General features: G+C 47.0%; 2 protein-coding genes, 1 long non-coding RNA gene and 1 other non-coding gene across 4 annotated transcripts; 3 read left to right on the plus strand and 1 right to left on the minus strand.

The window, feature by feature from the left end:
* Nucleotides 1-14,158: 14,158 nt before the first annotated feature.
* On the plus strand, nt 14,159-58,963 carry LOC138921728 (uncharacterized). Its single transcript, XR_011434572.1, has 4 exons — nt 14,159-14,338; nt 16,228-16,315; nt 21,058-23,578; nt 56,507-58,963. It is a non-coding gene; the product is annotated as an uncharacterized lncRNA (long non-coding RNA).
* On the minus strand, nt 41,750-52,500 carry PWWP4 (PWWP domain containing 4). The gene is made up of 3 exons (XM_023633915.2): nt 52,382-52,500; nt 46,225-46,407; nt 41,750-45,520 (listed from the first exon to the last, which is right to left on the minus strand). The coding sequence occupies exon 3, from the start codon at nt 45,300-45,302 to the stop codon at nt 43,305-43,307; it is 1,998 nt and encodes a 665-aa protein (XP_023489683.2). The 5' UTR covers nt 45,303-45,520; nt 46,225-46,407; nt 52,382-52,500; the 3' UTR covers nt 41,750-43,304.
* Nucleotides 58,964-75,470: 16,507 nt separating the features above from the next.
* On the plus strand, nt 75,471-86,035 carry LOC100064632 (uncharacterized). The gene is made up of 3 exons (XR_011434593.1): nt 75,471-75,604; nt 81,578-81,760; nt 82,465-86,035. It is a non-coding gene; the product is annotated as an uncharacterized protein (transcript).
* Nucleotides 86,036-97,844: 11,809 nt separating this feature from the next.
* Nucleotides 97,845-104,137, plus strand: LOC138922016 (paraneoplastic antigen Ma6E-like). The gene is made up of 3 exons (XM_070258704.1): nt 97,845-97,976; nt 99,347-99,625; nt 100,105-104,137. Exon 3 carries the CDS (start codon nt 100,176-100,178, stop codon nt 102,792-102,794), a length of 2,619 nt encoding a protein of 872 aa, XP_070114805.1. The 5' UTR covers nt 97,845-97,976; nt 99,347-99,625; nt 100,105-100,175; the 3' UTR covers nt 102,795-104,137.
* The last annotated feature ends 30,979 nt before the right edge of the window (nt 104,138-135,116 follow it).

Here is a 135,116-nt window from a genome sequence, read left to right on the forward strand (position 1 = left end):
TTGATCGGGTTGTTTTTTTTGTTGTTGTTGAGCCGTGTGAGTTCTTTGTATATTATGGAGATTAACCCTTTGTCGGATAAGTGGCTTGTAAATATTTTTTCCCAATTAGTGGGCTGTTTTCTTGTTTCAATCCTGTTTTCCCTTACCTTGAAGAAGCTCTTTAGTCTGATGAAGTCCCATTTGTTTATTCTTTCTATTGTTTCCCTCAACTGAGGAGTTATAGTGTCTGAAAAGATTCTTTTGAAACTGATGTCAAAGAGTGTACTGCCTATATTCTCTTCCAGAAGACTTATTGTTTCAGGCCTAATCTTTAGGTCTTTGATCCATTTTGAGTTTATTTTGGTGTGTGGTGAAAAAGAATGGTCAATTTTCAATCTTTTACATGTGGCTGTCCAGTTTTCCCAGCACCATTTGTTAAAGAGACTTTCTTTTCTCCATTGTAGGCCCTCTGCTTCTTTGTCGAAGATTAGCTGTCCATAGATGTGTGGTTTTATCTCTGGGCTTTCAATTCTGTTCCATTGATCTGTGGACCTGTTTTTATACCAATACCATGCTGTTTTGATCACTGTAGCTTTGTAGTATGTTTTGAAATCGGGGATTGTGATGCCGCCGGCTTTGTTTTTCTTGCCCAGGATTGCTTTAGCAATTCGCGGTCTTTTGTTGCCCCATATGAATTTTAGGATTCTTTGTTCAATTTCTGTGAAGAATGTTCTTGGGATTCTGATTGGGATAGCATTGAATCTGTAGATTGCTTTAGGTAGTATGGACATTTTAACTATGTTTATTCTTCCAATCCATGTGCATGGAATGTCTTTCCATCCCTTTATGTCGTCGTCAATTTCTTTCAAGAAAGTCTTGTAGTTTTCATTGTATAGATCCTTCACTTCCTTGGTTAAGTTTATCCCAAGGTATTTTATTCTTTTCGTTGCGATTGTGAATGGGATTGAGTTCTTGAGTTCTTTTTCTGTTAGTTCATTGTTAGTGTATAGAAATGCTACTGATTTATGTATGTTGATTTTATACCCTGCTACTTTGCTGTAGTTGTTGATTATTTCTAATAGTTTTTCTATGGATTCTTTGGGGTTTTCTATATATAAGATCATGTCGTCTGCAAACAGCGAGAGTTTTACTTCTTCATTACCTATTTGGATTCCTTTTATTTCTTTTTCCTGCCGAATTGCTCTGGCCAACGCCTCCAGTACTATGTTGAATAGGAGTGGTGAAAGTGGGCACCCTTGTCTTGTTCCTGTCCTCAGAGGGATGGCTTTCAATTTTTGTCCATTGAGTATGATGTTGGCTGTGGGTCTGTCATATATGGCCTTTATTATGTTGAGGTACTTTCCTTCTATACCCATTTTATTGAGGGTTTTTATCATAAATGGGTGTTGGATCTTGTCGAATGCTTTCTCTGCATCTATTGAGATGATCATGTGGTTTTTGTTTTTCATTTTGTTGATGTCGTGTATCACGTTGATTGACTTGCGGATGTTGAACCATCCCTGTGTCCCTGGTATAAATCCCACTTGATCATGGTGTATAATCTTTTTGATGTATTGCTGTATTTGGTTTGCCAAAATTTTGTTGAGGATTTTTGCATCTATGTTCATCAGTGATATCGGCCTGTAGTTCTCCTTATTTGTGTTGTCCTTGTCAGGTTTGGGGATCAGAGTGATGTTGGCTTCATAAAATGTGTTAGGGAGTACTCCATCTTTCTCAATTTTCTGGAACAGTTTGAGAAGAATAGGTATTAAGGCTTCTTTGAATGTTTGGTAGAATTCTCCAGAGAAGCCCTCTGGTCCTGGACTCTTATTTTTGGGGAGGTTTTTGATTACCATTTCTATTTCCTTACTTGTGATTGGCCTATTCAGATTCTCCATTTCTTCCTGATTCAGTTTGGGGAGATTGTAGGAGTCTAGGAATTTGTCCATTTCTTCCAGGTTGTTCAGTTTGTTGGCATATAGTTTTTCATAGTATTCTCTTATGATCCCTTGTATTTCATTGGTATCTGTTGTGATTTCTCCTCTCTCATTCCTAATTTTATTTATTTGCGATTTCTCTCTTCTTTTCTTGGTGAGTCTGGCTAAAGGTTTGTCGATTTTGTTAATTTTTTCGAAGAACCAACTCTTTGTTTCATTGATCCTTTCTATTGTCTTTTTTGTTTCAATATCGTTTATTTCTGCTCTTATTTTTATTATTTCCCTCCTTCTACTGACTCTGGGCTTTGTTTGTTCTTCTTTTTCTAGTTCTGTTAGGTGTCGTTTGAGGTTGCTTATGTGAGCTTTTTCTTGTTTAGTGAGGTGAGCCTGTATTGCGATGAATTTCCCTCTTAGGACTGCTTTTGCTGCATCCCAAATGATTTGGTATGTCGTGTTCTCATTTTCATTTGTCTCCAGATAATATTTGATTTCTTCTTTAATTTCTTCAATGATCCATTGTTTGTTCAGAAGCGTGTTGTTTAGTCTCCACATTTTTGCACCTTTCTCTGCTTTTTTCTTGTAGTTGATTTCTAGTTTCATAGCGTTATGATCAGAAAAGATGCTTGATATTATTTCAACTCTCTTGTATTTATTGATGTTTGCTTTGTTTCCCAAAATATGGTCAGTCCTTGAGAATGTTCCATGTGCACTTGAGAAGAATGTGTAACCTGCTGTTTTTGGATGAAGTGTTCTATATATATCTATTAAGTCCATCTGGTCTAATTTTTCATTTAATTCTACTATTTCCTTGTTGATTTTCTGTCTGGATGTTCTGTCCATTGGTGTTAATGGTGTGTTGAGGTCCCCTACTATTATTGTATTGTTGTTGATGTCTTCTTTTAGTTCTATTAAGAGTTGCTTTACAAATTTTGGTGCTCCTGTGTTGGGTGCGTATATATTTATAAGTGTTATGTCTTCTTGGTGGAGAGTCCCTTTTATCATTATATACTGTCCCTCTTTGTCTTTCTTTATCTGTTTTGCTTTGAAGTCTACCTTGTCTGATATTAGTATAGCGACACCTGCTTTCTTTTGTTCATTATTAGCTTGGAGTATTGTTCTCCATCCCTTCACTCTGAGTCTGTGTTTGTCTTTGGGGCTGAGGTGTGTTTCCTGGAGGCAGCGTATTGTTGGGTCTTGTTCTTTGATCCATCCTGCCACTCTGTGTCTTTTGATTGGCGAGTTCAATCTATTTACATTTAGAGTGATTATTGAGATGTGGGGGCCTACCACTGCCATTTTATGTCTTGTTTTCCGGTTTTCTTCAATTTCCTTTGTTTCTCATCCTATGGTTTAATCTGCTCTGATGAAGAGCTGCTACTCTCTGTTGTTGTCCTTCTACTTATCTCCTCTGCTCTTGGTTTTGTAGCCCCTTTCCTTTTTTTGATTTTTCAGGAGTGAGGGTTTTCCTGAGGATTTCCTGAAGAGGAGGTTTTGTGGCAATGAACTCCCTTAACTTTTGTTTATCTGGGAAAGTTTTTATTTCTCCATCGTATTTGAAGGATATTTTCACTGGGTAGAGAATTCTTGGCTGTAGGTTTTGGTCCTTCAGATTTTTGAATATATCATTCCACTCTCTTCTAGCCTGTAAAGTTTCTGCTGAGAAATCTGCTGATAGCCTGATGGGGGTTCCTTTGTAGGTTAGTTTCTTTTGCCTGGCTGTCCTTAGTATTTTCTCCTTGTCGTTGACTTTTGCTAGCATCACTACTATATGCCGTGGGGTTGGTCTTCTTGCATTGATAAAGTTTGGCGATCTATTGGCTTCTGTCACCTGAAGATCCATCTCTCTCACCAGATTTGGGAAGTTCTCAGCCATTATTTCTTTGAATAGGCTTTCTGCCCCTTTCTCCTTCTCTTCTCCCTCTGGTATACCTATAATCCTTACGTTGCATCTCCTAATTGTGTCTGATAATTCTCGGAGAGTTTCTTCATTTCTTTTTAGTCTTACTTCTCTCTCCTCCTCTGCCTGCAGCATTTCTATATTGCCATCTTCCAAATTGCTAATTCTTTCCTCCATATTATCGGCCTTACTGTTCAGTGCATCTAGATTTTTCTTAATCTCCTCTATTGTGTTCTTCATTTTCAGTATTTCTGTTTGGTTCTTCTTTATTGTATCAAACTCTTTTGTGACATAGCTCCTGAACTCGTTGAGTTGTCTGTCTGAATTCTCTCTTAATTCATTGAGTATTTTAATGATGGCTGTTTTGAAGTCATCATCATTTAGGTTATATATCTCATTTTCTTTGGGATTGTTTTCTGTGTATTTGTTATTTTCCTTCTGTTCTGGAGATTTAATGTATTTTTTCATATTGCTTGATGTTGTTGATTTGTGCCTCCGCACAGAGATAGAGTTTAGTTGCTCCTTCCACTTGTTTCTGCTGGTGTGGTGGGGGAGCAGCTCTTTATACTGCACCAACCAGGAACTCTATCCGCAGTTGCTAACCAGGCCTGGGCCCCTCCTTGTAGTCACAGTGGTCCTTTGGATTCCCTCTTCTGCCGTGGGGGCCGTCACAGGGGGGCTTCAGGCTGCTGGTGCCTACTGTTGCAGCCCACCTAGACGTGCTCCCTCCTTGGGGTCTGCAACGGTGTTATGGGCTTTTCCAGTGGCCAGGGGTAGGATCACTTATATTTGCCACTCCGTCACTGTCGGCACCCACAAAATCTCGCTTGTCCACTATGGGTCACAGCAGAGCTATTGGCATCTTCTACAGTCTGTGGTTAGCTCACCTAGCTATGCTACTTTTGTCCCAGGGTCTTCCAGCCTTGTGGCTGCCGGTTGGGTGCTCTCTACTAGTGCTGTGCAGAGGCTTTCCCTGAGGCTGCTGTGAGCCTGTAGGGTTTCCCCCTAGGCTACGGAGCTGGGTTGCTGGAACTCCCCCCAGCCCCAGTCCTGTTCCCCAGGAACTCGGGGAGCCCTTTGCCCTGTCTTGAGGATAGCCGGAGATCCCGATTTCAGTGGTAGCTGGTCAGCTGCTGCCTTGCCTGATATTCTCCTCTCCGGGACCCTCCCAGTGTTGTGAATGCTGGGTGTAGCCCCTCCGCTAATGGCAGACAGAGAGTTTTGTCTGCTGCCCGGGCAGAATTCTGGAGCTTCCCCTCTGGGCTGCAGGGCCGGCCTCTGGAGCTCCCACCAGCCCCAGTCCTCTCCGAGATCTCCGGCAATCCCTTACCCCACGGGGTGGGCAACGGCCTCCAGGGGTCACCTCGCCCTCTGGGATTCTCTCTGGGACTTTCCCGGAGTTGTGAACACTGGGCGTGGCCCCTCCGCTAATGGCAGACAGAGAGTTTTGTCTGCTGCCCGGGCGGAACTCTGCCCCTCCAGGGCGCAGAGCCAGCCTCTGCAGCTTCACCCAGCCCCAGTCTTCTCCGAGATCTCCAGCAATCCCTAGCCCCACGGGGCGGGCAACGGCAGCTGGGGGGTCGCCTCACCCTCCGGGATTCTCTCTGGGACCCTCTGGGTGCCACGAACACCAGGCGGGATCTCCCCGCCAATGGCAGGGAGAGACTCTCCCCGCGGGCTCAGGTGTGCAACTCCAGAGTTTCCCCCTGCGTTTAGGAGCAATTGCGGGGGGTTTAGGTAGGGTTCTGGTCACCTGTTTCCACTGTCGCTCCTCTGTTGTGTGCTCGCTCCTGCCCTAGGTGTGCGTTGATCCTCTGGGGGTGTCCGTTGGAAGAAAGCCGCTTGCAGGTACTAGGCTGTTCGGTCGGGGTCGGAGAGTTTTCACCTATCTCCACAACCTCCCGGAGGGAAGTCTGTCTGCCTTCCGATGTATAGTCGTGTGGGTCTCTCAGACGTCCAGAGATGCTGTCTGGATATCCTTTGTTAAGCGATGAGTGTCCAAATAATTGTAGACTCGAAGCGGGAGAGACAAAGAGGACTACTCACGGCGCCATCTTGGATCCTCCCTGCTTCACTCCTTTTAAATACCTGGGTCTTGTTTTTTCATCCATTCAGCCACTCTGTTTCTTTTGATTGCTGAATTCAAGCCATTTACATTTAGAGTGATTATTGATATATGAGGGCTTAATACTGCCGTTTTGCCTTTTGTTTTCTGGTTGTATTATATTTTCATTGTTTCTTGTTCCTGCTGTTTCTATCTGCCATTTCACTTTCGTGGTTTTGTGTGATGTGTTTCTCAGTTCCCCCTTTTATTATGTTCCATGACTCTGCTCTGAATTTTTGTTTTGTGGTTACCATGAGGTTTTGTATAAAAGATCTCATAGATGAGATATTCCTTTTTCTGCTGATAGCATCTTATCTCCATTAGTCTATGCAGGTTCCGTTCTTTTTCTCTTCCCCTTCTATGTTTTTGTTGTCACAAATTATCCCTTTTTGTATCGTGAGTTTGTTACCAAATTGAAGTAGTTATAGTTATCTTTCATGCTTTGTTTCCCTTTAGCCTTTACGTTAAAATAAGTATTTACTAACCTATTTTGTTTCAGGTAGGAGAGCTCCTTTCAACATTTCTTGTGAGACAAGTCTAGTGGTGATGTACTTCCTCAGCTTTTGTTTGTCTGGGAAAGACTTTATTTCTCCTTCATATCTTAAAGATAACTGCTGAGTAGAGTATTCTTGACCGACAGTTTTTATCTTTCAATATTTTGAATAATCATTCCACTTTCTCTCAGTTTCTGGTGAGAAATCTGCTGACAGTGTAATGAGGGTTTCTTTTTAGGTTATTATTTTCTTCTCTCTTGGTTTCCTTTAGTGTTCTTTCTTTGTCATTGACTTTTGACAGTTTTAATATAATGTGCCTTGGAGTAGGTCTTTTTGCGTTTAGATAATTAGGTGTTCTGTTAATTTCATGTACTTGTATATCCAGTTCTTTCCCCAGGTTTGGGAAATTCTCAGCTATTATTTCTTTGAATAAGCTCTTTGCTCCCTTCTCCCTCTCTTCTCCTTCTGGGATACCCATTATCCTTATGTTGCTTTCCTAATTGAGTCAGATATTTCTCATAGAATTTCTCCATTTTTAAAAAATCTTAGTTCTCTTTCCTGTTCTACATGCATCATTTCTAGATTTCTATTGTCAAGCTCACTAATTCTCTCTTCCATATGGTCTGCTCTGTTTCCAATGCTTTCTAATGCCTTCTTCATCCCATTTATTGAGTTCTTCAGCTCCAGAATTTTTGTTTGTTTCTGTTTTAGTGTTTCAGTCTCTTTGGTAAAGTATTCCTTCAATTCGTTGATTGTATTCTTGAGCTCATTGAACAGCCTTTCTGAGTTTTCTTGTAGCTCATTGTTTCTTCATGACAGCTATTTTGAATTCTTTATCAGTTAGATCACAATCTTCCATGACTTTATGCTTGGTTCTGGAGAATTATTATTTTCTTTTTGTGATGCCATATTACTGAGGCTTTTCATGGTGCTTGCTGAGTTAGTCCTCTGCTGGTGCATTTATTGTAGCAAACACCTTTCTTATTTAGGTATAGCTTTGTTTGTTTTGATTCAAACTTTCCTATTGGTTGGATATTAAAGGCCTTTCTTTTGATTTTCAGTAGGTGGTGCTATAGCACTAGTTTTGGTTTCTCTTACCTGAGCTGCCTCTGAATATATTTGAGAATCAGCACGTTCCACCCTCCATTTCCTCTATTAGGAGTGTCGTCAGTACTCGTTCTCGTCACTTGTGCCTGTGAGGGTCACAGATGCTTTGCTGTTGCTGATGTTGCTGTAGTCACTGGCTTTACCACCAGGAGTACGAGGATGGCTAATGCCTCTGCTGTGTCTGGGATGACCTGAGTCCGAAGCTCCACTGCCATAGCAGGGGGATGGGGAGGAGGAGAGGAAGTTGAGTTCATGGGGCACTACTTCTGCTGTTGTCCATTTCCTGTGGCCCCAGGTGCTGCTGTGGTTGGGAAGTTGGAGTTGTTTATGCACCTCTGCTGGTGCAGCCAGGGGCCCAGGATTGTGGAGCTCCACCTCCACTGCTGCTCCACTCCCAGTGGCAACAGGTGCTGCTGCGACAGGGATGCAGGAGTCACATACACACCTCTGCTCTTTCCCATCAGCTTCTTTGGGCCTGGACATGGCTGGCTCAGGCACCATGGCTGGGGCCCCGGGATTGTGGGCACTGCCTCTGCTGTTCTCTTGTTTGGCCTCCTCTATGTCCTCCAGTCCACTCACCTTCCTATGTATGTGGATCTCTTCAGTGTCCCGGTATGTTGGGCAGTGTAATCTTTGTTGGGTTATGAATGTTTCGCTCACTGTAGATTGAAGGGGAGAGACAAAGGGATCCTCTCATGCTGCCGTGATGATGATGTCTCCTCAAAAATAGTTTTAATTTTGAAAGTTTTTCAAGTGTTTATTGGCCATTTCTTGTTTTATTTCCCTCCCCCAGGGCCCTCTTTTAATGACAGGGGCCCTGGAGGACCATAGATCTTAACCTGGACATTTAGACTCTCCTATGCCTTTTAGTTTACTCTTTGAAGCATGCCCTTCTACTTGCACTCTGGAGCCCATCCTTAATTCCTCCTCAGACTCTTGCCCCTATAATTATTCTGTCTTCTCTCCCTTTGTCAACTCCATCTATTCCTCCTGAAGTGATGCCTGCTCTGCCTCTTATCAAAATCAGAACTTCATGCTCACTCCTATTTTTTCTTCTTCTAACTAATATGAAGTGTGTCTCTTGAATTTGAAAAATTTCCTCCAATGTGTACTCAGCGTGTGACCTCTGCCCCTGAAGGAGGTCCCCAGTGGCCAGCACTCACCCTTGTTCTATTGCTCCTCTCTGCCATGTTAGACAGTGCAGATTTTCTTCAAAATGCTCAATTTGTCACATCGTGCTATATTCCCTGTAACTTTCCCTCCTTCTGGGCCTCTTCCAAATGCTCCTTGGTTCCTTTCCCTTCACTGGCCAAATTAGAACTTAGGTAGTAAAGCAATGTAAACTTAGGTTATCTTCACAAAAAACTTGATATTTAAAAATTGTTTCTCATATGCTTTTGCCCATGGTTCACTTGATGTCAGAATTTCACATTCTGCCAGTGCTGTAAGGTAGAAATGTAGGGTGTAGAGTAACCAAGTCATCGTGGCATCAAAATAAACAAATGAGTGGATCTTAAAGACACTACATGTGGGATACACATGCACACATATGTACAATATAAATAAAGCAAACAACAATCATCACTATGGAAGGATGTTTAAAAGATGGTACCAGAACATTTAGCTATTTGAAGGAAAAATCTGTGTAGATCCTTAACACATGTAACACTCTGAAATATATATTAAAAGGATTAAAAGCTAAATATAAAGAAAAATATTAGAATAAAATCCTGATGAATAATTACATTCTTTCTACACAGAAAAGAATATTGTGAGCTTAAAAGTAATGAAAGAAATTACAGAGGAAAGCTCTTAATAAATACAACAATATAAAGAATGTTTAAATCTTTACATCAAGCATCATAAACACAACTAAAGTGTGAGTGACAGCAAATTTCACGGACAAAAGGTTAATATATGAATCAGTCTTACAACTTGAGAATAAAAATACTGAGTCTCCAGCTAAGTGGGTAATGGATAGGTGCAGTCAATTTACCAAAGAAAAAATACAAATAGCCTTTAAATATTAAGTCCTACTGTAATTAGCCACCAAATAAATGCTAATAAAGAGAGGATAAATTATGCCATTTGTAAAACAGCAATTAAACATGATAGTTGGAAAACAAATGGGCACTTTCATTTGCTGGCATTAAGAAAGCAATTTGGTATTTCTTGCCCAAAGTCCTGTTAAAGAAGACAGATCAACAGTCTTAAAATTCTCTGACCCTCCAGTGATATTTTTAAGAGATCATTGGAAAAGCAAACAAATATTCATGCAAAAAGATACTTAGTCAAAACGTTGCAAAAGCATTATATTGTGCTGGACATAATACCATATTATAGACTATACCAATAACGCAAAAAGAAAGAGTTACAGAACTGGGGTACATAGCTAATATTTTGCTAAAGAAAAAATAACTAAAACACGGAATTGTGCACATATATAGCATAACCTTAACTATGAAAAAACAGCCAAAAGTAACATGAATTCTTATTACGTGCCAGGCAGTGGGCTGAGCAACGGGGCCTGCACCCGCTCCACGAGTCCTCAGAGGAGCCCTGGGGGGAGGAGCGTCCTGTAATGACCCCTCTTCTCCAGATGAGGACGCCAGGCACAGGAAGGTTCAGGCACTTACCCAAAGTACCACAGCTCTGCAGTGGAGGCACTGGGATTCCAGGCCAGGCCAACTGACCACACGACCCAGGCCTGGAAAGGACGCTCGAGGTGTGTGGCTAGCAGTGACAGTCCCAGAAACACAGCTGAGAGAGACGCGGCAGATTATTAATGGTGACAGCCCCAGGAGACAGCCCAAGGAAAGACCCATGGTGCGTGGGTAATGGTGATGGACGCTCTCTCCGAGGGGCGAACATGTGTTGCTTCCGCATCTCACCAACATCAGTGCCTTTTTAAAGCCTCCAAGAGCGAGCCTGGCTGGACACGTGCCACACGTTCATGGCAACTGCCTGTGCACGGGGACACAACGGCTGTGAGTTCTCAGCTTTTCTCTCCTCTTGTGCAGTCTGGAGTCATCTGCGAGAGCCCTCGCTCCTAGAGGCGGCGGCAGAAGAGCCCCGGGGAGGAGGCCCTGGCCTTTGGCTCCCATCTGATCCCGGCACGGCCGTGTTGCCGGCCCTCTGCCGGGGCAGGTGTTGGGGTGTCTCTCTGGCGTCCTCTGGGCCCCGCTGGATGTCTCGATGTGCGCCATTTCTCTGTGCACACTGCCCGGGTCACTCTCAGCCAACCACGGACACACGGAGCCCCGGTCCAAGCTTGATGACAACCAAGGGTGGCCAGGTCCTGCCAAAAATGGAAAAGAGAGAGCGACAGAGGGGCTGAGGTGAGACTGGAACAGGTCATTGACCTCGCCTGGCCAAGCCCCTGTTCCAGAAAGTGCACCAGACGCCAGAGAGGGAGCCTGCAGACGTGGGCTCTAACCCTGCCACGTCTGACCTTGGGGCACTCCCGGGCCCCCCCCCCCCAGGCCTGCTGTCTCGTGCTGCGGCTGCCCTCAGGCCACGAGATGCGGGGACCAGCGCCAGGGCTCTGCGGAGGCCCAGGGCAAGATGGGACACGGTGGGGGGAGGGCAGATGGCTGATGTGGGCAGGGGGTGCATATCGGGGAAGACTCGGGCCCCCACCTCCACCCCCACCCCACCCGGGAGTCAGGCCTCCTCATAGAGGCCAAGGAGCAAGACTGATGGGGCCTGGCACAGCCTCGCAGTTGGTGGGGCCCTGGGACACGGGGGGAGGGAGCAAGACGAGGCTGTGCAGAAAGGTGAGGAGCTCCTGCGGGGCTGGTAGGGCTGAGCTTGGCTGAGGGGTCGCCTTTGACCTTCTCATCCCAGAGCCCGCAGGGTCCTTCCCAGGACAGAATGGTCCCTAGGGGAGGCCTGGGGAAGGCCCCAGATGGGCAGCAGGGCCTCGGGATGAGCAGGGCCGGGCCACAGCTCACACGTGTGCTCCAGACCGACCCTGTGACCCCTGCTGCGCTGTGGGCCACAGCCTCGGGCCTCCTGCCTGCCCCCTCAGCCTGCAGCATCACTGCAGTTTGCAACAAGGAGCTCCTGTCCCCTTAGGCTGCACTTGGTGTTCCCAGGACCGTGGTTCCTTGACCCAGAGCCAAGCACATTGCTTGTCGTTGGGAGCCCTGAGCCTTGTCCGGCACAGCCCCCAGGACAGGTGCCCTCTGCCCCCTGCCCTCTCCCCTGCATCCATGGCTCCAGGATGGCTCCTCCCCCTCCTGGGGCTCAGCTGGGGCTTGCCACCTCAGGCCATGTCCCTGTCTCTCCTCTCTCCAGGATTTCCCGAGGGACATTAGACTCTGAGTGCTATCCCCAGGCCCAACTTGGTGCACACCCCGCTGCCCACCACGTGCACGTGGGGAGAAAGGGTCTTCCGTTTCCCTGTTATTCACGTATGGAGGGCTGGGGGCAGCATTCACACCGCCCTCGCTGAGAGGGCAGCATCCCACTGAGTCTGTCTAGTCCCACCCTAACCTGGGCCGATGCTCCCCTCTCATGTCGCCGTCATCCCCACAGAGGCCCCAAGTGCCCCCCTTCTGTTGTGGGCACCTAGGGGTGCAGGGGCCATTGGGCAGTAGGGACAGGTGTCCCCCTAAGGCCACGGAGAAGTGATCTGGGCCTAGGGGCTTCCTCCAGGCAGCCCTTGCCACTTGCAGGAAGGGTCCCCCTTCCCTCCCAACACGGACCTAGCTTTCTCCTCCCTCCCTTCTTCCTCTCCAGCCTCTTTGGCTCGACGCTTCCTCCAGGACCCTCACTCTGCACGCAGGGTCCGGTCCTCTCCCTTCTCTCCAGTCTCTCTGCCTTTGCTGCAGCCCTCAGCTGGGTGACTCGGGGCTAGCAGTGGGACCAGGGGAGGGAAGCGCTCTGGCGGGAAGGCAGAGGACTTGGTAGTGGGACAGAGAAACACTCGTGTTTCATTTCTACATAAACCCACCCTCTCTCCCCCAAGCTACACACACAGAAGCTCAGTGGTTTACCCTCTAGTGAGCGCTTATGTAAGCCACTTTTCACCCCATCACTGATGCCACCTTCTCCTTTCATTCAGAGCTGTTTCTGGAAGGCCTCCTCTGGACTAGACCTTGCACCATATTCTGGGAATTCTGCAGTGAGTGCCATAGCAAGGCCTGCTCCACTGGTCATTACAGTCACAAGGGGAATGGACAATAACTCAAGGAAGGAAAAATACCTACACAATTACAAATCATGGTCAATATTACGACAAAAAGATGAAAAGTAAGTGTTGAGGTGGGATGCTTACTGTAGACAGGGTGGTTAAAAAAGCCACTTTTAGAAGATGATAGAAGGATTAGAAGGAGCCCCAGTTTTGGAAGGACTGGGAAAAAATGAGCCCAGGCAAGTGAAGGGAGCAATAAGGGTGCAATCTCTGAGACAGGTATTTTCAAGAAATGCAAAGGCCTGTGCACCTTGCCTGGAGTAGAACCAGTGAAAGGGAGACGAGTAGGAGCTGCACTAGGAGGACTAGGCAGATGCCTTGTAGGGCAGGGACAGCGGTCTGATAGCCGCAGCAGTGTTCTGAGCCAAGTAGTGACATGATCAGAGGACATTTTAGAATGATCCCCAGACTGCTGTGTGAAGAATGGGTGCTGAAGAAGCCCAGGCGAGGAGATCGTGATTGGGAGCATAGTGAATTGTCCAGGCTAAATATGGCAGTGGCACAGAGAGAGGCAGTGGCCATGAAGCAATGCAGAAGTGCTGCAGTGAGGGGCGTCTGCTTGGGCCCCAAGATGCACACTATCGCTCCCTTTCGCAAAGGTGGAAAAGCCGCTTTTGATGGACATGTACTTTTTTCCCATTTTGAAATGAGTATTTTGGTACATTTTTTTTATTAAAAAGAAGAGTGAGGCCCTTAAAAATGGGTTAGAACTAATTGGAAGTTCTGCGTGTGTGGAGGTCGGGTAGCCCTACTCAGTGGAGGGCAAGGTTACAGAGTAACAAGGAGGTGAACTGACTTTTTTATGGTGGATTTTCTCATGGCTAGTGTCTGCAAGTCTTTTCTCTTGACCAATTTTTTTTTCTTTTTCCCTCCATGGAGAAATCCCTTTTCATCTTTTGCATGGGAGATATTCACCTGGTTGCCAATGGTCTGGGAGCTGGGTGCGAAATGGAGCTGGATATCTCACTGTTTATCTATCTAGATTTTCACTTCATTCTCTAGTTTGGGGTAAGTGTTTCTCCCCTGAGGCATTCGTCAGTGTTTGCTGCGATACTGCTGTATAACAAGAAGTCCCCAGACCTCAGTAATTTACAACATGTATTTCTCATGCACAGGCCTTTGGGTTGGTTTTGGTGGTTGTACATCAGGTTGTGAGATGGCTTCAGGTCTACTCTGCGTGTCTTCTCATTTGGGACCCAGATGGAAGGAGCAGTGGCTACCTGAGTGAGGCAAGATCCCCTGATATTCTAGGGCAAGAGCAGAAGAGGGCAAGCCAAACCATGCAAGCACGTTAAAGCCCCTGGCTGTACATGGTGTACCTCATGCCCATTCACATTTCATTGGCCAATGCAAGTCACGGACCAAAGCCCAAAGGCAGTGGAGCATGGAAATGTATTCCACCTACAGTGAACCAGGGAGGGAAGGAAGACTTGTGACCAAATAAATCTTCCTACCACATCTGCTGAGGCAGTAGTATTGGATGGAGACCTGAGGGTTGGGGAGGTGTTGGCCATCTGAAGAGGAAGAACACTCCCAGAAGAAGGAATAGCACATCAGAACTTGGTATGTGCTCAGAACTAGGAGGTCTTAGTGCTGGAGAAGAGTGAGTGGGATCAGCATGAGGTGAGTTCAGATGGGCACCTGGGTGGTGAGGCAGGATCTTGAAGGCCATGGGAAGGAGTTGGGATTTATTTCCAAGGGCGATAGGAAGCCCTTGCCTGGTGTTTTTTCAGAGAGAGATGTGATAGGCTGGATTTACTTTTTAAAAGATCTCTCTGGCTGCTTTGGAAAAGAAGGATGGAAGAGGAAAGGGAGGCCACAGGAGGACCAGATAGGAGGCAAATGCAGCCAGTAGTTTAGGCTAGAGATAGTGGCAGCTTGGACTTGTGGTGTGGCTGTGGAGATAGAGAGAAGTGGGTGGATTTGGAAGACTACTGGCAGGTGAATGGACAGAATTTGGTGACAGAGTAAATGTGGGTGAATGAAGAAGAGAAAGAAGTATGAGGAATTAGTTCCAGGTGCATAGCTTGGACTACCACAGGGATATGGTACCATTTAGAGAGAGAGGGAAAGGGAGACGGAGAGGGCTGTCAAGATCATAGGGCCTGGAGGAAGGGTCATTTCCAAACTGAGGAGTCTTACTGGAACATAGTTCTCTCGGGACAAAACTACCCTAAAGGCCCTTCCATGAGCAATAAAAGGGAGCCAAGTGGTGAGTCTGGCAGAGCAAGCCCTCAGCTTGAGGGGAGCTGCCAGGCTGTCCACGAGGAAGACTCTGCACATGGAGTTGGTGCCGAGGGCATGTCAGAAAGCCACCCTGTCCGAAGGCTTCTGTGCCTGTGCCTCGGGCTCCATAAACAGGAGCTGAGTGAAATGCTCTTAGGTAAGGCAGGAGACCTGACTCCTGACTGCCACGGGCAACTCAATGACTCAGTCCTCGATGACATCCGTCATGCCGCAGAGGAGAGGCCTGAGGTGATACTGGTGCTCAGTTGGCAATGGCAAATAAAGAGAAGAAAGAATCCAAGATGACCATTAGCAATCCCCCGCATGGCTGGCTCTACCCTCACTCAGGTTCCTGTCTATTTGTTTGTGAGCTGCCTTTGGAGAATTTGCTGCACTTTCTCAGACTCTCATTTGCCCTGAAGGTGAACTTGCCTCGGGCCAGTCAGTATCGAACTCCAGAGAGCATAAGATTCACTTGGGGAATGTATTAAAAACCCCTGAAGTGTACACTTATTCTTCCTCTTCAGTGTGGATCTTACAGTATGAACACACACACACACACACACACACACACACACACACACGAAGGAGAAGGGCTATTTGTTTTTCATTTTTGTTTCTCCTTCGTTAGGTATACTAGAAACAGCCAGTACAGGTTTGGGACTGAATTGGATGGAGTGTGACACTGTAGTAGATGCTTGTTACATATTTGTTAGGTTAAATTAAATTTGAAGCAATGCCAGCAATGGAGATGCACAGTTGTGGAGCATGCATGGGGAGGCGGAGTTGGAGTGTTTACTTTTTTGGAAGAGATTCCAGTGTAGTGAAGGAAATAATGTTTAATGTTTAAATTTGGACACACTGAAAATGAGATGCCCCTGGAGTTTTCAGTAGTTCTAGAAATTTGGATTTAGAGCTTGGGAGAGTGGTAGAAGCTAGAGGTAGAGATTTGGAAGACATTGTTAAAGTTGAAGCCAGGATGAGATTATTCAGGGAGAATGTAGAGTGAAGTGAACACAGGGAAGAGAAGGGAAACTTTGGAACTGTAACACTTCAGGGTCAGGAGGGGAAGAGGACCTGAAGAGGAGAGATAAACAGCAGGTAGAGGGGAGGAGACAGCCATCCTCCTTCATGGCTTGAGGAGGAGAGTGAACATTCATCCAGGAGCTACAGTGTGCAAGGAAAGAGGGGTACTGACCTGGAATCAGTCAATAATGACTACAGCAAGGAAGGGTAGAGGCTAGCAGAGTCTGATGACTGGATATTAAAAGTTTTGGTTGTTTTAGGGAGGAAGGGAGGAGAATGATCTACACGTGACAATGAGTATCAGATCCAAGAGGACGTTTGTCTCGCATGCTTGTACAAGTGTACAAGGTACGTATTTTAACTCTTAATCCTCATGAACCTAGATCCTAGTATCATTCTCATTATTCAAGTGGGGTAAGGAGGCCAGAGAGTGAAAACTATAAATGGATGAGCTCGGACAGAAGCCCAGGCAGTCTGGTGCCAGAACCTAGACTCTTAACCACCATGCATATTGCCCCTTGAGAGAAGAAAGGGAAGCCATCCTGAACTAAAAAATTGTTTCCATTGTCTATTAACCATACAAATGATGTCACCTGTAGATATTCAAAGCTATAATGAACATAGAAATCAGTAGCCCCATGAGACCAGATGCCCAACATTACAGACTATGGGGATTGGTCAGGATATGACAGGCTATGCTGCAAAACTGACAGCCTCCAGTCCCAGTGGCTTATTATCACAAAACGTTACTTTTTTGCTCATTCTGCATACTCATCACAGGTCAGCAGGTGCCTTGGCTCCTTGGAGTATTCAAGGACCCACTCTAATGGAGACTCCACCACTTTGTAGCTTCATCCTCTGGAACACATGATCTCCTCATACTCAAAGAACAAAGTACACTAGCTCTTAAATACTTTGGTTTAGAAACGTACACATCATTCCAATATATAGCCCACAGGCCGGCACTAGTCACATGGCTCTTCCTGACTGCATGAGGTCAGAACAGAGTGGGGAGGGACTGGGAAACGTAGAGGAGTAAAGAGGATGTCTGATGAGCACTACTGTGTGAACCACAGGGACCTTTTACTAGAGGGGCTTGGATGACTTGTTTCACATATAGGTTAAAAAGTCCTTTGGGGCTTGTTTTGTTGGGAAGTTTTATGGCTATTTTTGTTCTTTTTGTCGGTCATAGCTTATTTGAGACTTAAGTATCCCCACTGTTTCTCTAGTTTACTCTTAGCATTTCATTCATTCATTCGCTCATTTACTCAAGTATTTATTGAACACCTACTATGGGGCAAAAACCTCTGCCCTCATAGTGATGCTATCACAATGGGAGCCAGCAATTGACACAATAAACATGTGAGGCCTGGAAAGTAGTGAAAGAAACATAAAGCAGGGAAGGGATATGGAGTGCCAGGCCTGGGGACTACAGTTTTCCATAGGCAGTCAGGGAAAGCCTCGGTATGAAAGTGCCAGTTAGCAATGACCTGAAGGAGTTAAGAGAACAAGCCATGAACCTTTCTGAGGGAAGAAAGTGTTTTATAAGATTTAAAGATTCTTTTGACGATGGGCCACTCAGATAAATGAAAGGCAGAACTCTTTGTTACTTACAGCTCCAAACGAGAGAAGGCTGTCAGGCAGACCACACAGGGGGCTGTAGCTAGGGGCAGGGTAACAGCAAGCTGGAGCTTTAGGGGGCAACTACATATGGCAAGCAGGAGTTAGCCAGGTTTTATGAGATCCCTGTGGATTGACTAATTTGAGTAATTTCCTGGGTTCCAGGGAATAGGAGCTTGTCTCTAGTTGTCTAGTACCTAGTTCCAGGGAATAGGGCCTGTCTCTAGTTGTCTAGTACCTGGCCCCAGGGTCATTAGGGCAGGTGCACAGTGGCCCGGACCGTGAGAGCTGATAAGGGAAGTAGTTGGAGTGCAGACTTAATCAGCTGCTTGAAGTAGCCAAGGCTTCAAAATGGAATCAAGACAGCATTTTGGGGGGAAAGAACTCCAACTGTATTACAGAAGGATCCAGACAAAGACCCTGAAGAAAGAGGACCTCTGATATCTTACAGAAAAAGCAACGAGGCCAGTGGGATTGAAGTAGAGGGAGTGCACGTGAGAGTGGGAGGAGGTGAGTTCAAGAGCTTCCCCGGGGCCATGATGTAGGGAGCCTTCTACAGTATTGTAAAGGCCTGGACTTTGACTCAGACCCAGAGGGGAAGCCCCTGGAGTGTTTTGAGCAGATGAGTGACACAATCTGCCATAATGCTTTAAGATAATCCCTTGGGCTGTTGTGAGGAGGGTGTGTTGAAGAGTAAAACAGAACCAGGGCAACCAGTTTGGATGCTCTTGCAATAATCCAGGAGAGAGGTGATGCTGACTTGGACTAGGGTGGTGGTCATGGAGGGGGTGAGAGGTGGTCAGATTCTGGAGATATGCTGAAGATAGTGCTGATGGGATTTGCTGATAGATCAGATGATGAGGTATGAGATAAAGAGTCAAGGATGACTTTCAGGTTTTTGGTCTGAGCAACTGGAAAGATAGAATTGGCATAACTGAGATGGGGAAGATGTGGGAGGAACAGGTTGGAGGGACAAAATAGATTTTGATCATGTTCAGTTTAAGGTGTCTATCAGGCATTCAAGTAGAAGTGCCAAGCCTGCAGTTGGATATGAGTCTGTTGCTCCGGTGGAATGGACATATAAAGTTGGGAGAAGTCAGTGTATGTATTTGTGTATGTAAATCCGTGACACAGGGCATAACCACCCCGAGAGTGAGATGAAGTATAGGTAGGTCTAAGGACTGTGCTTTGGGGATATTAGGAAAAACCAGCAAAGGGGACTGAAGGAGCTGTCAGGGAGTGGGAGGAAAACCAAGAGTGAGTGATATTCTGGTGGCCAAGGAAGAGAAAATGAGCTACAGACCACATTTGACATTATAGGTGTACCATTCCTTTCTTCCTTTGCTCATATCTTTGTCATAGCATGGCTCATAAGAATGTCCCCAGTGCAGCCAAACTGATTCCCTAGGTGCACACCCCTCTTTTTCGCTTGATGTTCATAGCTATAGAGTCAGAATTCTCCAGTGTAGAGTAGACTCTCCCATCCCTCATGTGGCTGATTTCCTTCTAGACTTGTTGTCTGTGGAATCACAACCATTTTCTCAGAACATTTTCTTTCAAAGATTTATTATATCCTGGGTATTGTGGGATAACTGGTGTGAATCTAATACAGCTTCTGCCCTCCTGGATAATATACTGTAAGGTAGGCAGTGATGAATCTCATAAGAGAGTTACAAAGGGGTTTGAGACTTTAATAGAGGCAAAGATCACTTTCAATTGGAGGGAGTAGGAGTGGGATCCAGGAAGGTTTATGGCAGAGGAAGATAGGATGGCTTGACTATAAAAAGTCACAAACTTTGCCCTCTTTTCCCACTATTACTAATTCAGAGTTAAATTGGCTACTTTTTTCTGATATTTCCATCACTTTCACATCCCCAAGTTCTCACTTCTATTGCCATAATCTTTTAATGAGTCTCCCTGAGCAAATCTCAGTTGATATTAAATCTTGTTCATGTAAACAATTTCAGTTTAATTGTCTTTGTCCCCTTTACTTTATGTATTATGCATCGGTGGCTGAAGACTTAAGATGGGTCTTGAACTGTTACTCCTGTGTTGAACTGGACAGTATTGCCAAGTCACGTATTTTGTCCGCCATAGTATTTGGTTTTACCAGTGTGTTTTTTTCTCCTTGAGTCCTATTGAAATTAAATTCTTTAACAGTTTGATGAATCTTCTGTAAAACATGTTTTCAATGTCATTCCTAGATAAACTTTTTGTCTTTTGCCAAGAGATATCCATTCCAGTATAATCAAGCATGTTCCAAAATTTTTATCAGCAAAGTCAAAGCATCTTTCTGCTTCCTGTGTACTCCCTTTTCAAAGATAATATCAACTAGACTAAGAGGTGAGGGGCCGGCCCCGTGGCCGAGTGGTTAAGTTCGCGCACTCCACTGCAGGTGGTCCAGTGTTTCGTTGGTTCGAATCCTGGGTGCGGACATGGCACTGCTCAGCAAACCACGCTGAGGCGGCGTCCCACATACCACAACTGTAGGGGCCCACAACGAAGAATATACCACTATGTACTGGGGGGCTTTGGGGAGAAAAAGGAAAAAATAAAATCTTTAAAAAAAAAAAGAATAAGAGGTGAAAATACTACCTGTACCCCTGAGCTTTTAGTTTCCTACCCGACAATATGTAAGATTGATTGGGATAGGGATAGACTGGAGGGAAGGAAACCTGTCAAAAGGCCATTAGATGATCCAAGTAAATAGAGATAACAATGCAGAAGGGACACTGCTGTGCCTGGTCATATCTCCCGGTCTCCCCAGGCTGAGCTCTGGGATCATCTCATGTTGTTCCCCACTATCTTCAGCCCTTCTTTACAGCCTTTCCCATGGCTTTCTTTCCTAGCCAGGTTCTCTCTTTTAGTCTGTTTGGGCTACTATAACAAAATACCAGGATCTCTCTGTTAGTCTGTTTGGGCTGCTATAACAAAATACCATAGACTTAGTGGCTTATAAATAACAGAAATTTATTTCTCACAGTTCTACAGGCTGGAAGTCCAAGATCAGGGTGCCAGCTTGGTTGAATTCTGGTAAAGGCCATCTTCTGAATTGCAGACTGCTAACTTCTGGCTATTTCCTTACGTGGCAGAAGGAGTGAGCTAGCTCTTTGGGGATTCTTTTATAAAGGCACTAATCCTACTCATGAGGGCTCCACCCTCATGACCTAATCACCTCCCAAAAGCCCTAGCTCCTAATACCATAACTTTGGGGATTAGGTTTCTACATATGAATTTGGGAGGGGGGGGGGGATACAAACGTTCAGACCATAGAATTCTCCTTGTCGTTCATTTCTCATGCACCACTTGTGTTACCTGCTTATCTGCCTGCCTGTCTACCCTCTCTATTCTAATTTCCTCTTGAAATTACAGAGCTGACTCTGAGAATTGTTCATACTACGTATGCATTAGAGGCACTGTTTTCCATCACATGGCCCTGGCCCAATCCCCACTTTTGTATTTTCTTTCAGATTGGGGAATGAGACCTGAGACTAAGGAATCGATTCCCCAGCAAGACATTTCTGAAGAAGACTCATTCCAGGGAGCAATGAGAGAAAGACTGTCAGGGAACAGTCCCTGGGACCCTATGTTGTGTGAGACTTGCGCATGTGAGGGCCACTTAGAGAGACATTCAGGACAAGTAGCAATATCGCACAAGAGAAACTTCAGGGAGGGTGCTGCCTATGAATGCAGTGCTTTTGAGGGAAGCTTCAGTCTGCAGTCAATCCTTGTTTCGCAACAGGGAATTCCTACAGGAGAGAGTCTCCGTACCTGTGACACACAAGTAGGGAACCTGATGCCAAATTTAGATCTGATTACTCAGCAGGGCTTCTGTGAGAAAAAGAAATCTTGGCAATGTAGTGAACGTGGGAAGTCCTTCCATGACCATTACACCTTCATTGGGCATCAGAGAATTCACACCAGAAAAAAAACTCTTTATATGTAAAGAATGTGGGAAAGCCTTCAGCCAGAGCTCACACCTTGCAAAACATCTGAGAACACACACTGGAGAGAAACCCTATAAATGTAAGGAATGTGAGAAAGCCTTCAGCCAGAGTACATCCCCTATGCATCATCAGAAAATTCATACTAGAGAAAAGTCCTATGAATATTATAATTCCTTCACTGAATCCTCAGCCTTTATTCAGCACCAGAGCATTCACACTGGAAAGAAAGCCTATGAATAAATGGAAATACTCAGTAGAGCCATTGGATGTGGGGATTGCTGCAGATTAACCTTTTTAACATCCCTTCCCACCCTGAGATGTGGTTGTAGGAAATGTTAGGGTCCTTCTCTTTGCCTATGATTATGTTGGGTACTGTGTGGGTAAGACACCTTTGGAAATCTCTCTCTCTCCTCTGTAAATTAGAGTGAGTTGAGGGTTGATTTCTTGTTGGGGCTTTGAAATCAAAGATGGGTTTGAATGTAAATGTCGAGTATTAAATTACTGTTTGAACCTTTATATAAAATACGGTTGGGATTTTTCAGAGCATGATGGTCTTGTATGTTATTATGTGTTTGTACTTCTGGGTCCCTAGAAAAGTCTCACAATGACTGCCACTTGAGGATTGACAATATAGGCTGGGACAAATGGAGTGATGCTCACAGTGGGTAGAGTTGTCCAACGTGAAAAAGGTCAGTAAGGAACACTGAGAACTCTGAGAACTCTGGAAAGAGAAAGAGGAAGAGAGAGCTATGGGTTTGGAAGGTTATTTTGGGTCGTCCAGTCTAGGACTTTTCAAATGTTTTGAAGCTAGATGCTGTTTACATATATATGTTTTAGTACATGGGAACTTGGTCACATAGTAAAGCTTCAAATCAGTCAATATTAGGGTGGCAAATTAGGGGTTGGGAGTTGTAATACAGCTTATTGCTCTTGCCTTTCTTCCTTATCTAAGTAATGGTCAAATAGCTGTACCAACTTTTTCTTGTATTCCAGATTTCTTCTTATCAAGTTGAATACATACAAGTCAACTTCCACATGTATTCTTTTTTGAAAATTACCTTTTAAATAAATTCTTCTGTGAATCTCACAAGTCAGGTCCCTGTTTTACTTGATGTCCAAGGCAGTCAGTCTTGTCTATATCCCAATGTTAACTGAACACTTCGTCAACCGTGGTTCTACTTTTCATTCTGAGTTTGTGCTTCACCTTGGCCTCCTGCTAGATTTCAGTTGTCAAAATCCAAGAGCTATACCTGAAGGACTTTACCAAAGAAGTATACATGTTGAGCTGCGAGTTGGAGCTGAGAGAAAATGGGACTGGTGCCAGTATTTAAGAACTTGCAAAGTTACTTTAATGTTGAGAGTGCCTAAAGAGTACTGAACAGCAGAAAGGAAAACAAGAGTTTCCTCCGTCTTCGGACTCGTCAGCCTTTGTAAGGGGTGACATAGTGCCCCTCAACAACCCTTGTGCTAGAAGGTTACCTGCAGAGCTTTAATAAAAATGCAGATTCCTGGACCCACTCCAGAGCTATCAAATCAGAATCTCCAGGGGCTGGGCTCAGTCATAGATGTGTAGTTTGAAAAAGCTCTCAGGGCAATTCTGCTGCACAGCCAGCACTGAGAAAGCCGTGTCATAGGATACTGTGGCAATTTCCCATGCAGCCTTAAAAATCCTTGATGTAGGAAATAATGTGTACAATGTTCTCTCTTCTGCTTCTGAAGGAATTTCCCCCATAAATTTTCCTTCTGTTCTTTTGTATTCTAGTTCTTATCTTATTTCCATGAAGATGGATAAGAAAGGGGGAAAACACAAATTAACATTTCTATGCCTCTTAGACTGTCAGCCCCATGTTTCCGTACTTTCATTTAGAGGAAAGTATTTTCTGTATTTTCTACTTTTCCCTACGTGCAGTAGATGTGGTAAATGTCCAAACAACATCTTTTCTCTTGCCTTCCTCAGAGAACTGCAATTTTGTCCAAGTATCCACCCTTTTCCACAAGGCCAGTGGGTTTCAGGGGAGTGTGGGATCATTTCCAGCTCTAGAAGGTAGGTCCCCATTCTTATGATGTGAGACATTGAGGGGTGGTTAGTGGGGGGAAAGTTCCTGTTCCTCCTTCATCAGTTGGACATTGTCATGTCTATGTGTTACAAAGGACCCCAACAATCATCTTGTCACCATGAAGGAAGCAGTTCAAGGACAAAGGTTGTTCATTGAGGGTTGCATAACAGTAGGATGGAAGGAAGCTGGCCACTGATGGCCTTGAGGGGACACTGTGTTAACAATCCCAGAGCTCCTGCCTCGGGACCTCTGGAGACTTGAGATAACAGAGCTTCCATATTGCTGAAACCACCTGAAAGTGGGCTTTCTGTTACTTGCAGCTGAAAGTCAAAGCATACAAATCTCTCTTACAATCCCTTTCCCCCATCTGATCTTCAACTGACACTATGACTTTTGAAGTTCAACCTGAGATTACCTGATCAGCTCAATAGAGTTTATGGAAGTGCCCCAGCAACCAAGATTTTGCTTCAAATTCCCATGGGAGGAGCTGACCATTGCAAGAAGGCCTCCTTGGACTCTGGGGTCAGATAAGGAGGGGAACACCTATCTCCTGGACTTGCTGTGACCACCCTGAAAACATCAGCCACCAGCTTCCAAATCCATTTTATGCCCTAACTTGGCAGAGGAGCCTCAGGACCCAATAGATATGTAGATTTTTGGGGGATTGAAATGGGTACTCTGTGCTCCTAATATGAATCCCAGAACCTGTGGCTCTCCTTCCTTCATGGGACTCCTGAGGAAAGGGCTGATGATTGACCTACCAAGTCTGCTGTCCCCAGAGCGTTCAACCACTTACTCCAAGCTTGTAGAACCTCCCACCTGCCCCTGCCAGCACATGAATTCTGGGATTAATCCCGTGTCTAGTCTGAGAAAGGACAGGGAGCCTGGTCAGCCTGGTGTTGCTCATTCCACTTCCAGGAATAACAATAATACCAGCTACTCTTTTATTAAGCATGTCTGTGTGTCGGGCACTGTACCAAACATAGGAATTTTTTCTCATTTATTTCTCCCCATACCTCCGTCTCAGGGGGTACCATTATTTCCATTTTATAGATGAGGAAACCAGGGTTCAGAGGGGCATCATAAGTTGCCAAGGTCACATGGCTAATAAGTGACAGAATTTGGATTCAAGCCCAAGTTGGACAGAACCCAGTCTCTGGATTCTTGCCTTGTTTCTGGAGACCTGGTCCCCACCCTATTCTGGCAAGCTCCAGTGACAGACCCTGGCTCAGTGCCCTGTGAGTCTGGCTCCTCTGTGCTGAGCCTAGCATCTCCTCCCAGTCCTTGCTGGCACTGGAAATCCATCATCAACACTGAAGCCTCCAGACCACAGTTTGTTCCTGTCAGCCAGATTATCTAGTTACCAGTTGTATGAGTATCTTATCACTGCTATAACAAATTACCACAAACTGAGTGGCTTAGACAATACAAATTTATTGTCTAACAGCTCTGGAGGTTGAGTCCAAAATGGGTCTCACTGGGCTAAAATCAAGGTGTTGACTGGGCTGTTTTCTTTCTGGGGGCTCTAGTGGAGAATCCATTCCCTTCCCTTTTCTTTTTTCTTTTCTTTTTTTTTTCTTTTTTTTTTTTTTTTTGAGGAAGATTAGCCCTGAGCTAACTACTGCCAATCCTCCTCTTTTCGCTGAGGAAGACTGGCCCTGAGCTAACATCCATGCCCATCTTCCTCTACTTTATATGTGGGACGCCTACCACAGCATGGCGTGCCAAGCAGTGCCCTGTCCGCATCCGGGATCTGGACCCACGAACCCCAGGCCGCCGAGAAGCTGAACCTGTGAACTTAACTGCTGCGCCGCTGGGCTGGCCCCTCCCTTGCCTTTTCTAGCTTCTAGAGTCCACCTATATATTTCTTGGTTTGTGGCCCCTTCCTCAATCTTCAAGTCATCAGCATAGCATATTCTAATCTCTCTCTGATTCTGCTTCCATTATAACAGCTCCTACTCTGACTCTGACCTCTGCCTCCCTCTTATAAGGACCCTTGTGATTACATCGGGCCCACCTGGATAATCCAGGCTCTCATCTCAAGATCCTTAACTTAATTATGTCTGCAAAATCCCTTTTACCATGTAAGGTAACATATTCACAGTTTCCAGGGATTAAGACGTGGACATCTTGGAGGGGAGAGCATTATTGTGTCTACCACATCACTGAGACTTGCCAGTACCTATCCACTATTTAGGCCACCACTCGCATATGGTGCTGACCCCCCCCCCTTTCTCCCTCCCTCTATGATGCAGCCTCTGACCTGGTAGATAGGTCTTTTTAAGTCAGTGCTCTGACACTGCAGGTTAGAATGGGCAGCCTGAGCAGCTCACCCTCTTGTCCCCCTGCCCCCCCTCCCAACACACACAAAGGGGAAGAAAAAACACGTTCTCAATAAACAGGTAACAGCATTTCTACGACTTATACCAAATGATCTCTCACCCCTCCCACTGCCATAGTGCAGAACTTGGCCGGTTCCTGAGGTGCAGCAAGGTGGTGGTGGGGTATCCTTGGCTTCCATGTTCTCAGGACTTCGTGGGGGTGGCAGATAGGTTTGTTTTTTCCTATCTGAAGATGGCAGAGGAAGTAAGCATCTAAAGCAGATACCAGGAAAATTGTCCTATGAAATACCGTGCCCTGGACTTGGCAGGGCCTGTGTGTGGCAGAAAAGATATCACATATTTGCTCCCTGCTCTCAGAGCTCTTGAAGAGTAGGGGTGGAGAGGGCAGGGAACCTCATTTCTATCTTGGCACTCTTCCATTTCCCCTCTGACGTGTTGTAACTTCATTTTGAAGTTGATTGTGCCTAATTAGAAACAAATGGTTTCCATAGCCTCTTTCCTTCAAAAACCACTTATTCCCTCAGTTGCTCAATGCCCATGCCCAGCCCTGTGAGAGGCGTGACCTCTCCTTAGGAAGTCCTGCACTCTTCTGGACTTCCGAAAAGTTCAACTCCAAAGCCTGGTTTAAAGGATTGTCTTTTGGTCCCAGACACTGAGGACCTTCTAGGTCAGAGAGACACACCTGGAGGCTTGTGGGGACTGGCAGCAAAATCCAGGTCCTTAACCTCCTTCTCTTCAAGTAGATTTGGGCAGTTATAAAAAGCTTCTGTTCACAGGGCCTGGACCCGGAGCACAAGCTTTGATGCTTTGCGATATCCCTTTCCAACATCAAGGTTCAGCAACTTGCCAGCGGTCATGTGGCTGGCCTTAGAAAAGCTAAGACTAGAACCTGGATGCAGGCCTCCCAAGATGTGGTTTCGTCCATCATACCTGGCTGAGACGCAATCCCTGGACAGGCTCCCAGGACCTCTAGAATAGTAGAGATAGCAGAGCCTGGGAAATGGAAACCTCATAGCCCAATGATTCTGTTCACATACCGGTCAGATTCTGTGTGGGGGGCAACTAAATGAAGCAGACCCAGACTCTGCTGAGAAAGCTAGTGTTCCCTGTGAACTCACCCCCAGAAATTAGGGGGGTGTTCCTAGAAACAGTAGGGGCAGTTTTGAGGAAAATATTGAGGAGAAGTACAAGCCTGAGAAATGCTACAGAATACGGTCAATGTGCCTCTGTTTCAGTCCCCTGGATAGAGCGAGTTGTAGGCAGATACAGGGAGCTTCGAGTCATGGAGAAAGAAGTAGAGGCACACAGTGGCTAAGTGACCTATTCATGGTCCAACCATTGGGCCCAGAAGAGAAATGAGGCTTCCAGAGTCCCAACTTGTGGACTCATAACTAGACCGCTTTATTTTTCTGATTGGAATTTTGCCTGTCTCCTATCCATGAAGATTTCTCCTCCAAAGGAAACTAGCAAATTGATCCCTTATAGTGCAGCAGTTATCAAGATTTTTGGTCTCATCAGCCCTTTAGACTCTTAAAGATTATTGAAGAAGGGCCCTTTGGTTTATATGTATTATATCCACCAATATTTACTGCATCCAGAATTGATGCTGAGACGATTTTTAAATATTTGTTTATTAATTTAATTAAAAATAACCCATTACACATTCGCACAAATAACCTTATGAAAAATAAATATTCAAAACCAAAACATTTAGTGAGAAGAGTGGTATTATTTTACATTTTTGCAAATTTCTTTAATATCTAGTTTCACAGAAGACACCTGGATTCTCCCATCTGCTTCCGTATTTAGTCTTGTGAGACGTGTTGTTTTGGTGGAAGGACATGAGAAAAATTAGGCATCACACAGCTATGTCATTGAAAAGGGAGAAGTATTTTAATAGTTTTAAAATGTTTTTAACTCAAAGACAATTAAAAGAAAGTGAAAATTTCAGGGAAAAATTTTTGAAGAAGAACTATAAAAACTGAAGCCCAGTATTTGGGTCACTTTTCTCTAAAGAGGTCCATTAATTCTAGGACTTTCTTTGGTACTATACAAAATTCCATGGCTGGTAATTTCTTTAAGGTTAGTTACAATGTGGAATCTGAAACCTTATCATTGAACTTCTCATACTTTATTACAATAAAATCCACTGGCTTATCTTTCACTTTGACTGGCTCTTTTAACCATGCATGATTTTGTAACATCATACATTGATCATTTGGAAAAAACTGGTTCATTGAGTGTGGCAGACATATCCTCAGATGATTCCCAATGAGTCACACTCTTGGATAGTTCTCCTCCCCTTGAGTGTTGGTGAAACCTGTGACTTACTTCTAAACAGAACGTGACAAAAGTGGTGGGATTTTGCAAATGTAACTAAAGTACCTAATCAATTAACTTTAAGTTAATCAGAAGGGAGATTATCCTGGCTAATCCTTCCAGGGCTCCTGCTCCCCTTCCTGTCAAGTGGCAAATCCTTATCACAGCCCCCAAGGCCCTGCCTCAGGCCCCCATTTTACCTTCTGTTAGCTTCCTATACTTTCTTTCATGGGACTCGGCCCAGTTTGTAACTAGACACCTGTGTGATTATTGGGTCAATGTGTGTTTTCCATCCCTGAGACTCATGGCCTTGCAGAGGGATTTGAGTTCAGCATTGCCTCACAGATCCTGGTAGTAGGTATTCAACAAATATTTGTTGAATGCACGATTTGGAAATCTTCATCTCCATCCCTGACATGTAAACTACACGCCTGTCCTTTACTTCCACCTCCAGAACAAGAGCCAAACCTTGCCATATCCTTGTTGCTTCGCCTCCTGGGGTTGAGAGAAATGTAAAAGCTCACAGGGAGTTTTGCCTTCCTTCTTCGACCACTGCCCTTAGGCAATGGGTGGCATCTGGCAATCTCTAAGCAAACATATACCTTATTCATAACCTAGGACTATAGACACATTAACAATGTTAAATCACCTTCATTACTTTGTATGTGTGTGTGTGAGGAAGATTTGCCCTGAGCTAACATCCATTGCCAATCTTCCTCTCTTTTTTTTGCTCTGGAAGATTGTCCCTGAGCTAACATCTACGCCAATCTTCCTCTATTTTGTATGTGGGACGCCTCCACAGCATGGCTGGCAAGTGGAGTAGGTCCTCATCCAGGATCCAAACCTGCGAACCCAGACTGCAGAAGTGGAGCATGTGGAACTTTCACCACTCAGCCATGGGGCCGGCCCCAAATCACCTTCATTACTGAAGTAATAAAGAATGGCTCCTGGCCAGCTCTTTTGGACACTGCCCCCAACCTTCTCCCTGTTCCCAGAAGGAACAGACTGGTTCCTTTCTCTTTAGTCCTTTTTCTGCCCCAAGAAAGCTCCTGCTGCAGCTTCTACTGATTGCTGTACGGCAGGGAAGTGTCAGAAACTGGGAACACTTTATTCTTTTTCAAGTCTCCCTTTCCTAGCCATTCTTCAAGTGTCTGGGGAAATCTAAGGATGTTAAAGACACATTCACTGTCCTACAGCATCTGGCTGCTTAAATGTGTAGATAAAACATGCTGTGTGCATCTTGCTCTTCCTTCTCACTTCCTGCTGGATGCCCTCTTTTCTCCAAACAGCCACACCATTTGTCTCTTTCCCTTCCCATCACCAGTAAAACAGAGGCCTTTGCCTTTCTGGTTTTGGCAGAAAAAGACCTCTGGCTGGATTTCTTTTAAATAAGCTTTCTGCCCCTTGCTCTCTCTGTTCTCTTTCTGGGAGTCTTGTAATGGTATCCCATAATTCCCATGGGCTATCTTCACTCTTTCTCATTCTTTTTAATGTTTTCTCCTCTGACTGGATAATTTCTAATGACCTCTCTTCAAACTTACAGATTCTTTGTTCTGCTTGATGAAGTCTGCTGTTTGTGGTCTCTGTTGAACTTTTTAATTTAATTTTTTTATTTTTTGTTTTTCTCTATTGCATTGTTTCATCTTGTTTCTTGTATTCTTGAGCTCCAGAATTTGTTTGGTTCTATTTTATTATTTTTATCTCTCTGTTGAACCTCTCATTTTATTCATATATTGTTTTCCTAATTTCGATGAGTTGTCCATCTGTGTTCTCTTCTAGATTTCTGAGCTTCTTTAAAACAATTGTTTTGAATTTTTTTATCAGAAATTCTTAGATCTTCATTTCTTGGGTCTCAGTAAAATTATTGTGTTCCTTCAGTGGTGTCATGTTTCCTTGATTTTCCATGTTCTTTGAAGTCTTGTGTTTCTGTCTTCACATTTGAAGAAGCAGTCACCTCCTCCAGTCTTTACTGACTGGCTTTGGGAGAGCAATATCCTTACGGGACAGTCTGGCTAGGGATTCTGAGACTTTCTCAGACCTTTTCTATAGATGTACCTGCTACACACTTCTTGTTCCCTTTTGAGAGGGAATTCTTAAGATCGTATCCCTACTCTCAATCCTGCAAAGCCAGGAAGGACGCTAAGAGCCTCCTGTTTGTTTTCCCTCGGAGGCTGCCCTGAAATATTCAAGTTTGTGAGGTTTCCTCCAATCCCACAGAGTGAGACAAGCTTTCCGCATGTGTTCACTATCCGTCTGCAAAAGTTCTCACTTGCTGTTCATGGGAGTGCACTCCAGGAGCTGGCCGCTGGGGGGTGGGAGTGGGTGAGGTACACGGGGCATTGGGGGTACCCGTGGACCACTTGGGGAGATCTGGAGATGAAGTGTCCGCAACGTCTCATGGTCAGGCTTCCTGATGGATTCCATGAAGTGATCAGTAGAATGAGCCATGAAGCAGTTCGTAGTGTCCCTTTGATGAGTTCCAAGCCCTGATTGCTGTTCTCCCAGCCTCTCTCCAACCTCTCAGCCATGCAGGTCCCCTCACTATTCTGTGTGGGATGTGAAAGAAGTGGGCATCTTGGCTGGCATTCCACACAGCTGTGGAAGCTGGGTGCTCACTGACACGCTCTCACTTACTCCTGTGGGAGAAATTGAGGGCTGAGGGAAACTCTTGGCACTGAGCTGTGCCACCTTGGGGGAGGAGTGACACAGGTAAAGTGAAACTGTGTTTCTTACCCTCTTCATTGTGGTTATTCTCATGTATTTTTTTGCTCCAACGGTGGCCAGGAACTTCTCTTGAAACTGGACTCTTGAACTCTAACAAAGATACTCTCATCTGTGGGTGATTGCCAAAATCAAAGTTCTGTGTAGGGGCAGGGATTATGGTAGAAAACTCCTATTCTGCCATTTCCTGGCATCAAATGGTCATTCTAGTTATTCATAGTTATCCTACAACAACAATTTACCTAGGCAACATTAATCATCTATAATATTAATCTCCTATTCAAACAAGAAATAAAAACTTAGAGTTGAGAAAAGCATGATTTTCAGCCTTAGTCTTTATTTTCTCTAATTATATCTAGTAATTTCTATTTAGCTAGTTATCTAGAAATACATAATTGTGTAAAACTAGCTCATTAATTAAAAAAGAAAAAAATACATTTGAGACAAATATTTTTCCAATTCCTGGCTTCTACTTGTTATTCAAGTTATCTCTAGGGAACTACTTGCCTAGGTATCACAACTTATCTATAGAACTAATCCATTATTCCAAAAATAAATAAAAATTTAGTGTTGAAAAGCGATTTCTGGAATCCTGCTTTCGACTAGTCACTCTAGTTATCTTTAGTCATTTCTAGTTAATTAAGTTTCTATGTTCCACTAAGTATATATGATACTAACACATAAAATAAGAAATAAGTATTTATGCTTTAGGAAAATCTAATATTTCAGCTTTTAGAATTCATCAGTTATTCTAATTTTCTGTAGTTTTGTCTAGATAATATTTAGCTAGATCTCAAAGATACTTAGAGAATTAACTCAAGATTCCAGTAGAAATAAAGATTGAGGTTTGGGAAGAATGTGTTTTCTATTTCCTGTCTTCTTATATATATATACATATTCTAGTTATTTCCAGTCATATCTAGTTAACTAGTTTCCTAGATACCACTACTTATCTCTAGTACTAAATCAATAACACAACAAGAAATAAGAATTCAGATTGAAGAACGTGATTTTCAGCTTCCTGGCTTCACAAAGTTATTTTGGTTGTATTAATTATCTCTATTTAAATCTTCCCTAATTAGTTTTCCATAATAGTAAATCAATATTCTAAAAAGAAATAGGTATTTAAGGTTGAAAATAATATTTTTTCACTGGCTAGATTTAGCCAGGTTTTTTTTTAACTTATGTTTAGTAAACTAGTTACCTAGGTACCACTAGTTATCTATAGGACTAATGCTTTATTTCACCAAGAAATTCTATGCTAGAATTGAGAAGAATGTGTTTTCTACTGCCTGGCTTCTACTAGTAATCTCTAATTATCTCTACTTAATTACTTACCTGGGTACCAGTATTTTTCTATAGTACTAATACATAATTCCAAAATAAATAAGAATTTAGATTTTAGTAAAATGTTTTTTCAATATCTAAGTTATTTTTCTAGATATTTTTAGTTATGTCTAGTAAACCAGGTACCACTATATTTCTATATAACTAACACAACATTGCAACAATAAAGGAGTTATTGGACATGACAGGAATGTATTCCAACTACTTGAGATTTTTTTATAGATACGTAGTTACATAGGTACAACGAGTTACCTATATAACTAACATCGCTTGCAACAATATATCAGAAGCTAGAGGCCAGAAATATGTATTTTCAATTCCTGCATGAAGTATTTACTTATATCTAATTAACTTAACTAAATTGCTATCTGGTGACCGATAGTTATCTATAGTACTAACATATTTTTCATACACACAGTCAGAACAGAAGTAACATATTTCAACAACAGATAAGCATTTAGAATTGAGAAAATGATCTCTCAACCTCCTAAACTCAACCCATTTCCTGGTTATCTCTAATTATCTCTGCTAAACTAGTTGTTTGGGTATTACTAGTTATCTATAATAAAAATACGTTATTTGAAAAGGAATCAGATTTTACAAGAATGGATTTTTTCAGATTCCTGGCTAAAACATCATTCTGATTATGTCTATATTTCTCTAGATAACTAATTACCTACGTACCACTAGTTATCTATATAACTAATGCCTTATGTCAACAAACAATTAAACAGTGCAGTTAAGAAGTCTATGTTTTCCACTTCCTGGAATCCATTATTTACTTCTCTCTAGCTAACTCTAGATACATTGATATACATGAAACAATAGCTCCCTATAATATTAACTCATTATTCCTAAGTGAAATAAAATTTTAGATTGAAAAGGATGTTATCGTCATTCTTACATCAAATATTTATTCTAGTGGTCAATTCTTATGTCTACGTAAGTATTTATCAAGGTACCACTATTCATCTATAGATATAATTCATTATTCTAAAATGAAATAAAAATTTAGAGTTGAGAAGAATGTAATTTTTAGCTTCCTGGCTTTCGCTAATAATTCTTGTTCTATATAGATGTCTCTGTTTAAATCTTCCCTAGGTAAATCTAGTTGTTTATGGTACCAACTCACTGTACTTAAAAGATATATGAATTTAGATTGGAAAAGAATATGTTTTTCAACTTCATGTGTTCAACCAGGTTTCCTAGTAATCACTTATGTCTACTTAACTAACTTCTTAGGTACCACTAAATATCTGTAGTACCTCACATTATTTGAGCACAAAAGAAGTTAGTGTTGAGAAGAATGGGTCTTCTAATTCATGAAGTCTTCTTGTTGTTTCTGGTTATCTCTGGTTAACTAGTCACTTGGAAAACAGTAGATATCTCCTGAACTAATATTTCCAGCCAGAGATATGAATTCTCAGTTGAAATAATGATTATTCAAATTCTTTGGATTCAACCAGCTTTCTTTAGTTTATGGTCCTCAACTAGTTGCTCTGGATACTTCTGGTTATCTCTAAGTTGCTAATTATTAGTTACCAGTAGATATTTTTGGTAATAATGCATTATTCCAATAAGAACAAGGAACTTAAAAGTGAGAAGGATTTTTTTTCCCGCTTCCTGGCATCAAATAGTTATTCTAATATTTGTAGTTATCTCTTGTTAACTATTTACCTAGGTAACACTAACCATCAATAGCACTAAGTTCTCATTCCAACAAGAAATGATAATTTTGAGCTGAGAAGAATGTGATCTTTAGCCTCCTGGCTTCAATCAGTCATTCTAGATGTCTCTTACTGTTGATCCTTAACTAATCTCCTTGGAACACCTTGTTATATAGAACTAATTAGTTAATTCAAGAAGAAAAAAGAATTTATATTTGTGAAAAATATGTTTTCCACTACTTGATTTCCCATTATTATTCTAGTTATCTCTAGTGTGCTACTTACTTAGATACCTCTATTTACATATGAGAATAATTCATTATTGACATCAAAAAATGAGTTAAATGTTGATTTTAAAAAGTGATTTTTGGATTCCTTTCTTCTATTAGTTATTATAGTCATCATTAATTATCTCTTCTTAACTAATTTTCTAGGTAATCTCAGGTATATATAGTACTGACCCACTATCCAACAAGAAATAAGATTTTACAGTTGAGAAGAATCTAATATTTCATCTTTCAGTAGTTTGTTATAATTATTTCTACTTATGTTTAATTAATGGTTAACCTAGGTCCCACAAAATTTCTATAGTGTTAATTCAACAAAAACTAACAATTTTGATTTGTGGAGATATGTTTTCCACTTACTGTCTTCACTTATTCATTCAAGTTATTTCTAGTCTTTTCTGGTTAACTAGTATCCTAGGTACAAACACTTGTCTGTAGTACTAATTCAATAATCCGATAAGAAATATTTAGAGTTGGAAAGAAAATTATTTTCAGTTTTCTGCTTTCTATCAGGTATTATAATTATATTCATTTATCTGTATTTAAATTATAACTAGGAAACTCTAGATATCTATTGTTCTAACACAGCACTCTAAAATCATATAGGAATTTAGATTTGATAAGAATGTTTTCTCAATGCGTGGATTCAACCAGTATTTAAAATTCTGTCTAATAAACTAGCTTTTTGAGTTATGTATGATAAACTAGTAACCTAGGTACCAATAATTATGCCTAGTATTAACACACTATTTCAGGAAGAAATAAGAAGCTAAATTTAATTTGTTTTCTAATACCTGGCTTCAATAGTTACCTGTAGTCATCTCTAAATAACTAGTTGCATGAGTACAAGTATTTATCTATAGTAAGAACACGTTATTCCACCAAGCGATGATAACTTGGAGTTGAGAAAAATGGTTTTTCAACTTCCTGGATTCAATTTTATTTCCTAGATATCAATAGTTATCTCTAACGAACTAGTAGTAGTTATCTCTAGTAAACCTAATTATCTAATAAGGTGCCACTAATTATCTGGAGTATTAATACATTAAGAAATAGGAATTTGTAACTGGAAAGCATGCAATAGTTCAGCTTTCCAACTTTACCTACTAACTTATTTTATATATAGTTATGTCTATTTAACTACTTAAAATATATTGAGTATTAACTCATTATTAAATTATGAATTCAGATTTAGAGTGTGTAATTTTGCCTTTTACCCTTCCTCTCTTTAACGATCTAATATAATTTTTTCTAATCAGAGGGGAGCCAACACTGAATTTATCAAAGATGACAGTGCTTCCCTCACCATTCCATTCCTTATTTCAGTAGTGTCTTCTCCACCCTCTCAGGGAACAGAGTTCAGAAGTAGGACTCCTGGTCTCACAAAGTAAATGATTTGTAATAACTGTCTTTTCTAGACTTTCTCACCAATTCCACATCACATTGCCAAGGAAATTTCCATATCTCCATCTCCTTTACTGTAGGCTGCTGTCCAGGCTTAAAGACGCCACCCTAGCAGCATATTAGGCCAATCCTAGGACACGGAACCCCAAGACGCAACATCTCTGCTCACATGTCAATAAGTTCTCCCCTGTATGGACTTATGTTTTGTCTCCTGTCTTGCTGATTCGACATCCTCAAAATCCATTGACACATATATTATCCTAGCTCATGCAAGTACTTATTAGCCAGATCCTGCATTTCCTTCTGAATGTAAAGTATTTCCCATCCAAACAGAAACTGTGTTTTCTTGCCTGTACTGTGATGTGCTGTGATCTTACCTAGTCATATCTACCCTTGTTATCAGTCTGATAGCAATGAAAATTAGCAGGATGGATGTTGAATGATATAAGCAACATCATTTGAGACAGCTTCCTTAGAAGAAGTCTTTGCAGGCCTCCAGGACCAACAAAGCCTCTCTCCAATAGCAAAGGTTAAGATATTGCTAATGCTAGGCTGAGGGTACAGGAGATTTTAGATATTTAAGATTCTCATGCTTATCACCTTTCCAGGTCTCAGGGTTCCATTCTTTCCTTGTAAGATCCATAGCATATGGATGTAGAGACATATAAATGCCGTACATGCTGTCTCTGTGTAGCTCTGCTTCCAACAATTAGGATCAGGGCCTGGTGTTCAGCACCCGCATCAAATTTTCCCTAAATTAAACTGTCTGGCACATACAGAAATTGAACGAGGAGACTTTGTTTCAAATATGCATCATTCATATCACAAATTTTATATTAAATTCCTAGTGTCATTTTCCCTCTGTTTCTTTAGGGACAAACAAAGTAGTTTACATATCTTGAGTCTGGAAAAAAGGAAGCTGAGAGCATATGATAAAAATGTATCAGATTATGAAGGATACGGGAAGAGGTAGGGTGGAATCACTCACCAAATTCCCAAATACTCCAACTGTGAAGACAGTTGAAACTTGGAAGATGAAGACAGACGAAAATAATATTCTGTATAACAATTCATAAACTTAGAGGCCTCCTTATTAATTGGTCCAAGATTTTTAAAATTGGTTTCAAAAAGGCTTAAAAATTCAAGAGAGATGGATATTGGGGATATGACGTGCCTATATCCTTAATTCCCCAAGTATTTCTCTTAGAGGGCAGTTTACAATGCTGCCTGTGTGTGCAGTGTGACAGCACAGTAGGTAAAGCATGCTCTCCAAAGTTTATGACCCACTGCTGTCAGTTCCTAGGTGTGGAACTTTGGGCAAATGACTCCACTGAAAATTAGGTAAAGGACTTGAATAGATATTTCTCCAAAAAAGATTTAAAAGTGGAATATCAGAGGAATAACAACTGGTTTGAATCACCAATACATTAATACCCATGAGTTCATTAAAATACTAAAAAAAAATCTCCAAATGATTCTTGTTCACTTTAAGAGATTGGAAGAGAGCAAGCCATCACTCTGAAAGCAAAGAATAAAGCAATAATTCTGCCTTTCTTGCGTGGATTATATTTCAGGAAAACCAATAGCCAGGAGCTGTTCTTTATGGTAGAATTCCAGCCAATAAATTCAGAAGGAATGATCAAGTTAGGAAATCACCATTTTTGCAACAGCTAATGAAATAATGGATCTAGACAATAACCCTCAGTGACTGCTAAATCCATTAGGTGAAAGATTGATATAGGAGGTGATCATGTGCCGTGGTTTTCCCGGGGCGAGTTCTGTTTTACATTGATTGTCCTATACCACACCCTCCTTCACTCTCAAACGTGTCTCCTTCTGGGATGATAAATTGTATCACCCTAGTGACAAGGAACTTTGTGGAGAATGGGGCAGGCTAATAATGCCTGAACTCACATCACAAAAATGAGACAGGGAGTCTTTAAGTAACTCCTGATGGGATGTGGATGCAAATGGAAGTACAAAGCAACATCTATGATGTATTCTTGCCAAAAAGTCTAACCTGAATCTGTTGAAGCCTATCAATTTACAGTAAATAACTGTGGTTAAAAGAACGCATTAAGAAACACGAGAGGGATGCCATCAGCCAAATCCAGGATTTCTGACATTGTAGGAGACAATGACCTAATTTCTCCAACAAACAACTGGCAGGAAAAAGCAAGAGGAGAGATACTGATAGAGATTAAAATAAATGAATAAAACATGCAAAGAAGTGCAGTGTGCAGACCTTGTTTGAATCCTGATTTGAACAAGCTGATAGTAAAAAGACATTTATGAAATAATATGGGAGATTTAAGTATTGACTAGATATTAGATAATGTTAGAAATTATTGATGATTTGTTGTCTGGCAATAACATTGTTATTTTAAGAAACAGATATATGTCTGAAAAGGTAATGAATAAAGAGATATCTAGGATTTGCTTTAAAGTAACTGAATGGGGACGGGGCAGTGACAGTTGGAAAGGGTAATATGTGAAACAGAATGAACTGTATGTTGATAACTGATGAAGCTGGATGATGAATACATGGGGATCGTCATACTGTTCTTTCCACTTTTGTGCGTGTTTGACAAATTCCAAAAAACACTCATAATTTCCTTATTCCAGAAAACCTCTCAGTCCTTCCTTGCTCTTTTTGGCCATATGGTGTACTGAGGCATGTATGGGCTTTGGAGTCAGACAAACATACTCCAATACTAGGTGATCTGGAAGACATTACTCAACTTTGCTGGTCCTCAGTGTCCTGTTTTGTAAAATAAGAAAACCTCAATTACCTTGCAGAATTGATGTAAAGATTTGATTATACAAGTTGCTCATTAATGATACTTATTATTATCCTCTGATTAGTCCCTAGCCTAGTGCCTGGACCATGGTAAGAGCTCAATAAATCTTTCTTGAGGGATTTAATTAATTCATTATGAATGAATTATTATCAGATTTCACATTGAATTCACCCTTAGTTCTTCATCTTTTACTGCCATTCCTCTCATCTGCTTGGATTTCAACCAAACTTGTCAGTCTATGTAAAATTTAAGATTCTCTATCAGTTTACTAATCTAGCACCTTCTCTTACTACTCTCCCCAAAGGATCCTCAACTCTATTCCCCCTCTTACTGTCTACACTCATCCCAACTTCCCCAGTCCTGTGTCCATCTACCCTCCCAAAGGCCCTTAAACTACATAATCCTCATGACAGCAGAGAGTGGAGATAGAAGGTGATAATAAAAGGTACTCAGTCAAAAAGAAGGTAGGAAAAGAGAGAAAAAAGAAAAAAGAACAGGAGAGACCACTAGAAAACAAATACATCCTTTCTTCAAGGATTGGCTGATATGCCTCTTCCTTCACCTGAGATTCCTCTAGGGAGAAATGAAAGGACACAAAATGAACTGTCTCCAGGCACAATTTTCCAACTTTTTGCACTGAAAATACACCTTCTCAAAGTATTTATTTTTCAAGATTACTGCAGCCTTTGTGAATAAACAAGCTTTGTTTTATACCAAGCATGCTCGTTAGATCATCGGTATCTCAAGCACACAAATATAAGAAAGTGCATAACCATGGTATTCATGAATTTGTAATAAGACACTGTTTTGATGGTATAGTTCCTAAAATTTAAATGGTTGTCTTGAGCTCCTGGAAGGACAAGAAAGCGAGCACAGAAGGGCATTGGTTTGGGGGAAAAGGGGCTTCAAGTGAAGGGATGGGAGCTGAGGAGGGAATGTGTGTCAGGTAAGCATAAGGAAGGATTCTTGCTAGGAGTCAATGGGAAAGAAGAGGAAGAGCTTGGGTGGGATCTTCTCACCTTGAAACCGCCTCTGGACCTGGGTTGATGGGGGCCTTCCTTTTCTTACTCCCTTTGATGCTTGGGGTCAGTTCTTCAATCACTGGGCTAGTAGCTTGTGGTTTCTGGGTCACTGGGACCATGTCATAACCTCCCAGTGGTCTACTCCAGGCCTCATGGCCTTTCTTTTTTTACTCCTCCTCAGGACAATGAGCATCCACACACTTAGGCATTGATTGGCCAGCAAGGCACCCTTCTAGCCAATGATAGCCCATGACAAAGCAGCATTGTAGTATGTAGGGGAGGAGGATTCTGGGTACCCTAGATAATCTGGTTGCTGAAAGGGGGCATTTCTTTAGCACCCTTATGGGGCCCTCCAAACTTTGAGGATTACTAGTATAATCATTGAGAAACAAGCGCTTATAAACCTGCCCACAGGTCATATTAGGCTGGACTAATGAGGCCACTAGTCCTTGTGTGAGGCAGGATGAGGATGAGTGTGTTTAATCCCCAGCACGCAAAGTAACTGACTGTTGGCTCATCCCACAGCCTTCGTGATGGCATGGGGTGACAGCACACAGACCCCTTGGCTTGCAATGGCAGACACAACCCCTCCACACTGTGAGGCTCAGGGTGGACATAGGACTGGGGCAGTGATTTTGATATTCCTTCTAGAGACCAGAGGAGGCTCAGGGTGGTTACAGAACTGGGGTAATGGCCTTGGCAGGTCCTCAAGGGCACGGAGGGAGGCTCTGGGTGGACACAGGACTGGGACAGTGACCTTGATAGCCCTCTGTGGCTGGGAAGAATCTCGAGGTGGACATGGGACTCATGAGGATAAGGGAGGTGATAGAGAGATGCAGGGAGGGGCTTGCCCCCAGATCAGACTGGGTCTCAGTCTCCCGGAGCCATGCCGCCAGAGTGGGGCATCAGGGCAGGAGAGTGGGCTGTAGACTGAAGGTTAATGAGAGGCCAGGGAACATTGAACTGGCTCTCAGACATGCCCAGGTCACACTTAGGGCCCCAGACAGTAACTTTCTATTTGAAGTGCATGAGCCTGACTTCCTTGAGGATGGATCTGATGAACCTGTCTCAAAGGTTCCACTCTTTCTTTGTCAGATTCATACATGTATGAATATAGAATATAGAAATGTGAATGCTGTGCATGGTGTCTCCAAGCAGCTCTGCCAACCAACAATTGGCATCAGGGCTTGATGTTCAGCTGTCTGCCTTACGATTGGAGGAGAGGAGCTCTCCTTAATCCAATAGGTCAGGGAGAGTGACAGGTTGAACTTTCCCATCAGACACACACACCCGTGACAGAGAACCAGCTTAGGGTAATCTTAGAACCCCCTTGACAAAGGCTCAGGCTGGAAGGGATCTCAGAGTCCACACAGCTGACCGTAAATCAAGCTCCACACCCCACATGTGACCCCAGTTTAAAGTGAAGGAGAAGAGGTGCATGTCCCAGGTGTGTCTGCCCTCTTGAGTGAATGCCTCAGGTGTAAATGACACCCCAGGAGGGACCAGGTCCTCTCCCTCCACTCCAAACCGAGAGGCACCCACGATCTCACAAGTATAGGGAAACCTGGGGTTCTGGTGTCACATATAGGCCGTCAGTCCATGATGCTGATAAATATTTCTCACTAAGAAGATGAAATAGTCCATCCCAGCCGTCTTAGAAATTAGATTGTCACCTGGGTCACAAGATTGTCGTCTTCTTTCTACGGCACCTGAAATTTATCCTCAGAGCGGAGTCTTAAACCACATCTTACTTGCTCTACTGGCTCACAGTGCTATGAAGGAGTGAATGAGTGAATGCATGAATGAGGTGGTGAGGGAAATATTAGAACGTAGAGATAGATGTGGCTGCATGAGAAAGCTGAAGTTGAGTGATACATTTGCCTCAGAGAGACACGATGTTATAGAGGAATTAGAGTGTGCTGTTCCCGTGCACAAGGCCCACATAAGGCGTCGAGGTGGTGTGTTTCCAAATACTTCCCACGACCCTGAGGCTGTCTTGTGGCTTGGCCCAGGCAGGATGCCCCAGGAGCCGTGGTCTCTCCCAGGCAGAGTTCCAAAGAGGGTGCTGTTGGGCCTGAAGCTTATACAATTTGGAAGTCCCTCTTCTAAAATTATGAAAACGCGCGTGGAAGTGAACATTTATTTAGAATGAGAAGAAAATCCATGAATAAATAAACCTTAAAAGATGACAATGAATCCGTCAAAATTCCAAAATTTTGTATAATATACATATACATATATATTTAGATATTTCAACTACGCAGCTGTACCATCTGAAGTACGGCGAAGCAGACGTTTGAGGTGAAAGACACAATGGTTTTGTTGTAAATCAAAACAGCTAGCCTTTGCAAATTTTACCCAGAAAAGAAAGTCACGCGGCCTTGTGAACACATAACACGGGCCCGTGAGTGGCTGTTGACTCCCTCCAAGAATCAAAATGCACTCGGGTTCAGGTTAAACCTTTCGTGTTTATTTTCACATCCAGTTTTTAAAAGTAAACTAGCTTTTCTAACATTTTTTTTCCCCCCCTCAAAAAAATCTTGTTTCGACTTAGGAAAACAGTTCATGGCTTCAGAATCTATCTTTGAATTACATACGTTTCATTGTATCCCGACAACAGCCGTACTCAGCCGAATGGAGACTTTTCTGTAGCCCGATTCCCAGTTCCCAGATCCCGGTCCATCTGCTGCTCAGGCAGCCTGGAATGACTTACCCGTCTGCATTTATACTGATGGAATCTGTCGGAGCTAGCTGATGAAGAAGTCAAAAGCTAAAGCTTGCTTGGTTTGAGACACATGCCTGCTTTCCAGGGGACACAGGCCCAGAACAAAGTGCTCGCTTTCCTACAATTTATGCCATCTGGATGGGCTCCTAGCAGTCAGCCTGGACTCCCGGGTCTAGAGTAGCTTGACTGTGTACACGATGACTCCAGTTGTCTTCCACCAGGGGACAGTGGGCTCTATGTAGGGGATTCGGTCAGTTAGGAAGACAGCCAGAAGCCTGTCTGTTTGGGGGAACCATTCAGCCATTGAAGAAGAGCTATTCCCATCAATGGAATCTCGGGGAAACGTAGAGTTAAAAGTCTTATGCAGGCTGACGACAAAATGTTGACTGTGTGCTGAGATTTCACTCACCCACACGTGGACTACATGCAGATGATCCATTAACTTTGTTTGGATTTCAGATTGCCTCTCCAAGAACCATCTGAAGGTAGTGATGATAGACAGAAAACATCTCTGTCATTGGTTTTACCTCTTGAGTCTATCTTTCCAAGCAAATAAGCATGGCAGGGAAAATTCAGGAGCTGTCTTAAAAAGGAATTCAATCATTTATACCGATGTATCATGAAAAGGATGACAAGTCGATGTGATGTTTCCGTAAAAGTGTATCTTGGATTTTAAAAATGACCGTTGCTTAATATCTGACACCGGGGCCTTTTCGTGCAACAAAAGAATGGGAGTCCCGTATTAAAATACGAAGTATAGCCAAAAGCAATGTCATGAAAACACCCGGACGATAGACACATCCGGGCAAGTAGAAGGAAATACAACTGTTTGCAATATTTTAACAAATTAGTCTGTGAAGAGCTTGGGAGCAAGAAATGATGATGACCGTGACACCCACAAATGCTAGGGATGGGTCCAAAATGAATCCAGCCCGTTCCCGAGGTCTCGACTTTCCAGAACGTATTTACGTGCCATAGAGAATGGAAGGGTCACAGATTTCGTAAAGACAGGGTTTCTCGGTAAGGGTATATACAGGAGGCCTCCCTGCTGAGGTGTGGGCACGGGGGGCGGGGGGAGTTATTGAGCCTTGCTCCTTCTTGCTGACCTCTTTCTCATTTCCTTTAAGAGGTTTTTATCAAATAGTTCTTTTTCCCGGGAATGCACGGGTGGCCCTTTCCGGTACTTTTCTTCTGCCTCCTTATAATCTAATCCATCAAGTGCAGCAATTGAACAGATGATTGCTTCTGGCAGAAGAACTTCCACAACAAAACTCACTCGGTCATCTCTGATCCGATTCAGCACTCTCTTGTCCATTTGCTTGTAGATTTCCTGTAAATGTCTTACCACCACATCCAGCTGGTCTTCATCCTCCAGGTACGTTTCAACGCAGATCACGTACCTGTTTGAATTCAGAAATGATGCCAGCCACCTGGACTGCTTCCTGCCTTTGACGATGTCCAGAAGATGATGGTCAGCCCCCTTTCTTTTCACGATGAAGTCCACTAGCTTCTGGTTGGCTCGGTCCCGAGCGGCCTTCATCCGGTCAGGGAGAATTTTCTTGCAGGGCCTCTTCCCGCCCAGGGATGTCTCCTCCTCAGAATCGTCCAGGTCGTCGTAATTCACCCGTGGGAAATCAATCTCCAGAGTGCCCTCTTGGATGGCTTTCCTGATTGGGTAACTGACGTCAGCAGCGTAATAGTCCAGGAAGGAGCCCGCAAAACACCCGCGACCGAGCCCCTCTCTGTAGTGGGAAATCAGGGAGAAGCACCAGTTCACACTTTGCTCATACGCTTTCCTGGCTCTCTTTATCAGTTTCTCTTTCTCTTTACAATCCAGGTGCTTTAATCTTCGAAGAGGAACTTGAATGCCACTCTTTTCGAGGTGCATGTTTGCCTCTATCAAAAGCACCCTTGCCGTCTGCTCTGTTTGGCTGACGCTCTTTACCACTGCTGGCCAAAATGGGTGATTTTGAAATTTAAACCAGACCATCATTCCTCTTTCAATGGGACCCGGCTCCCGAGGGAGGGCCATGCTTGTCGGTTGTCCTGCTTCCTTGCCGACATCTTTTTTAGGAGTCGTGGTGGGATTAACCGCCTTTGAGTCGACTAAAGGTCGAAGTTCTTGCAGTCGTCTCTCAGACTCTGGTCCCTGAAGCTTCCTTTTTCTATTTGCCAGACGGAGTGAACAACGCAGCCTCAGGTTAGGGGCACTGGAGGCTGCTGCCGCACCTTCCAAGCCTGGCTTCCAGGCACCCTCTCCAGGGTCCTCAACACCCCCGGAGAAGGTAGAGCATTCAGAAGAGACAGCCAGGGTCTTTGGGCCGCTGTTGTGCGTCCCTTCTTGCAGAGCCTTGGGCACCGTGAGGATGAAACCTGGTGGCGGAGATGGAAGGACGCCTCCGTCTTGAGCACCTGCACCCTCCTCCTTGGCTGTGCAGTGCAGGGACATAACTCTTGAGCTGTCCCTCTTTTCCTTGCCCTCTCTCTCACGGTCATCTTCTGAAAGTGACGGGAAGTTTGGGCACACGCTGGAGCTTTGTGAGGATGTTGTTCGCATTTCCCTGGGAATACGAGCGACGGCTGTGTGCACCTGTGATTTGCTACCCTCCCTCTCTGAACGTACCCACGGTGATTTGGGGTTTTCGCTTTTCCCAAGGCTCCTCGGTAAGTTCCCTCTGGGCTTCCAATACTTTCTACGAGATGGCCTTTGCAGTCTCTTCTGAGACAGCGTGGTGGTCTCTGGATCGTCTAACGCTCTTGCCCGACCCAGATTTGCTCTCTCACTCAGAATCTCCCAGGCCACTGTAAGGGCGCTTCTGTAGGCCGCTTCCTCTCCCGGTGGGACACTGGCCTCCGACTGGGCCACTAGCGAGGAGGCCATGGATTCAATTTGAGACTCAGTTAGGATCTTTATGTCTGTGCTTTTCACTCTAATTTTTTCATCGACTGAGAGTATTTGAACTTCTAGAGAAAGTGCCTTTTTTCTCTTATTTGTTGGCGGGATCCCGGATCTGGATAAAACCTTTGCTGGCCAGAAGAGGCCTTTCCAGTTGCAGAGGACATATGTGGCCTCCATTATGATTCGCCTTTCCTGTCAAGAGGTAATTCATAGAGGTGGAGGGGTCTGGCTGTCATACCTGCAGCTGCGGCAGATCTTGCCTAGAACAGCGTTCTTCCCCACACCTTTTTGCCGAGGACTGCGAAGGTTTCACAGCTTGTCTGGCCTGTCCTTCTCCCCCTGAGTCTCCCAGGGACGCTGGAACTCGTGTTTTGGACGGACTATGCTGGGGAATACTGGAATATGGGAAAGGAAAAGAAGAAGAGTGTCAGAAAGAAATTCCTCCTGTGAAAGTAGAAGAATGTTGGTCAGTGAGAATCGATGAGAGATAAAGAAATATAAAGCGTGTGTATCAGACAGGGGGCTAGAAACATGGCAAGTATCTGGGAAAAAGTTCCTGAAGATACCTGAGGAGTTTTGCAACCCTCCCAACCCAACCTCTTGCCCCATTTGTTCCTGCTGCATATTAAACAGCATCTGTGTGGGGAGGTGGGTGTCATGTCCAGGGTCTCATTTTGGTTGTTGGACCTCCTGTGCCTTTTGGGCTCCTCGGGGCTCATCCTAGGGGAATGTCAGTTTTTCTTTTCGAGGGTGCTGGCGCCGCCCAGCGCACCCAAGGAACCCAGAGGTGATCTCTGACCTACAGGGACGAGGTGTCAGCACAACGTCGTGTTCAAGAGCCTGAGCTTGGAATTCAGAGGTTCATGAAGATCATCAGGGTGGTTGCTGGTGCCACCCTTCACAAGGATTGCTGCAGGCACGGGCCGTTGGCTGCGACCAGCACTTCTTCGTTTCTCTAGGGTGGTTTCAAAGGCTTTTTCCCCAGCACCAACTCTGTGTCAAGAAGCGGCCGTAGAGCGAGGAGCAAAACCAACCACACCCCAAACGTCAACATGAAATGACTGCAAATGAAATGTTCAGTGAAATGGGAAAGTCTTACCAAGGCCACGTGGATCGTGGTAGGTGTGGTCCTGTTGGTAGCTGGATCTGTTGATTCGCACACTCCAACTGCTTGCCCGGCAGACCCTTTACCCTGCTCCGTGCTTCTGAAGGGCACTGTTCTTCCAGGGGTCAAACGGCTTCAAATGTAGATACCCAGGACCTCTGCACCTCTAATGTTAATCTAGAAAAATCCAAAAGCAGATAGGAAATTAAGCCAATGAAATGGGGATTGATTCATCACTTTCCTTTCCCCAACTCTGGAATGCATGCTATTCTGGAACAGAAATACTAGTTAAATCTCATGCGTAAGGTAGATGCTATGTTTCTTTTCCTCCTTCTTTTGCATTTCAAAAACATTTCCGTGTTAAGCTACTTACTTTGTGTCAGTCCCTCCTATTTCAGAACAGCGGGAACTACTGCTCTCGTGACAGCCTTCGTCTGCCTTGGGCACACAGATTGAACGATAGCAACTTGTGTGTGTTTGTGTGTGCATGTGAAACAAAAATGGGGTCTATAATGTTAGTGTTTTCCTTTTCTCGTGCTTCTGAAGTAACATTAAATGGGCTTGCGGGGAATATAAAACGGGTCGGGAGATACCGACGGGAGACAGTACACTAGAGATGCTCACCCTCGATTTGACGGTGTATGGGCTTCCCACACATTTGTTGTGCCTCCATAGACACATACCTGCACGTATTACCTAGGACTATAGTTCTTCACTCAAGAGCATATTTGATCACCGTTTCACGTCAGTGCCTGTTTTTCACATCGCTTTTGCGAATCTCTTTACAATGTGGTTTCCCTGATATTTAAAAACTCTAGTGAACTCTAAGTTTCAAACATTCAGATGTGTGTCATGCAGAAGATGCGATTGTTCTCTCAATTCCTCTCTTCCCACCCAGAAATACCCTGTTAATAGGTTCTACTTTTCTGTATACGCTCTACAAATACGTATTACAATTCGCTTCTAGATTTTAGCTCACCCACTATCTGTTTCAAACGGTATGTTTGATAATATCAAATATTATTTCCCTAGTAAATGCACGTGTGTGCGACTTTGCACGTGCTCATAATATGAAATGCGTGATGACTAAATATACATCCTTTGGGCGTAACCCACACAAACTTTTTCTTGGACCAGGGTGCACGATCATGCAGCTTTCGCGTCCTCTGCTTTAGAGAACTCAGTGTACCGGCTCTCAGAGCACATGTGTCATGTGAGGACACAGAACAAAAGGGAGAAGGAAAAACAGGTGACTCAGCTGCTGCAGTCTCCCTGCGGCAGGACCCGACAGCCCATCACACAAAACAGGAGGGCCTGACCAGATAGCTGCCCACACTGCAAGACACACACTTGACACACGCGCACACACACTTACTCTCTCACAGATACACATGAACACACACACACAGTCACACTCAGAGTGACGTTAGAGCCCCAAGATGCGTGTTATTGATGCATGTAATTCATGCTCTCTGCCTTTACATGTGCATGCAAATGTTTCTGCTTCCACTGTAGGTGTTGTTTTCAGCTCCTTTTCATTCCTTATTTTAAAAACACACGTGGGAAATCCAAAAAGACGTTTAAAATTAGAACGTAGGGAAAATATTAAGCATCAGTAATCTAAGCGCCCAGGAATGCTTACTGCGAATATATGAGTCCGCGGGGTCTAGAATTTGTGTTCTATTTACGCTATCATGTGTTCTGTAAGGTATTAAAAAGGTCTCTTCTAAAATTGTACAAGCTATTTGAATAGTCTCTTGTATTCACATTTGCGTACACCTTTTCAAGTATTAAACACTTTAACGGAGTACTTTCGACAGACAGCCAAAATATCAATTACAGTTATTTTTCTGGTCGCTAAAGCAATGCATCCTTGAGAGAGAGAATCCGAAGGGAAGGGTGTTAAATGCAAATATCAAATATTCAATGGTCCTCTCATCCTATGCTTTGGCCCATTGCCCAAATATCTGCCACTGAAGATTGGTACGTGATCTTGCAGCTGATTTTCTTTTCATATCGTGTAGCGATGGGAGTGCAGCTCTCCTCTCTCCCTCCACAGACATATGCAGGGAGAGGGACAGAAAGACACTAGGTAGAGATAATGGGACGTACATATTGATCCTCTTTTGCACGCCGGGAACAATGTGCTCGAAATAGAATGTTGAACAGCACCAAACTAACTTTTAAAGTAACCCCAAATCCTCAGAGGGCTTGGGTATGAAAATGTGTCCAGTATTTTAGTTCACAATCAAGTCAAACATTGCTGCCCGGTGAGAACAAACAGAGTGAAGTAGAAGGGAGACGGTGTAAATAGCAACTCTCCAATCTGTATAACTCCACTGTCAGCTTCAGACCATCAGGAAATAAAGTCCTCAAGTGGACTAGCTTCCATTTTTAAGTCCTAGGATAACATTTGTTCTATTCCATTTGCTCTGAGGTTGAGGAAAGAAAGGACTTGATGAGAATGAGCATTTACTTCTCCAATAAACAGCCATGAGTTTTGGAAGAACTCTTTTGGAAGCTCTATGCTTTAAGTCCTTTCCCCAGTGAGGGCTGTAATCACTTCTGAAGAGAAAAGAAAAGAAAAGAACCCTCTGAAGGTGTTGTCTCAAAATGAGGGCACTTTTCTTGATATCGCTCCCCCACCCCCCACTCCCCAGAGGCAGGAATTCTCTCCTCTTCACCCCAACGCCCCCTCCCTACAATTCCTACCTATTTATTGGGGCTTCTTTTGAGCTGTAGTTTTTGTGATTTTAAACTGTCTACAAAACGTGTATTTCCATAAAGGGATGGGTTGGCAGTTGTCTTTCTCGTTATAAAGGCACATTTTATGTAATTTCAGTTACAAAGAAAATACATTCTTGCCTATGTCTGCACCTTTCCATTGCCAGACAAATTCGACATGAGCTTTCACACGTGACTTTTTAAAAAGTTTTTAAAGGTCTCGTTCGGGTTGAATTCCATTTGTGGCAAGATTGAGTGAGAATTGATATCTGTAAACCTTCCCCCTTGTGTTGGCCACTCGCTCCAGAAATTCATAGAGGTCACTCCTACTCGGAGATCTGGGTCGCTTTTGTATAAAATGTTTAAATGCCAAACATCACAAACTGAAAAATCGTGAACTGCCTTCAGTTTTCTCAGAGGGATAAAAAAAAATTTGGGCTTGTTTCTCACCTACAAATGACCAGCTGTGACTCTAAATACACATACACCTTCAAATTACCAAGCTCTGCCCCCCGTTTTCCCTAACAAATAGCGGTCAGTCACAGCACCCGTTCTTGCAGGTGCACAGCTTCCAGAGCCACCTACTCAGAGAAGGAGAAGCATGAGCACTTGAGCAAAGAACAAGGCAAAGGTCGGGATTTCTCATCCGGGCCTTATTTTAAGACTAGAGTGAGTTCCCTCCCATTCCTTTTGGAAACTCAGGTGGCTCCTCCCGTCCAGTAGGCCGACTTTCTTTCAAAGATGCTCTGTTATCCCTCCAGTCCTTATTACTTGCCACAGGGAGACCTCCGATATCCTGTATATCACTGACGAAATCAGGCACGCCTGAGCGATAAAAAGTCAAGGGCAGCCTCCTCTTTCCTGCAGGTGAGACCTCCATAATTACTACCACCCAGGAGAGTGAACGAGATGCGTATTTCAGAGCCTGTTGATTTCCCTGCGTCGTGCACGGGGAGAGAGCGTTGCCCTCGTTCACAAGATAAGTTATTGCATTGTAGGTCGTCACAACCACATTGGACCTATGCCAGGTGCTTGCTATCCACGGGGAAAGGCTAACGAAGTCACATTCTAAGCCGACAAGGGTATGTTACGTATCCAGCACAAGGGCTGATGCAGGCCTTCATGTACCGGCATAGAAAAAATGCAGACGGAAAAAATTTGACTAGAGACCAATTAAGTACAAGTTACATAGTTCACGCAAAACACACATTCGTATGGAGACCAATGCTATATACTTTATCCTAGCATACGAAAGACATGTAAATGCAAGGGAAAAGTCTGCAATGGTAAACAGAAATGTCGTGACATGGCTCCATCGAAAAGAGAAGAGGAACAAGGATGGAAGTGGTGGAGAGGGTAGACGTTATTTTTCAAGCCATGCTGTAAAATATCACAGGGAGGACACATTTATATGTACATATGCACCAAAATCTTATATAAAGATCCCAAGGAGATGTGAAGTGAAGTACAGGATGTGAGTGAACGAAAAGAAAGCAAGTGTAGCAAAACGGTACCAAACCATTGCATAGAACGCAATGAGAATGTATTTGAAACGTGTTTGAGGTATATCTTATATCGATCGAAGGAAATATTCATTATTAGAACGTATATACCTAACCACGTAAGAGATATTCAGTTGCAGTCCAAGAAGAGAGAGAGGGGTTGCAGAATGTTTGAGGAACGGTAGCCAACAATTTTCCAAAATGAAGAAAAACGTGGTATAGTTGATGTGCCAAACCACAAGTATAATACATGCTCTCTCGGTCTGTCTCTTTCTCTGTCTCTGACTCTGTCTCTCTCTCACACACACACACACACACACACGGAAACACACATACATACAAACAGGTCTAGGCACAGCACAGTAAAACTTGTAGAAACCAAAGCGAAAGGAAAGACCTTAAGAGCAAAGAGAGAAAAACAAACATGATTATTAGGCAGTGTCCTCTTACCCTTTTAATTAGAGAGAGCTCGACAGAATCATTTGGAGACCAAAACAGGCAAAAAGAGAGCAATGAGACAAGGAGAAGGGCGCCACGGTAGGAAGAGTGGGCACGTGTAGCTCTGGAAAAACCAAGGGAAGACATGGTGGTTCTGAGAAGCCATGACCTCGGAGGAGAAGACCTCAGAGCTTGGCCCAGACTTCTGAGGAAAAGGGGCTGCCCAGCACTGTGCAGCTTCTAAAGGAGGTCAAGGGAGGGACCCATGAAACCCAAGACCCCTCCCAACAATGATGTGGAAAACTGATGAGCTCGCACCACAGCGTCAGGGTCTGAGAGGAGCCCCCCCCCCCCCAACCTGGGATCCCTATCTCTTAGGAGAGAGTTCACCAGTCTGCTGGTGCTGGGCAGGTAGTGATGGAGAGGGTCCTTGGAGTTTGGAGGAAACCCACTTTATGGGCCGACTGTCCCTACTGAAATCACAAAATCGCATGTCCCTCTCCCTGTTGTGCGAAGGGCCATTTATTGGGGTGACCCTGAGAGGAGCGGGAGCAGGGAGGAAGGTACAGCCAGCGGTCTCACTTCCAGACTTCCTGTCGCCCTCTGGAGACGCCACTGGCGGACCCTCACAGGCAGTCAGACGGTAGAGGGGAAATGGGGTTGTCGGAGCCTGGTCTCGGCACCACGCAGCAGCGCGTAGGACTGGAGCTGAGAGGCGCGGAAATCCTCCACCTAGAACTCGCTTCTGCTGAAGGCACTTCCCTGACAGAGGATGCAACAGTACGTCCCGTAAATGCTATGCTTTTCTTTCGTAATACAATAAACACAGAAAAAAAGAACCGCCAACCCTCAACGTCAACAGCATCCACTTCCAAACGTGCAACAGCAAAACTCAGAACCTTTGTGGAAAAAGCTTGTTTTTCACACTTATAGAATAAAGAAGGAGTCATTTACCGACTGAATTCAATTTACCCAACTGTAATTAGTGGTGTGATAACAGGAAATTCGTCTCTTAGAGAACATGATTCTTAGTTCACGTGTGTCAGCTGCTCAGGGTGAGCACGATATCATCCCCTGGGTCACACAAGGCTACGTTAGACCCTCCAATCCTACCCATCCGTCTCATTCGCTGACTTCAAATTTTCCCTCTCATATCACACACACAGTAACTTTACTGTAAGTAGGTGTGCAAGAGTAAACCCACATCTTCAGAGGTTCATGAGACAATGTTGTTGAGCAGAGGCGTACGAGGAGAAATACTCGGGGACCTCTGCTTCCAACAGCTCAGGTGACAATGCCCTCACACAACAACAACCTTAGGACGCTGAAACGTGCCTGGGGTAGGACAGGTTATTCAGCCACCTTAGCCCCCCCCCACAGGATGAGCTGCCACCCTCCTCTTACAAAACAAGAGGAATTAGAGCTCCTAATGTCCAACTAAAGACCACACACTGGCACCACACACAGACACACACACACACACTCACGTTGATAGCAGACACCGACTAGTCTCGATGTTTCTACAGTTACTCCATCTCTCCAGTCTGTAAATATCCTTGTTAAATGTTTCTGCCGCCAGGAAAGAATGGCTTACCTCGGTTGTCACGGAAACTAGAGTGTCATCAAAACGTTCTCCCTGATGTTGGCTTTCTATGGAAACCAGGAAGTACTAATACATCCTCAGATGCAGAGCGTGGATCTCGCTCTCAGCCAATTACTCCCCGACCAATCCAATGAATGAATGAATGAATGAAATGTTAGAGACAATACCTGATGTTCTCACGGAATAGGCGTTTGGGGCAGGGGAGTTTTCACAAAATGACTTATGGAAGAAATAAAATAAAAGGAAGACAGCTTCTCTTCTCCCTTGAGACACACACACACACACACACACACACACACACACACACACTTAGGATCCAGTTCCCGTTAGCGACCTCCTTTCAACCCCATCATCCTGACACATGAAGCCAGGTGTATTTGTGCAGGTGGGGTCCAAGGACTCCTCGTCAATTTAAAATGGCCTGGAGAGCGGAAACATGTGAGGATAAAGCACCTAGAGGTCAGAGGAAGGCAAACCAGAAACGCAGGTTGTGGCAGGACCAAAGGACTCTGGGTCTACACTTGGACAAATGTGTATTGACAGGGCTGCCAGGACACCATGACTCCTGAGAAGAGAGACAACTCCCCAAAGTGTCCTTGACCTAGGACAATAGGGAGGTAGAGCTGAACCTCTCACATTTGGGATCTGTGCTCAGCGTGTACTGCTGCAACCACACCGGCAGTGAATGCTATGCTCAGAGATAGGGCTCCTATCATCAGGACACACAGCACACACTTCCTCTCTCATAGTAACTCACATTAGGGGACAGAGCTGCCCCGTGATGCAGCTCTTCCTCGTGTTGATGAGCTCCCCGCGACCCTTCTGTGGTCAGTCCTGGGCAGTGACGTGCTGGAAACAGGCCCTCAGGAGGGTGGAGTGCAGTTCCGATTTCCAGGATTTTCGTATTTCCATGGTGTAAATACTCCCATCATGGCTGATTTCAAGCCACCAACGTGATGCCACTGAATGCTGATTTGGCAAGTGAGGCCCCAAATCAGCTCTCATGAGGTGAGGGCTCCAGAGAGACCCAGCACAGCTCTGGATCCCGGACTCTGGAGCCAGACAAAGCCTCCCATTCCACATGCAATCCACAAGCAAAGGGCGCGCTGGACTTTTATACAGCTGTGTGCCAGCTGAAGGAAGGCTTTCAACAGGTTCTTAGCGCGGGGGCAACGGAGAGAGAGAGATCAAGACCTGCCATCTAGCCCGTGTAGTGTTGGAGGGGGGCAAATGGTGGGGTGCATTCATGGTCGAGATTTTCAAGTCAGAGAGACTTTCTGAAAGGCGGATGTGGGTTTGAGTCTCAGCTCTGCCTCTCCTCAGCTGTGTGACTTCCACATTGTGCCCTAACGTCTCTGTCCCCTAGTCTCCATTTGTGTCAAGTCAGTTAACAGCATCTCTGCTCTCAAAGGGCTGATTAACATCACGAAAGAACATGGGACTTTGGCAGTGCCCAGTGGTCATTCTGAGAACCCTGGGGGGCGGGGGGCGGTGGTTCCTGAGACCCTGTTGGGGGACCAGTGAGGTCTTCCTTCCCCTGCTCGGTATCGATGAATCCAGATTACTTGGTTCCCTTCCACTGAAGCAGCAGATGGTAAGGGGTGGAATGAGGAAGCAGGTAAGAAAATCCAGACCTTTCCTATTCAGGTAGATATTAAATAGATTTGCAAAAATGTAAAGCAGTGCCACGCTTTCAATCCTTTTTTTGGTTCGTTTTCAAAAATATAGTAGTTTTTTCATAAAGCCTATTTACATGTAAGCAAGAATGGGCTTAATGTTATTTTTAAATGAGTACATTAAAATGAATTGCTTAGTTTTTTCAAAATACCTGAACTTCTTATTACATTGGTCTAAAAGGTGTTTTCTTTAACTAAGAAAACTTTTTTTGAACTGAAATTCACACGTTACAAAGTTAACCATTTCAAACCATTCCATTCCATTCAGTGGCGTCAAGTAAATTCACAATATTGTGAAACCGCCACCTCCCTCTTCTTACCAAAGGTTCGCATCAGCCCCGAAGGAAATCTCACAGCTGTTAAGAAGTCACTCGTCGTCCCCTGTGCCCTGCAACCCCTGGCAACCGCTAATATGCCTTCTGTCTTTATATATTGGCCTATTCTGAATATTTCACATAAATGGAATCACACATTATGTGACCTTTTGTATCTGGCTTCTTTCACTTAGAATAATGATTTCAAAGTTCGTCCACGTGGTAACACTCCTTATGGCTGCATAATATTCCATTGCACAGCTATTTCGAAGTACGTTTACCCATTCATCAGTTCACGGACATTTGGGTTGCTTCCAGCTTAGGTTGTTTGAATAGTGCTGCTATGAACATTCACGTACCTGTGCTTTTTGAATGCCTGTTTTAAATTTTGGAGGGGGTGTATCTCTAAGAATGGAATTGCTGCATCACGTGCTAATTACGTGTTTAAATTTTTGAGGAACCACCAACCTGTTTCAATGGCGACTGTACCATTTTAAATTCCCCCCAGCAATGGATAAGGCTTCCAATGTCTCCACATTCTCAACAACAATTTCTTTTCCTTTTTAAAAAAGTTTAGACATCCCGATGGTGGTTAACAGTCATTATGGTGGTTTTGATTTGCATTGCCCAATGACTAATGACGTTGAGCATATTATCATGTGATTCTTGGCCAATTGTATATTTCTTTGGACAAATGCATATTCAGATCATTTACTGATTTTTATTCTTGGCTCTTTTTTTTTTTTTTTGGTCACTTGTTTGGAGCTGTAAGGGCTCTTTCTGTATTCTGGAAACTAGGCTCTCACTGGATCTACGATTTGCCGATGTTTTCTCCCACTCTGTAGGGTATCTTTTCTCTCTTGATAGTGTCTTTTAATGCAAAAAGAGTTTCGCTTTGATGAAGGCCAATTTACCTATTTTATATTTTTGTTGCTTTGGGTCTGACATTTAAGACATCCTTGCCAAATCCAAGGTCATGAAGGTTTACTCCTATGTTTTCTTCTACGAGTTTTATAATTTTAGCTCGTATATCTAGGTGTTGGGTCCATTTTAAGGGAGTGACTTTTGTGTCCGGCGTAACTTAAGTGTCCGACTTCCTTCATTTGCATGTGGATATACAGTTGTCCCAGAGGCAAGAGTTGAAGAGACTATTCTTACCCCATTGAATGGCCATCGTGAGTCACCTCACACGCAATACGTTGGTGTGCTCACAAGAGCCAACCAAGTGCTGAGCGTTATAAAGGAAGAGAAGTAGAAGTAAAACATAAACCGTTGGCTTAGCGTGAACCTATTACTCGAAGTAGGCAATATGAAAGTGGGATCAGACCGAATAAAATATTGAAGCTTTGCTTCTGAATCTTAGATGAAAGAGGTAAAATGTGTGATCAAAACCAGGAAAAGAATATTACAGAGCTGGTAGCAAATTAAGGCAGGCACCAAAAAGTGAAGTGTTTTAAAAAATAATGTACGGGGGAGAGAGAGAGAGACAGAGGAGAAGGGAGAAGGATGAAAGTAAATAATATCCCTCAATTTAGAATTGTATAGTATGTCTGCATAGTGGAATGAAGCATGAATTTCATTTCTTTCATAGAGTTTGTATTTTATGAAAATTATTTTACAGTGACTATTTATCACTTTTGTAATTAGAGCAAAGACTTAACGGTAGAATTTACGTTAACCAAGAGTGCTCCATATTAAATTATTTTTGGAAAGTGGAATGCTCTTTATTAGCTGACCTCTGGAAGGATAGCTTGAAAATTCATTGAATCGTCTTGGCACCACCATAAGAAGTCGAAACGTGGTGTGTTGATCTCCAGACAGGAGTCATCCATACCTGTGTTTTCACGTAGTTGGAGGAGGATTGAAAGGCATCAATCTGATTTCTCCTTAAAAGTTTAATACAGATAAGTTCAACTTTGGTGTTAGCAAGGTTAAACGATCTTATAACTCAGTCTTGGTTATTCGTGGAACAGATACTCCATTAATGTCCTTTGTTTCCGTTTCTTTCCCGTTTTTCAGATTTTTACTGGTTTCCTAACATCCGTGGGCTGCATTTGCAAAACCGAGACAATGGCGTGAGGGAGCCACCAGATGGAGATGTTGAGCTGCCATTGTTGCTATCAGCCAGGCCCTCCTTGACAACTACGGAGGTTCCAACTTGAGTGGGGTTGAGAGCAGCTTGGAGAATTTATTTAAAATGCAGATTGCCAGTGCCCACCCACAGAGTCGATTGGGTAGGCCTTGGATAGAGCCAAGGAATCTGGATTTTAACACTCCCCTTCCCGTGATTCTGATACCACACTTCGAGCATCTCTGATGCAAATGGGAATTGAAACCGTGGGCACATATGAGAATGTTTAGGGAAAGGGTAGAAACTGAGGAGAGAACCAAGTAAAACCAAGTCCTGAGCAACGCCTCACATGATGGTGAGGGCTCATTTGAGGAGAAAGCGCTAGCAATGGTAATGAGTCAATGGTAACGAGAAGTTGCCAGAGTGATGGAGGATAACAGGAGAATGTGCGGGTGTGGAAGCCAGAGGGCGTGGAAAGAAACAAAGAGAGAGCGGCCAACCAGGCTTCACACGGTGTTTGCCTTTTGTTCAAATTATCTGTCGTCATCGTCTTTGACCTTTTCTGGAGAAACACTGCCTTAAAGAATAAGAAGGCCCTGTGGCACTTGACATATTCTAAATAATGCTTATACTTGAAAGAAATATTATATTTTCCACCCAGAATCCACATTCATTAATAGAATGTTATATTTAATCCCCATGATTAAAATACTAATTTATTTTTATTTGATAAATTTGAGATGTTACAATTTGTAAATTTAAGGTGCACAGCGTGTTACTCCGATGTGTTTGTATATCGGCTTATGGTTGCCACTGAAGCAATATCTATCACATCGCATCATTATAGTGCAGTGTTGTTGACTGCATGCGCTACACTGTGCACTAGATCTCCATGGCTTATTTACTCCTCGTTACAAGTTTGTAGCCTTAAACACCATCTTTTCTGCGATGAAATATATAGTAGGCACTAGCTCGCATTCAATGTTTGATAGTCGCAAAATTGTACACCAGTGGCTAAAACAGTGGCCATCGTAATGACAATACAATAATTGTTACAGTCATAATATAATTATCAACATTAATATAATTATACTATGATGGATATTTCAGTGCTTGCTTTATGTTATTGAGTGCATTATTTCACTTAATTTCGTCCAAAATATTGTGAGACACACACTATTATCGTGCCTTTAATTTTTTTTTTTTTTCGAGGAAGATTAGCCCTGAGCTAACTACTGCCAATCCTCCTCTTTTTGCTGAGGAAGACTGGCCCTGAGCTAACATCCGTGCCCATCTTCCTCTACGTTATACGCGAGACGCCTACCACAGCATGGCTTGCCAACGCGTACCATGTCTACACCCGGGATCCGAACCAGCGAACCCCAGGTCGCCGAAGCGGAACGTGCGCACTTAACAGCTGCGCCACCGGGCCAGCCCCCGTGCCTTTAGTTTTTTATTTTATTTATTTACTTTTTTGTTTGTTTGTTTGTTTTGGAGGAAGATCAGCCCTGAGCTAACATCTGCTGCCAATCCTCCTCTCGTTTTGCTGAGGAAGACTGGCCCTGAGCTAACATCCGTGCCCATCTTCTTCTACTTTATATGCGGGACGCCTGCCATGGCATGGCTGGACAAGCAGTGTGTAGGTCCGTGCCCGGGATCCGAACCCGTGAACCCCAGGCCGCCAAAGCGGAACGTGCACACTTAACTGCTGTGCCACGGGGCTGGCCCCTACTGTGCTTTCAAGATAGTAAGACAGTCACTGGGGTTTAGAGAAGTCAAGAAATTAGTTCAATTTCTCACCGTTCACAAGTGTCAAAGCCTCACTTAATCTCGTGCTGGATTTTCAGTCCATGCTTAGGGCAGTTTTGTGAGTTTCTCTTTAAAAAACAAAAAAAGCCCCAGTACAGTCAGGTTTTATATTAATTTTGGAGAGACGTGGATCACAGGGACTCCTAGCTCCCCGCCTGAGTCCTTGCTCTCCTCTTCTTCCTGGGCCCCCATGTCGGTGTCGTTTCCCAGCTTTCCTCGCTGTTAGGTGTGACCATGTGATTGAGATCTAGGCAATGGGCTGTCAGTGGAAATGATGTGTGCCACTGCCAGGCCTAGCTCATAAAAGCCTTGTATCTGGTGCACCGCTGTGCTCTTTTCTTCTTCTAGCACACTGCAAAGGAAGCCACCTCCAGGGCACCCGTGGAAGCCACATGTTGAAGGTGGCAGAGTTTCCAACAGCCTGGGCCCCTGTAGAAGTGCATGGACAAAGCCCACCGGGACGACCTGTTCACTGTCCTGGAAATGTTGCAGGAGAAATAAATGAACTAGTTTTGAGTCACGATACATGTTTGGGTTTAAATGTTACAGTAATAGCCTACCGTATCTAACGCAAGTTGGTTAAAAATAAATTTCAGTTACGCACTGCTCTATCATTATGAATTGCGTTTGACTGCATTTCGAATAGTGGCTTAGACAAACAGGGGGTTCATTCACGCCAGTTAACGCGCAGTAAGAATAGACAGCGCAGGGCTAGTGCTACAGCTCAAGGAACCTGGTTCTTCTCTAGAGCTTCTTGCCCCGCCATCCTTAAATGTGGCTTTTGTCTCCAAGGTCACAAGCATTGCAACTGTATTCCTGGCAGGACAAAGGGGAAAGATCAAAGGGGGAAGCCAGCTGTGTCTGTCCAATTCATGAAGCTTTCCTAGAAATGCCGCCAGCATCATCTGGGATCTGTATCACGGCCAGCTCAGAGGCTGAACTGGGTCATGTGTCCACCTCCAGATGCAACGGGGTCAAGGTTCTGTTAGTAAGCATGAAAGAGCAAAGGATAGAACGGTTAGGTAGATATAGGACCTGCCACCGTACTCACCTTACATTATCTCTATTAATTATCCAAGTCCCTTGTGGGAGCTTGTTACAAATCCAGAGCCCTGTCCTCACACCAGACATACAGAATCAGAACGTCCCTGAAAATTTGGTTGCTCACCACTTTCGGGTTGTTGGACTACTGCTCTGTGCTCTGTTGAGGATGGCCTCTTTTTCTTTGCTTCTGGACTGGTCTGCGTGAACTCTTCAACGGGCTTATCGCTTCATAACTCTTAGCTGCACTCCAAAACATCAAAGACAGTACCTTCCTCGATTAATCTGTCTTGCAATTTACATCGAAAAGGGCAACTTTCTAATGGACTCCCACATCCGCAGTCACACTCTAGGAACCATTTTCTGTATCATCGGAAGGTGCAAACACTGCTAGAGTTCATGATTCATAGCTGAAGCTGTGGTGTGTTTCCGGAGCAGCAAGGCAAGATGGAGCAGGGACAGGTGAGGGTCAGGGGAGAGCAATGGGTGCAAAGGTCTGATCCTAGCTCTCTCTACTGTGCAGCTCTGTGAACGTGGGTAAATATTTGTCCTCTTTGATCCCCAGTCTCTTACACTGTAAAGTGGGCTTGCAATAATTCATCTTCCAGAGGGTTATTAAGGTAATTAAATGAATCAGGGGTACGTATACTTTCAAAGGGCAGTAAAGCTTATGGAAATGCTTTTCTTCAGGGTAATCAGCGACCAATTGGAGTTATAGATTCTAAATCTGCTTGGTCGAATTAGGCAAGTTTCCAGCATGGTCTCAGTGAGGCAAAACAGTACAGTCTCATTAGCACACCCACGAGTGGATTACAATGTGGCGAGAGGAGAAAGGCTGCACAAGTCGCAGCGGTAGGCAAAGGAAGGCATGCCAACCAAGACTCGACAGAGTAGTCAGCTGAGCTGGTTCAAAGGCCCAGTGGCACAAAACAGCAATGGGATGCTTGAGGAAACTGCAGGAAGTTCAGGATGGAGAGGAGAAAAGGGGAGTCAAACGAGGTCAGATGCCAAGGGCCCTCATATGTAGGGTAGACACTCTTGTGGAGGCTCTGAGGAACCACTGAAGGACCTTAGGCATCACGGTGCGGGCTAATATCCGAGGATTCAGAGGTTTAGACAGATCCGACTTGGAATCTTCACTCTATTACAAGCTGTGGTTTTGGCACAAGGCAGATAAACTAACTGCCGGAACAGGCTAGAGAAGCAGCATCAGGGACAGCCAGAAACTTGGCCTATGACAGACACGGCATAGCTGATAGTGGGGAGAGTGTACACCATTAAAAAAATGAGGATGGTACAGTTCTCTTTCCATGGGAGGAAAAAAGGAATTAGATCTCTACCCGACAGCAAGCACAAAAACCAATCCTACACGAACAAAGACTTAAAAACGCAAAAATGACACCTTAAAACCATTCTAAGGAAATATAGGAGAAAACATTTATGACCTTAGGGTTAAGATAATTTTTAATTTAAAAGCCCCAGGAAGCAAGAAAAGAAAAGACAGATAAGTTGTGCTACATCAAAATTTAAAACTTTTGTGCATCAAAGGACATTATCAACAGAGAGAACAGGTAAGCCACGGAATGGAGGGAAGTAATTGCAAATAACCCACCCGATAAGAGAGTAACATCCTGAATATATAAAGAGCTCCTGCAACTCAACCACGGCCACAACCGGAACCACAACAAAAAGCAGCTTGATTGAAAAATTGGCAAAGGACATTTGCCAATGGACGTTTTTCCCAAAAAAGTAGACAGATGGCCAATAAGCACATGAAAAGATGCTCAACGTGGCTAATCATTAGGGAAATGCAAATCTAAACCACAATGAGATAACACTTCACACTCATTAGGATGCCTGTATCGAAAAGCCGCAGCACAGCAAGTGTTGGCATGGAGGTGGAGAAGTGGGAACCTTTGTGCGTTGCTGGTGGAGATGTGAAATGGTGCCGTCATCACGGAAAACAGCGTGCAGTTACTCCAAAAACCGAAAATACGATTACCACACGATCCAGCAATTCCACTTCTGGGTAAATATCCCAAAGAAGTGAAAGGAGAGAGGAGTCAAACAGACATTTGTGCACCCGTGTTCATACAGCATTATTCACAATAGCTAAAAGTGGAAGCAACCTAAGCGTCCACCCACAGATGAATGGGCAAAAAAAACCCCACGTATATATAATAATAATGTGGTATATACGTACAACGGATTGTTATTTGCCCTTAAAAAGGAAGGAAATTCTGGCACATGCTACCGTATGGATGAATCTTGAAGACATTCTGCTCAGTGAAATGATGCTAGTCGCAAAAGGCCAAATAGTGGGTATCTGAGGTACCCAGAGTAGTCAAATTCGTAGAGACAGAGTAAAATGGTGGTTGCCAGGGGTCGGGAGGAGGAGGGCCGGGGCAATAAGCGTTTAATGGGAACAGAGTTTCAGCTTGGAAAGACGGAGAAGATCTGGAGATGGATGGCGGTAACGGTTGCACAAGAACAGGAATGTACTTAATGCCGCCGAACGTACTCCTAAAAATAGTTTAAAAGGTGAAATCTGCTTTAATTGTATTTTATTACAGTAAAAAGGCAAAGGCAACCACCGCCATAAAGATCGATAACTGGAAAATATGAAGTGCTTCCACAAAACTGTAAGGAAGTCAACCTGCCCAAGTGAGAGAAGGCCGTGGCACCCACCTACATACGTCACGGAACAGGAGACTGAAGTGGCCAGTAAGCATGAGAAAGGGCTCAATCTTATTAGTGATTGGCGAAATGGAAAAGAAGACCCCACCCCCCCCCAATCGTCATTGTACACCCACTAAATGGCAATGTTAAGAAATCTGATTATACCAAGAGTATATGGAACAATCAGAACTCAACCTGCGGGTGGAGGCATAAGCAAGAAATTTCGTTAAAAGGGTTAGTCTTTAAATAAATATTTTTAACATTTTCTGTGTTAACTCTTATAACAAACTTTAGACATTTGTTTTCCGCACTAATATAAAAAATGCAATAATACTTTCATTCATTGAGAAGGAAATTTCCTTTCTTACCCATATTGAAAACATATGTCTTAATTCTTGCTAGTTTCAAAATCCACCTATGGCCTTTACAATCATCTCTTTACCACAAATAAATATAAACTATGCGATAATCCTACTCAGTAATTATGTAGGAAAAATTCTTTCTTAACAATATTCAGGGCATGTAACAGTTCTTGGTCATTCAATACCCACACAGATGAACCTTCCGATAATGCACGCCTTTGAGTTCTTTGACCTAATCTCCAAAACCAATTTTGTCCTCTCCCCTACTTTTGCCATTCACTTACATGTTCGTACCCCAGATTCTGTCATCCCCAACAACTGCAACATCTATATAATATGAACAATTGTAGACTTGTATAGGAGCTATGTGTCAGACCCTGTTCTGAAAGATTTTAAATAAACTTATTATATAGGAACTCATTTATCCTGAAAACAAACCTATGAGGTAGATACTCTTATTATGCCCCCTTCATAGATGAAGACACTGAGACACACAGATGCATAATCTGTCCATGGCTCCACAGCTAGTGATCGGATGATTAATCAGAATTGGATCCCAAACATTATGGTTCCAGAGCCCAGGATCCTAACCACTGCTCTGTACTGTTTCTCCATCTTTCCCAACATTAAACCTCTACCGCCTTATGTTTGTAGCTCACTCCCGTTCACACCACAGCTCAGTCCTCTATCAGGACCTAACATCCATTGAGTGGAACACTTTCCACTGTCGCCTGTCTCCACTCCCTGTCCTCAGTTTCCTCCTTTCCAGCTAAATCCCTGGTCAATCCTTATACCTACGCCCTTGCATATATACCTTGCCCCCTTCTCACTCTGTCAACGTGCATGGCTAACCCCAAGCCTGGAAAATCCAACTCTCCAGCTGTTCAGCCACGACCATGAGTACTAGTCTCACTTTTAATTCCTGATTGCTATGACGCTAATCTAGGCTGGGCTGTACTGCTGCTTGGCAGTGATATTTCCCTAGTCCATTCACGGGCCTGCTGTCAGGAAACAATTCCAAGCCTTCTCCTCTGCCCTCAAAAGGCAACACCTCCTCCACCAACATTACCCCTAACTGTGATACAGGTCAGTCTATTAAGAGTAAACCACGCCCTGACTGCAATAACTGATTCAGGAATGAGCAAATGATCCAAACCAGATGAGAGACACTCCTCCAGAGGACGTTTCTGCCAAGCTACTGAGAAAGATTGTCTCAGTCCACTGGGGTTACTAACCTGGTAGTGAATCCAAGATTATAAGACGCTACCTTGCAGACCCCATGAAGAGAGCCTACCAGGAGAAGGAGACAGAGGCCAGATGACACTGCCTGAGCAACCTTTCCCCACTCCCATCCAGCTGTACCTGGCACTAAACACCCTTTGAGTTCTTTAGGTAAGCGAAGACATCCCTCTTTTGTACTTTGGCAAATTTCTGTCACTTGTCACTGCAAGAATCCCAACCAGGAGAGGAAGCAAAGACCAAGGGCTTTTGTGAGTATGGTATGCACCTGTACTTCTCTGATTTTCTGTGATTGGGGCCCAATCACATAGCCAGCAATGAGAACAGGACCCTGGCTCATGTCTGTGGGTCTAAGACACGGCCAGGCTCTCCATTCCTACTTGAGACTTGGTTACAATAGATTAATTATAAAGCTAAGCCTGATACAACAGCTAGTTTTTCTTCTTCTTCCTTGGCTTTCTGCACATCTATATCCCACTCCTGAAACAAGGTCAGAAACTACCGAGAATATTCGTGGCAAAGCTTCTGCCCATAAAACATAATAATGAGCAATGTCATGCTGCGTATCGCTAAGAAAAAAGTAAACACCATCAAAACAAAATTGATTTGACATAAATTATACTGTAAAGGGAGAAGGGAGTAACTGCAGCTGAAGTCTGCTGATGGCAAACAGGAGAATAAAATGATTTACTCTCATTCCTGGAGTATTGGTCTCTAATTGGCTGAGAGAGTAGCTATCTCATATTTTCAAGGGTTTTTGAAAACCAAGGAAGATTTATTGTACTATAAATCTGCGCTCTCCCCAAGTGCTCCCTCCAAGCCCGTGCCCACCCTAGGTGTCTTCTGAGGTAGAGACAGCACTCCTGTACGTTGGGAGTGCAGACACGTTAAAGAAATGGGGACATGGTCAATGAGCGATGCCGGGCAAGGGTCCTTTGCACAGATCAGACTGTGCATGTCCTCCTGTCTCTCGTTGGACCAGCAGGAGACAAAGCAGATGGTGACAGTGGCCTCCTCCCTCCAGGGCTGCAATGGACAGCAAGCACCTGCCCCGGGACATCTGAAAGTCAGGCCCCTCTGTCAGATTCTTGCCCCTACGTTGGCACAGAGGCCCGTCCCTGCCCCTGGGTCCCCAAGGGACGACGTGCTGGTGGGGAGGCCTGATATGGGCATGACAAAAATAAGTGTCCCTCCCTCTGGAGGAGCCAGCCGCCTCGCCTGAGCGGCAGCGTGGCTGATTGGCACAGCGAGCATGCAGGAAGCAGGGTGAGGGAGGTCCTCGTCCGGGCCACGCTCCCTGGAGGGACTGCCCTCCCACTGGTGGTGCCAAGGCTGGGGACCCGGGCTGAGGGTTTCCGGTTCCTCCGTTCAAGGACGTTTCACAGGTCATCTCCCTGGGAATTCACAGAAGAATACAGGAGTGAGAAACAGGTGCTCAAGCCTCCACCTTCCTGATGTAAGAGAACTTGCCAATTCCTAGTCAATCTCCTCCTGGGCGCCTTTCCACACCCACCGCCCGCCCTCCACCTTCCCCTTGCAGAGGCATAGCGGTCGTCCTGAGTGTTCTGTGTAAAGCAGACCCCCTCCATTTTCTAGGTGTTTTTTTAAAGACACGTGTACTGTACGTATCCTTAAATATCTTTGCTTACTGTTGTGCTGTGTGGGTATGATAAGAAATTGTATCACATTCTCTGTAGGATTCTGCCACCTCCTTTTTCACTCAACAGCGTGCCACTGACAGTGTCTATATTATTACATGTAGTCGCAGTGCTTTCGCTTTCCCTGTGACATGATTGTGGAACCACTCCTCAATTCCTTCGTCCATTTGCTTGTCCATGGACATCTGGATTCTTTCCACGTTAGAGCCCTTCAAAGCAGTGATGCTAGGAACATGCTAATGTCTGTCATACTGCACCACGTTTTGTGGCGTTTAAAGGAGTGGAATTGCTAGGTCACAGACTGGATGAGGATTCCACTAAGCTAAATTGATTCCAACTTATGCCTCCACCCGCAGGTTGAGTTCTGATTGTTCCATATACTCTTGGTATAATCAGATTTCTTAACATTGCCATTTAGTGGGTGTACAATGACGATTGGGGGGGGGGTGGGGTCTTCTTTTCCATTTCGCCAATCACTAATAAGATTGAGCCCTTTCTCATGCTTACTGGCCACTTCAGTCTCCTGTTCCGTGACGTATGTAGGTGGGTGCCACGGCCTTCTCTCACTTGGGCAGGTTGACTTCCTTACAGTTTTGTGGAAGCACTTCATATTTTCCAGTTATCGATCTTTATGGCGGTGGTTGCCTTTGCCTTTTTACTGTAATAAAATACAATTAAAGCAGATTTCACCTTTTAAACTATTTTTAGGAGTACGTTCGGCGGCATTAAGTACATTCCCGTTCTTGTGCAACCGTTACCGCCATCCATCTCCAGATCTTCTCCGTCTTTCCAAGCTGAAACTCTGTTCCCATTAAACGCTTATTGCCCCGGCCCTCCTCCTCCCGACCCCTGGCAACCACCATTTTACTCTGTCTCTACGAATTTGACTACTCTGGGTACCTCAGATACCCACTATTTGGCCTTTTGCGACTAACATCATTTCACTGAGCAGAATGTCTTCAAGATTCATCCATACGGTAGCATGTGCCAGAATTTCCTTCCTTTTTAAGGGCAAATAACAATCCGTTGTACGTATATACCACATTATTATTATATATACGTGGGGTTTTTTTTGCCCATTCATCTGTGGGTGGACGCTTAGGTTGCTTCCACTTTTAGCTATTGTGAATAATGCTGTATGAACACGGGTGCACAAATGTCTGTTTGACTCCTCTCTCCTTTCACTTCTTTGGGATATTTACCCAGAAGTGGAATTGCTGGATCGTGTGGTAATCGTATTTTCGGTTTTTGGAGTAACTGCACGCTGTTTTCCGTGATGACGGCACCATTTCACATCTCCACCAGCAACGCACAAAGGTTCCCACTTCTCCACCTCCATGCCAACACTTGCTGTGCTGCGGCTTTTCGATACAGGCATCCTAATGAGTGTGAAGTGTTATCTCATTGTGGTTTAGATTTGCATTTCCCTAATGATTAGCCACGTTGAGCATCTTTTCATGTGCTTATTGGCCATCTGTCTACTTTTTTGGGAAAAACGTCCATTGGCAAATGTCCTTTGCCAATTTTTCAATCAAGCTGCTTTTTGTTGTGGTTCCGGTTGTGGCCGTGGTTGAGTTGCAGGAGCTCTTTATATATTCAGGATGTTACTCTCTTATCGGGTGGGTTATTTGCAATTACTTCCCTCCATTCCGTGGCTTACCTGTTCTCTCTGTTGATAATGTCCTTTGATGCACAAAAGTTTTAAATTTTGATGTAGCACAACTTATCTGTCTTTTCTTTTCTTGCTTCCTGGGGCTTTTAAATTAAAAATTATCTTAACCCTAAGGTCATAAATGTTTTCTCCTATATTTCCTTAGAATGGTTTTAAGGTGTCATTTTTGCGTTTTTAAGTCTTTGTTCGTGTAGGATTGGTTTTTGTGCTTGCTGTCGGGTAGAGATCTAATTCCTTTTTTCCTCCCATGGAAAGAGAACTGTACCATCCTCATTTTTTTAATGGTGTACACTCTCCCCACTATCAGCTATGCCGTGTCTGTCATAGGCCAAGTTTCTGGCTGTCCCTGATGCTGCTTCTCTAGCCTGTTCCGGCAGTTAGTTTATCTGCCTTGTGCCAAAACCACAGCTTGTAATAGAGTGAAGATTCCAAGTCGGATCTGTCTAAACCTCTGAATCCTCGGATATTAGCCCGCACCGTGATGCCTAAGGTCCTTCAGTGGTTCCTCAGAGCCTCCACAAGAGTGTCTACCCTACATATGAGGGCCCTTGGCATCTGACCTCGTTTGACTCCCCTTTTCTCCTCTCCATCCTGAACTTCCTGCAGTTTCCTCAAGCATCCCATTGCTGTTTTGTGCCACTGGGCCTTTGAACCAGCTCAGCTGACTACTCTGTCGAGTCTTGGTTGGCATGCCTTCCTTTGCCTACCGCTGCGACTTGTGCAGCCTTTCTCCTCTCGCCACATTGTAATCCACTCGTGGGTGTGCTAATGAGACTGTACTGTTTTGCCTCACTGAGACCATGCTGGAAACTTGCCTAATTCGACCAAGCAGATTTAGAATCTATAACTCCAATTGGTCGCTGATTACCCTGAAGAAAAGCATTTCCATAAGCTTTACTGCCCTTTGAAAGTATACGTACCCCTGATTCATTTAATTACCTTAATAACCCTCTGGAAGATGAATTATTGCAAGCCCACTTTACAGTGTAAGAGACTGGGGATCAAAGAGGACAAATATTTACCCACGTTCACAGAGCTGCACAGTAGAGAGAGCTAGGATCAGACCTTTGCACCCATTGCTCTCCCCTGACCCTCACCTGTCCCTGCTCCATCTTGCCTTGCTGCTCCGGAAACACACCACAGCTTCAGCTATGAATCATGAACTCTAGCAGTGTTTGCACCTTCCGATGATACAGAAAATGGTTCCTAGAGTGTGACTGCGGATGTGGGAGTCCATTAGAAAGTTGCCCTTTTCGATGTAAATTGCAAGACAGATTAATCGAGGAAGGTACTGTCTTTGATGTTTTGGAGTGCAGCTAAGAGTTATGAAGCGATAAGCCCGTTGAAGAGTTCACGCAGACCAGTCCAGAAGCAAAGAAAAAGAGGCCATCCTCAACAGAGCACAGAGCAGTAGTCCAACAACCCGAAAGTGGTGAGCAACCAAATTTTCAGGGACGTTCTGATTCTGTATGTCTGGTGTGAGGACAGGGCTCTGGATTTGTAACAAGCTCCCACAAGGGACTTGGATAATTAATAGAGATAATGTAAGGTGAGTACGGTGGCAGGTCCTATATCTACCTAACCGTTCTATCCTTTGCTCTTTCATGCTTACTAACAGAACCTTGACCCCGTTGCATCTGGAGGTGGACACATGACCCAGTTCAGCCTCTGAGCTGGCCGTGATACAGATCCCAGATGATGCTGGCGGCATTTCTAGGAAAGCTTCATGAATTGGACAGACACAGCTGGCTTCCCCCTTTGATCTTTCCCCTTTGTCCTGCCAGGAATACAGTTGCAATGCTTGTGACCTTGGAGACAAAAGCCACATTTAAGGATGGCGGGGCAAGAAGCTCTAGAGAAGAACCAGGTTCCTTGAGCTGTAGCACTAGCCCTGCGCTGTCTATTCTTACTGCGCGTTAACTGGCGTGAATGAACCCCCTGTTTGTCTAAGCCACTATTCGAAATGCAGTCAAACGCAATTCATAATGATAGAGCAGTGCGTAACTGAAATTTATTTTTAACCAACTTGCGTTAGATACGGTAGGCTATTACTGTAACATTTAAACCCAAACATGTATCGTGACTCAAAACTAGTTCATTTATTTCTCCTGCAACATTTCCAGGACAGTGAACAGGTCGTCCCGGTGGGCTTTGTCCATGCACTTCTACAGGGGCCCAGGCTGTTGGAAACTCTGCCACCTTCAACATGTGGCTTCCACGGGTGCCCTGGAGGTGGCTTCCTTTGCAGTGTGCTAGAAGAAGAAAAGAGCACAGCGGTGCACCAGATACAAGGCTTTTATGAGCTAGGCCTGGCAGTGGCACACATCATTTCCACTGACAGCCCATTGCCTAGATCTCAATCACATGGTCACACCTAACAGCGAGGAAAGCTGGGAAACGACACCGACATGGGGGCCCAGGAAGAAGAGGAGAGCAAGGACTCAGGCGGGGAGCTAGGAGTCCCTGTGATCCACGTCTCTCCAAAATTAATATAAAACCTGACTGTACTGGGGCTTTTTTTGTTTTTTAAAGAGAAACTCACAAAACTGCCCTAAGCATGGACTGAAAATCCAGCACGAGATTAAGTGAGGCTTTGACACTTGTGAACGGTGAGAAATTGAACTAATTTCTTGACTTCTCTAAACCCCAGTGACTGTCTTACTATCTTGAAAGCACAGTAGGGGCCAGCCCCGTGGCACAGCAGTTAAGTGTGCACGTTCCGCTTTGGCGGCCTGGGGTTCACGGGTTCGGATCCCGGGCACGGACCTACACACTGCTTGTCCAGCCATGCCATGGCAGGCGTCCCGCATATAAAGTAGAAGAAGATGGGCACGGATGTTAGCTCAGGGCCAGTCTTCCTCAGCAAAACGAGAGGAGGATTGGCAGCAGATGTTAGCTCAGGGCTGATCTTCCTCCAAAACAAACAAACAAACAAAAAAGTAAATAAATAAAATAAAAAACTAAAGGCACGGGGGCTGGCCCGGTGGCGCAGCTGTTAAGTGCGCACGTTCCGCTTCGGCGACCTGGGGTTCGCTGGTTCGGATCCCGGGTGTAGACATGGTACGCGTTGGCAAGCCATGCTGTGGTAGGCGTCTCGCGTATAACGTAGAGGAAGATGGGCACGGATGTTAGCTCAGGGCCAGTCTTCCTCAGCAAAAAGAGGAGGATTGGCAGTAGTTAGCTCAGGGCTAATCTTCCTCGAAAAAAAAAAAAAATTAAAGGCACGATAATAGTGTGTGTCTCACAATATTTTGGACGAAATTAAGTGAAATAATGCACTCAATAACATAAAGCAAGCACTGAAATATCCATCATAGTATAATTATATTAATGTTGATAATTATATTATGACTGTAACAATTATTGTATTGTCATTACGATGGCCACTGTTTTAGCCACTGGTGTACAATTTTGCGACTATCAAACATTGAATGCGAGCTAGTGCCTACTATATATTTCATCGCAGAAAAGATGGTGTTTAAGGCTACAAACTTGTAACGAGGAGTAAATAAGCCATGGAGATCTAGTGCACAGTGTAGCGCATGCAGTCAACAACACTGCACTATAATGATGCGATGTGATAGATATTGCTTCAGTGGCAACCATAAGCCGATATACAAACACATCGGAGTAACACGCTGTGCACCTTAAATTTACAAATTGTAACATCTCAAATTTATCAAATAAAAATAAATTAGTATTTTAATCATGGGGATTAAATATAACATTCTATTAATGAATGTGGATTCTGGGTGGAAAATATAATATTTCTTTCAAGTATAAGCATTATTTAGAATATGTCAAGTGCCACAGGGCCTTCTTATTCTTTAAGGCAGTGTTTCTCCAGAAAAGGTCAAAGACGATGACGACAGATAATTTGAACAAAAGGCAAACACCGTGTGAAGCCTGGTTGGCCGCTCTCTCTTTGTTTCTTTCCACGCCCTCTGGCTTCCACACCCGCACATTCTCCTGTTATCCTCCATCACTCTGGCAACTTCTCGTTACCATTGACTCATTACCATTGCTAGCGCTTTCTCCTCAAATGAGCCCTCACCATCATGTGAGGCGTTGCTCAGGACTTGGTTTTACTTGGTTCTCTCCTCAGTTTCTACCCTTTCCCTAAACATTCTCATATGTGCCCACGGTTTCAATTCCCATTTGCATCAGAGATGCTCGAAGTGTGGTATCAGAATCACGGGAAGGGGAGTGTTAAAATCCAGATTCCTTGGCTCTATCCAAGGCCTACCCAATCGACTCTGTGGGTGGGCACTGGCAATCTGCATTTTAAATAAATTCTCCAAGCTGCTCTCAACCCCACTCAAGTTGGAACCTCCGTAGTTGTCAAGGAGGGCCTGGCTGATAGCAACAATGGCAGCTCAACATCTCCATCTGGTGGCTCCCTCACGCCATTGTCTCGGTTTTGCAAATGCAGCCCACGGATGTTAGGAAACCAGTAAAAATCTGAAAAACGGGAAAGAAACGGAAACAAAGGACATTAATGGAGTATCTGTTCCACGAATAACCAAGACTGAGTTATAAGATCGTTTAACCTTGCTAACACCAAAGTTGAACTTATCTGTATTAAACTTTTAAGGAGAAATCAGATTGATGCCTTTCAATCCTCCTCCAACTACGTGAAAACACAGGTATGGATGACTCCTGTCTGGAGATCAACACACCACGTTTCGACTTCTTATGGTGGTGCCAAGACGATTCAATGAATTTTCAAGCTATCCTTCCAGAGGTCAGCTAATAAAGAGCATTCCACTTTCCAAAAATAATTTAATATGGAGCACTCTTGGTTAACGTAAATTCTACCGTTAAGTCTTTGCTCTAATTACAAAAGTGATAAATAGTCACTGTAAAATAATTTTCATAAAATACAAACTCTATGAAAGAAATGAAATTCATGCTTCATTCCACTATGCAGACATACTATACAATTCTAAATTGAGGGATATTATTTACTTTCATCCTTCTCCCTTCTCCTCTGTCTCTCTCTCTCTCCCCCGTACATTATTTTTTAAAACACTTCACTTTTTGGTGCCTGCCTTAATTTGCTACCAGCTCTGTAATATTCTTTTCCTGGTTTTGATCACACATTTTACCTCTTTCATCTAAGATTCAGAAGCAAAGCTTCAATATTTTATTCGGTCTGATCCCACTTTCATATTGCCTACTTCGAGTAATAGGTTCACGCTAAGCCAACGGTTTATGTTTTACTTCTACTTCTCTTCCTTTATAACGCTCAGCACTTGGTTGGCTCTTGTGAGCACACCAACGTATTGCGTGTGAGGTGACTCACGATGGCCATTCAATGGGGTAAGAATAGTCTCTTCAACTCTTGCCTCTGGGACAACTGTATATCCACATGCAAATGAAGGAAGTCGGACACTTAAGTTACGCCGGACACAAAAGTCACTCCCTTAAAATGGACCCAACACCTAGATATACGAGCTAAAATTATAAAACTCGTAGAAGAAAACATAGGAGTAAACCTTCATGACCTTGGATTTGGCAAGGATGTCTTAAATGTCAGACCCAAAGCAACAAAAATATAAAATAGGTAAATTGGCCTTCATCAAAGCGAAACTCTTTTTGCATTAAAAGACACTATCAAGAGAGAAAAGATACCCTACAGAGTGGGAGAAAACATCGGCAAATCGTAGATCCAGTGAGAGCCTAGTTTCCAGAATACAGAAAGAGCCCTTACAGCTCCAAACAAGTGACCAAAAAAAAAAAAAAAGAGCCAAGAATAAAAATCAGTAAATGATCTGAATATGCATTTGTCCAAAGAAATATACAATTGGCCAAGAATCACATGATAATATGCTCAACGTCATTAGTCATTGGGCAATGCAAATCAAAACCACCATAATGACTGTTAACCACCATCGGGATGTCTAAACTTTTTTAAAAAGGAAAAGAAATTGTTGTTGAGAATGTGGAGACATTGGAAGCCTTATCCATTGCTGGGGGGAATTTAAAATGGTACAGTCGCCATTGAAACAGGTTGGTGGTTCCTCAAAAATTTAAACACGTAATTAGCACGTGATGCAGCAATTCCATTCTTAGAGATACACCCCCTCCAAAATTTAAAACAGGCATTCAAAAAGCACAGGTACGTGAATGTTCATAGCAGCACTATTCAAACAACCTAAGCTGGAAGCAACCCAAATGTCCGTGAACTGATGAATGGGTAAACGTACTTCGAAATAGCTGTGCAATGGAATATTATGCAGCCATAAGGAGTGTTACCACGTGGACGAACTTTGAAATCATTATTCTAAGTGAAAGAAGCCAGATACAAAAGGTCACATAATGTGTGATTCCATTTATGTGAAATATTCAGAATAGGCCAATATATAAAGACAGAAGGCATATTAGCGGTTGCCAGGGGTTGCAGGGCACAGGGGACGACGAGTGACTTCTTAACAGCTGTGAGATTTCCTTCGGGGCTGATGCGAACCTTTGGTAAGAAGAGGGAGGTGGCGGTTTCACAATATTGTGAATTTACTTGACGCCACTGAATGGAATGGAATGGTTTGAAATGGTTAACTTTGTAACGTGTGAATTTCAGTTCAAAAAAAGTTTTCTTAGTTAAAGAAAACACCTTTTAGACCAATGTAATAAGAAGTTCAGGTATTTTGAAAAAACTAAGCAATTCATTTTAATGTACTCATTTAAAAATAACATTAAGCCCATTCTTGCTTACATGTAAATAGGCTTTATGAAAAAACTACTATATTTTTGAAAACGAACCAAAAAAAGGATTGAAAGCGTGGCACTGCTTTACATTTTTGCAAATCTATTTAATATCTACCTGAATAGGAAAGGTCTGGATTTTCTTACCTGCTTCCTCATTCCACCCCTTACCATCTGCTGCTTCAGTGGAAGGGAACCAAGTAATCTGGATTCATCGATACCGAGCAGGGGAAGGAAGACCTCACTGGTCCCCCAACAGGGTCTCAGGAACCACCGCCCCCCGCCCCCCAGGGTTCTCAGAATGACCACTGGGCACTGCCAAAGTCCCATGTTCTTTCGTGATGTTAATCAGCCCTTTGAGAGCAGAGATGCTGTTAACTGACTTGACACAAATGGAGACTAGGGGACAGAGACGTTAGGGCACAATGTGGAAGTCACACAGCTGAGGAGAGGCAGAGCTGAGACTCAAACCCACATCCGCCTTTCAGAAAGTCTCTCTGACTTGAAAATCTCGACCATGAATGCACCCCACCATTTGCCCCCCTCCAACACTACACGGGCTAGATGGCAGGTCTTGATCTCTCTCTCTCCGTTGCCCCCGCGCTAAGAACCTGTTGAAAGCCTTCCTTCAGCTGGCACACAGCTGTATAAAAGTCCAGCGCGCCCTTTGCTTGTGGATTGCATGTGGAATGGGAGGCTTTGTCTGGCTCCAGAGTCCGGGATCCAGAGCTGTGCTGGGTCTCTCTGGAGCCCTCACCTCATGAGAGCTGATTTGGGGCCTCACTTGCCAAATCAGCATTCAGTGGCATCACGTTGGTGGCTTGAAATCAGCCATGATGGGAGTATTTACACCATGGAAATACGAAAATCCTGGAAATCGGAACTGCACTCCACCCTCCTGAGGGCCTGTTTCCAGCACGTCACTGCCCAGGACTGACCACAGAAGGGTCGCGGGGAGCTCATCAACACGAGGAAGAGCTGCATCACGGGGCAGCTCTGTCCCCTAATGTGAGTTACTATGAGAGAGGAAGTGTGTGCTGTGTGTCCTGATGATAGGAGCCCTATCTCTGAGCATAGCATTCACTGCCGGTGTGGTTGCAGCAGTACACGCTGAGCACAGATCCCAAATGTGAGAGGTTCAGCTCTACCTCCCTATTGTCCTAGGTCAAGGACACTTTGGGGAGTTGTCTCTCTTCTCAGGAGTCATGGTGTCCTGGCAGCCCTGTCAATACACATTTGTCCAAGTGTAGACCCAGAGTCCTTTGGTCCTGCCACAACCTGCGTTTCTGGTTTGCCTTCCTCTGACCTCTAGGTGCTTTATCCTCACATGTTTCCGCTCTCCAGGCCATTTTAAATTGACGAGGAGTCCTTGGACCCCACCTGCACAAATACACCTGGCTTCATGTGTCAGGATGATGGGGTTGAAAGGAGGTCGCTAACGGGAACTGGATCCTAAGTGTGTGTGTGTGTGTGTGTGTGTGTGTGTGTGTGTGTGTCTCAAGGGAGAAGAGAAGCTGTCTTCCTTTTATTTTATTTCTTCCATAAGTCATTTTGTGAAAACTCCCCTGCCCCAAACGCCTATTCCGTGAGAACATCAGGTATTGTCTCTAACATTTCATTCATTCATTCATTCATTGGATTGGTCGGGGAGTAATTGGCTGAGAGCGAGATCCACGCTCTGCATCTGAGGATGTATTAGTACTTCCTGGTTTCCATAGAAAGCCAACATCAGGGAGAACGTTTTGATGACACTCTAGTTTCCGTGACAACCGAGGTAAGCCATTCTTTCCTGGCGGCAGAAACATTTAACAAGGATATTTACAGACTGGAGAGATGGAGTAACTGTAGAAACATCGAGACTAGTCGGTGTCTGCTATCAACGTGAGTGTGTGTGTGTGTGTCTGTGTGTGGTGCCAGTGTGTGGTCTTTAGTTGGACATTAGGAGCTCTAATTCCTCTTGTTTTGTAAGAGGAGGGTGGCAGCTCATCCTGTGGGGGGGGGCTAAGGTGGCTGAATAACCTGTCCTACCCCAGGCACGTTTCAGCGTCCTAAGGTTGTTGTTGTGTGAGGGCATTGTCACCTGAGCTGTTGGAAGCAGAGGTCCCCGAGTATTTCTCCTCGTACGCCTCTGCTCAACAACATTGTCTCATGAACCTCTGAAGATGTGGGTTTACTCTTGCACACCTACTTACAGTAAAGTTACTGTGTGTGTGATATGAGAGGGAAAATTTGAAGTCAGCGAATGAGACGGATGGGTAGGATTGGAGGGTCTAACGTAGCCTTGTGTGACCCAGGGGATGATATCGTGCTCACCCTGAGCAGCTGACACACGTGAACTAAGAATCATGTTCTCTAAGAGACGAATTTCCTGTTATCACACCACTAATTACAGTTGGGTAAATTGAATTCAGTCGGTAAATGACTCCTTCTTTATTCTATAAGTGTGAAAAACAAGCTTTTTCCACAAAGGTTCTGAGTTTTGCTGTTGCACGTTTGGAAGTGGATGCTGTTGACGTTGAGGGTTGGCGGTTCTTTTTTTCTGTGTTTATTGTATTACGAAAGAAAAGCATAGCATTTACGGGACGTACTGTTGCATCCTCTGTCAGGGAAGTGCCTTCAGCAGAAGCGAGTTCTAGGTGGAGGATTTCCGCGCCTCTCAGCTCCAGTCCTACGCGCTGCTGCGTGGTGCCGAGACCAGGCTCCGACAACCCCATTTCCCCTCTACCGTCTGACTGCCTGTGAGGGTCCGCCAGTGGCGTCTCCAGAGGGCGACAGGAAGTCTGGAAGTGAGACCGCTGGCTGTACCTTCCTCCCTGCTCCCGCTCCTCTCAGGGTCACCCCAATAAATGGCCCTTCGCACAACAGGGAGAGGGACATGCGATTTTGTGATTTCAGTAGGGACAGTCGGCCCATAAAGTGGGTTTCCTCCAAACTCCAAGGACCCTCTCCATCACTACCTGCCCAGCACCAGCAGACTGGTGAACTCTCTCCTAAGAGATAGGGATCCCAGGTTGGGGGGGGGGGGCTCCTCTCAGACCCTGACGCTGTGGTGCGAGCTCATCAGTTTTCCACATCATTGTTGGGAGGGGTCTTGGGTTTCATGGGTCCCTCCCTTGACCTCCTTTAGAAGCTGCACAGTGCTGGGCAGCCCCTTTTCCTCAGAAGTCTGGGCCAAGCTCTGAGGTCTTCTCCTCCGAGGTCATGGCTTCTCAGAACCACCATGTCTTCCCTTGGTTTTTCCAGAGCTACACGTGCCCACTCTTCCTACCGTGGCGCCCTTCTCCTTGTCTCATTGCTCTCTTTTTGCCTGTTTTGGTCTCCAAATGATTCTGTCGAGCTCTCTCTAATTAAAAGGGTAAGAGGACACTGCCTAATAATCATGTTTGTTTTTCTCTCTTTGCTCTTAAGGTCTTTCCTTTCGCTTTGGTTTCTACAAGTTTTACTGTGCTGTGCCTAGACCTGTTTGTATGTATGTGTGTTTCCGTGTGTGTGTGTGTGTGTGTGTGAGAGAGAGACAGAGTCAGAGACAGAGAAAGAGACAGACCGAGAGAGCATGTATTATACTTGTGGTTTGGCACATCAACTATACCACGTTTTTCTTCATTTTGGAAAATTGTTGGCTACCGTTCCTCAAACATTCTGCAACCCCTCTCTCTCTTCTTGGACTGCAACTGAATATCTCTTACGTGGTTAGGTATATACGTTCTAATAATGAATATTTCCTTCGATCGATATAAGATATACCTCAAACACGTTTCAAATACATTCTCATTGCGTTCTATGCAATGGTTTGGTACCGTTTTGCTACACTTGCTTTCTTTTCGTTCACTCACATCCTGTACTTCACTTCACATCTCCTTGGGATCTTTATATAAGATTTTGGTGCATATGTACATATAAATGTGTCCTCCCTGTGATATTTTACAGCATGGCTTGAAAAATAACGTCTACCCTCTCCACCACTTCCATCCTTGTTCCTCTTCTCTTTTCGATGGAGCCATGTCACGACATTTCTGTTTACCATTGCAGACTTTTCCCTTGCATTTACATGTCTTTCGTATGCTAGGATAAAGTATATAGCATTGGTCTCCATACGAATGTGTGTTTTGCGTGAACTATGTAACTTGTACTTAATTGGTCTCTAGTCAAATTTTTTCCGTCTGCATTTTTTCTATGCCGGTACATGAAGGCCTGCATCAGCCCTTGTGCTGGATATGTAACATACCCTTGTCGGCTTAGAATGTGACTTCGTTAGCCTTTCCCCGTGGATAGCAAGCACCTGGCATAGGTCCAATGTGGTTGTGACGACCTACAATGCAATAACTTATCTTGTGAACGAGGGCAACGCTCTCTCCCCGTGCACGACGCAGGGAAATCAACAGGCTCTGAAATACGCATCTCGTTCACTCTCCTGGGTGGTAGTAATTATGGAGGTCTCACCTGCAGGAAAGAGGAGGCTGCCCTTGACTTTTTATCGCTCAGGCGTGCCTGATTTCGTCAGTGATATACAGGATATCGGAGGTCTCCCTGTGGCAAGTAATAAGGACTGGAGGGATAACAGAGCATCTTTGAAAGAAAGTCGGCCTACTGGACGGGAGGAGCCACCTGAGTTTCCAAAAGGAATGGGAGGGAACTCACTCTAGTCTTAAAATAAGGCCCGGATGAGAAATCCCGACCTTTGCCTTGTTCTTTGCTCAAGTGCTCATGCTTCTCCTTCTCTGAGTAGGTGGCTCTGGAAGCTGTGCACCTGCAAGAACGGGTGCTGTGACTGACCGCTATTTGTTAGGGAAAACGGGGGGCAGAGCTTGGTAATTTGAAGGTGTATGTGTATTTAGAGTCACAGCTGGTCATTTGTAGGTGAGAAACAAGCCCAAATTTTTTTTTATCCCTCTGAGAAAACTGAAGGCAGTTCACGATTTTTCAGTTTGTGATGTTTGGCATTTAAACATTTTATACAAAAGCGACCCAGATCTCCGAGTAGGAGTGACCTCTATGAATTTCTGGAGCGAGTGGCCAACACAAGGGGGAAGGTTTACAGATATCAATTCTCACTCAATCTTGCCACAAATGGAATTCAACCCGAACGAGACCTTTAAAAACTTTTTAAAAAGTCACGTGTGAAAGCTCATGTCGAATTTGTCTGGCAATGGAAAGGTGCAGACATAGGCAAGAATGTATTTTCTTTGTAACTGAAATTACATAAAATGTGCCTTTATAACGAGAAAGACAACTGCCAACCCATCCCTTTATGGAAATACACGTTTTGTAGACAGTTTAAAATCACAAAAACTACAGCTCAAAAGAAGCCCCAATAAATAGGTAGGAATTGTAGGGAGGGGGCGTTGGGGTGAAGAGGAGAGAATTCCTGCCTCTGGGGAGTGGGGGGTGGGGGAGCGATATCAAGAAAAGTGCCCTCATTTTGAGACAACACCTTCAGAGGGTTCTTTTCTTTTCTTTTCTCTTCAGAAGTGATTACAGCCCTCACTGGGGAAAGGACTTAAAGCATAGAGCTTCCAAAAGAGTTCTTCCAAAACTCATGGCTGTTTATTGGAGAAGTAAATGCTCATTCTCATCAAGTCCTTTCTTTCCTCAACCTCAGAGCAAATGGAATAGAACAAATGTTATCCTAGGACTTAAAAATGGAAGCTAGTCCACTTGAGGACTTTATTTCCTGATGGTCTGAAGCTGACAGTGGAGTTATACAGATTGGAGAGTTGCTATTTACACCGTCTCCCTTCTACTTCACTCTGTTTGTTCTCACCGGGCAGCAATGTTTGACTTGATTGTGAACTAAAATACTGGACACATTTTCATACCCAAGCCCTCTGAGGATTTGGGGTTACTTTAAAAGTTAGTTTGGTGCTGTTCAACATTCTATTTCGAGCACATTGTTCCCGGCGTGCAAAAGAGGATCAATATGTACGTCCCATTATCTCTACCTAGTGTCTTTCTGTCCCTCTCCCTGCATATGTCTGTGGAGGGAGAGAGGAGAGCTGCACTCCCATCGCTACACGATATGAAAAGAAAATCAGCTGCAAGATCACGTACCAATCTTCAGTGGCAGATATTTGGGCAATGGGCCAAAGCATAGGATGAGAGGACCATTGAATATTTGATATTTGCATTTAACACCCTTCCCTTCGGATTCTCTCTCTCAAGGATGCATTGCTTTAGCGACCAGAAAAATAACTGTAATTGATATTTTGGCTGTCTGTCGAAAGTACTCCGTTAAAGTGTTTAATACTTGAAAAGGTGTACGCAAATGTGAATACAAGAGACTATTCAAATAGCTTGTACAATTTTAGAAGAGACCTTTTTAATACCTTACAGAACACATGATAGCGTAAATAGAACACAAATTCTAGACCCCGCGGACTCATATATTCGCAGTAAGCATTCCTGGGCGCTTAGATTACTGATGCTTAATATTTTCCCTACGTTCTAATTTTAAACGTCTTTTTGGATTTCCCACGTGTGTTTTTAAAATAAGGAATGAAAAGGAGCTGAAAACAACACCTACAGTGGAAGCAGAAACATTTGCATGCACATGTAAAGGCAGAGAGCATGAATTACATGCATCAATAACACGCATCTTGGGGCTCTAACGTCACTCTGAGTGTGACTGTGTGTGTGTGTTCATGTGTATCTGTGAGAGAGTAAGTGTGTGTGCGCGTGTGTCAAGTGTGTGTCTTGCAGTGTGGGCAGCTATCTGGTCAGGCCCTCCTGTTTTGTGTGATGGGCTGTCGGGTCCTGCCGCAGGGAGACTGCAGCAGCTGAGTCACCTGTTTTTCCTTCTCCCTTTTGTTCTGTGTCCTCACATGACACATGTGCTCTGAGAGCCGGTACACTGAGTTCTCTAAAGCAGAGGACGCGAAAGCTGCATGATCGTGCACCCTGGTCCAAGAAAAAGTTTGTGTGGGTTACGCCCAAAGGATGTATATTTAGTCATCACGCATTTCATATTATGAGCACGTGCAAAGTCGCACACACGTGCATTTACTAGGGAAATAATATTTGATATTATCAAACATACCGTTTGAAACAGATAGTGGGTGAGCTAAAATCTAGAAGCGAATTGTAATACGTATTTGTAGAGCGTATACAGAAAAGTAGAACCTATTAACAGGGTATTTCTGGGTGGGAAGAGAGGAATTGAGAGAACAATCGCATCTTCTGCATGACACACATCTGAATGTTTGAAACTTAGAGTTCACTAGAGTTTTTAAATATCAGGGAAACCACATTGTAAAGAGATTCGCAAAAGCGATGTGAAAAACAGGCACTGACGTGAAACGGTGATCAAATATGCTCTTGAGTGAAGAACTATAGTCCTAGGTAATACGTGCAGGTATGTGTCTATGGAGGCACAACAAATGTGTGGGAAGCCCATACACCGTCAAATCGAGGGTGAGCATCTCTAGTGTACTGTCTCCCGTCGGTATCTCCCGACCCGTTTTATATTCCCCGCAAGCCCATTTAATGTTACTTCAGAAGCACGAGAAAAGGAAAACACTAACATTATAGACCCCATTTTTGTTTCACATGCACACACAAACACACACAAGTTGCTATCGTTCAATCTGTGTGCCCAAGGCAGACGAAGGCTGTCACGAGAGCAGTAGTTCCCGCTGTTCTGAAATAGGAGGGACTGACACAAAGTAAGTAGCTTAACACGGAAATGTTTTTGAAATGCAAAAGAAGGAGGAAAAGAAACATAGCATCTACCTTACGCATGAGATTTAACTAGTATTTCTGTTCCAGAATAGCATGCATTCCAGAGTTGGGGAAAGGAAAGTGATGAATCAATCCCCATTTCATTGGCTTAATTTCCTATCTGCTTTTGGATTTTTCTAGATTAACATTAGAGGTGCAGAGGTCCTGGGTATCTACATTTGAAGCCGTTTGACCCCTGGAAGAACAGTGCCCTTCAGAAGCACGGAGCAGGGTAAAGGGTCTGCCGGGCAAGCAGTTGGAGTGTGCGAATCAACAGATCCAGCTACCAACAGGACCACACCTACCACGATCCACGTGGCCTTGGTAAGACTTTCCCATTTCACTGAACATTTCATTTGCAGTCATTTCATGTTGACGTTTGGGGTGTGGTTGGTTTTGCTCCTCGCTCTACGGCCGCTTCTTGACACAGAGTTGGTGCTGGGGAAAAAGCCTTTGAAACCACCCTAGAGAAACGAAGAAGTGCTGGTCGCAGCCAACGGCCCGTGCCTGCAGCAATCCTTGTGAAGGGTGGCACCAGCAACCACCCTGATGATCTTCATGAACCTCTGAATTCCAAGCTCAGGCTCTTGAACACGACGTTGTGCTGACACCTCGTCCCTGTAGGTCAGAGATCACCTCTGGGTTCCTTGGGTGCGCTGGGCGGCGCCAGCACCCTCGAAAAGAAAAACTGACATTCCCCTAGGATGAGCCCCGAGGAGCCCAAAAGGCACAGGAGGTCCAACAACCAAAATGAGACCCTGGACATGACACCCACCTCCCCACACAGATGCTGTTTAATATGCAGCAGGAACAAATGGGGCAAGAGGTTGGGTTGGGAGGGTTGCAAAACTCCTCAGGTATCTTCAGGAACTTTTTCCCAGATACTTGCCATGTTTCTAGCCCCCTGTCTGATACACACGCTTTATATTTCTTTATCTCTCATCGATTCTCACTGACCAACATTCTTCTACTTTCACAGGAGGAATTTCTTTCTGACACTCTTCTTCTTTTCCTTTCCCATATTCCAGTATTCCCCAGCATAGTCCGTCCAAAACACGAGTTCCAGCGTCCCTGGGAGACTCAGGGGGAGAAGGACAGGCCAGACAAGCTGTGAAACCTTCGCAGTCCTCGGCAAAAAGGTGTGGGGAAGAACGCTGTTCTAGGCAAGATCTGCCGCAGCTGCAGGTATGACAGCCAGACCCCTCCACCTCTATGAATTACCTCTTGACAGGAAAGGCGAATCATAATGGAGGCCACATATGTCCTCTGCAACTGGAAAGGCCTCTTCTGGCCAGCAAAGGTTTTATCCAGATCCGGGATCCCGCCAACAAATAAGAGAAAAAAGGCACTTTCTCTAGAAGTTCAAATACTCTCAGTCGATGAAAAAATTAGAGTGAAAAGCACAGACATAAAGATCCTAACTGAGTCTCAAATTGAATCCATGGCCTCCTCGCTAGTGGCCCAGTCGGAGGCCAGTGTCCCACCGGGAGAGGAAGCGGCCTACAGAAGCGCCCTTACAGTGGCCTGGGAGATTCTGAGTGAGAGAGCAAATCTGGGTCGGGCAAGAGCGTTAGACGATCCAGAGACCACCACGCTGTCTCAGAAGAGACTGCAAAGGCCATCTCGTAGAAAGTATTGGAAGCCCAGAGGGAACTTACCGAGGAGCCTTGGGAAAAGCGAAAACCCCAAATCACCGTGGGTACGTTCAGAGAGGGAGGGTAGCAAATCACAGGTGCACACAGCCGTCGCTCGTATTCCCAGGGAAATGCGAACAACATCCTCACAAAGCTCCAGCGTGTGCCCAAACTTCCCGTCACTTTCAGAAGATGACCGTGAGAGAGAGGGCAAGGAAAAGAGGGACAGCTCAAGAGTTATGTCCCTGCACTGCACAGCCAAGGAGGAGGGTGCAGGTGCTCAAGACGGAGGCGTCCTTCCATCTCCGCCACCAGGTTTCATCCTCACGGTGCCCAAGGCTCTGCAAGAAGGGACGCACAACAGCGGCCCAAAGACCCTGGCTGTCTCTTCTGAATGCTCTACCTTCTCCGGGGGTGTTGAGGACCCTGGAGAGGGTGCCTGGAAGCCAGGCTTGGAAGGTGCGGCAGCAGCCTCCAGTGCCCCTAACCTGAGGCTGCGTTGTTCACTCCGTCTGGCAAATAGAAAAAGGAAGCTTCAGGGACCAGAGTCTGAGAGACGACTGCAAGAACTTCGACCTTTAGTCGACTCAAAGGCGGTTAATCCCACCACGACTCCTAAAAAAGATGTCGGCAAGGAAGCAGGACAACCGACAAGCATGGCCCTCCCTCGGGAGCCGGGTCCCATTGAAAGAGGAATGATGGTCTGGTTTAAATTTCAAAATCACCCATTTTGGCCAGCAGTGGTAAAGAGCGTCAGCCAAACAGAGCAGACGGCAAGGGTGCTTTTGATAGAGGCAAACATGCACCTCGAAAAGAGTGGCATTCAAGTTCCTCTTCGAAGATTAAAGCACCTGGATTGTAAAGAGAAAGAGAAACTGATAAAGAGAGCCAGGAAAGCGTATGAGCAAAGTGTGAACTGGTGCTTCTCCCTGATTTCCCACTACAGAGAGGGGCTCGGTCGCGGGTGTTTTGCGGGCTCCTTCCTGGACTATTACGCTGCTGACGTCAGTTACCCAATCAGGAAAGCCATCCAAGAGGGCACTCTGGAGATTGATTTCCCACGGGTGAATTACGACGACCTGGACGATTCTGAGGAGGAGACATCCCTGGGCGGGAAGAGGCCCTGCAAGAAAATTCTCCCTGACCGGATGAAGGCCGCTCGGGACCGAGCCAACCAGAAGCTAGTGGACTTCATCGTGAAAAGAAAGGGGGCTGACCATCATCTTCTGGACATCGTCAAAGGCAGGAAGCAGTCCAGGTGGCTGGCATCATTTCTGAATTCAAACAGGTACGTGATCTGCGTTGAAACGTACCTGGAGGATGAAGACCAGCTGGATGTGGTGGTAAGACATTTACAGGAAATCTACAAGCAAATGGACAAGAGAGTGCTGAATCGGATCAGAGATGACCGAGTGAGTTTTGTTGTGGAAGTTCTTCTGCCAGAAGCAATCATCTGTTCAATTGCTGCACTTGATGGATTAGATTATAAGGAGGCAGAAGAAAAGTACCGGAAAGGGCCACCCGTGCATTCCCGGGAAAAAGAACTATTTGATAAAAACCTCTTAAAGGAAATGAGAAAGAGGTCAGCAAGAAGGAGCAAGGCTCAATAACTCCCCCCGCCCCCCGTGCCCACACCTCAGCAGGGAGGCCTCCTGTATATACCCTTACCGAGAAACCCTGTCTTTACGAAATCTGTGACCCTTCCATTCTCTATGGCACGTAAATACGTTCTGGAAAGTCGAGACCTCGGGAACGGGCTGGATTCATTTTGGACCCATCCCTAGCATTTGTGGGTGTCACGGTCATCATCATTTCTTGCTCCCAAGCTCTTCACAGACTAATTTGTTAAAATATTGCAAACAGTTGTATTTCCTTCTACTTGCCCGGATGTGTCTATCGTCCGGGTGTTTTCATGACATTGCTTTTGGCTATACTTCGTATTTTAATACGGGACTCCCATTCTTTTGTTGCACGAAAAGGCCCCGGTGTCAGATATTAAGCAACGGTCATTTTTAAAATCCAAGATACACTTTTACGGAAACATCACATCGACTTGTCATCCTTTTCATGATACATCGGTATAAATGATTGAATTCCTTTTTAAGACAGCTCCTGAATTTTCCCTGCCATGCTTATTTGCTTGGAAAGATAGACTCAAGAGGTAAAACCAATGACAGAGATGTTTTCTGTCTATCATCACTACCTTCAGATGGTTCTTGGAGAGGCAATCTGAAATCCAAACAAAGTTAATGGATCATCTGCATGTAGTCCACGTGTGGGTGAGTGAAATCTCAGCACACAGTCAACATTTTGTCGTCAGCCTGCATAAGACTTTTAACTCTACGTTTCCCCGAGATTCCATTGATGGGAATAGCTCTTCTTCAATGGCTGAATGGTTCCCCCAAACAGACAGGCTTCTGGCTGTCTTCCTAACTGACCGAATCCCCTACATAGAGCCCACTGTCCCCTGGTGGAAGACAACTGGAGTCATCGTGTACACAGTCAAGCTACTCTAGACCCGGGAGTCCAGGCTGACTGCTAGGAGCCCATCCAGATGGCATAAATTGTAGGAAAGCGAGCACTTTGTTCTGGGCCTGTGTCCCCTGGAAAGCAGGCATGTGTCTCAAACCAAGCAAGCTTTAGCTTTTGACTTCTTCATCAGCTAGCTCCGACAGATTCCATCAGTATAAATGCAGACGGGTAAGTCATTCCAGGCTGCCTGAGCAGCAGATGGACCGGGATCTGGGAACTGGGAATCGGGCTACAGAAAAGTCTCCATTCGGCTGAGTACGGCTGTTGTCGGGATACAATGAAACGTATGTAATTCAAAGATAGATTCTGAAGCCATGAACTGTTTTCCTAAGTCGAAACAAGATTTTTTTGAGGGGGGGAAAAAAAATGTTAGAAAAGCTAGTTTACTTTTAAAAACTGGATGTGAAAATAAACACGAAAGGTTTAACCTGAACCCGAGTGCATTTTGATTCTTGGAGGGAGTCAACAGCCACTCACGGGCCCGTGTTATGTGTTCACAAGGCCGCGTGACTTTCTTTTCTGGGTAAAATTTGCAAAGGCTAGCTGTTTTGATTTACAACAAAACCATTGTGTCTTTCACCTCAAACGTCTGCTTCGCCGTACTTCAGATGGTACAGCTGCGTAGTTGAAATATCTAAATATATATGTATATGTATATTATACAAAATTTTGGAATTTTGACGGATTCATTGTCATCTTTTAAGGTTTATTTATTCATGGATTTTCTTCTCATTCTAAATAAATGTTCACTTCCACGCGCGTTTTCATAATTTTAGAAGAGGGACTTCCAAATTGTATAAGCTTCAGGCCCAACAGCACCCTCTTTGGAACTCTGCCTGGGAGAGACCACGGCTCCTGGGGCATCCTGCCTGGGCCAAGCCACAAGACAGCCTCAGGGTCGTGGGAAGTATTTGGAAACACACCACCTCGACGCCTTATGTGGGCCTTGTGCACGGGAACAGCACACTCTAATTCCTCTATAACATCGTGTCTCTCTGAGGCAAATGTATCACTCAACTTCAGCTTTCTCATGCAGCCACATCTATCTCTACGTTCTAATATTTCCCTCACCACCTCATTCATGCATTCACTCATTCACTCCTTCATAGCACTGTGAGCCAGTAGAGCAAGTAAGATGTGGTTTAAGACTCCGCTCTGAGGATAAATTTCAGGTGCCGTAGAAAGAAGACGACAATCTTGTGACCCAGGTGACAATCTAATTTCTAAGACGGCTGGGATGGACTATTTCATCTTCTTAGTGAGAAATATTTATCAGCATCATGGACTGACGGCCTATATGTGACACCAGAACCCCAGGTTTCCCTATACTTGTGAGATCGTGGGTGCCTCTCGGTTTGGAGTGGAGGGAGAGGACCTGGTCCCTCCTGGGGTGTCATTTACACCTGAGGCATTCACTCAAGAGGGCAGACACACCTGGGACATGCACCTCTTCTCCTTCACTTTAAACTGGGGTCACATGTGGGGTGTGGAGCTTGATTTACGGTCAGCTGTGTGGACTCTGAGATCCCTTCCAGCCTGAGCCTTTGTCAAGGGGGTTCTAAGATTACCCTAAGCTGGTTCTCTGTCACGGGTGTGTGTGTCTGATGGGAAAGTTCAACCTGTCACTCTCCCTGACCTATTGGATTAAGGAGAGCTCCTCTCCTCCAATCGTAAGGCAGACAGCTGAACATCAAGCCCTGATGCCAATTGTTGGTTGGCAGAGCTGCTTGGAGACACCATGCACAGCATTCACATTTCTCTATATACATGTATGAATCTGACAAAGAAAGAGTGGAACCCAGAGACCTGGTAAGATGACTAGCGTGAGAACATTGAATACCCAGAATTCCATGAACCCTCACCTGGACATTGGCAACTCCCTAACCCTGGCTACTAGAGAAAATCCTCCTTGGTCCTGGAGACCCTGCAAAGACCTTATCTAAGGCAGCAACCTGAAAAGATGTTGCTTCTCTCATTCAACATCCATCTGTGCTAATTTTCATTCCTATTGGACTAATAACAAACTAGTTATGACTAGGTAAGATCCTGGCACAAGGAATAAAAAACAATTTCTGTTAGGATGGTAAATACCCTATATTCAGAAGAAACTGCAGGACCTGGCTCATATGAACTTGCATGAACTGGGATAATATGTGTGTCAATGGATTTTGAGGATATGGAACCAGCAAGACAGGGGACAAAATATAAGTCCATATAGGGGAAAACTTATTGACATGAGAGCACGGAACTGTGACTCCGGGTTTGACATCCTCAAAGGGGCCAACCCAGCTGCCTAATATGCATATCATAAGCTTAGACAACAACAGCCTACAGTAAATGACATGAAAAGATTAGAACTGCCTTGGCAAAGAAAAATGAGGAATTGGTGAAAAGATCCAGGGGAGTAGGTTTTTAGATATGATTTATAATGTGAGACCAGTTGTACTACCTCTGGCCTCTGATCCCTTGCAGGGAAAAGAAATCACTACTCACTAAGGAATGTGCTGGTAAAGCAGCACTGGCATCTTTGAAAAGCTCAGTGCTGACTCTCCTCTGCAGACCATTTTGTTAGCATCTGTAGTGGAAAACTGTAGTACCCCACCAACTGTCGAGATCTAAGTCAGTCCACAGGCCCACAGCCCATTGATTGAAATGGAGGTCAGAAAAACCCAGTCAAGCCTTCCCCCAAAACCTGTGTCTATCTACCAAGGTAAGTGTACACTGTGGAAAGGAGGATACTAGCATTTTTAAAATGAATGTTGAACATGAGTTTCTCTGCTTAGAAAGGGGCTTATGAAGTCTAGGTAGTAATGGAGTTCTGTCTCAATTTCATCTGACAAGGGAGCCAATGGTTCTGTGCACACACCCAGGGTTTTTTCTCCAGACTGTCCATATATAGGTGGCAATAATGTACTTGGTAGGTGACAGAATCTTCATATTGGCTCAAGTGATATTATATAGAAATGCACACATGGAAGCCTATGAAGCTCCTCTCTCCATACAATATAAGAAAATAAAAGCAATATTGATTCTATACTAAAAAAGGAGAGAATACTCTAATTACTAAAATCAGAAATGAAAGTGGGGCCGTTACTATTGACCTTACAGAGTTAAAGAGGATTGTGAGAGAATGCTGTGAACAATTATACACTAAAAATTAGATAACTTATATGAAATAGACAAATTCCTAGACACACACAAACTAACAAAACTGCCTCGTGAAGAAACAGAAACTCTCAATAGACCTATAAAAGTAAAGAGATTGAATGTATTATCAAAAACCTCAGAACAAAGGCAGGCTCAGGGCCATGTGGTTTCACTGGTGAATTTTACCAAATGTTTAAAGAAGAATTATCCTTCTCAAACTCTTCCAAAAATAGAAGAGGACAAGCATTTCCCAATTCATTCTATGAGGCCAACATTACCCTGATGTCAAAATGAGACAAAGGCACCACAAGAAAAAGACACAAGACCACAAGAGAAAGACACCACAAGGGACCAATATCCCTTATGAATATAAATGCAAAAATCCTCAAAAACTATACTAGCAAACCAATCCAGCAGTTCTCTGGGTTAAAAAGATTTTAATTAAAAGGATTATACACCATGACAAAGTGGGATTTATCTCAGGAGTGTAGAGGTGATTCAACATATGAAAATCAATGTAGTACACTACATTAATAAAAAGAAGGGGAAAAAACCACATGGTTATCACAAATGATGGAGAAAAAGCATTTGATAAAATCCAACACTTCTTCTTGATAAAAAAAAAATTCAGAAAACTAAGATTAGAAGGGAGTTTCTTCAACTTGAAAATGAGCATTTATGAAAAATCCACAGCTAATATCCTACTCAATGATAAAAGATTGATAGCTTCACCCTAAGATCATGAACAAAATAAAATGTTTACTTTTTCCCCTTCTAGTCAACATTGTACTGAAAGTTATAGCCAGAGCAATTAGGCAAGAAAAATAAATAAAACGCATCCAGTTTGGGAAAAAACAAATAAAACTAACTTTATTTACAGATGACAAAATCTTATATATAAAAAATCCTAAAGAATCCATTAAAAAAACTATTAGAGCTAATAAATTCAACAAAGTTGCAGAATACAAAATTAGCACACAAAATCTGTCTTTATTTCTGTTTACTAGCAATAAACAATCTGAAATGGAAATTAAGAAAATAATTCCACTTACAATAGCATCAGAAAGAATAAAATACTTAGGAATTAATTTAGCTAAGGAGATGCAAGACTCACACACTGAAAACTACAAAACATTGTCGAAAGAAATTAAAGAAGACCAAAATAAACAGAAAGACATCCTGTGTTCACGGATTGGAAGATGTAATATTGTAAAGATGGCAATGCACCCCAAATATATGTACAGGTTCAATATGATCCCTATCAAAATCTCAATGGTATTTTTGTAGAAATGGAAAAGGTGATCCTCAAATTCATATGGAACTGCAAGGGACTCCAAAACCAAAACAAAGAACAAAGTTGGGGGGCTCACATTTCCCAATTTCAAAACTTACCTTGAAGCTATGGTAATCAAGACAGTGTGATACTGTCACAAGTCTTGACAAATAGACCAGTGGACTAGAATTTAGAGTTCAGAAATAAACGTATACATGTGGTCATTGATTTTAAACAAGAATGCCAAGACCATTTGGTGGTAAAAGGACAGACTTTTCAAACAAATGGTGCTGGGACAACTGGATATCCATATACAAAAGAAGAAAGGTGGACCTTTACCTCACAACACACGCAAAAATTAACTCAAAATGGATCAAAGACTTAAATATAAGAGCTAAAACTATAAATTTCTTTAAAGAAAACATAGGGGTAAATCTCCATGACGTTGTATTTGGCAATTGTTTCTTAGATATAACACCAAAAGCACAAGCAACAAAAGAAAAAAATAAATTGGACTTAATCAAAATTTAAAACGTTTAGCATTAAAGAACACTATCAAAAGAGTGAAAGACAATCAGTAGAATGGGAGAAAATATTTTCAAATTATATATCTGATAAAGGCATATCAGAATATATAAGAAACTCTTAAAACTCAACAACAAAAAGACAACTAAATTTTCAAATGTGCAAAAGACCTGAATATAGACATTTCTCCAGATAAGATATAGAAACAGCCAACAAGCACATGAAAAGATGTTCAATATCATTAGTCATTAGGGAAACAAAAATCAAAACCACAATGAGATACCACTTCACACCCTCTAAAATGCCTATAATTTTTTAAAAAGCAAAATAATAAGTGTTGGCAGGAATGTGGAGAAATTGGGGCCTTCATATATTGCTGGTGGGAATATAAAATGATGCTGCCACTATGTAAAACAATTTGGTGATTCCTCAATATAAGTATAGAATTACCATATGACTCAGCAATTCCATTCCTAGGTATATACCCAAAAGAACTGAAAACAGATGTTTAAACAAGAATTTGTACAGGAATTTTTATAGCAACACTATTCATAATAGGCAAAAGATGGAAACAACTCAAATTTACATCAAGTGAAAAATGGATAAACAAATCTGGTATGTCCACACACTGGAATATTATTCAGTCAATTAAAAGGAATGAAATTCTGATATATGCTGCAACATGTATGAACCTTGAAAACGGTATGCTGACCAAAATATGCCAGACACAAAAGACAACATGTTGACTACATTTATATAAAATATCCAGAATAGGCAACTTCAAAGAGATACAAAACAGATTATTGTTTGTCAGCACCTGGGGAGTGGGGGAATGGAGAGTGACTGCTTAATGTGTGCGGGTTTCCTTTTGGGGTGATAAAAATGTTCTGGAACTAGTAAGTGATGATAGTGGCACAACTTTGTGAAGGTACTAAATGTCCCTGAATTGTATACTTTAGAATGGTTAAAATGGTAAATTTTGTGTTAGTGAATTTTACCACATAAAAAAAGAAAGAGAAAAAGAAAGACATATGGAAGAGGAATCTATAGATTAAAAGGGACTTAAAAGACTCTCTACCAATCACAATGTATGGAACTTACTTGGTTTCTGATTCATAATCAAACTGTCTTTAAATGTTTTTTTTTTACTGTTGTTTAATGTTGCTTAATGGTTTTTAATACAATTAGAGAAGCTTGATCACTAATTGAATATTTAACAATATTAAATTATTATTATTTTTTTAAGATTGGCCCTGAGCTAACATCTGTTGCCAATCTTCCTCTTTTTTTTCTTCCCAAAGCCCCCCAGTACCCAGTTGTATATCCTAGCCGTAAGTCCTCCTAGTTCTTCTATGTGGGGCACTGCCTCAGCATGGCTTGATGAGTGGTGCTAGGTCTGCACCCAGGACCCAAACCTGGGAAGCCCAGGCCACCAAAGCAGAGCACACGAACTTAACCACTCAGCCACAGGGCTAGCCCCTTAAATTATTTTTAAGTGTGATAATGCTATTGTGGTTGTTTTTTAAGAGCCCTCATCTTGTAAAGGCAAACACTAAAATATTTTCAGATGAGCATATAGAGATATATAGATATTATAGATGAATGCATATCTATATACATATATATGTAAAGAGAGAGAGCAAAAATTGGCAAACTAAAAAGAAAAATAAACAAATATACAATTGAGATTTTAACACATCTCTCTCAGTAACAGAGAACAAGCATACAAAAACATCAGTAAAGGTATAGAAGATGTGAACAACACAATCAATATGCTTAACCTAATGGTATTCTGCATCCAATAACTACAGACTATATGTTCCTTTCAAATGCACATGACCGTTTACAAATATTAGTCATGTGCTAGGACATAAAATGAGTTTCAACAAATTGCAAAGGAATTAAATCATACAGAATATATTCTCTGACCACAGAGCAATTAGGCTAGAAATGAAAAGGGTAAGTAGAAAATTCCTAAGTGTTTAAAAATAAAGAATACACTTCTAAATAATCTATGAATCAAAGAAGAAATCACAATGGAAAGTAGAAAACAGTTTGAACTGAATAATCATGAAAATATTACCCTTCAAAACTGTTAAAGTTAGTAGCAGCTAATGCTGCACATACAGGGAAATTTATAGTCTTAAGTACGTATATTAGAAAATATGAAAGGCTGCAGATCAATGATCTAAGCTTCCATCTCAAGACAGAAAAAGCACCTCACATTAGAAACAGAATAGCAGATTAAACCCAAAGAAAAGAGAGGAGAAGAAATAAAAAAGACAAGTTGTTAGGAGCACAACTTAGAAGTGGTACTCTTCACTGCCACACACATCCCATTAGCCAGAACATGGTCACATGGGCACATCAAGCTGCAAAAGAGGTTTAGATATGTAGTTTCTTCCTGGGCAGCCATGTGCACGGCTAACCTGCAGAAATGCCAGTACTAAAGGAAGGAAGAACTGATACTGGTGCACAATTAAGCCTCTCACAGACATGTGGAGACACCAATCAGACATCCAAGTGGAGATGTTGAGTTCAATACATTAGTCTGGAACTCAGGGCAGTAGTCTGGATTGCAGATGACAATGTGGGAGTCATCAGCATATAGGTGGTATTTGAACCACGAGACAGAATGACATCATGGTGGAGCATATAGAGAGAAGAAAAGGGGACCTAACACTTAGAGCCTGGGCACAGGAGAAGGAGCCAGCCCCCAGGGCAGTGTGGTGCCTTTTGTAAGACAGGAAGGGCTGGGGGAGGAGCAGATTTAGGGGAAAAACTGAAAAAGTTGAGAAGGAAATAGAAAAAATAAGGTGAGTTTGAGAGATAGTTGGAGGTAGCATCAACTATTTTCTCAAATCATTCAAAATATGCCATCACATACACGTCATCATTCTCTATTGTTTGATATTTTGTTTGATTGCAATTTCCATTATTACAAATAACATCATGTTGAATTTTCTTCTGTTTTAATATTTTGCACATGCCTAATTGTTTCCTTAGGGTAAAAGTCTAGAAGTATAATTATGAGGTCAAAGGAAATGAGGACTTTTAAAGCCTATGATATATTGTACAAAACTGCCCCTCAGAAAGGTTGCTCCAATTTACCACAGCAGTATATGACAGCTATTTCCCTTTACCCTTGCAACAGTGCTCTCCTTAAGTAAGGAGGAGGAGCATCATTCCATTCTCCTTGACTCTGGTTGAACCAACCTGGAGTGTCACATCTCAGCTCAGGGACATTTGAAAAGGAATAGAGACAAAAACCAATTCCTAGACGAGAGTGATTAGAATGGCAAAGGGCACCAACTGGAGTCACAAAGAAAAGCTGAGGGAGCGTGAGATGTCTATCTTGCAAGAGAAGATACAAGTGGACATAGTGGCTGGTCAGATGGGGCTGAAAAGAAGAGAGCCAAACTTCAGCTTCCAACTCTGATGGAGTGAATAGCCTCCCACCATACACCACTACAAAGCAGAACCAAGGAAATGAAGTGGCTGTTTTCCCCACTGGAGAATCAGCAGTCCAGACTGCACCACCAAGAGAAGGGAAATGCCCAGGAGGGCCCCACCAGCGCTGTGACCCTCTGCCTGAGAAGGCAGAGAGCAGAGTCCCAGACAGCTGAAGGGGCTGCAATCTACATGGCAGGGCATGTGAAGAAGGAGCTGCGCAGGACCAGGGAGCCCCAAAATATGTATGGGAGCTCCTCAGGAGTCCCTGGCCCAAGGCAGGGCTGCACATGCAAGGGACAGCAGACACCAGCAGAGAAGTCATGTTTGCTGCGGGGTTGAGAGCAGAACAGGGATACCTGAGGGACAGCAGCAGTGGAGTGGCAGGTCTCCCTGAACCCCTTATCAAACCCAGATATCCAGCTAAGACTCCAGAAAGGTCACGTGTGAGGAGTGAGGACCATGCCCAGGAGGAAAAACTATTCCAGACCCTGCCCAAACTAAGCCTAAAACTATGCTTTGGCGAGAGGCAGAGGTAAGACAGATTGTGGAGGATGAGCTGTGACAAATAAGAGGGGCCCTCAATCAATTCAGCCCCCCTGCTTTTGTCATTCATGCCACCTCTCTTCATGCCCCGCTGAGGACCAAAGTGCAAATGTTCTGGGCAATTCTGCAGGCACGGTCCCAGTGAGCCAGAGCCACGACAGAAATTGCCGTGAGGAGCTGCGGAGGCGGGGGCTGCCCTGGGCTTGAGACGGCACCAGAGGAAGGGCAGTCCAGCTGGGTCGCTCCACGTCCCTGGCAGACCCCTGCCCTGGTGGCAGTGGGCTGGGACACGCGTGCATCCATTCGTGTTCCTGCACCCCCGGCTCTGACTTACAGGGAGACCGCTCAGGGTAGGGGCTCCAGCTCCAGGGTTGGGTGCTGACTGCCCCCAGAGGGGAGCTGCACTGGGCGGGAAGGCCGCTGGGCACGGATGGCTGGAGACGCAGCCTGGTCATGTGGGAAAGGGCTCCTGAGAGGGCTGGGAGGTATGCGTGCCTCTCTCTCTCCCTCTCCACCCAACCATGCCAGGCAAATCCCCTGGCCTAGTGGGAGCACAGGGTGATGGCCAACAGGTAAAGTGGCCCAAGTGGCCTCTGGGAGGTCCTGGAAAGGGCAAGACTTGGAGCAGGTCGGGGAGAGCTGAGCCCACCCCATAGGGGCAAAGACCCCTGGTACCTGGGGATGGAGGGCGGGCCCCGCAGACCTCAGGGCCCTGGGCTCTGACTGTGGGAAAGTCCCGGCTGGTGCAGTCTCTAGGTGCCCCCCCAAAGAGGGGGAATGCCGGGCAGCGGGCGGTGAAGCTGCCAAGGCCAGAAGGGCCTGGAGGGGCAGACGGAGAGAGGAAGGGAGGGAGCAGCTGAGAGATGAATGAGCACCCTGCAGGTGGCCCCCACGGTGACGCAGGGCCCCAGCAGATCTAGTGAGGAGACTGCCTTCCACCTCTGTCAGATACAACTGCTCAACTAGGGGTCAAACACACACCCTGGGGGGCTGTTTCTTTCATTGGTTACCAAGAGGCCCCAGACCCAGTGCTTTCCTCTCCGGGGGATGGGCGCCGGCGGCAGGGGGAGAGGGGGTGAGTGAGGGGGCTTTCAGTGAGGTTTGTTGCCGGCCTGTTCACTCAAAGCTCAGGGTGGCTGTTCTGTTAGGCATGGTCAGCCCCTGCGCCAGCGGCTGGGCTCACGGAGAGGGAGGGACTAATGCTGGAGGAGACGCAATAGTGGTGGCAGGACGGACGACAGTGGCCCTCCTTGAGCACTTGCTAAGTGCTGGGCACCTCCTTAGGACTTTGTACACATCGCTGCTTGCTTGACCTGTATGTAGAGGCCTCTGTCCTTTGTTGGAGCAGCACAGACAGAGCAGCTGGGACTGAGCGTGCTGGGCATGGAGTGTGTGCGTGGGCCAGAGCGGGATCAACGTTGATAAGGTGGAACTCAGTCTGGGGGAATCCACAGGGGCTTCCTGGAGGACACGTGTTCTGAGCTTGACCTTAAAGGCCCAGCCAGCATTAAAGGGAGGGGACAGGGGGAGAAAGTGTGGCCAGTTTGGTCAGAGAGGAGAGCCAGGAGCACCACAATGCATGTGTGCCTAGAGTGCCAGGAACGCCCAGAGAGGGCAATGATGAAGTTTTTCATACCAGATAGAGAGCTCTTTTGAAATTGCCTATGGATGAGCATAATGTGGAAAAATACGCCAGGGTGATCTGCCTCAGGAAAGAGGGGGCCCGCTCCAGTTTTGCTAAGGGAACCAGTGCAATTACAAGTCAAGAGCGGCTAGAAAGCAATTTGGAAGGATGGAAAGATTTTGAGGATAGAACAGAAATAATTCTCTGGTGAATGAAAAATGCAGTCTCAAAAGATAGCATTCTAACATCTGTAAGCGTACTACATGTGGCGACTGCAGCATAAAGGATGGGGTGGAGGGGGAACGAATCTGTATGGTGGAAAGCTTCTTACATTTATGTGAAGTGGTACAACATTAGCCACAAGTGGACAGTGAAAAGTTAAGGAAATAGATTATAATCTCTCGAGCAACCAGCAAAAGCATTTCAAAGCGATAATAGCCTCAAAAGGCAATAGTAAGTTAAAGTGCAATAAAAACTTTTTGACTATCTCAGGCAGGAAAAGGGGAACATAGGAAGAGAGAGAGATGGGCAGACAGTGCTGTGCAGCGAATGTCTGTGTCCTCCCCCAGATTCACCTGTGTAATCGACCCCCTCCACGCCATGGTATTTGGAGGTGGAGCCTTTGGGAGGTGATTGGTTCATGGGGGTGGAGCCGCCATGAACGGGATCAGTGACCTTGTAAGAGAGACCCCGGAGAGCTCCCTCACCCGCTTCTGCCATAGCGAGGACATGGTGAGAGGATGTCTGTGTGTGAAGCAGGAGGCAGGCCCTCGCCGGACACGGCATCTGCCGGTACCTCGCTTCTGGACTTCTCAGCCTCCGGAACTGTGAGAAATGAACGTCTGCTGTTTATAAGCCACCCGGTCTCTGGTATTTTTTCCTCAGTATCTGCAGCAGACTCAGGCAGCCGGTAAAGGGCTGGACGTAAATCCAGCCATAGGAGAAACCACACTGGATGTTAACGGGTTAAACCGTGCGATTAAAAGGCAGAGACTGTCTGGATGAAGCCGAGAGCCAGGCTTTTGCTGCCCACAGGCGCTGCGATTGGACAGCAAAGCCTCAGGCGAGTGGATAGTCAGAGGATTCCGAGTGCTGTCCCACAGAAAGAGCAGCTAAGGAAGTCGGAGCGACCGTGCTGACAGTGGACCAAGCCGAGTTAAAGGCAGAGGCAGGTCCCTGGGATGGGAGGTCAGAACGATGGCAGGGTCAGCAGTGAGGGACGCGCAGCGCTAGTTCCCAGGAGTGTCTGTGGCCAGGGACAGAACTTTGCTGTCCAGGAAACCGAGGGTGACGGGACAGAGGGAGAGGCGGCCATTCCCAGCACCGCCGATGGAGATGTCACCCCTCCCGCCCGGGATGGGGACACCGAGAGGAGAAGTCAGTAGGGACGTAGACCGTCTGCGTGCCGCTACCAAGCACAGCAGGGCACAGACGACCGGGCAGTGGGCCCCACGGGCCCCAGCGGGCTCTGCGGGCGGGCCGACTCTCGGCTTCACGGGCGGCAGGGGCGGAAGCCGCGCTGTGCAGCGGTGGCAGGGGCGGAAGCCGCGCTGTGCAGCCGCGGCTGCGAGCCTTGCGACAGCGCCGTGAAGCCCTCGCCGCGCGGCGTCGCTCACGTGCTCCTCGCAGCCAATCGTCGCCCTGCCCTGAGCCACCTAGAACTTTCTCTCCTGCGCCCGGGGGCTTCTGGGAGGCGCGGGAGCTGGCGTGGCCGAGCGCAGACTGCGTGAGCCGGGGCCACACAGCCACCCTGAGGCGAGCCCGCCAGGCCTTCCAGGGGACCGGGAGCCGCCCGCGGGGCCAGCGCAGGTGAGCCACGTCGGCGGGGGGCTCGCGGGGGAGGGGGTCCGAGGGGAGGGTGAGCGTGCGGGAACCGGTGAGGGTGGGGGGCAGCCAGCTGGGGTTTGGGCTGAGGGCAGGGCTCCCAGGGGCCTCAGGAGGGGGGGAGGCGGGGGCGGGGGCTAGTGACTCTAGGGGGTCATGGGAAGCGAGCGCTCCCGGGGCTGCGGCCGGACAGGAGGGTGCCCAGCACGGGGGGCTGCCGGCTGGGGTGGGGGCGCCAGGGGAGTCCGCCTGGGGCGGGAGGCGTGGGCGAGGCCGGGCATGCGTGCGGGAGTGGTGGGCGGCCATGCTCTGGGCAGCGGTGCGCTGTGGCTCGCTGGGGTGCTGGCTGTGGGGGGGGGGGGTGGCTGGGGCAGGCTGGCAGCCCTGCCTCTGTGGGTGGGTGTGGGGGGGGGCGGGGGCAGGCTGGCAGCCCTGCATGTGTGGGTGGGGGGGGCGGGGGCAGGCTGGCAGCCCTGCATCTGTGGGTGGGTGGGGAGGGTGGGGGCAGGCTGGCAGCCCTGCATCTGGGGGTGGGGGGGACGGGGGCAGGCTGGCAGCCCTGCATGTGTGGGTGGGGGCGGCGGGGGCAGGCTGGCAGCCCTGCATGTGGGGGGGGGGGGGGTCCGGGGCAGGCTGGCAGCCCTGCATCTGGGGGTGGGTGGGGAGCGCGGGGGCAGGCTGGCAGCCCTGCATCTGGGGGTGGGGGGGACGGGGGCAGGCTGGCAGCCCTGCATCTGTGGGGTGGGAGGCGGGAGGGCAGAGCTCCCACTGCCCGCACTAGGGGGAGCACTCCGGGCTTGGGGAGCCGGATGGGCGGGATAACGTCCAAGCACATGGGGGCGCCCTGCTTCGCAGGGCTGGAGGGGAGCGCTCCCAGCTGGCGGGGAGGGCGCTTTTCGGGTCTGGGGAGGATGCGCCCGGGCATGGGCAGGGGGATGGGCGGGAAGGTGGGGGGCCACTGGCTGAGGAGGGGTGCGGGAGAGGAGGGCCTGGCAGCATGGGTGCAGGTGCCACAGAGAGGGCGAGGCGCTGGGGAGGCAGTGGTCTGCGGGAGGCTGGTGCCCTGGGCGGTGGAGTGGGGGAGGGTCCGGGGAGGGGCTCTGCCCCCCGCAGCGGGTGTCTGAAAAGCTCCAGGTCGCCTCAGTGGAGGGTGCACAGAGATTGCCGCGGTGGAGGGCCAGGGCCTTGGCCTCCGCGGAAAGTAGAGGCCCTTCGCAGGGGTCACCGGGGGACGCCATACTTCGGGCCCTAGGAGCGTCTCCCTAAGTTTAAAAGGGTTGCGCTTTGACAGAATAAGTTGCCTGGTCGCCCGGGGATTTTGTTTGACGTTAACAACGATTAACATGTCTCTAAAGATTTGCAAACCTGTAGGTGGAAGAAGAAATCAGAGGAAATCAGAGGAACTCAGGAAGCGTTTCAAACCGAGTGATAGGAAAATAGAACTTCCCCAAAGTAGTGGGAGGCAGCGCAGGAAGCGATCGATCCGAGGAAGACGGACAGCTCTAAGTGTGCGCCGTAGAACAGGAGGAGGACACGGACTCGGGGCCCTGACGTCCCTTGAAGGAAGCTAGAAAGAGAAGAGCAGAGAGAGCCCAACGTGCCCTACGGAAGAGACCAGAGCGCCCGGAGGGGAGGTCAGTGAGAGAGAGCGGGGGAGAGGGAGGGACAGGGCGGGCCCTCCGCGGGCTCTGCTCAGGCAGCCTGGGACTGGGCCAGAGCCCAGCCTAGAGTGACCCCGAACAAAGAGAGGACAGGAGTCACCCTGCCGGGAAGGAAAGAAAGAGGGCTGTCACTGCAGGCCAGAGCACGTGGAAGAGAAGGAGGCAGGATCCTGGGGAAATTCATGCCCCAAATTGGAAAATGTGAGAGTCCCTGGGGAACAAGGCGACCCCCCCCCCCAGCCCCGAGGCTAGAGGAGGTAGAAAATGTGGGTAGCCTTCCATCTTGTGAAGCAATGTGGTTTATTATCGAAGAGGTTTCCTAAGATCCAACGACGAAGCCAGCAGCGAGAGGAGGCGCTCCAGGCCCCAGCGTGAGGGGCCCGGGGCTCTGGCTGGGGCGGTGGGGTGGGCTGTGTGGCACAGACACGCCTCTCTCCCCTTTGCACCCGCAGGCCGAGGCCCACACTGCGAGAGTCCGTGCACGCCCGTCCAGTCCCTTCTGGCCGCCCTCAGGTCCTCAGTGATGGTGATGCCACTGGTGATGCTGCAGGACTGGTGCAGGTGGAGTGGCGCAAACGCACAGCGCTCCCTGCTCATCCTGGGCATCCCGGAGGACTGCGAGGACCGGGAATTCCAGGAGGCCGTGCGGGCTGCCCTGTGGCCCCTGGGCAGGTACCGAGTGCTGGGCAACGTCTTCAGAAAGGAGCTCGGGTTCAGGGTCGCTTTGGTGGAGTTCACTGAGTATTTAAATCGAAGTTTGGTCCCCCGACAGATACCAGGCAAGGGGGGACTCTGGGATGTGTTCTTCCTGCCCCAGGGCCCTGATTCTGAGTCACGGGATAGACCCAATTTCCCTGCACAGCCCCAGAGGCAAGCAGTGGCTGGCAGGGCAGGTGTGGCCAGAGCTGCAGGGGAGGAGGCAGCCGCAGTTGAGGAGGCAGCCGCAGGGGAGGAGGGAGCTGAGGGTGAGGCAGGAGCTGGAGAGGAAGCAGGATCCTCAGATGAAGAGGGAGCCGCAGGGGACACAGGAGTTGCAGGCATGGTAGCATCTGTGAGCATGGCAGGAGCTGCAGCTGAGGCAGAGGCTCCAGGTGAGGAAGGAGCTGCAGGTGTGTCTGAGGCAGGGGCCCCAGAGGAGGCAGGAACTGCCGGTGAGGATGGAGCTGAAGATGTGGCAAGAGCTGTGGGTGAGGAAGAAGCCACAGGTGAGGCTGGAGGCCCAGGAGTCCCAGGTGAGGCAGGAGCCCCCAGTGAGGAAGAAGCCGCAGGTGAGGAGGAAGCTGAGAGTGAGGAGGAAGCTGAGGGCGAGGCAGGAGCTGAAGAGGAAGCAGAATCCTCAGATGAAGAGGGAGCTGCAGGGGACACAGGAGTTGCAGGCATGGTCGCATCTGTGAGCATGGCAGGAGCTGCAGGTGAGGCGGGAGCTGCAGGTGAGGAGGAAGTTGGAGATGTGGCAAGAGCTGTGGGTGAGGAAGAAGCCACAGGTGAGGCAGGAGCCCCAAGTGAGGAAGAAGCCGCAGGTGAGGAGGAAGCTGAGGGTGAGGAGGAAGCTGAGGGCGAGGAGGAAGCTGAGGGCGAGGCAGGAGCTGAAGAGGAAGCAGGAGCATCAGATGAAGAGGGAACCGCAGGGGACACAGGTGTTGCAGGCGTGGCAGGATCTGTGAGCATGGCAGGAGCTACAGCTGAGGCGGAGGCTCCAGGTGACGAAGGAGCTGCAGGTGTGGCAAGAGCCATCAACGAGGCAGCAGCCCGGAGCCAGCACTGGCGGCAGACGTTGCAGTCTCTGCTCGATGCTATGGCCTACCGGGTACTGAGAAGGTTTTCTGGGGTGGAAGAGCCGGGCTGTGGAGAAGAGTCTTTTGAGAGCTGGCTGCACCATGCCAACGACACGCTGTACCTGTGGCGCCACATGTCAGAGAGGGAGAGGAGGAGGAGACTGGTGGAGAGCTTGGGTGGCCCCGCGCTGGATCTCATATGCGGCCTCCTGGAGGAAAATCCCGACACCCCTGCGCAGGACTGCCTGGCCGCGCTGGTGCAGGTGTTCGGGAGCAAGGACGCCCAGATGACCGCACGGCTGAAGTTCCTGACTTGTGCGCAGAGGCCCCAGGAGGCTCTCTTTGCCTATGTGATGCGCCTGGAAGGCCTGCTGCAGGCGGCCTTGGAGAAGGGGGCCATCCGGCCCGCCATCGCAGACCAGCTGCGCGCCAGGCAGGTGCTGATGCAGGCCCGGCCCAACGAGACGCTCGAGAACAAGCTGAGGAGGATGCGTCTGGAGAGGAGGCCGCCTGGCTTCCTGGGGATGCTGCAGCTCATTCGGGAGACGGAGGCGTGGGAGGCCGCTCCGGCTAGAAGTGAGCAGTTCCACATGGAAGAAGGGGCCCAGCTGGACGTTGGAGACCTAGCCACCTGCCAGGGTGCCCTGGCCCATGAAGATGCTGCCCCGGCCCGTGAAGATGCCGCCCAGGCCGCCCTGGCCTGTGAAGATGCTGCCCGGACCCATGAAGATTGCCTCCCAGCCAATGAGGTCACCACTGAGGGCACCCCTGTCACTGCAGAAGAAAGCAAGCCTTCCCCACCCAAGGAAGATACCACCCTGGCTGCCCTTTCCAAGCAAGACACAGCCGAGGCTGCCCCGGCACGTGAAGTGGCCGATGGGGCAGTTCCTGTCACAGTCGACCCTGGAGAGGCTGCTCCTGACCCCCATGATGCTGCCCAGGCCGCCTGGGCTCGTGAAGATGCTGCCCAGGCCGCCCTGACCTGTGAAGACACCGCTGACGCTGCCCCGGCCCGTGAAGAGGCCGATGAGGCAGCTCCTGACACCCGTGATGCTGCCGTGGCAGCCCCTGCCCCTGAGGAGACCACCAAGTCCTCTTCTGCCACTGGGGAAGGTGAAAATGTTCCTACTCGTGCGGGGCTAGGTCAGGCAGGACGCTCGGGGGCCCCCGGGGGCCCCACCCCTGCTCAAATGGTCAGTGCTTCTGGGGCGGGCCCAGGAGGTCCTGGCGGTAACCCGGAAGGCCTTGCCCAGGTGGGAGACCAGGAGGCCGAGCAGACCCCCAAGGAGGGGCTCATCCAGGAGGAGCCAGGAAACCAGGACGGGGCTGAGGAGATGAGCCGCCCCGAGACCTCCTCGGGCAAGTAGGCTCAAAAGGCCCAGGGGCCCCCTCTCCTCCCAGGCAGCAGAGCCCTGGAGGCAGGGGGAGGCGAGGCCAGGGTAGCCGCCTCACCCCACATGGGGACCAGGCCGAGGGAGGGGCCCGTCCAGCCCAAACCAAGCCCCTGGCCCCTCACGATCCCCAAGGGGCCATGACCCGCACCGTCAGCCGTTCCAAGTGACCAAGATGAACATATGTTACCCCAAATGGGCAGGGGAGAGGTGTAGCCCCGCTCAAGGCAGCACCACACCGAGCCCAAGCCCCATCCCAAGCCCTGCAAACTCAGGCGGCCAGCCTGGTGGCTCCCCCGAGTGGCAGCCCCGGCCTGGGTGAGGGGCACCTGAGGACGCCTGCCACCTGCACGGGCCTGGGAGACGTTAGGAGGTCATCTCAAGGGTGCCAGCTGTCTGGGCCTCCCAACAAGGGGACCCCCGTTCACTGTCACCTGGGGCAGGCTCCTCCCTGTTCTGGGAAGCCCGCTTGTATCTCAGTGGACCCTGTAGTTACCCACGTGTCAAGTAATCCACTCCCAAAACATACACACACACGTGCCATCATCTCTGTGCAGAGCCGTTAGGTGTGTGTGATCCCGGGGTGGGGTCCTGGCCTAGCAGGCAGCACCCTCTCGGCCCTGGCACGTGCTGTGAGCTTCAGTGGCAGCCCAGGCTCTGCTCTCTCTCGTCCGGTGCCATGAGCTCAACTCTGCCTTCTCGGTGGAGATTTAGGCCAACCGCTGCTTGTTCCTGTGGAGGTGTGTGCTTATCTGAGCAGTGGCCCCCACCCCACCCCAGAGTCCCCGAGCCCAGTCCCAGGAGATGCCTGGAAGGATGGACAGACGAGGGCGTGGCCGGCGCTCACCCCGGGACCTCGGGAAGGAAGAACTGGAGCAGGGACATGGAGGGGCTGCGGGAGGCTCCAGTGGGACTGTGCTCTCATGTGCCAACCTGTTGTTACTTGTGGCTCAGTTTCCTGGGCTTGGTGTGGTGTCCTCTGTTGTATTTTCCAGCGTCCTGTGACTGTCCTATGTGGCCCATAGGGCAGGGCCCCACCCCAGAATGTCAGCCAGAGGGGGAGGGGGTGCCCTGGAGTGAGAAGACATTGCCAGTGTCCATCGTTCTGCCAAGAGGCTGACTGTGGGGCTCCCAGGAAGGGAGACTGTGGTAGGAGGGCCTCAGCATGGGGGGCAGCTGAGGCACCCCGTTAGAGACTGACTGTCCCCGAGACCTGTGGGCTGTAGCGGCCGTTAGAAGTTCCTCTCCGTGTTGTCATTCCCTTCTCTGCAATGGTTTCAGTAAGTGGTTCTCTTCAGTAAATTTCATTGACCGTTTCAGCTGCGTGTCCTCTCTGCTTTGGGCAACTGAGGGAAGGGTCTGCTGGGGGTGGGGGTGGGGGCAACAGTGGCCTGTCACCTGCATTGGGGTATGATCAGGACAGGGGCCAGGAGGGGCTGTGTCGTCCCCTGGGCTGGACGGAGCTGAGTGACAGGAACTTGTGGGCATGGGCAGTGGCTGGTTGGGTCCCCAGGAAACTCGGGGTGTCCCCAGAAATAAGCGGGCTAGACGTTGAAGGGAGGGGGAGGAACCACAGGCAGGATCCAGGGCTCCAGGATCCCTGGCACCGCTGTAGGGGCTCAGGGCACCCAGACGGGTCAGAGAGGTCACGTGTGCAATCCCAGAGACCAGCGGGCCACAGAAGGGCCCAGGCCTGAGGTCAGATGCCCCTGCCAGGAGCTGGGCCCAGGACTCTGGGCTGGGGGTGGTTGCCCGCTCAGCCCACTCCTGCCAGCCGACAAGTGGCCAGCCTCTGTCTAGCCACCGAGGGACGTTTGGGGACCTGCCGGTGTTTCATGGCCGAGGGATGGAGGGCGGGCTGGGCGAGGGCTCCACAGCCCTCATGCCCTGGGTCGGGGGAGGAAAGGCAGGGAGAGCCACCCTCCACTCTTGAGTCCTGGGCAGGGCGGCCCCTCGAGGGGCTGGGGCACCGCCTTCCTGTCCCACTCCCCTCCCAGCCAACTCCTAGGGGCACCAGTCCTGTGTCCTGGGAGCAGGCAGGAGGCAGCGGGTGTGAGTGGGAGGCTGCAGGCAGGAGCTGGGGAGTGGCCCCTTCCTGCCCAGAGCAGGTGGACTCTGGGTCCCTGCAGCCCAGTGAGCCCTCGGTGCCACCTGAGGAGGGCACCCACCCAGGATGGAGGATGCTGCTGATCCTTGAGACCCTCTCTCTGCGCGCCGTGGCTGGAGGGGCAGTGCTCAGAGAGGGTGTCGTCAGGTGTCAGGAGCCAGGAGCCATCTGCCTCCACCTGCCTGGGCTCTGCCCTCACCTCAGGGGGCTGGGAGCCCACCACAAATTGAGGGCAGCCGGCCATCAGGCGCCGAGCTGATTCAGAGTCTTCGGGAGACGGAACGAAGGTGCGGAGAGGAGAGGGGACGGATGGTACCGTTGTCCCAGAAATGGTGAGGGGCCCTCGAGGGCCTGCCCAGTCTGTGCCCACTGGCGTCCTCCAGCCATTCTGAAGGGGCAGAGTCTCTGACCACCCCCACAGTACAGAAGAAGAACGCAGTTCCCAAAGCAGGGAGGGCCAGGGCGAGGACCTTGCAGGGAGCTGAGGCCTGGGCTGTGGCCGTCCAACCGGCCTGTGGGAACCGAGCACGTGGGGAGCCCTGAGCTGTGTGGCGAGAGCTGCAGACAGCGGGTCTGCAGGGACGGGGGGCGGGGGCCCCTGGAGATGCTGGGCGCGCAGGGCAATGGAGAGGGGGCGGCGAGGGCTGTCGGGACGGAGATCATGAGGGCCATGCCTGCAGCCTCTTGGGCCCAGTGGACTTGGCTCCGTGTTATAGGGACACCTGCACGTGTCCCATCAAGGGGTACTGCAGGATCCGGGGGGCTCCCAGGTGGGCTCTGCTCTCCCTGCCTCCTTCAGGCAAGGCACCATCCCAGGTCGTCTGTCCCCCGTGTCTTGGCAGGGCCATGGCCACTGGCCACTTTCCGCCAGCCCCTCAGGATTTGGGGGCAGGACAAGAGGAGAGGGGATGGGAGGGGCTGATCCCTTGTCTCTCCCTCGTGCAGTGTACCTGTGTGGGCGTGTTCCCCAAGCAGGTGTGAGTGTGCGTGTGAGCGAGTGAGAGTGTGCATTCGTGTCATTGAATGTGTGTGTGAGTGCAAGTGAATGTGTGTGTGAATGAGTGGGAGTGTGCAAGTGTAAGAGCATGTGAGTGTGTCTGAGTGTGAGCGAGTGGGAGTGAGCGTCACTGGACGTGTGTGAGAGGGTGTGCGCGTGCGTGAGGCGGGTGGTGGTGGGTTGGAGTCCTTCCTGGACTGCGTGGGACAGCGGCTTCCCCGCCCCGCCCGTGGAGGGGAGCTGCCGCAGGGCCGGCCCTGGGAATCAGCCCTCCTCCTTCTGGGGCTGGCACAGAAGAGAGGGGCCCCTGGAGGCCACCCCTTCCCAGCCTTTCCTCCTCTGCCCGCACCCAGCGAGAGATTTGGAAAGAGACGAGTGCGTACTTGTCTTCCCACCCTCATCCCCGTTTTTCCTTTGCATGTTGAGCGGGTACCCCCTACCCCAGGCCCCTGAGTCCTTCGCCCAGGGCCGGTAGGGCAGAGTCCCAAGCCCAAGTGACTGTCAGCCACTTCCCCAGGACTGGGGGACGGGCCAAGGTCTCTTGCTGCTGGGGGCCCCCAGAGCTGTGCAGCCCGCGTTCCTCCCCAGCCAGGCTGGCCCCATGCCCGGGAGCCCGCTTTGCCCTCTGAGATTTTCCCTACCTGAAGTCCCTGTCATTTGGGGTTCAGCCCCTCGCAAGGCCACCATCCTCTTCTAGACCCCACACCCCCTCATGGAGCCTGGAGTAGGGCCTGCCTCCCGAGCCAGCAGACTCTGCACGTGGGAGTCCTTCCCGGGAGCGTTTGGCCGCCAGCACCTCCAGCTGCCCTGCTCTCAGCCCCAGCTGTCCGCCTGGGCTCAAACTCATGGCCCCCATTCTCACGGTAGAAAGCCATAGGTCCCTGTTTTCCTAACACCTCATTGGAAGCCCTGGTCCCCATCACAAAGAGTAAAGATCAGCCCCCTAAGCAGATTGCTTTCCTATCCCAGAGGCGGGCTGGGGCAGCTTCTCACCGGCGGGGTTGACAGCCAGCCCAGATTACCAAGGAGTACTCTGGGAGCTGGGGTCCTGTTCCGGGGCACGTTGTACTGCCGAAGCCTTGGCCCTAATCTCCCTGAGCCCAGATCCAAGTGTTCCAGGTCACACCCACCTGGGCTCTGCACAAAGTGACCCCACGCTGCATGCCGTCCCACGCCGTGCTCTCTTCGGCACTGTTCGAGGCAATGCTTTCCACGGCACCCCCACACTTTGCTTCTCGTCCCACTTGGCAGTCTGAGAGCCGTGATCCCCCCTGGCCAAACAAAGGACAGCAGAAATCGGGGACTAATGGCCCTACACCCACCAGCTGTGTACCCCAAAGGTGCTAAGGGGTTTGGAGCCTGGGAGAAGGGTGAGCCTCTCCCTCAGAGCTTCTGTCTCTGAGCACTGATTTTGTGCCAGGCAGTGGGCTGAGCAACGGGGCCTGCACCCGCTCCACGAGTCCTCAGAGGAGCCCTGGGGGGAGGAGCGTCCTGTAATGACCCCTCTTCTCCAGATGAGGACGCCAGGCACAGGAAGGTTCAGGCACTTACCCAAAGTACCACAGCTCTGCAGTGGAGGCACTGGGATTCCAGGCCAGGCCAACTGACCACACGACCCAGGCCTGGAAAGGACGCTCGAGGTGTGTGGCTAGCAGTGACAGTCCCAGAAACACAGCTGAGAGAGACGCGGCAGATTATTAATGGTGACAGCCCCAGGAGACAGCCCAAGGAAAGACCCATGGTGCGTGGGTAATGGTGATGGACGCTCTCTCCGAGGGGCGAACATGTGTTGCTTCCGCATCTCACCAACATCAGTGCCTTTTTAAAGCCTCCAAGAGCGAGCCTGGCTGGACACGTGCCACACGTTCATGGCAACTGCCTGTGCACGGGGACACAACGGCTGTGAGTTCTCAGCTTTTCTCTCCTCTTGTGCAGTCTGGAGTCATCTGCGAGAGCCCTCGCTCCTAGAGGCGGCGGCAGAAGAGCCCCGGGGAGGAGGCCCTGGCCTTTGGCTCCCATCTGATCCCGGCACGGCCGTGTTGCCGGCCCTCTGCCGGGGCAGGTGTTGGGGTGTCTCTCTGGCGTCCTCTGGGCCCCGCTGGATGTCTCGATGTGCGCCATTTCTCTGTGCACACTGCCCGGGTCACTCTCAGCCAACCACGGACACACGGAGCCCCGGTCCAAGCTTGATGACAACCAAGGGTGGCCAGGTCCTGCCAAAAATGGAAAAGAGAGAGCGACAGAGGGGCTGAGGTGAGACTGGAACAGGTCATTGACCTCGCCTGGCCAAGCCCCTGTTCCAGAAAGTGCACCAGACGCCAGAGAGGGAGCCTGCAGACGTGGGCTCTAACCCTGCCGCGTCTGACCTTGGGGCACTCCCGGGCCCCCCCCCCCCCCCCAGGCCTGCTGTCTCGTGCTGCGGCTGCCCTCAGGCCACGAGATGCGGGGACCAGCGCCAGGGCTCTGCGGAGGCCCAGGGCAAGATGGGACACGGTGGGGGGAGGGCAGATGGCTGATGTGGGCAGGGGGTGCATATCGGGGAAGACTCGGGCCCCCACCTCCACCCCCACCCCACCCGGGAGTCAGGCCTCCTCATAGAGGCCAAGGAGCAAGACTGATGGGGCCTGGCACAGCCTCGCAGTTGGTGGGGCCCTGGGACACGGGGGGAGGGAGCAAGACGAGGCTGTGCAGAAAGGTGAGGAGCTCCTGCGGGGCTGGTAGGGCTGAGCTTGGCTGAGGGGTCGCCTTTGACCTTCTCATCCCAGAGCCCGCAGGGTCCTTCCCAGGACAGAATGGTCCCTAGGGGAGGCCTGGGGAAGGCCCCAGATGGGCAGCAGGGCCTCGGGATGAGCAGGGCCGGGCCACAGCTCACACGTGTGCTCCAGACCGACCCTGTGACCCCTGCCGCGCTGTGGGCCACAGCCTCGGGCCTCCTGCCTGCCCCCTCAGCCTGCAGCATCACTGCAGTTTGCAACAAGGAGCTCCTGTCCCCTTAGGCTGCACTTGGTGTTCCCAGGACCGTGGTTCCTAGACCCAGAGCCAAGCACATTGCTTGTCGTTGGGAGCCCTGAGCCTTGTCCGGCACAGCCCCCAGGACAGGCGCCCTCTGCCCCCTGCCCTCTCCCCTGCATCCATGGCTCCAGGATGGCTCCTCCCCCTCCTGGGGCTCAGCTGGGGCTTGCCACCTCAGGCCATGTCCCTGTCTCTCCTCTCTCCAGGATTTCCCGAGGGACATTAGACTCTGAGTGCTATCCCCAGGCCCAACTTGGTGCACACCCCGCTGCCCACCACGTGCACGTGGGGAGAAAGGGTCTTCCGTTTCCCTGTTATTCACGTATGGAGGGCTGGGGGCAGCATTCACACCGCCCTCGCTGAGAGGGCAGCATCCCACTGAGTCTGTCTAGTCCCACCCTAACCTGGGCCGATGCTCCCCTCTCATGTCGCCGTCATCCCCACAGAGGCCCCAAGTGCCCCCCTTCTGTTGTGGGCACCTAGGGGTGCAGGGGCCATTGGGCAGTAGGGACAGGTGTCCCCCTAAGGCCACGGAGAAGTGATCTGGGCCTAGGGGCTTCCTCCAGGCAGCCCTTGCCACTTGCAGGAAGGGTCCCCCTTCCCTCCCAACACGGACCTAGCTTTCTCCTCCCTCCCTTCTTCCTCTCCAGCCTCTTTGGCTCGACGCTTCCTCCAGGACCCTCACTCTGCACGCAGGGTCCGGTCCTCTCCCTTCTCTCCAGTCTCTCTGCCTTTGCTGCAGCCCTCAGCTGGGTGACTCGGGGCTAGCAGTGGGACCAGGGGAGGGAAGCGCTCCGGCGGGAAGGCAGAGGACGTGGACTGTATTCCCCAGAACAACCACTAAGCAAATTACTTAAAAATATAGTAAGAGAAATGCCAAGAGATTAACCTGGTACGCTAGAAGGCATCTATTTAACACAAAAGAGGCCGCAATGGAGACATAGTGGAACAAGGATGATGTCAGACGCATAGAAAAGAATGGCAGACAGAATCCTACCTTTCCAGGAATTACATTATCAGTGGATTAAAGATTAAAGCTGCTCAGCATCATTAGTCATCAGGGAAATGTAGATTAAAACCACAGTGAGATAGCCCTTCATACCCACCAGGATGGCTGGAACCAAAAAGATGGACAATAACAAGGTTGGCGAGGAAGTGGAGATATTGGACCCCTCAACGTTGCTGGCGGGAACATAAAATGGCGCAGCCACTTTGGAAAACAGTTGGGCTGTTCTTCAAAAGGTTAAACTTAGTGTTACCACAGGACCCAGCAATTCCACTCCTAGGTACCTACCCAAGAGAAATGAAAACATATGTTCACACAAAAACCTGCACAGAAATGTTTGTAGCAACATTATTCGTAATAGCTGAAAAGTGAAAACAATCCAAATATTCATTGACTGATGAATGGATAAATAAAATGTGGTCTGTTCATACAATGGAACATTATTCAGCCATAAAAAAGAATGAAGCACTGACGCATGCTGCAGCATGGACGACACTTGAAAATATCAAGCCAAATGAAAGAAGCCAGAAAATGCAACATGTTGTGTGATTCCATTCATACTAAATGTCCAGAATAGGTAAATCTCTAGAGAATGAAAGCAGATTAGTGGTTGGCAAGGCCTGGCAGAGGGAGATGTGGGGGGAGGGTGACTACTGGCTGGGTAGAGGGTGTCCTCTGGGTGATGGAAAGGTTCTGGGGTCGAGGTGATGACCACACAACACTGTGAGTGTGCCGAATGCCACTCAGTTGTCCACTTCAAAGGGTGAGCGGGACGGTACCGGACGTCTGTCTCGATCTGAAAATGAGCGATTGCTTTACACTGGAGGCCACAGCAGCTCCGAAGTCCACGTGCCCCAGCACACACAGAAGCAGACTGGGAGCCACAGCTGACCTCCTGGATTTCCTCACACACATGCGAAAGAACTTCCACGCACACCTCCTAACAGCCCATCCATGCCACATTAGGGAACGTCACCCAAGTCCAGGACTCCAGGGCACAGGGAGAAGCCACGTGGAACACCCTCTATTGTCCGTACCACTAAGGATAGTCAGACTATCCTTATGGCGAGGTCACCCTGGATCGCATTCCCACGTAATCATTGCATGTTACCAGATCAAAAGAGCACCTGGAACAAACTCCTAGAAGACCCCGTCCCTGGGTCGGTTCAGCCCCCTGCTTTTGTCGTTCATGCCACCTCTCTTCACGCCCCGCTGAGGACCAAAGTGCAAATGTTCTGGGCAATTCTGCAGGCACGGTCCCAGTGAGCCAGAGCCACGACAGAAATTGCCGTGAGGAGCTGCGGAGGCGGGGGCTGCCCTGGGCTTGAGACGGCACCAGAGGAAGGGCAGTCCAGCTGGGTCGCTCCACGTCCCTGGCAGACCCCTGCCCTGGTGGCAGTGGGCTGGGACACGCGTGCATCCATTCGTGTTCCTGCACCCCCGGCTCTGACTTACAGGGAGACCGCTCAGGGTAGGGGCTCCAGCTCCAGGGTTGGGTGCTGACTGCCCCCAGAGGGGAGCTGCACTGGGCGGGAAGGCCGCTGGGCACGGATGGCTGGAGACGCAGCCTGGTCATGTGGGAAAGGGCTCCTGAGAGGGCTGGGAGGTATGCGTGCCTCTCTCTCTCCCTCTCCACCCAACCATGCCAGGCAAATCCCCTGGCCTAGTGGGAGCACAGGGTGATGGCCAACAGGTAAAGTGGCCCAAGTGGCCTCTGGGAGGTCCTGGAAAGGGCAAGACTTGGAGCAGGTCGGGGAGAGCTGAGCCCACCCCATAGGGGCAAAGACCCCTGGTACCTGGGGATGGAGGGCGGGCCCCGCAGACCTCGGGGCCCTGGGCTCTGACTGTGGGAAAGTCCCGGCTGGTGCAGTCTCTAGGTGCCCCCCCAAAGAGGGGGAATGCCGGGCAGCGGGCGGTGAAGCTGCCAAGGCCAGAAGGGCCTGGAGGGGCAGACGGAGAGAGGAAGGGAGGGAGCAGCTGAGAGATGAATGAGCACCCTGCAGGTGGCCCCCACGGTGACGCAGGGCCCCAGCAGATCTAGTGAGGAGACTGCCTTCCACCTCTGTCAGATACAACTGCTCAACTAGGGGTCAAACACACACCCTGGGGGGCTGTTTCTTTCATTGGTTACCAAGAGGCCCCAGACCCAGTGCTTTCCTCTCCGGGGGATGGGCGCCGGCGGCAGGGGGAGAGGGGGTGAGTGAGGGGGCTTTCAGTGAGGTTTGTTGCCGGCCTGTTCACTCAAAGCTCAGGGTGGCTGTTCTGTTAGGCATGGTCAGCCCCTGCGCCAGCGGCTGGGCTCACGGAGAGGGAGGGACTAATGCTGGAGGAGACGCAATAGTGGTGGCAGGACGGACGACAGTGGCCCTCCTTGAGCACTTGCTAAGTGCTGGGCACCTCCTTAGGACTTTGTACACATCGCTGCTTGCTTGACCTGTATGTAGAGGCCTCTGTCCTTTGTTGGAGCAGCACAGACAGAGCAGCTGGGACTGAGCGTGCTGGGCATGGAGTGTGTGCGTGGGCCAGAGCGGGATCAACGTTGATAAGGTGGAACTCAGTCTGGGGGAATCCACAGGGGCTTCCTGGAGGACACGTGTTCTGAGCTTGACCTTAAAGGCCCAGCCAGCATTAAAGGGAGGGGACAGGGGGAGAAAGTGTGGCCAGTTTGGTCAGAGAGGAGAGCCAGGAGCACCACAATGCATGTGTGCCTAGAGTGCCAGGAACGCCCAGAGAGGGCAATGATGAAGTTTTTCATACCAGATAGAGAGCTCTTTTGAAATTGCCTATGGATGAGCATAATGTGGAAAAATACACCAGGGTGATCTGCCTCAGGAAAGAGGGGGCCCGCTCCAGTTTTGCTAAGGGAACCAGTGCAATTACAAGTCAAGAGCGGCTAGAAAGCAATTTGGAAGGATGGAAAGATTTTGAGGATAGCACAGAAATAATTCTCTGGTGAATGAAAAATACAGTCTCAAAAGATAGCATTCTCTGAGACACAGGCTTGCCCTCTGTGGTAGGCTGCCTTTTGGTCCCATGCCCTTTGCCTCCTGGTGTCAAATCCATGAATACGTAAAGTTACATGGCAGGTGTGATTAAGTTTACTAATCAGTTGCCCTTACAATAGGGAGATTATCTGGGATTCTCTGGTGGGTCCTTTACAAGCAGAGCTTTCTCCCCACTGAGGGTACAAGGGGAAATCAGAGAGATTTGAAGCTTGCATGCACATGGAGGGGGAATGAATGTGAGAAGGAACATGGGTGGCCCCCAGATGACAGCCAGCAAGGGAATGGGGACCCCAGACCAACAGCTGGCTGGAACTGGATTCTACTAACAACCTTAGTGAACCTGGAAAGATTCTCCTCCAGAACCTCCAGAAAGGACCTCGGCCAGCTGACACTCTGATTGCGGCCTTGGGAGCTAGGCCATGCCTGGACTCCTGACCCAGGGCAACTGTGCATGGTAAACGGGCATTCTCTTAAGCTTCTAAATTTGTAGTACTTAGTTACGAGAGGCTGGATTAGGTAGCAGGTGTGCCGCTTCCCCTGTAAATGCAGGTCCTTCCCATGGGTGTGGCTTTCTCCTCACTACTGAAGCCTAGAGGAATGGTGAGTGCTGGGCTCAGTGTCCCTCAGTCTCTTTGGTCCCTTTGGTCCCTTTGGTCAACTTCCAACCATTTTCCTGGCTCAACTCACTACTGTGGTTGCAATGATGCAAAATTTGGCAGTATTTTCTTCCTTGTTTGTCTTTCTTTACAAAGGTCTCCTGTCCTAAGTCACTGAACAGACTCATTTTGTTCTTGGCAACGTTTCTCATTGCCACAAGCTGCATCTTTAAATGGCCATGAGGTCTTAAGTTTTAGAAGATTTTAGAGTTTTGGAAGATTCCACTTTTCTTCTTCTTTCTCCTCCTCTGTACCCCTCCTCCTGGACTTTTGGTATGAGGGTATTGGAATTTGTTCTAAACCTTGTAGGTCCAGATCATTCTTCCTACTGGCATCATCTGAACAACTGAGGACTGTCTCAGAAGAACATGAACTTGCTCCCCCAGCCCAGCAGACCCTCCCAGCCTCTGTGAGGCCCAGTAAGGAGCCTTAACAGCAGAAGTCCCAGTTCCCCAAGTAACATTTCCATGCACATGGTGACAAATAGCAACAATATAACAAGGAAATTAAAGGTTTGGGCCTGGAAGCTTCTTCGGCTCTTTATTACCAAATTATAAATAATAATATTTGGATCAGGGGCTGGCTCCGTGGCCGAGTGGTTAAGTTCGCGTGCTCTGCTGCAGCGGCCCAGGGTTCGGATCCTGGGCGCGGACATGGCACCGCTCGTCAGGCTACGTTGAGGCGGCGTCCCACATCCCACAACTAGAAGGACCTGCAACTAAGATATACAACTGTGTACAGGGCGGGTTTGGGGAGATAAAGAAGAAGAAAAAAAGATTGGCATCAGTTGTTAGCCCAGGTGCCAATCTTAAAAAAAAAATAATATTTGGATCAAAATATGGAATTGACTTTGATTTGAATCCCATGATTTTGACTCATTCCTCTTTCTTTTATAACTTCTCTAACTTGTATCATCTGTTGTTATGGGTTCAGTTGTGTCCCCCTAAAAGAATATGTTGGAGTTCTAACCCCTAGGACCTCAGACTGTGACCTTATTTGGAGACAGGATCTTCACAGAGATAATTGAGTTATAATGACGTCACTAGAGTGGGCTCTAATCCAATAGGACAGGCGTCCTTATAAAAAGGGGACATGTGGACACACACATGTGCACAGGGAGAATACTCTGTGAAGACTGGAATTATGCTGCCGCAGGCCGAGGAAGCACCAGAAGCTAGGAGAGAAGCCTGGAGCAGAGCCTCCCCTAGCACCTTCAGAGGGAGCTTGAGCTCCAAACCCCGGCCTCCAGACTGAGGTGGCCCATTTCCATTGTTTAAGCTACTCAGTTTGTGGTAGTTTGTTACAGCAGCCCTAGCAAACTAACACAGCCCATTTCTTTGTTGCAGGCACTTTTCAAGCTGAAGCCATAATTCCTTGTTTGTATTCCCTTTTTACGTCCTGCCCATATAAAAACCAAGAAAGAGAATTTTGAAAATTAAGGCATAGAAATTGTTATCTGATGTTTTGCATGGATGACAAAAAAATCTTCCATGCCTGCCCTCCCACATTTGCATCTGTGGTGCCTGCACCATAATCAAAAGGAAAAAAACATAAGTCATCTTTAAAAAAGACCGCCCATAACCTATATACCGTGAAATATTTCCTCATTCCATTGTGGAGCATCCAATTAAGCAGAGGTCTTTAAACGTTTTGGTCTTAGGACCCTTTCACACTCTTAAAATTTATTGAGGACCCCAAAGAACCCTTGTTTATATAGGTTATATATATCAATAGTTACTGTACTAAAATTTAAACTGAGAAATTTAAACAATATTTATTCATTTAAAGATGACAGTAATAAAATCAGCCCATGTTAACAAGAATAACATTTTACGAAAAAATCTATACAAAGCAAATTTCGTGAGAAGAGTGGCATAGTTTGACATTTTTGCAACTCTCTTTGATATCTGGCTTAATAGGAGACAGCTGGTAATCGTATCTGTTTCTGACTTCAGTCTGCCACGATATCACACTATGGTAGTCTCGGAAAACTGCACTTTGCTCTTGGGAAAGATAATGCAAAAGGCAAAAACATCTTAGCATCATTATGAAGAGAGATTTGATTCTGTGGACCCCTGCTTAAAAGGGTCTCAAGGACCTCCCGAGTTCCCCAGACTCTGGGCAGTGTTACTCCAAGCTTCTTGGCTCCTAGGGATGTATTTATTGCAGTGACTCAGGTCACTGTTAGCATTAATCATACATTTTATGTTTGTGGATGCTCGTTGCTGCATCTGTCCTGTCTGATGCTGTTACTGTGTGGAAAGCAGTCTGGAGCAGGTAAGTCACAGGAATGCCCAAAGATCCCATTGAAACAGTGGTTAGGCCAGGGCTGTGGAAGGACCTGAAAGTTAGGCAGGATGGAGTCATGCATTCATCAACAAGCATTTCTATAAGCCTGTAGTTGCTACTGGGCATAAAAAGATAAATAGACAAGGTCATTTCCCCTGGAAAAGTAAGAACCCAGCACAGGGGACAGAGAAAGACAAAAGTAAGTGTGTACAAAACTATGAGACCATTGTTACAGGGAGGAGCAACAGGCTCTGGAGTGGATTGTTGCAGGGGGAGGACCCATAGGTCAGAGAAAGCCATCTCCTATGGGTGGATCTGGAGGATTTTCCTAGGATGACCCAGGAAGGGGACATTCCAGACCGGGCAAAAGACATGCCCCAAAGCACGCAGGCAGGACTGTATCTCTAGTACTGAGGGCACTGCTGGGCCAGTGCCTGGGGTGGGCTGTCACATGAGGCTGTGGCCTGGAAATCACAGCATCAGCATCCCTTCAGAAATGCAAATTCTCAGGCCCCATCCTCCTCCAGACAATTTGCGAGTGGAGCCTGGCACCCTGAATTTTTTTTTTTTTATTAATGTTATGATAGATTACAACCTTGTGAGATTTCAGTTGTACATTTTTGTTAGTCATGTTGTGGGTACACCACTTCCCCCTCTGTGCCCTCCCCCCACCCCCCCTTTTCCCTGGTAACCACCGATCAGATCTCCATATCAATATACTAAATTCCACCTATGAGTGGAGTCATATAGAGTTCGTCTTTGTCTGGCTTATTTCGCTCAACATAATACCCTCGAGGTCCATCCACGTTGTTGTGAATGGGCCAATTTTGTCCCTCTTTATGGCTGAGTAGTATTCCATTGTGTATATACACCACATCTTCTTTATCCAATCATCAGTTTCTGGGCATGTAGGCTGGTTCCACGTCTTGGCTATTGTAAATAATGCTGCAATGAACATAGGGGTGCAACGGACTCTTGAGATTTCTGATATCAGGTTCTTAGGATAGATACCCAGTAATGGGATGGCTGGGTCATAGGGTATTTCTATTTTTAACTTTTTGAGAAATCTCCATACTGTTTTCCATAGTGGTTGTACCAGTTTGCATTCCCACCAACAGTGTATGAGGGTTCCTTTTTCTCCACAACCTCTCCAACATTTGTCACTCTTGGTTTTGGATGTTTTTGCCAATCTAACGGGTGTAAGGTGATATCTTAGTGTAGTTTTGATTTGCATTTCCCTGATGATTAGCGCTGATGAACATCTTTTCATGTGTCTATTGGCCATATTCATATCTTCTTTTGAGAAATGTCTGTTCATGTCCTCTGCCCATTTTTTGATCGGGTTGTTTGTTTTTTTGCTGTTAAGCCGTGTGAGTTCTTTGTATATTATGGAGATTAACCCTTTGTCGGATAAGTGGCTTGTGAATATTTTTTCCCAATTAGTGAGCTGTTTTTTTGTTTCAATCCTGTTTTCCCTTGCCTTGAAGAAGCTCTTTAGTCTGATGAAGTCCCATTTGTTTATTCTTTCTATTGTTTCCCTCAACTGAGGAGTTACAGTGTCCGAAAAGATTCTTTTGAAACTGATGTCAAAGAGTGTACTGCCTATATTCTCTTCCAAAAGACTTATTGTCTCAGGCCTAATCTTTAGGTCTTTGATCCATTTTGAGTTTATTTTGGTGTGTGGTGAAAAAGACTGGTCAATTTTCAATCTTTTGCATGTGGCTGTCCGGTTTTCCCAGCACCATTTGTTGAAGAGACTTTCTTTTCTCCACTGTAGGCCCTCTGCTCCTTTGTCGAAGATTAGCTGTCCATAGATGTGTGGTTTTATCTCTGGGCTTTCAATTCTGTTCCATTGATCTGTGGACCTGTTTTTCTGGCACCCTGAATTTTAACAAGCTCTCCAAGTGGTTCTGACAGAGAATAAAGTTCTGGAACCACTGTAGGCCAGCACTAGGTTAAGAGTGCAGAGTTCTGTGTGACTGTCGGGATTCTAAGGTGAGTTTCACTGCTTGGCAGCCTTGTGACCCCGAGCAACACTCTTAACCTTTTTGAACCTCAGTTTCTGCAACTAGGAAACGACCATAATAAAAATACTTCCCTGATAGGCGTGAGGGAGGCTTGGATGGGACAGTGTGTATACAGCACTCAGGGTGGTCTCAGCGGATACCGCGGGTGCTTCCATGAGCGCTGTCAGCGTGGGCGCTGACGGACTGGGGAGCCCTCTCTTGCCCGTCCCTCTTCATATGACTGTCCTTGACAGGGAACTGGGTGCACTTAAGCATGTCCCACTGCTCAGTTGACTTGCTTTTTGCTGATTACCCATTTCACCCCAATAAACACCATTCCCTTCTCTCTCTGGTCCTCAGTTTCTTCATCTGCAGAATGGAGATCATGAAACTCACTCTCGGGGTGGAGGAAGGAAGTGAGATTAGAGGAGACCGGTTTTTCCCGCACATTGGGCGTCACTCTTCTCTCGGTCCTTTTCTTCGCTTCTGATATTGTCCTTCTGCGTGTCCCCAGCATCACCCCCCATCAGGAGTGCTGCTGGGGACAGGCTTTCACTCTCCTTCCTGTTTTCACCCTCCTTCGCACCCTGTACCAGCGGCGCGCGCAGTGCTATCGTGGGAAGAAATCCTGCGGTTTTCCCAGCGGGGCTGATGAAAGCCCCGCCCCGCCCCGCCCCGCCTCGCTCCGCCTCCGGGTGCGCCGGCTCAGCGGCACTTCCAGCCACCTCTTGGCTCCTGGGAGCGGCGGGGCGAGGCCAGGAGGCTGGGAGCTCGGCCTCGGCTCGGCTGGCAGGGATTTGAGGGGGCCGGGCGCCACTTGGGCAAAGAGACGGAGTCTGGAGGCTCTGGGCAGTGCGACCTGGTGTGTTTGGGAGGCGCGGTGAGGTCCAGGCGCCTTCCTGGCGCCAAGGCTCCCGCTGACAGCAGGGCTGGACTCCCACAGAGCGGGGCGACGGGCACCCAATGCATCTGGATCCTCAGGGGGCGTATGAAAATGCAGATGCCAGGGCTTCAGCCCAGATCCCCAAATCAGACTCGCAGGGTTGGGGCCCTGGAGTCTGCATTTTAGTCATATGGGTAGGTTGATGCTGAGAAACACGTTTGAAACTCCCGCAGGTCAACAGTGGCAGCCATTCCAAGATCATAGGGTGGCACATGCAAGGTTAAGGCCTTAAAAGACGGCCTTTGAAAGCTCTAGGTGGCTTTGGAGTTGACCAAGACTTCAAACTTCTGAGTATAATTTTAGAGCATAATTTTAGTGTTTCATCGTATTCAAGTCCTTTGGAATTAGAAATCTGTAAGTGCTGTGTTCAGTAGCCATTTAACCAGAAGCCATTCTCGGTAACCAGGTTTGCGGGACACCTGGTGTGGATGTGTGTCGTGTAGCAGTGGAACGGAATGACCCGGGCAGAAAATGGAGAGGTAAATAAATATTCGTGTGTGCTAATGAGAACTAGGATGAAAGAGTCACTGGATGATAGACTCATTGCTACTGAGTATGTGAGGTGGCTTAAGGATAAGGGCAGGTGCAGGTGACATGGGCCAGGAGGAGGCTGAGCTCCATGAGCAAACTGCGCAGTGATGACAAGAGCGAAAGCAAACCTTGAGTGGTCATGATGCACCAGGCAACATGTCAAACATTCTGTGTAGATTGTTTCGTCGACACCTCACAAGAACTCAGTATGACCATTTTTCAGATGAAGAAATGGAGACAGGTTGGGTGACTTGCTAACATCACACAGCTGGTCTTTGGTAGGGCCAGGAATTCAATGTATGTCCTCTTCTTCTTTGCATGTGCTACGTCGCCGTAATTTCCTTTTGTAGACCTTACTTCTTGAGGTTGTTTGCACTGGAGTCATTGTAGAATATACACGATTTAACAAGTTCAACTTCAGGAGCATCTCCTTACTTACTGAGTGCATATTCTGGTGCTCAGCGCGGTGGGAGATCTAAAATTAATGGATGATGTCGCCTGCTCACTCTTTCACTTATCAGCAAGTATTTATCATTGAGCTCCTACTGTGTGCTGGGCAGCGTTAGGCTCTGAGGACACCGCAGTGAGCACAAACTCACATAGTCCTTTGCCTCACACAGTCTGCAGGCTAATGGGGTTGAGAGACATAACTCAGATAAGCACACAATGCGATTTGCAGTTACAGCCACGAAATGGAGAGGCTCTGAGGGCAATGGAGGTGCATGAAGGGGAACTGGTCCAGTGCGGGCACTCTGGAAATCTTCCCCAGGGCACATTTGTACACATGTGTCCGGAGCATGCCCATGCAAAGCAAAGAACCAACCTTTTACCCGTTCAGGGCTGGCAGAGACTGGACACTCCTAAGGCCGTCTTGGCATCCCTGGAGGACTCAACTGATACTCCCCCTAAATATGTGTGTATTAGCTATTTCTAAGTCACATTGCTACTGTAATATACTATGTGCTATACGATAAAATATCCACAAACTAGACACTTAAAAATGATGTAAGAACAATAGAAGATATACTATTGCCCCCTTAGTCTGTACCCCACCCCCCCCCCCCACCCGGAGCCTACCACCCAGTTCGTGGACCTTCAGGATTGGGCATAGACTGAGTGAGTGGCATTTGGAGCTGCGGGAGCATGTTGAGAAAAGCAGGCCAAGGAAGGAAGCCTGGGGTGCAGAAAGGGCTCCTTTCTGCCTGGTACCTCGTTCATTCATTTATTCATTCATTCATTCTCCAGCCTTAGCCGTCTGTGTCGGCCTGTGGTATCGACTCCAGAGCTCTTGTCCCGCTCTCAAACATTTTTTTGAGTATTTATTCAGTGCCTGCCACTGTGCTAGACTCCAGGGATACAAATATGGCAAGAGCATCGTCCCTGCCCATGGGAAAGCTCTTGAGAGAAGCAGACACTGAGCAGGCCATTGCTGCTGGAGCACAGAGGAGTGGCACTCAGCTTCATGCTGGGCTTGAGGGGCAGACTCCTATAGGATGTGCCATCAACTCCACAGGTCCCCTGCAGTTCTCATTACCTCCCACACGCTCCAATAAAGAAGGAAAGAAAAGAAAGCTCTTCTCTTCCTTTTACATCCCCTATTTTCATTATTGTCCTCCACACAGTAACCCAGCTGGGCATTTTCCCTGATTGCATTCTCCCATCATATATCCTTCACTCAGAAATGCTCGCTGTCGATGTCCTGGTCCCAGCTACCAGCTGGCCTCTCTGGGTCTAGCTGGGTTCCTTTCCAGTCCATCCACCACCAGGTAGCTGAGTGAGCTTTATAAAACAGATCTCTGACCATGGCTCTCCCTTGCTTAAAATGTCTCAATGCTCCATCCCTTTAGGATGTTCCTTAATGAGATTTAGAAAGTCTCTTCTGCCACAGAAAGGTACAAAACCAAATCAAATTTTGAGAATGGCAGAATGCACCATCAGCAAAGTCAAAGGGCAAATGACAAACTAGGAAAAATATATATTCAACTCCCATTGCAATATGCAATGAACTTTTACAGAGAAAAAGATGAAGCACCCAGTGAGAATAATAGGTAAAGGATCTGAACAGACTGTTAATGAGAAAGGAAATAAGAGAGACTCTTGAACATGGGAAAAGATGCACAGCCCAGAAATGCAAATAGAAACCACACTGGGATATTGTTTTTCACTGATCCAATTGGCAAAATTCTAACCGTCAGATTACACAGTACTGGTGAGGCTGAGTGAACACAGAGACTCCCATTTGTTGCTGGCAGCGGTAGAAATTGGTACCACTCCTGTGGAAAGCAAGTTGGCAATATCCGCTAAAAATTCAAATGCACAGAACCTCTGATCAAATCATCGTATTAGCAGGAAAATTTGTCCTACAGATCAACCCTCTTATGGGTGAAAGAAGTATGTATAAAAACTTCATCACAACATAGTTTGTAATAGCATAAGATTGGAAATTATCTAATTGTCCATCAATGGGAGATTAAATAATTATGGTACATCCACGTAATGGATTACCATGCAGTGTACAAAAAGATTGGTATGGAAAGTATTCCAAACTGTGTTGATATGTGAAAGAAGCAAGGTGCAGAGCAAGGTGCATCATATGTACCATTTGTTTTTTTAAAAAATGAAAAGAGTAAATTTGCATAAAAAGTCTGAAAGGCCACATGGGAAGCTAATAGCAACAGTTAGCTGTGGGGGGAGTTGGCAGCTGGGAAAATGGGGGATGGAGTGGGAGGGAAACATTCAATGCATACCTCTTTTATATACTTTCTGATGTTTGAACCATGCGTATATATTATCTGTCTAAACGTTAAAGGAAATATAATAAATTAAAAAGACTAATAGAGAATGAAAGCAAAGTTGCTTTCTCCCTCCAGCCTCGTGCTCCGCACTCCTCCCAGTGTTCTGGCCTTCTCAAACTATTTCAGCATCTCAGACCAGGGGTCAGCTAAATCCAGCCCACCCCCTGTTTTTGTATGACTGGCGAGTTAAGAATGGTTTTAACATTTTTAAATGGTTGGGGGAAAAAAAATCAAAGCAAGAATAATATCTTATGACACATGAAAACTATATGAAATTCAAATGTCAACATCCATAAATAAAGTTGTATTGGCACACAGCTGTGCTCATTCGTTTCCGGCAGAGTTGAGCCCCCTCACAAAGCTGAAAATATTTACCCTCTGGCCTTTTACAGGGACAATTTGCCATCCCCACCTTTGACTCACTGTGCTCTGTCTTTGCCTGTAAGTACTTCTCCTTGCCTCTTACTCCCGCCTCTTACTCCTTATGTCTTTTTCGGCTTAAAGAGTTCCCACTGAAAGTCTTTTCTATCTGCTGAGTAAGGGGAGGGGCCCTTGCTGTTGCCTCCTGTGGCCCCCTGACTTCCCCCATTTGGAATCTTAGCAGCATGCATCCTCTAATGTCCAAGTGCATGTTTCAGCTTCTCCTCCACTGGGTGCTGGTTTGAGCGTGCTGTGCTGGGGGGTGCCATAATCCCAGCTCCCAGCCCAGTCACTGGCATGGCGTAGGTGCTCCGAAAGTGTTTGTTGAATGAATGAATGTGTCTCTGTGCTAAAATTAAATAGGCTTTCAGTTAGATAAACACCAGAATTCAACTTTGTGGTGGACTGGAATAACTCAGTTTACATTCCTGCTTCAGGGACTGGAAAAGAACTGGCGATGCTTCTCCTGATCTTAACCCCGATCTTTTCAATCTAGGCTGAATTAATCCAAAGGAAAAAAATGTTTTTGCCTTCCACGTGTGTATATATGTTTTTGCTCAGCACAGAGCACCGATTAGGGGATGGGGCTTTATTAATGTGTGTGCACACATGAGGCGGGGAGTGGTTGAGAGTAGGCATGTGAGCTGTGACTGCTGAGGGAACCAGTTCTTGTGGCTTCCCGGTCCACGCACTGTGGCCACGGGCTGGCCGCATCAGGTTAGGCTGCTCAGGCTAAGCATTCTGGGTACACTAAAAGAAAAGACTATTCTTTCAGTAATTGCCAAGGACTATATTTGCTTAAGTGACTTCTAGCAGGTCAGCGATGTGACTGTTTATGAAATAGCGGTAGCAGAGCTGTTTCTTGAGGCTCTTTCCCCTTGTCCCAGACCTTCTTGCCGTGGTTTTATGATGCTGGCTGTGGGGCTGTGGGCCCAGCTGGCGCTTCCTCCGCAGGACATGGTTGGATGTTGAGAGCCTCACTTCCCAGATGTGCTGCAGATCAGAAATGTTGGCACAAGGTGGTTCTAACTTGCAGTCAGCAGCTTCAGAGTTTCTCATATCCCTGTGGTGGGAATTGCTCATCCTTACCTGTAATGTGGAGTGTTAGGGTGCTGAAATTGAAATGCTCAGCTAGCTTTTCTTTTTAAAACATTTTTAATGATGGTAAAATACACATAACATAAAATTTACCTTCTTAACCATTTTGAGTGTACGGTTCAGTAGTGTTAAATATATTCGCCTTGCTGTATAACCAATCTCTAGAACTTTTTCATCTTACACAACTGAAACTTTGACCCCATGAAACAGTAACTCCCCTCCCCTCCCCCAGCCCCTGGCACCCCCCATCCTACTTTCTGTCTCTATGAAGTTGACTACTCTAAGGACCTCCTATAAGTGGAATCATACAGTATTTGCCCTTTTGTGACTGGCTTAGCTCACTTAGCATAACGTCCTCAAGGTTCATCCAGGTTGTAGCATGGGTCAGAGTGTCCTTTTTAAGGCAGAATAACATTCTAGTGTGTGGAAGGGCCAAGTTCTGGTTGTCCATTCATCCATCAATAGACACTTGGGTTGCTTCCATGTTTTAGCTACCGTGAATCATGCTGCTGTGAACATGGGGGTGCAAATATCCACTCCAGTCCTTGCTTTCACTTCTTTTGGGGAGACCCCCAGAAGTGGAATTGCTTGATCATATGGTAATTCTATGTTTAATCTTTTGAGGAGCCACCACAGGTTTGCTAACTTTTCTTTTTCAAAAACAAAAAAACAAGACTCTCCTAAACTTTGAAATAAAAAATAAAATTCTTTTAATAAATTAAATCATTGATTGTTTTTGTCCTGATTTTTCCCCCAGGGTCTATTCCAATGACAACGTATCGTCACAGAACTGTATAGAGCTTCCTTTTTCTTCTACCCCTCAGCTCAGTTTTGCTAGTGTTAGATGTCAAGAGGGATTCATGCTCACACTGGGGCCACAAATGGGGCCAGGGTGAGTGTCCCGCCTGAGGAAGTACCCTTCTGTGGGTCTGTGCATATGAGCCTGTTTCCAGGGGAGGGACCATAGAATCCAGCCAGTTCTCAAAAGGGTCCTTGACCCCCACAAGGCTGAAGATGCACTGGGCTAAGAGAAGCCTCAGTTACCTTCCACATTCTCAAGCGCGGCCTTCCTACCTCCAGCTTGGCCTTTCTCCATCCCCGGATGAGAGGGCCCCAGGCTCTGCCTCCTCTCATCTGCCGGTTAGCCCAGTCTTGTGTCCCAGTCACAGCTGCTCACCTCAGGGCTCAACATCCTCATAAGCTTCTCACATCCCAGCCTATCAGTGACCTTGGGGGTCCAGTCACTACCGTTGGACAACAATAGATTTCATTTGTTTATTCACCAGTCGTTCCTTGAACCCCTGTACGATGCCTGCCCTCAGGCTTGGAGGGAAAGAGATTTTTTCCCTTGACACGATCCAAGTCTTGGAAAAGGAAGTGTATTGGTTGGGAATTGAACTTGGTTTGCAATGTGGGAGGAAATAATTCTGTCACCATACTACCATTGTGATTACAATCAGTGCATGTTTGTGGGCTGTTGTGAGTTGAATGCTGTCTCCCTCCAAAAGACATGCGGGAATCCTAACACCCAGTACTTCAGAATGTGAGCTCATTTGGAAATAGGGTCATTGCTCATATAATTAGTTAAGATAAGGTCATTAAATAGGTCCTAATCCAATAAGATTGATGTCCTTATACAAAGAAGAAATTTGGGCACAGCCGCGGGCACGCACGGAGGGAAGACAACGTGAAGACACAGGGGGGAGACAGTCATCTACCAGCTAAGGAGGGAGGCCTGGAAGAAATCCTGCCTTCATTATCCTTTGAAGGAACCAACCCTGTTGACACCTTGATGTCGGCGTCGGACTTCTGGCCTCCAGATGTGAGAGACAGTACATTTCTGCTGTTTAAGTCATTACTTTGTGGTAATTCGTTATGACAGACCTAGAAAACTAATACAGGGGCCTACTGAGCAACATGTGTATTTCTTGCTAGGGTGCTGAGAACTCCAGGCAATAATTCCTGCCCCAGGGGTAATTAATCCTTTGGGGATATAAGATGAACACAAAGGAAAGTAAATCACATTATCAAATTTAAATAATGATACATTTGGAGTCTTCACAAGGCAGTTTATAATAGTAATAAAAAATAAATCTAGGGAAAATAGAGGAACATTTCTCACTGATACCTAACTTTTACTGTATTTTAATGCAATATTCTCCACACATCTTAATCAGAATATTCTTAGAACTTGATTAAACACTGGTAATGTGTAAGGCACTGTGCCAGGTGCCAGGGAGAGACCAGGAAGAGAGATTTGGTTCACGCCCTCAGGCAGTTGATAATCTAACACATCTAGAGATAAATAGAAGACAAATGTACACTTCTCTGAATGGACTCTGTATTAGCTTCCTATTGCTTCTGTAACAAATGACCACAGATATAGTGTCTTAAACAACACTGTAAGTTCTGGAGGCCAGAAGTCCAAAATGGGCCTCACTGAGCTAAGGTCAGGTGTGGGCAGGCTGTGTTCCTTCTGGAGGCTTGAGGGGAGAATCTGTTCCTCATCTTTTCCAGCTTCTAGAGGCCGCCTGTATTCCTTAGCTTATGGCCTCATCTTCCAGCCTCCGCTTTGGCGGTCACACCATCTTCTCTAACTCTGAGCTTTCTGCCTCCCTCTTCCCCATTTAAGGAGCCATGTGATTAGATTGGGTCCACCTGGATACTCTAGGGTCCTCTCCCCATCTCAAGACCCTTAACTAAATCAATCTGCAAAATCCCTTTTGCTACATAAGGTCACATATTCACAGTTGCAGGGATTAAGACATAGACATCTTTTGGGGAGGGGCACATTATTCTACCGATCACAGACCCCAAAGAGCATATTTTAATGGAAGCCAGAATGGTAAGGCTTGAGGCTGATGTTCTGTCTGGAGTCCTCGAGTGCTGGATTCCAAATAATCTGTTTTTCTTGTTTGTTAAAAAAAATAAAATCTTTTCCTCCACATCCTCTACAACACTTATTATTTCTTGTCTTGTTAATTACAGCCATTCTGATGAATGTGAGGAGATACCTCATTGTAGTTTTGATTTGCATTTCCCTGATTAGTGACGTTGAACCAGTTACCGTATGACTTCACTCATATGTGGAAGATAAACAAACACATAGATACACAGAACAGATTGGTGGTTACCAGAGGAGAAGGGGGTTGAGGAGGGTAAAAGGGGTAACGGGAGACATATGTATGATGACGGATAGGAAACTAGACTGTTGGTGGTGAACATGAAAAAGTCTACATAGAAGCTGAAATCTAATGATGTACACCTGAAATCTATTTAATGTTAAAAACCAGTGTGACCTCAACAAAAAAAAGAAAACAAATAAAACCTTGAACAAAAAAGCATGAAACCTGCCATTCTCTCAAAGATCATGTCATTTCATCGGATTAGAATTCTGCCTTTGGGCAGCAGCATGGAGAGTGGTTTTTAGATGAAGGTGGTGGTTTTCCATTTGAAATGAAGCTAAAACCAGCTGGTCACCTTTACATCAGGAACACTGGGTAGTTTAGGATTGTTCTGGTCTTGCACCAAACTTAACTCTTCAGCCTCCAAACATAGTATCACTTTGATAAGGTGGCAAAGCAGTCACTGATCAAGACACTGGGAAAGTGTCAAACTTCCTAATTCTAAGACTAAGGAAAAGATAAGGGAGTGTTGAAAAAACAGTGCTGACTTGTACAATCCCAAATGGGTTGAGAGTTGTGATCCATTAGGTAATTGCCACACTGAAAGGAAAAAACCCTTGTGGATCTGAGGCTTTGTTAAGCTTGGAAAAATCGCTTCAAGTTTGAGATCACTTTGCCCATACAAAGAAGTGAAAACTTTTCATGTAACTTATTCTCATAGGCTCTGGAGGTGACATAGGTAACTTCCATGTTCTTTGTGGCAGTTTCCAGACCATTCTCCCTTCCTCCTCCCTAAAAACTCACTACACAGCATGATTGTTGGTGCCATGTGGTGAAACCTAGCTTACTTCTCATCTTTTCTTGATGATTTTGGCTGTTGCTCACTTCCCCTTTCTATGTGCTACTCCTATTTAAATTCTTGATGATTTCACCACTGGGTCTTTCCAAAGCCTGGCTTGTCAGATCCTTGACCTCCTCTCTTCCAATGACCTTGGCCCCTCCCCTGCTCCTCAGGCAGCCATTCTGATGCTCATTATCCAGACCAGAGCTCTTCCTGAAGCTTAAGGGCATACCTCTACTCTCTGACCACTGCCTCCTCTTTCCAGCTCACTCCATCTAGTTCCCAAACTTCAGCAAGACTTGGATCACATCCCAGAACCCACAACACATTGACCATGCCATCTTTTCACTATCCATTATCCCCTACGTCCTCTCCTCTCAGATTACCCAGCTTAAATTTCTTGCTCAATCATTATCACCATGCGTGGCATATTCTTCTAATTTGTAGTTATGAATCTTCCTTATGGCCAGGAAAGTTTTCCTGAATTATACACTTTAGTATTTGTTCTTTTCCTTTGCTTTGGTTTTTAATCGTTGGGGACTCCTATTATATGTATATTAGATCTTTTTTTTTTTTTTTGCTGTCTTCTGTGTTTGCCATTTTCTGTCAAATGCTCTTTATCTCTTAATTCATCTTTATTCTTTAAAGAAATTCCCTTATTTTCTTCTTCTATTTCTCTTAAAGCATTATATATTGTATTTATTCACTCCTGGGTTCCTTTTAGTTTAGTCGATTTCTGAAATTAAAAAAAGTCTTTTTAATCGTTTATTTTTTATTTCTAAATCTTCCCTGAGTCTATCATCTCATTTCTCAGTTGCTCTTGAATAATTTTCCTAATGCCATTGACTTGCTTTACAATAAGGGATCGTATTTGAAGCTACACACGTTTCTTTCTGGGATGCTTTCAATGGCTAAAGCGATGTTATTCTGCTCTGTATTCTCTCTTGTATTTTAATAAATTTACATGAGATTTGGCTTTGATCTTCTTCTATTACTTATTTTCACCAGAAACTAGTTTTCCTGCACTTACAGACAGGAGGTAAAAGATAGGTTTTCTAATTTCACACATGAAAAGCGCCCTCTTCTGCTGATTTGAGAACGGTTAAAATGTCAGCTTTTTATGTTCTCTGTTTGTTCTCTTCCCTCATGTTTATCTGGATCTTCTCTTTTCTGGGCCCTTATGGTTCCTATCTTACTTTATTTGTATTATATTCCCAGTAGTTTCTCCTCAGTGGAAGCCTTTGTCCGGGAAGGAAGCCTCGAGAGTTAATGGGGCCCCAGTCTGTCCCAGCCTCTTTAGACCTTCATGGTGATGGGAAGCCTTCCATTGCCTCCCTCCTCCTGGATGACAGACCATTGGCCCCTCCCTCTCCGTGTGCCCAGCCGCTGGCGCAGGGGCTGACCATGCCTAACAGAACAGCCACCCTGAGCTTTGAGTGAACAGGCCGGCAACAAACCTCACTGAAAGCCCCCTCACTCACCCCCTCTCCCCCTGCCGCCGGCGCCCATCCCCCGGAGAGGAAAGCACTGGGTCTGGGGCCTCTTGGTAACCAATGAAAGAAACAGCCCCCCAGGGTGTGTGTTTGACCCCTAGTTGAGCAGTTGTATCTGACAGAGGTGGAAGGCAGTCTCCTCACTAGATCTGCTGGGGCCCTGCGTCACCGTGGGGGCCACCTGCAGGGTGCTCATTCATCTCTCAGCTGCTCCCTCCCTTCCTCTCTCCGTCTGCCCCTCCAGGCCCTTCTGGCCTTGGCAGCTTCACCGCCCGCTGCCCGGCATTCCCCCTCTTTGGGGGGGCACCTAGAGACTGCATCAGCCGGGACTTTCCCACAGTCAGAGCCCAGGGCCCTGAGGTCTGCGGGGCCCGCCCTCCATCCCCAGGTACCAGGGGTCTTTGCCCCATGGGGTGGGCTCAGCTCTCCCCGACCTGCTCCAAGTCTTGCCCTTTCCAGGACCTCCCAGAGGCCACTTGGGCCACTTTACCTGTTGGCCATCACCCTGTGCTCCCACTAGGCCAGGGGATTTGCCTGGCATGGTTGGGTGGAGAGGGAGAGAGAGAGGCACGCATACCTCCCAGCCCTCTCAGGAGCCCTTTCCCACATGACCAGGCTGCGTCTCCAGCCATCCGTGCCCAGCGGCCTTCCCGCCCAGTGCAGCTCCCCTCTGGGGGCAGTCAGCACCCAACCCTGGAGCTGGAGCCCCTACCCTGAGCGGTCTCCCTGTAAGTCAGAGCCGGGGGTGCAGGAACACGAATGGATGCACGCGTGTCCCAGCCCACTGCCACCAGGGCAGGGGTCTGCCAGGGACGTGGAGCGACCCAGCTGGACTGCCCTTCCTCTGGTGCCGTCTCAAGCCCAGGGCAGCCCCCGCCTCCGCAGCTCCTCACGGCAATTTCTGTCGTGGCTCTGGCTCACTGGGACCGTGCCTGCAGAATTGCCCAGAACATTTGCACTTTGGTCCTCAGCGGGGCGTGAAGAGAGGTGGCATGAACGACAAAAGCAGGGGGCTGAACCGACCCAGGGACGGGGTCTTCTAGGAGTTTGTTCCAGGTGCTCTTTTGATCTGGTAACATGCAATGATTACGTGGGAATGCGATCCAGGGTGACCTCGCCATAAGGATAGTCTGACTATCCTTAGTGGTACGGACAATAGAGGGTGTTCCACGTGGCTTCTCCCTGTGCCCTGGAGTCCTGGACTTGGGTGACGTTCCCTAATGTGGCATGGATGGGCTGTTAGGAGGTGTGCGTGGAAGTTCTTTCGCATGTGTGTGAGGAAATCCAGGAGGTCAGCTGTGGCTCCCAGTCTGCTTCTGTGTGTGCTGGGGCACGTGGACTTCGGAGCTGCTGTGGCCTCCAGTGTAAAGCAATCGCTCATTTTCAGATCGAGACAGACGTCCGGTACCGTCCCGCTCACCCTTTGAAGTGGACAACTGAGTGGCATTCGGCACACTCACAGTGTTGTGTGGTCATCACCTCGACCCCAGAACCTTTCCATCACCCAGAGGACACCCTCTACCCAGCCAGTAGTCACCCTCCCCCCACATCTCCCTCTGCCAGGCCTTGCCAACCACTAATCTGCTTTCATTCTCTAGAGATTTACCTATTCTGGACATTTAGTATGAATGGAATCACACAACATGTTGCATTTTCTGGCTTCTTTCATTTGGCTTGATATTTTCAAGTGTCGTCCATGCTGCAGCATGCGTCAGTGCTTCATTCTTTTTTATGGCTGAATAATGTTCCATTGTATGAACAGACCACATTTTATTTATCCATTCATCAGTCAATGAATATTTGGATTGTTTTCACTTTTCAGCTATTGCGAATAATGTTGCTACAAACATTTCTGTGCAGGTTTTTGTGTGAACATATGTTTTCATTTCTCTTGGGTAGGTACCTAGGAGTGGAATTGCTGGGTCCTGTGGTAACACTAAGTTTAACCTTTTGAAGAACAGCCCAACTGTTTTCCAAAGTGGCTGCGCCATTTTATGTTCCCGCCAGCAACGTTGAGGGGTCCAATATCTCCACTTCCTCGCCAACCTTGTTATTGTCCATCTTTTTGGTTCCAGCCATCCTGGTGGGTATGAAGGGCTATCTCACTGTGGTTTTAATCTACATTTCCCTGATGACTAATGATGCTGAGCAGCTTTAATCTTTAATCCACTGATAATGTAATTCCTGGAAAGGTAGGATTCTGTCTGCCATTCTTTTCTATGCGTCTGACATCATCCTTGTTCCACTATGTCTCCATTGCGGCCTCTTTTGTGTTAAATAGATGCCTTCTAGCGTACCAGGTTAATCTCTTGGCATTTCTCTTACTATATTTTTAAGTAATTTGCTTAGTGGTTGTTCTGGGGAATACAGTCCACGTCCTCTGCCTTCCCGCCGGAGCGCTTCCCTCCCCTGGTCCCACTGCTAGCCCCGAGTCACCCAGCTGAGGGCTGCAGCAAAGGCAGAGAGACTGGAGAGAAGGGAGAGGACCGGACCCTGCGTGCAGAGTGAGGGTCCTGGAGGAAGCGTCGAGCCAAAGAGGCTGGAGAGGAAGAAGGGAGGGAGGAGAAAGCTAGGTCCGTGTTGGGAGGGAAGGGGGACCCTTCCTGCAAGTGGCAAGGGCTGCCTGGAGGAAGCCCCTAGGCCCAGATCACTTCTCCGTGGCCTTAGGGGGACACCTGTCCCTACTGCCCAATGGCCCCTGCACCCCTAGGTGCCCACAACAGAAGGGGGGCACTTGGGGCCTCTGTGGGGATGACGGCGACATGAGAGGGGAGCATCGGCCCAGGTTAGGGTGGGACTAGACAGACTCAGTGGGATGCTGCCCTCTCAGCGAGGGCGGTGTGAATGCTGCCCCCAGCCCTCCATACGTGAATAACAGGGAAACGGAAGACCCTTTCTCCCCACGTGCACGTGGTGGGCAGCGGGGTGTGCACCAAGTTGGGCCTGGGGATAGCACTCAGAGTCTAATGTCCCTCGGGAAATCCTGGAGAGAGGAGAGACAGGGACATGGCCTGAGGTGGCAAGCCCCAGCTGAGCCCCAGGAGGGGGAGGAGCCATCCTGGAGCCATGGATGCAGGGGAGAGGGCAGGGGGCAGAGGGCGCCTGTCCTGGGGGCTGTGCCGGACAAGGCTCAGGGCTCCCAACGACAAGCAATGTGCTTGGCTCTGGGTCTAGGAACCACGGTCCTGGGAACACCAAGTGCAGCCTAAGGGGACAGGAGCTCCTTGTTGCAAACTGCAGTGATGCTGCAGGCTGAGGGGGCAGGCAGGAGGCCCGAGGCTGTGGCCCACAGCGCGGCAGGGGTCACAGGGTCGGTCTGGAGCACACGTGTGAGCTGTGGCCCGGCCCTGCTCATCCCGAGGCCCTGCTGCCCATCTGGGGCCTTCCCCAGGCCTCCCCTAGGGACCATTCTGTCCTGGGAAGGACCCTGCGGGCTCTGGGATGAGAAGGTCAAAGGCGACCCCTCAGCCAAGCTCAGCCCTACCAGCCCCGCAGGAGCTCCTCACCTTTCTGCACAGCCTCGTCTTGCTCCCTCCCCCCGTGTCCCAGGGCCCCACCAACTGCGAGGCTGTGCCAGGCCCCATCAGTCTTGCTCCTTGGCCTCTATGAGGAGGCCTGACTCCCGGGTGGGGTGGGGGTGGAGGTGGGGGCCCGAGTCTTCCCCGATATGCACCCCCTGCCCACATCAGCCATCTGCCCTCCCCCCACCGTGTCCCATCTTGCCCTGGGCCTCCGCAGAGCCCTGGCGCTGGTCCCCGCATCTCGTGGCCTGAGGGCAGCCGCAGCACGAGACAGCAGGCCTGGGGGGGGGGGGGGCCCGGGAGTGCCCCAAGGTCAGACGCGGCAGGGTTAGAGCCCACGTCTGCAGGCTCCCTCTCTGGCGTCTGGTGCACTTTCTGGAACAGGGGCTTGGCCAGGCGAGGTCAATGACCTGTTCCAGTCTCACCTCAGCCCCTCTGTCGCTCTCTCTTTTCCATTTTTGGCAGGACCTGGCCACCCTTGGTTGTCATCAAGCTTGGACCGGGGCTCCGTGTGTCCGTGGTTGGCTGAGAGTGACCCGGGCAGTGTGCACAGAGAAATGGCGCACATCGAGACATCCAGCGGGGCCCAGAGGACGCCAGAGAGACACCCCAACACCTGCCCCGGCAGAGGGCCGGCAACACGGCCGTGCCGGGATCAGATGGGAGCCAAAGGCCAGGGCCTCCTCCCCGGGGCTCTTCTGCCGCCGCCTCTAGGAGCGAGGGCTCTCGCAGATGACTCCAGACTGCACAAGAGGAGAGAAAAGCTGAGAACTCACAGCCGTTGTGTCCCCGTGCACAGGCAGTTGCCATGAACGTGTGGCACGTGTCCAGCCAGGCTCGCTCTTGGAGGCTTTAAAAAGGCACTGATGTTGGTGAGATGCGGAAGCAACACATGTTCGCCCCTCGGAGAGAGCGTCCATCACCATTACCCACGCACCATGGGTCTTTCCTTGGGCTGTCTCCTGGGGCTGTCACCATTAATAATCTGCCGCGTCTCTCTCAGCTGTGTTTCTGGGACTGTCACTGCTAGCCACACACCTCGAGCGTCCTTTCCAGGCCTGGGTCGTGTGGTCAGTTGGCCTGGCCTGGAATCCCAGTGCCTCCACTGCAGAGCTGTGGTACTTTGGGTAAGTGCCTGAACCTTCCTGTGCCTGGCGTCCTCATCTGGAGAAGAGGGGTCATTACAGGACGCTCCTCCCCCCAGGGCTCCTCTGAGGACTCGTGGAGCGGGTGCAGGCCCCGTTGCTCAGCCCACTGCCTGGCACAAAATCAGTGCTCAGAGACAGAAGCTCTGAGGGAGAGGCTCACCCTTCTCCCAGGCTCCAAACCCCTTAGCACCTTTGGGGTACACAGCTGGTGGGTGTAGGGCCATTAGTCCCCGATTTCTGCTGTCCTTTGTTTGGCCAGGGGGGATCACGGCTCTCAGACTGCCAAGTGGGACGAGAAGCAAAGTGTGGGGGTGCCGTGGAAAGCATTGCCTCGAACAGTGCCGAAGAGAGCACGGCGTGGGACGGCATGCAGCGTGGGGTCACTTTGTGCAGAGCCCAGGTGGGTGTGACCTGGAACACTTGGATCTGGGCTCAGGGAGATTAGGGCCAAGGCTTCGGCAGTACAACGTGCCCCGGAACAGGACCCCAGCTCCCAGAGTACTCCTTGGTAATCTGGGCTGGCTGTCAACCCCGCCGGTGAGAAGCTGCCCCAGCCCGCCTCTGGGATAGGAAAGCAATCTGCTTAGGGGGCTGATCTTTACTCTTTGTGATGGGGACCAGGGCTTCCAATGAGGTGTTAGGAAAACAGGGACCTATGGCTTTCTACCGTGAGAATGGGGGCCATGAGTTTGAGCCCAGGCGGACAGCTGGGGCTGAGAGCAGGGCAGCTGGAGGTGCTGGCGGCCAAACGCTCCCGGGAAGGACTCCCACGTGCAGAGTCTGCTGGCTCGGGAGGCAGGCCCTACTCCAGGCTCCATGAGGGGGTGTGGGGTCTAGAAGAGGATGGTGGCCTTGCGAGGGGCTGAACCCCAAATGACAGGGACTTCAGGTAGGGAAAATCTCAGAGGGCAAAGCGGGCTCCCGGGCATGGGGCCAGCCTGGCTGGGGAGGAACGCGGGCTGCACAGCTCTGGGGGCCCCCAGCAGCAAGAGACCTTGGCCCGTCCCCCAGTCCTGGGGAAGTGGCTGACAGTCACTTGGGCTTGGGACTCTGCCCTACCGGCCCTGGGCGAAGGACTCAGGGGCCTGGGGTAGGGGGTACCCGCTCAACATGCAAAGGAAAAACGGGGATGAGGGTGGGAAGACAAGTACGCACTCGTCTCTTTCCAAATCTCTCGCTGGGTGCGGGCAGAGGAGGAAAGGCTGGGAAGGGGTGGCCTCCAGGGGCCCCTCTCTTCTGTGCCAGCCCCAGAAGGAGGAGGGCTGATTCCCAGGGCCGGCCCTGCGGCAGCTCCCCTCCACGGGC

This window comes from Equus caballus, chromosome X (assembly GCF_041296265.1).
Source record: "Equus caballus isolate H_3958 breed thoroughbred chromosome X, TB-T2T, whole genome shotgun sequence".
Classification (NCBI taxonomy): domain Eukaryota; kingdom Metazoa; phylum Chordata; class Mammalia; order Perissodactyla; family Equidae; genus Equus; species Equus caballus.

What these genes read in the sequence shown, in the direction of transcription:
- PWWP4 (XM_023633915.2), bottom strand. Translation starts at nt 45,302, where the DNA reads ATGGAGGCCACATATGTCCTCTGCAACTGGAAAGGCCTCTTCTGGCCA.
- LOC138922016 (XM_070258704.1), top strand. Translation starts at nt 100,176, where the DNA reads ATGGTGATGCCACTGGTGATGCTGCAGGACTGGTGCAGGTGGAGTGGC.